The following is a 144,179-nucleotide window of genomic DNA, read 5'->3' on the forward strand; positions in this document are numbered from 1 at the left end:
ATTGCTTTACAGAAAACGAGTGCTTCCAAACTCTGATGGAAACGCATGGCCACGGTCTGCAAATGGTCAATACAGTAAAATCCGGTGAGTATAAAAATGGACCTCTAAGGATTTTACAGTCTCAACAGGATATATTATTTTAGTCTTTTTTGGGTCATGCTGAGGTCTTGCCTGAGGTCTGTCGATTTAGACACAAATTGAGCATTAGAGATGGACTTTGTCTACCGGTTTCCTGGGCTCACATGTGAAAACATGCACTCCACCTAAAACCGAGTCAAAATCTGACGCATTTACCACTTTGGTAATGCACTGATGGGACATCATGGTTATGTGCAGCCATATTGATTACATTCCCTCTTCCGCTGTGTTTGGGGTGAGAAGGACAAGCTGTGTGACACTGATGTCTGTTAATGATCGGTATGCATTGGATTGCCCGGAGTTACAAGCTCTTTGCATGTACATACTTTACCATACTTTTCCAGTCTGATTTCATCGTCATATGATGGAATCCCATGCCGGAAATAGCACATCTACAAGCACACCACGCTTGCTTGCTATGTGTTGTGAGCTTGTAGATCGGCTGTTTTTGTGTTGCGACACCATCATACAACAGGGTAAAATTAAGTATTCCATCTGTCAGCCATGGATCATAGACATTATGCAGACCAATATTAGATTTATTATCCCTCAGAAAAGTGATAGGTGAGATCAGTTCCCTTGAGAGAACTAAACATGTCCCCACATTCCTACAGTACGTTGGTGAACAAGCCAACATCTCACAAAAATCATATGCACTATGCTTATGCTTACATTAAACCACACTGCAAAGTCTTCGCTAGTGTACAAATGGACCTGATTTTGCAGTGCAAGTTAGACTTTAAAGGGAATTCACCAGAGAGACATCACATCAATCACCATTATCGATGCAGGATTTGCTGGCCTGTGCTATCAGACTCAACATGAGCTGTCAATATATTTATCATAATGAGTCCAGTGCACAGAGAATACACACCAGCTATTCAGTTAATGGACTTGGATTTTGGCAGTGACATTGCTTAATGCAAGATCTGGTTATCTGGTATTGAATGATACATAGCTTGTATAATAACATTCACTGAAGTATGTGAAATCAAAGACATTCCAAACATCAGAAAGGAATGTGAACTCATTTAATCGATACTTGTCTTGATGGCAATTAAAGGAAATGTTTATGAATAATTTAGAATGTGAAAGAGGGAAGTCATCTATTTAATTCCAGACAGAGCTTTAATTGTGGCGGTTTCATAGGCAAATGTGGAAAAAGCCCTCAGGCTGTACCCTCTCCGTATGCATACAACCAAATGGCATCGGCTCACTGCCTCCCTACTGGCTGGTCTGATCAATAGAGCACCCCAGTTCCTATCTCCCACTGGCAGATCCCAGCCAGGGATGGAAACGGTCTTCATTCACTGACAGTGTGTCATTGTGCAAAGACACTTGGTTTCTGAGTGTAGGCCTGCCTGCTGACTTTGCACTGAATCTAGTCTACCCATGCTCACATTACTGGTGGTCGATTCTTCCCTCTGTATGCTATGCATTTTTATCTCTGATGCTGCGCACATATCACTGGCTACATATGCCCATTTGGATGTATTACCTATAGTTTGTGCTTCCCTGTTGTTCAGCGGACGATCAACCATCAACCTATGTGAGGACTGACCCAAATGTAACCACCTGCTGCATGGAAAACCAAGCAATCTAGTGCTCAGCCATCAACACGGGAGATATTAGGCTTGGACTTCAGGCACAGCTTCTCTACAACAGGGGTTCTCAACGTTTTTGGCCGGGGACCCTCGGAAATGCTTTGGCAATGTCTCGGGACCCCCGCCCTGCCCCCTCCCGACCCCCAATATAAATTGACTGCTACAATAACCTTAATAATAGAGACAATACACCATAAATAAATACTTAAACCAGATATAATCATTAGGGAAGGTGTATGCATGTACTATGTGTACTATATGCAACTTCCATTTTCCAGCCATTCAGTTGCAAAAAAATGGCACACAACTAATTAAAACGCATTTACCTGGTGTAACTATACGTTGTTATACCTTTCATGCCGGGAGGTACCTCTGTGTCTCGTACACCTCTGTGTCTCATATATCAGCATCATTTTGTATCACTTTTTCTAATTTGAAGGTTTTAGAAGATGTTTTTAGACTCAACCTCAGGTCTAAATGGGTTAGAACAAAATGCTAACTATAGATTATTCTGATGTCCCAATTCTTTGGTAATGATAATGCATTATAGGCAAACATTTTCAGAAATAACGACAATAGCCCTGCTATAAAGCTCACATGTTGCATGGCGGTGTGTTATGAGCTTGTAAGTTGGCCATTTTGCCATGCGACACCGTCATATGATATAGTATAAAATATCTTCAAAATGCCGGGGTTACTGTGGTTAACGGTCACAAACAGATTTGCCCTGATTTTCCACAGTTTACTTAGGTGTTCTTTTCATTGCTCATATTGAAAATGAAGGAATTCGGGCCACAGACCCAAAAGTCCTGCACATATTATGACTGTAGCAAAAACACTAATTTGGGTATGCATCCAACGCAAATATAATTTAGGCCAAAACACAACATCCTTGTTAAAAAATAAAATCTTTGTGCACATTTTTTGGGGGGGATTTGGATGCATATAAATGTGATGTTCATAGCGACTCATTCAACTTTGTGAAGTTTCTGAGATTTTGTTTTATTGAAAAAACAACAGAAAAGGACATAAAACTGTCTTCAACAACTGCAATATCCATATAAGGTATCTGCATTATAATTTACAAAAGATTAAAAAAAATCTGTACAACCTTTTTTTTTGTGTAGGAAGGTTGGAAGACCCTGGTAGAAAAATAAAGACATATAGACCGGAGTAGCATTACTATGAGAACAAGTGAACAGATGTGACGGATTCATTTTCATCTTTATAAACCAATAAACCATCACCATAATAATCACCATATGAATCATCTGACATCACCAAGCAACATTTCCTCACCAAGAGAAGCACTATAGTGTTCTGGCTTCCACTGAAATGATCATGTAAGCAAGAATTAAGGTTAAAGGGGAAAACCACCCATTTTCAACATTTTGCTATGTTATTAATATACCTTAGAGCTGTTGTGTGGAAATAATAAAAAAGTCCCCCCATTCTGTGTTTCCTAGAACTGTAAGTATGGGGAAAAAAGTTTCAGACCTCTAGTTCTAGGAAACACAGAATGGGGGGACTTTTTATTATGTCCACACAACAGCTCTAAGGTATATTAATGACATAGTAAAATGTTGAAAATGAGTGGAATGCCCCTTTAAGGTGAAACATGGGGCAACGTAGTAATGAAATTCAGTTAAAAAAAATATCCTGTTCAGGATTTTTGCCTGGCAGTGGCACTGAACAAATATTCATTGGATCTAATTTTATTTTAATAAGACAGCCTGGGCCCATTCAGAAATGACAAACTGCCATCTTCACAAGACCTTCGTGGAGAAACAAGGTTAGTTGCCAAGCCTAAAACACTGCATAGACAGTAGGCTATTACTGTAAGTCAAATACAGAAGTTGAATGTTTCGCCTACAGTTGGACAAGGAATAGATGAGGAACTATTCTGAGTTATGGTTGTCTCATTTATATACATTTGGCTTTAACTAATAACACAGCTTCCATTTGTATGGGAGAAAAGTATTTTTTTAGGAAGAAAGTGCAGTTGTTAGTGCACCATAGCTTTGGATCACACACAAACAAATCATGCTCATCTACTGTTGGAAATAAATAATAACATAGGTTGTATGTACCATCATATTTAAACTGGATACTTTAAAAGACAAATACTAATACATTTTGGCTCCTAGATTTCATTCTAACCATACAATATGTAACTTAGCAGCACTTGTCATCCACATTCATGTCCAGATCAAGGCTTCTCTTCCTGAGACACTGACTGCTGTCACATTATGCCAGTGAACCATATTATTGCACTATAGAACCTGGACACTTGAAGTGCATTCTGTAAATCAAATCATTGCTTACCCTCTCCTCATATATTGCACTGTGTGCCGGGTCAATGCCAAACCTCAAGTTTGCCTCCATTGGGGCTGAGAATTGTGTTAAGGCTCATGTTTCAAAAGCTACACTCCAACAAGGAAAATATTGTTTAAACAGCATAGTCTTCTACAGTATATGTGCTAATAATATTTGCAACAAGACCATTGCTCACACACATATGCGCACACACATACGTAATTACAATACACCTACGCTTTGCTATAGGAGACCAGCTCATCAATATAACGTTCGTCTGCCTGCAGTTACTTTTGTTTAGTTTTACAAGCAAACTCTTGTAGGCTATGTCAAACAGAGATTACTTTTGGATGTGGAGCAGGTGTGCTTCCTCTGGCTGCCTGCAAGAAACAGCACTAAGTTGAAAAAAAACCCCACACACAAATGGTGAGAATATTGGCACTCCAAAAATGTAAATGCAAGGCTTGACTCAGGTGCACTCTCTTTTATTATGCCATATCAGGCCGATGCGCTTTGGCCGGAGCCTTCATCAGAGCATGCTCTAAACATGCTCTAATGAAGGCTCTGGCTGAGATATATGCCAGAGCTGTGTGTGTATGTGCATCTGAGTCAAGTCTTGCATTGTAATCATCAATTATTTTCTGTCTTATTTTTTACTAAAGAGATCGTTTACTCTTTGTACAGTTATGATTATAATAAAGAATAGATTCTACTTGCATTTGAAAAACAAAACTCAAAATTTGAGATATGTAACTTTTAATGCAAGTTGAATTTGGTATTCTTTCCTCTTTTAATGCTCTGCTATGACTTCTCTTTTTGACAAACCAAAGCTACTATTTCCTTTCACCAGACACAGCCATGTGGTAAATGTAACCCACAGTAGGTTAACCTAGATCAGCAACATCCAATACCTTCTATTAACACAGCGGCCTTTAATTACTCCAGGTAATCACTGAACTATTCCAAAATGATGCTGCAAACATGTTCGACGTTTAAATGTTCTAAGTCTATTTGATTTGTGCTAGTACATTCAAACTGATATCTTATCTTTCTCTTTACAGACATTAATGTATTTGAATGCATGCACTGTAGCTACTGACGGAGAACATATGCACATACTGAGTAAGAGCCATGCTACTTAATCTATCTTTTTCTCACAGCCCCATTGGACAGAGGAGATATGACCTCCCATCGGCTTATTCTTCACCACATCTTTATCACCGTAAATAATAGATCATATTGTGATTTCCGTGTAGCTTTTGTTCCTGAGCTTCTGCATAGAGAACTTCACACTCTAATCACAGTCATAGAAACTGTCATGCGGTAATAACAACAGCTATCAGGATAAACGTTCACGGTAACAGTAACATACCCTGTGGTAGTATTTAACCCCCTCAAGAGACCCCACAGTCAAATTTCTGATTCTATTCTCAAGGGCCTTGTCTCTGAGCTCACTGAGTCCGGACGGTCAGAGTCAGAGTCCAAGTCAAATGTGTTTGTGTCCTCGGGCATGGCTCTCTCAATTACGCAGTTCTCCATGTCCCGTGCCTCCTTTATTTCCTCTTCCTCAAACTCTTCGTCCAACTCCACTTTCTCCAGAGCCACCTCATTCTCATAACAGAAAGTTAGTGAGTTCCTCACACTGGAGGCGTTGGACTTTTTCTCAGCTAATTCCCTGGCACTGCAGTGGGGAGTGCTGGGCACTTCGTAGGTGTTGTCAAAGCGAGAGTAGTCCACCTTGTAGTAGTTCTTTTCCTCGAAGAGCACAGGCTCAAAGCGGTAGCCCCAAAGGATCTCACTGGCTACGTATGAACTCCGACACTGGGTGGTCATGGCCGTAGCCTCGACCATGCCCTCCAGGATCACCACAATCTCAAAATCAGAATTTTCCAGCTCCTGTTTGCTCATCTCATAAAAGGGGCTATCCTCATCAATCTCGTGGACGATAGTAATGGGGGACACCAAGAAGATTCTGTCAACGCCGTTGTCAAAACCCACATCGATGTCCGATTGATCCAGGGGGATGAATTCCCCTTCAGGCGTGGTGCGTGACTTCATCAGCTGGGCCCGGACGTGGGCCTCAACCAGGTGGCTCTTCCTCAGGTTCCCCACACGCCACATCAAACACAGCTTGCCGTCCCTCATCGCTATTGTGGCATAGTGGCTAAACACCAGGGTCTCGTTTCTCTTCTTGGGTTTGGCCATCTTGGCCATCACGGCGCCGATGATAAAGGCATCAATGATGCAGCCCACGATGCTCTGTAACACCACCATGAAGACGGCAATGGGGCAGTCCTCTGTGACATAGCGGTAACCATAACCGATGGTCGTCTGGGTCTCCACCGAGAAGAGGAAGGCGGCTGTGAAGCTGTTGACGTTGGACACGCACATCTGCGTCTCATTGCCCAAGTCCCCGTAAGAGAGCGCCACGAGCCAGAAGGCGAAACCGAAGCACAGCCAGGACATCAGGAAGGAAAGGCAGAAGACGAGCAGCATCCAGCGCCAGCGGATGTCCACGCAGGTGGTGAAGATGTCTGCCAAGTACCGCTGGCCCTTCTCGCTCATGTTGATAAAGTGCACGTTGCAGTGTCCGTCCTTCAGGACGAAGCGGTTCTGGGGCTGGTGCTGTGATGTGTGCACCTTATTGACTTTGCCATTGCCGTAGCCATTCGGGACGGCAATGGTGGCCAGTCTTATTCTATCCTCGTCTGAGGATACAATGCTGTAACGGTGGCTTCGCACGCTCCCCATTGTCTCTGCCTGGGAGGGCTGAGCCGCTTCCGCTTTGGAAAACAGTCTGAGTTTTTGGTAGAAACGTTGGAGAAACAGTTTTGAACGATAGCAGGGACCAAACTCAAGCAGAAAATGTGCAGGACAGGACGTAGTCCTTCAGGGGACGGTGGACACTTGACCTGGGCTGCTCCAGGATTTTGCACTTTAGGCGAGGGCTGATCAGTCCTCTGTCATGGGTGCTTTGGACCTCATCAGTAAAGTGGGCTGTGGAAATTACAGACAGAAAGAAAGGCTGTGTTAAACTAATTGCCAGAAACCAGAGCAAAGATCAGTGCCATGTGGGTGTGTGGTTACCTGCTGTCTAAATAATGTATTGAACACTCAAGAGATGCCTGCATAATTCTTGCGATATGCAGTTGAAAATACTGTACACAGCATATGGAGAAAATATGCAAAATCTTTTGAAGGTGCATTTGGCTTTCATTATTGGATTCAAAATATCAAACCAAGCTCCTAGTCACTGACAATGTAGGACATTCTGTTTATCCTGCTTAATGTAAGTATTAATTAAAACAGGCTGTCCATGAACTGAGTCAAATTACAGATCAAGTTCATGTTAATCCAGTCTGAGGCAGGAATAAGATATGTCTATGCAATTTCTTCTGTAGATGCAAAGAGGATTGAAATAATTACAGTTGCTCTCTATGAAATTCTGCATGTATCCATTATTAGACGTTAAGCATTATCAAGAATTATGAAAGAGAAAAAAAAAACATTATTGCACAGTATCACCTGTACACATGAAGGCCATATCTAATTAAATATATTAAACAACCTGTGCTAATTGTTATATGTGCCTTGCAGCTATTTAGAAGGGATGTTTCATTCTCTATGGAAGTAACAGTAACCTTCCATAGAGCAATTGTATGTAAGAGCACCAAGGACATCTTTAATTATTAGAAAGGCTGTTGGCTTGTGTACAGGCCATTCAAATACACCACCACAGGCTACAATGGGCTTGACATAAGGCCAGACATATTCTCCTACTGCCAAAACAACTGTCTCTATTTTGTCTCTCAACTGTCACAGAGAGAAGGTCAGGATTGGAATGGAGTTTGATATGAGCACGAGTAAATTCTGTCATCATGTTAAGTAGGACGCACTATGGAGAGGGTAGGTAGACCCTGTCTTGTTGTCTTGGTGGGATGTTTAAGGTTTGGGGGTGGCCGTAGCTTAGTAGGCAGTCTGGTAAACAGAAGGTCACCAGTTGGCCTCCCAGCCCCGCTCTATGTGTCACAGTGTCCCTGCCCTGAGCAAGACACTTAACCCCTAATTACTCCCCAATAGAGCTATCACCATAACCATCTGAGTAGCCATCAACTGGGAGTGAAGCTGAAACTGAATTTCCCCTCCGGGATTATAAAGTAACGGTATTCAAAATCCAACCCGCCACAAAATCTCAAAAAGCACATTTGTGGTGTGAATGTTGGACGTCGACCATGTTTTGTTATTTCATTAGTATCTGTTCTAAAAGAAACCAAAAGTCATTCAGTTCAAGATCTTAATCCCTCGGCATCATCTCTGTTTTTCTCAGCTAATGATGTCACAGCTGTAGGTCAACTAGGAATAGTAACTTGCTACACCACTGCTGGGACGGTGGGGCTTCATTCATGCACTTTGTTCATATGTACAGAGCCTATCTATTAATACATGTAGCCAGGCTTAACAGCTTTTATCAAGAACTACTGTACCAGGACGTAAAGATAGATCGGTCTATTTTCTAAATATGATATACGACGAAATATAAACCAGGCTTAAGTTCATATTATGTTACACACATTTTCTCAAGAGTGAAGAATACTCGTTGACATTGTTGATGTTGAATTATATCTCTCAGTGGAAATTGATCTAATTCTAAGACATACCCATGCTGTATTTTAGTTCAATGTTATTTGGCTTTATTCATGGAACTAGAATGATCAACATATGAAACATAACAGTGGCTGTACAACACTTAGGCTACTGCATCCAGTCAGACTAAACCATACAGGGTCACCACAACTGTACACAATTATTATTGTCTTGTTCCGGAGGACTTACACCTTGTGTGATAATAATATAGCTTGATAAAATTATGTTACAAAGTTTACATAGGCTGCATGAACCGTGATTGTTTGTTTTGCTTGTGTGCTCATTTACAACTAACAGCTGAGGGAGATGGAAACTGGTTACATAAAGCTGCTCCATTTTTTATTACACAGATCAATAAGCAGCCTGTCATCAACATGACCCATAATAGCATATAATCCTGAGTGCTCTATTCTCTAACTAACTGATGTAGATCACATTTTGGTACAGAACATGTTTAGGTGATATAGTTTTTATGAGACGGAATTGTTGCAAAACGTGACCATTATTTAAATTCTGCATGTAAGAGGTGCAGGACAATAGTTTCTAAACTCTATTGTAACAGGTGCGTGATACAGGTTTTCTGTTTTGCATTTGAATCAGTGAATAATAATAATAATAATTGTAATAATTGTAATAATAATAATAATATATTATATATGACAATGCTGTTGTTGTTGTTGTTATTAGTATTATAGTACTAATATGAATATTATTATTATCACCAATCATTATTATCATAATTATTACGATATTATTATTATCATCATCATCATCATCATCGTTGTTGTTGTTGTTGTTGTTGTTGTTGTTGTAAATTGAAATTGTAGCCTTTACTTCTGCAGAGACACAGCACTTATAACAGCACAAATCAAAAGATTATTATATTACAATATTTAATGATAAATAATTTCGTACACCTGTGACAGAAATAGCTAACTTTGTTTTAGAATAGATTGTATATGGCTGAACAATGATAAACCAATAAACCAATATCTAACGAACGGGACGTTTGGAAACGACCATATCATTAGCCTACACATGTGTAAATTGCATCTTACCTGTAGATCCTATAGCATTAATCTGCCGTGGCTTATTGCAATATTTCCCATACACCAGATAATATCCAAACGGAGTCCCCTTTCTCTCTCATGGTGTTTTGTTCGCACACAGATCAACATCAGACTTTACAAATTGTGCAGTAACCATGTGCAGCTACTGTGTGTGAAACAGATCTAGGGACGCACTTTAAACACACATGTTCCCACCACCGCCCCTACGCACTAACCGGCCAATTATAAGCCGCACGCACCTCTTGTTTAAAGGGTTTGAGCGGATGACGCGGAAAGCCAAGCCCCCACCACCCTGCTGCTGGAGGATGCAAAACAATAATAGCCTAATAGACAGCTCAGAGACAGCTAGTGTAATAATGATGTAACTAAAATCACTACCGCCATTAGACCAGAATTCTCGCCACAATGTTGTGGTATATGGAACAGGACCACCCATCACATTTTATTAACTATATAAGGCCATAATTATATATAATATATTCATTGTATCAATCACAGCCTGGTTAGTGTGGCATAGCTGACGAAGACCACGTATGCTGCTGTCACTGCTGTGAACGATAAGTGAACACAAGGTGGCGATCTAGAGCTAGAGCCATAAACTACAAAGTTACAATTCCAAATGTAGTACAGACAGTTAAGTGAACTGAAGTGGGGTCCTTGTGGGGCTAATTCTAGAGTCTCCAGTGCAGTGCCAAGTATAGTATATCTTAATTTCACTCTAACTGAATTAACTTATTATTATAATAAAAAAAGTCTTGCAGTATCACTATTTTCAATCGATTTCTCAAGTAGGCCATATACAATTACGTAGACATTTTTAAGTTAAACACAACTATAGGCCTATCAGGGTCCCGACTCCCAAGGACAGAATCATTTGAAATGGGGTCCTTGACCTAATGAAAGTCAGTTTGGGATGCATAATAAAATAACCTATTGAGCCGACAAGACAATTAAGGCTTTGAGGCTAACATTAAAGTAATGTTGACACTCCCGCCACCAGGAGATGTTATAGATCCCCAGCTGATGACCCTTCAGCAAAACCTATTTTTTTGTATGCAGACATGGTTTATGCTTGACTCAGTGAAGAGGACATGCACCCCTGCCATATAGTCTATACCATGGGAACCGTTGGAGGTGCGACAGTGACAGGCCAAAGGCCTGGCATGAAGACCATATTCCACTGTATGAAATACTGCACACAGTATTACCAGTAAGACGCCTGGCTGAGGGGTGAGGTCACTATTATGTTATTATGCTATTATTTCACTATAATGCACCACAAACCTGGAATAATATTCCAGGTTACATTAGGAAATCCCCAACCATATGGCTGTTTTTAAGTCCAATTTAAAAACAACATTAACATTGTCTATCCTAATGATGTCTAATAACAGCTAGGTCTTGCCTGGGCTTTAAATGAGCAGTTTTTGTTTTATTTTTTTAATCAAAGGTGGGAGTATTTGTTCTAATTTATATGCTCCTTTATCTTAGAGTATCTTACAGTATTTAATAAACTATGTGACAACCAGGTATAGTCTGGTGACCTGCACCGGAAAGACGGGTGACAGTTGGAATGTAGACGGCACCCCGGGAGCAGTAGGGTTGGCGCCCCAGCCTGCATCCTCCGTGAGGAGGAAGCCCAATAAACCTTTGGTGAGGCCTTTAGGAGGGCCATTCGAGCCGCAAGCGGAGCCTGCAGTACCATGGCCCAGGTGGAGCCTGCAGAACCATTGCGGCTCAAGAATCCACCACTCCTGAATGAAGTGTCTGGTGCTGTGAGTCTGGTGCAACGCACAGGTCCTGGCTGGCTGGCTGCACCTGGTGAGAGCAGGAGTGGACCTGGTGAGACGTAGGAGGGGCCCGGACAGGAGTCAACCCACAGAGCCAGATTTGTGCCTCCCAGTCCCGGCAGAGTACGTAGTTCCGGAGTGGTTCCAACGGATTGTGTAGCCCTGGTCTTTCCCTAGTGGGTCTGATCGAGGGTAGCTGGGGGACGTAAGTCGGGACTTGATCCCCCCGGCTGGGTCACCCGAATGAGGGGTTCAGGGTTATGATGTTCGCGAGACCCGAAACCCTGATGACCTTGGGATACATCACTGAGGATACGTCCCAGGTGCATCCATGCGATGTATTTCGTTCTTGTATCTAATCATTGATTTTTCTAAGTGCACTGTTCCACTCTGTATTTTTTTATTTATTCTGTAAAGCACTTTTTTGCCATGTGTATGAAAGGTGCTATTGCCGTATGAAATACTGCACACAGTATTACCAGTAAGACACCTGAGGGCGAGAAGCGACCAAGGTCGCGTGCACTGGCCATATATGGAGCATGTCTTGAGTGTACAGGGTTTGATGAGGTCAGATCAACATATGGAATGTGAGAACAGGTTAGCTCCATATATGGAGATCTAAGGGTGGCAGCGGCCAGCAGTGGCAGTGTCTTGAGTGTACAGGGTTTGATGAGGGCCCAGGTAGGGCCGGGACTTAATTTTCGGGCCTGTTGAGAACTTTAGTTTTCGCCGGCTGCCGGGCACGGCTGCACAAATAACTTTGGGGCAGGCCCGTCTAGAGTTCAATGGACAGGTATCAGTCGGTGGAGCCTATCAGATGGGGGAGATGGGGGAGGATCAACATTTGGAATGTCAGAACAGGATCTGACATATATACATATACTAATATTGATGACATCAGGGATCTCCATATATGGGCTTGATTGCGACAGCAGGTCGCATTTACTATGATATGATCCCTGATTTACTATCATCCCTAATGATCTATGTCATAATGATGTCACGAGACCTGGGCACAATATATGAGGGCTTTCCCCATGTATGGGGTATTGTGACGAGTGACGTGACGTGATGTGGCGTGACAAAAACACAAGGTTTCATAGTGCCACCTGGTGGCCCTCGTTGCCACCGAAGCCCATTATAATTAAAAGAAAGAAAATTAAATTCTACTGTGCATGTCATGTGCATGTCGTCACCTGCACACCGGATTAGAGCAATTTTCAAAATATGAAAGAAAAAAAAACATAAAAATTCTAAAAGCCGTCCATGGCACTATAGGACATAAGGGGGAGGCGTCATAAGGCGTCATGTGGCACTGAGTTAACTGGGACCTTCAGTCGCAAAAAAAAGTCACACCTGTGTGAACTGAGTGAGGCAAACTATACGTACTGTACTCATACTGTACAGTACTGTATGTAGTAGTACTGTACCGTACTGTACTGTACTGTGCTGTAGCACTGGTACTGTACCGTACCATACCGTACTGTACTATTCATACTGTACCATGCTGTACAGTACTGTACTATTCATACTGTACTGTACTGTACTGTACTGTACTGTACTGTACTGTACTGTACTGTACTGTAACGTACTATTACTGTACCATTCGTACTGTACCGTACTGTAGTATTCGTACTGTACTATACTACTTGTACTGTACTGTACTATTCGTACTGTACTGTACTACTTATACTGTACTGTGCCGTACTACTCGTACTGTACTGTACTATGTAGTACACTGTACAGGTACTGTACTCTGTGCTGTACTCTACTGTACTGTGCTGTACTAGCATTGCTGCTGCAGTGGTCAATGGGTGTACTGTACTAACATTGCTGCTGCAGTGGGCAGTGGGAGTGTGTGCCGCCCAACAGTGCCACCCCAGGTCACACAGCGCTACTGTAGCTGTCCGTGCTGAAACGGTCGACATACATACATGGAACGGACACACAAGATACATACATACACGGGACGAACAGACATAGCTGTGTGTTGGAGCGGTTAGGCACCGCTCAAAAAGGCAGCACAATGGATACAACTAAAAGTTATTTAGTAAAAGTTCATAAACCTTTCTACTCCTGTAAAGAAAAAATAAGCTATATAAATCATATCACAACAGTGATCAGCAAATTATGATTAGGCCTATATGCCCTACTCATAATAAAATAATAATTTACTCGTAATACAGTCTCAAAGGTGCATTGTTCTTCATCTGACATGTTTGATCTGTCATCCTGAAACATCACAAACGTGTGAAAAATACAAATACATGAGCTTGGGGGCTGTGACTTTAAAAAGTACAAAAAGCTCTAAAATATAAATAATATTTTGCTCTTGAGAATGGATGGAAACATACATCACGGCAGAGAAAAGGGACGTCAACATGAATAATGTTTTTAATTTAAGCACAGTCTCACACCTACATAAGTGACATTAATTCAAGGAATGTTATTGACTGCAATACAACATTAAAACCATAGGCAAGATGTCTATACAAAGCATTTGTTATAAAGTTATAAAAAAGCATAATATGTACAGTATTTATACAGTAGGAGTGCAATTGCACTCAGTAAAACTAAACGCAGTGGCTGGGGCGTTTCCAAGAACCCGGAAGAACGACGGAATCAGCTGAAGATCCCCTCCTCGCCAAGGGGCCAGTGAGGCTATTCAACGTTGAAGCTCTGGGCCCTAGTGGTAGGAGGAGGGACTACAGGCGGACCCGTGGATTCATGACCGGGAAACCCCGTGCAGCTGGGCTTTAACATTGAGCGCTCGGTTGCACTTCCGCATTTGACCACCAAAATTTGGTGGTCAAATGCGGAAGTAGACGTTCTGAGATGGTACTTCCGGCAGTCTTCTGGGTGCTTCAAAACGCCACTGAGCAACTTCCACTGACATGAATAGCTGGGGGGGCGGAGCTTCGCGCCAGTTCAGTCTCTATCCTTTTATATACTCTATGCTCCTCGCCCAAGGGGCCAGTGAGGCACTCCAACGTTGAAGCATTGGGCCCTAGTGGTAAGAGGAGGGACTACCGGCGGACCCGTGGATTCATGACCGGGAAACCCCGTGCAGCTGGGCTTTAACATTGAGCACTCGGTTGCACTTCCGCAAATGCGGAAGTAGACGTTCTGAGACGGTCCTTCCGGGTGCTTCAAAACGCCACTGAGCAACTTCCACTGACATGAATAGCGGAGGGGGCGGAGCTTTGCGCCAGATCAGTCTCTATCCTTTTAATACTCTATGCTCCTCGCCTTTGCCAACTAAAAACTCAGGTAAGCCTCTGATTGAATGGGCTGTGTTTGGTCCGGATAAAAATGTGTGACAAACCACAGACTCTGTCACTCCGTGGTTGGTCAATTCCTATGTTTGTCACACATTTTATCTTTTGTCTTATGGGGAGGCGTCAGATGTTAAATATCTTTACTATTAGATACGTTGGATGCTTTGAGACACGTTTGTTAGAAACGGGCTTCTTGAATAATGGCCTCAGTGATCCCGTTCATCTGTCTGCTGTCTGCCGTGGGTTTCTGGACCGGTGGGAACAAGCGCTGCTGTGATGATGAGACCGGCTGTCTCCCTCTGTCGTACTCCACTGCGCTGAGCATGGGCACTTGCACCCAAGTGGTCTGGTTGAACAAAGCGTAATCCACCTTATAGTGCCTGTTTCCCAGTTTCAGCATGTCCTCAAACCGCTGGCCCCAGAGTATGTCTGCAGGGCTGTAGGAGCAGCGAGTTTGATGCAGCGTCCCTGTAGAGTCTCCGTTGTAGGTGAACGACAGCACCAGCTCAAAGTCCTCCTCCGGGAGGTCGTCAGGGCCCACACTGTAGAAGGGGCTCCCAGGCACCAGCCTGTGGACTATGGTGGTTGGTGTTGCCAAGATGATGTCCCTGCTCCCGATGTCCAGATCCTGGTAGGACATTCGGAGGGACCCCGAGGGGTGTTTCACGTGGCGGATTAGCTGGGCCCTGGCGACGCCCTCCAGAATGTGATTGCTTCGGAAGTCCCCGAGGCGCCACGAGAGACAAAGGGTTCCGTTCCGCAAGTTGACCACGGCACACCTGCTGAAACCCACGGTCTGCGCTCTCTTCCGCGCAGACGCCATTTTAGCCACAGCAATGCCAATTATGAAGGTGTCAATAAAGACGCTCAGCACATCCTGAATGGTCACGACTATGATTGCAACCATGCAGGCTTCAGTCATGTAGCGACTGCCGTAGCCAATAGTCGCCTGGGTCTCCATTGAAAACAGGAAGGCTGCGGTGAAGCTGCGCACATTCTGCACACAAGGCAAGTTGTCCAGATCTTCTGTGTCTTTGTTCACGTAAGCAATAAGCCAGTAAAGGAGGCCAAAGAAGAGCCAGGAAAGAATGTAAGAGAGGGTGAAAATGAGCAGCATGACCCTCCAGCGGATCTCCACAAGAGTGGTGAAGATGTCCATCAGGTATGGACTCCACTCCCCTGAAGCTTTCCTGAACTTCACGGGAAACCTGCCATCCTTCTGCATGAAGCGCAGCCGAGGTCGCTTCTCAACATTATCGCTGCTGCTCAGTGTGTGGACTGTGGTTTGGAATGTATTAATGACGATCTGCTCCTCTCTGTCGGGACTCATTTTGACCAGGGCTACGATTCACCGTTCTGTAGAAAAGACAAGGTGACAGGTCTCATGAGTTTCTACGACAAAAATACAAATAGAAAATAGATGGCAACACAGTCAAATCTGGACTCTTAATTAAACTCTATGCACATTGACACAGATTTAGTGTTACTGCAAAATGTACATCAGAATGAGCTTTTCCTTCAAAGACAAATGGCCCTATCTTGGGCATGTCTTACCCTTTATCCCTAAAATTCTTTGCCATATTTTACTATCTTGAACGTTTTAAAATAGTTCAACTATCCACATCGACATGTTGTGAGCTTGTAGATCGGCTATTTGAACTATTTTAAAATGTTTTTCAAAATAGTAAAAAATGGCAAATAAGTTTAGGGGATAAGGGGTAAGGTGTGGCGCAAGATACAATGTTGAATAAACAATGTAAATAGATAATAATACATGACAAAGTCTGCAGTTGGACTGGAGGGATACTAAGGAGCTTCAATTACAAGGGAGTAGGATGTAAATGGTTCTTCTTGTGTCTGTTGAAGTGAAACCTTGATGTTTAGGTAAACAGTCATTGTGCCTGAGGCAATAACCATCAGAGGGTTGAAGCAATACCTGGTTCAGGGTGTTAAAGCGGTCCTTCACAAGCAAAGATTGGCTGATTATTTACCAAACGCTGGAAGCCGTCCTGAACAGAAACTGCATTCTTTTTTTTAATGATTTTTTTGTGGCTTTCACCTTTATTTTATATTTTTTATGGAGGGACAGACAGTAGGCTGACAGGAAACGGGGAGAGAGATGGGGGGAAGATGTGCAGCAAGGGCCGTCGGGATCGGGAGTCGAACCTGCGGCACACTGCCAGGCTGGGTTGCCAGCCAAGGTGCCTGGACCACTGAGCCATGGCCCAGGCCACAGAAGTAGCCTACAACTCTGTGTTCATTTAAATCCAGAGTGTACATAATACTCTGTAGTATTTTGGCTGTCTATTGCACAAATAAAACAATAATAGTGGAATGTTTTCCACCCCACCCAAGCTCACAAATATATTGATTCATCAATAGCTACTCTTTCATATCCATTTTCAATTGTATTGCAATTTTTTGGTGGTAACCTCCTTGTGTATATCTGATATAATCTGTTCCAAGAAAACAACTACTTCCTTGGTCTTTTTCATTACTTCACAGAGTGGATGTTTATTAAAGAGCCCTGAATCACACACCTATTGATCTTCTTTACCCATCATGCTCTTTGTTTGGACATCGTACATAATACGTTAGGACTGGGAAATCTAGTTCACCCTGAGAGACTTATTTCAATATTGATGGTTTACTGTATGTCACAGCTTCAAGTGTGGGTCAAGGCTGTACCAGATGTTGTAGAACAATGAGCAAACAAGGAAAAAGGTCAGATTTACCAGAGTAAAAGAAGACTTGTTCTATACTGTTCAAGGACATAGGACTTTAGAATCCATCATACTGTGAAATGTGACAGGGATAAACAAACATAGGTAAAATAAATAAATAACAACAACATATGGGATGTCAATGGAGGGTATTGCAACTCTAGATTCATCCCATTATAAAAAAATCTACTGTTGCAAATTGCGGCTACAGTAGCCTATATGGTTAATGCTATATGGTTAATGTGTTTGTACGATCCGTCACTCCTATTTGTGAGGGTGGCGTAGTCATTTCATAATATAGCCCTGCTACATAAAGGAAAAACATGCCTGCTTAAGTTAGTACATATCCTGGCTGGCATGGCTCTGTTCACCTCTGCCTCTGTTATTATGAATATATTTGTCGCTTAATTAAGCACAACCCTGACCTCACTGTGGTGTATTAAGCTCTTTCTCTTCATGAGAGTAAATCATTATCTTGCTACCACCTTTCTCCTTTAAATGTTACCTCTAATGTCAATCTTTGACCTTGCCATATGTTCTCTACAATAGTGAACAGTAGAGTTAAGAAAATAATAATAATCACACACACACACACACTTACTGTCACAAACAATAATCTTGAAGGTTTACTGCATTTCTCCCATGGATGTATAGACTGCTTTTGGATGCAGTTTAGTTACTTACAGATTGATGTATATATCAAAAGGAAGCCGTGCTTTTATCTTGCGTCTTTATTGCTTAATTGAGTAGCGTGAGTAACCTGAGAACACGTAGACATTGCTTATCTAATCTTAATTACGTCTGAAAATAGTTGATTTTACACCTGTGTTACAACTGTTTATCCCTGTACATTAAAGCCACTGGATATTGTTTTAGGTTGATCGCATCATGTTGCGCAATATTGCATTTAAACTGTTTCTGCCTCATATTATGCATGCCCAAAAGATTGCAACCTCTCTGCACTTTTCAGAAGTGCAGAGGACAGTGCACATCATTCTCATTTCATGGCACAGTGCACTTTGAAGTCTGATTCTTTTATTACTGAAATGATAGTTAAGTCCTTGTTAGTGTTCATTTAACTGTAGGTTTTGTACATTAACACATCCATTTTTACACTCAGACCTACTGTACATTAACTCTGAGGACTTTATTATGTAGATTTGTCAACATGTCATAATGATGATGAAGGAATGTGAGTTTGTTTTACTCATAACAATCTCAATGAATGATTATTTATTCTAGGATTTTATAAAACATTACAATATTCAACATAAAATGTCTGCCATTCTAATTACAGTGAATTATAATTATTTTATATTTTTCCCCAAAGGGTTGCTGAGAAGTATAATGCCTGTATCCTTATACCTTTAACCCCAGTTATTTCATTAAAAAACATTAACTTCTGTATATAATTATTCAACTTACTTCCAGCGGTGGTACAGATGATCTTGAAAGTTGGACACCACACACAGAGTCTGCCAAGCCTTTGCCTACGAGTCACTAACTTAAATCCTAACTCCATTCCAACGTCTGACCCTGCTGGGGGCAGGCCTGGCCTGGAAGGCAAAGTCCCATGTCATTATGATATTACTGCAATCATTCCCCTCTAAAATCCAATGCCATATCAAGAAGAATTTATGGCTTGTTTATACGTCAAAGGTTCCTTCTGCCAGACGTATACAATGTCCCCTCTTCTGTTTGTTTTGAGGATAATGAATAAAAAAAACATGTAACTTCAGTGAAAATAGGTACTTTGAGGAATGTGCAGCAAATAATGATGTCTTTAGTCGCTTATGTAGTCTTTGTGAGGCCATTTATCCCATGAGACTGAGGCAGCAAGTTAACCTTTGCTTCAAGTGAAGAGATGCCATTGACATTGGAATCTTCTTTGTCTCAAGTGTCCTCAATTTCACCTGATGCTTCATCAGATAAGAGACAGGGAAGAGACATCACAATTGACTCTTTATTGAAGTTCTAACAGCGTCCAAAAGCAAAGACAAGGAGGTTAATTACACCAAAACAACCATAATCCTGCCATCTGGAGCCCTGGTTTATGTAGTACAACCATTCCTCTACTTTTCTTTTCTCTACTTTTCTTTTTCACTATTGTATAAGTGGAGAAGGGGGACAGAGATAAGGGACATTCTTCTAACAGATAACCTAGAAGGAGTGGGTGACGTGGGTCATTCCTCTGTCATTAACAGGAAATAGCGGCTGAGTGACAAAGCAAAAACAAAGACAGTAGCTTTACTACAGTACATCCAGTGCCTGATACTCTGCACCAGGAAGCAGTGGAGAACAGAAGCAAACATATCGGCCAAGGGTTCCCAAACTTTTCCATGCTGTGACTCACCTGCGGGTGTACTTTTGGCCCAAGATAGACCCACTAAAAATGATGTGCAGTACAATAAGCTATTAATTATTATGACCATGTCAACAAAGTATATGATAATTAACATTTTTCAATGTATATTTTAATAAAAATGGCATGCCCCCTTTCAATCTTCAATTGTACTTTAAAATGTTTGTGTATTTTTGTGTAAGTGTGTTTATTATGCCCCCTTTTTGGCCTTATGGGAGGTAGGTGGATAGGAGGGTGGAGGGTAGTTATGATGGCCTTATGGGAGGTAGGTGGATAGGAGGGTGGAGGGTAGTTATGATGGCCTTATGGGAGGTAGGTGGATAGGAGGGTGGAGGGTAGTTATGATGGCCTTATGGGAAGTAGGTGGATAGGAGGGTGGAGGGTAGTTATGATGTTGGAAAATGTAAATTTGTACATTTATATTCTTTGAATACATTTTCTAAGAGAGAGACGCATGCACACACACATGCATGCATGTCAAGATCATGAATGTTGCATATACTGTAGGTAAGGTAACCCTATGTATGCCAATTATATCATATGAAATGAAGTGTTGTGAATATAAACATCCTTGATTCTTGATAACACAAGACTGTCAGTCTAGTACAGTAGAAAGATGTTCTGGTAAGCATAAGGCTTTGCGCACAGTAAAACCCTCGGGGTTAAAGAGTAAGGGACAATCTTACACTTCCAGAGATGGATTAACACTCATGTCTCCACCAGGCCGAAGGCATGGGGAGAGAGTATGTTTTGCACTCCGTCCGTGTGTGTGTCTGTCCGTCCTTCCTTCCTTTCTTCCGTCCGTCCGTTACCAGCTAATCTCCGGCACCGTTGGCCCGATCCATGCCAAACTTTGCACACACACTCCCTGGATGCCAATGACGAACCTCTGCCCCAAATATTCCTCAACGACCTGTTATAGCGCCACCATGAGGCCGATTTAGGCAAAACACATTTCTGTACATTACTCGTACACATTTTATCCATACATCACACAATTCGGTATACACTATCTCCATAGTCATGTGATCAACACGGATCTGCACCATTTCCCATCTTCCATCCTGATTGGCTAAGATTGGCTTCCAAAGCTCACATGATTGGTCCGTTTCGAACAAAATGCCACAAATCACAAACGCAGTGTGCAATTTCCGTGAAATTATGCACGCACATTTCCACTAGGCCGAGGATGACATGCCACTCATTTCTTTCCAAATCAGCCTCATGGTGGCGCTATAACAGGGCAATTCCTGTTTTTACCTATAACTGCATCGATTTGTATACAACTTATGTATGCGCACTCCCTAGAGGCCATGGAAAAACATTTTCCCTGCATCCCTCCACATCTGCCGGTTATAGCGCCACCATGAGGCTGATTTCTGGAAAACAAATTGTTTATGTTAGTCGCACAGATTTCATCCAAATCTCACGCAAATCGGTACACATGATCTCTGTAGTCATGTGATCAAGACGAGTCTGTTGGATTTCTCAGATTCTACACTGATTGGCTAAGATTGCCTTCCAAAGTTTTCAGGAGTGGCCCGTTTTGTACAAAATGCTGCACATGTCCTGCTCATCCAGAATTCTATCCTCAGAGATGCTATGAGTGATCTGGATCTGCATTTCCTCAACACAATGAACAAAAACCTCTCCTCCTGGTGGAGACCTGTGCCCGGAAGGGCACTTTTTCTAGTTTTGCTCTGTGTCCTTCAAAGGTTCCCCTTTACACATAATAGTAATGTGAAATGTCATGTGTTTCATGGTAAGGGCATGTTCCCGGTACGTTTAACCTGTTTCTCAATGGGTCAACAACAGGGGAAACTGTTCTCATTCACCAGCAATTATTGTTTTAATCTCTCACATTATCAAAGTGTATATAGAGATACCTGGAATGATTATTTTAATCTCTCATGTTATCAAAGTGTATAGAGATCTGTCAACAATTTAATTGAGCAGCATTACATAATCTGGAACTAGAACCTTTAACTTTGTGCAATGAGAAGTCAAAGGACAATAAGGCCACAACCAGCTGTCACAACAGAGGCTTTGAACAGAAGGCAGTGCCCATTCTGAGCCCAGACAGAAACCTCAGGCGTATAGGGCTTTGTCACGCAAGTGGTCTGCCTCAGTTAAATAAACTCATAGCTCTATTGTTGCTTCCAGTGTGCTCTCCTGCATGTGGTCTACTGTCCTTTTGTGACGCAGTGTAGCATACCCACCTCTAATGACAAATAAACTCATGTAAGTACATTACACATGCACTTGAAGTAATTTGGACTGTTTACACAAGCTTATGGTCGGGTACATGTTCAAAATTCATTAAAGACCTTCACTTTAGAAACCATATTACAGCCAACCCCATTGTCTTAATCCCCTATTATCCTGCAGGGCGCAACTCTTAATCCATGCATGCATGTTGTGAATGTAAACAGGTGTGCACTAGTGCCACTATGATGAGCATGTACGTCACTACGAGCCTTTTTAAGAGCAGACAAGGATGCTGTAAAGTGTAAAGCACATCAGCCACACATCTGCAGCCTTTACATGTGCAGTTGAGTCACTGGATGGATTCAGAACTTACTTTGCAACAGGAAAACTTACAAGAATGCTGAGATGTATGGTGAAAGGTGTATTCTTGCTGATTATAGCAATAGCAGGTAAGTGTAACTTGAATCTAAATGAGTGGAATCTTGTCTTGTCTATTACAATGACACAATGGCTAAACCATGCTTAAAAGCTGCTGTTGCTCAATGCAGTGAAAAATGTGGGGGAAAAAATAAGAATTACAGAACTCATGAGTCTATTGAATGCAACTTAATTTTTCCAGTCATTTCAGCATTTGGACATGCCTCTTCAAATTGCACACGCCGTTGTCTGGCTGAAAAGTTGATGGCCAAAAGCTACATGTCTCAGCCACAAGCAGACAACTGCAAGCAAATAATACGTGTGCCATGGATAAGTTACAAAACTTTATCTGTTGTAAGTATTGCTTCATACTAATGATGCATTTGTTTTACTGCTATAACCCTCGACAAATAATGTGATTTTATTTTACATGAAGATCCCACAAACTATGTACTATGTGTGTTTAGGCCTTAATTTTGCCTAATGTTTTTTTCATTATTTTATTCAACAGAATACTGTAACACGGCGCTTATATAGTCGCCTGCAAGCCACAATGGTACAGTACTGTACTTTACAATAATGCCAAAGAGAGTAAAGTAAAATGTCACAATCAGACTAATCCTGATTCTACTGTATACCACAGATATGGACCGACCCTCAACTGGGATGGGATAAAAGTGAATACCCATATGATGCTGTGGTCCTGCCAGTGAATAAAATCTGGACTCCAGAACTCCGTGTAACTAATGCGTAAGTCTTTAAAAATCTGTTTTCTTTCTACTTCGTCGTCCTCTTCTTTTTTTGTTCTTTGTTTTGATTTTAGTCCACTTTCTTGTTTAAAACAAATATATCAATCAATTCCCACTTATCATCATGTACTTTGTGAAGTGTAGCTGAAACAGCTGGGTTTATTGTCTATCTATAGAGTGAGAACGACTACGGTACATGCTTCGCGGGATCTGCTGGTATGCAGTAATGGCTCTGTGAAGCACCAGGTTATCATCAACACAGAGGTGGCATGCGATATAAACATGTTCAAGTACCCGTTTGCTTCAGATGAGTGCCCTGTTGCAATCCAAGCATGGGAGGAAAATGGTATGTTCACCTATTAACCCATTCAATTAACCCATTAAATGTTGATCTTTTTCCTACGTACTGTACCTGTCCTTGCAAGTAGGTGTGCAAAATTACTCATGCTATTAAATCTATGGTACCCCAATCGCTGTCAAAAAGGTATTGGAGGTAATTTACCCCAAAGGGTCCCCAGAGCCCAGACCCAATGTTGAGAAACGGCACATTAGATCAAACCATTTTCAGCATTATTGCGACTTCTAAACACCTGATTAAAACAAGCCTACGTTTTATTAGGTTGTGGCATGTCACTGAAGTTGGCACATGCCAGACCAACGGCTGAAGAAGATAATGGAGATTGGAGGACTACAGATACACGTCTGTTATATCAAGGCGATGAAACCGATGAGAAAAGTTATATCATGGTAAGTTGATATGACTTGTTATGTACAGTATTTTGCTGTATGGCCAAAGATCAATCATATCTTATGTGAAACCTAGGACCTGCCACAGCAATATACTTTTTATTTCTGCCTATAGCATTAAGGAAATGTTTGGTGATTTTCATTATTGAAATATGGCTTAAGCCGCAGGGGTGTCCAAAGTTTTTTCAAAGGGGGCCATATTTGAAAATGCCGACTGCTTCTCCTGTCATACTGCACCTTTTGAACCATAACAAAGTCATGTACAAATGCAATTCATCACATAACAATATCAATAGTATTTTGTTTGCAGGGTAGCCATTAGCCAAATGTATAAGCCAAATGTAACATTTGTGCTGTGAACATAATAATTATATTAGGAGGTGACAAACTGACATATAGTAAATATTAATAAAGAAATCGCTGTAAGATTTTGCAAAAAAGACTTATTTAGCCCCATGTTCGAATGCCCCCGCCCCCTGTCAAAAATAGCTAAAATTGCTAAAATTAAAGAAAGCGCAGCAAATGAAAAACATTTAATACTCATCTTTTACTTTCTCTAATAACCTAAAACATGAACCTTGGTTGAAAAAAATCTAGTTCCAAAATTGTCCTTTTAAGCGGTCATTTCAACTCAAGTCATGTACTTCCTAGAAATGTTGGAGTGTGGAGTCAAAAGTAGGCTACAATATACAGTATGACGTTGAAATGTAGTGAAATGAAAGCCATAGTAGGCTAAGTAGGATATCCAAAAATACAAACTATACTCAAATGAAGTAGGCCTACAGATACTCAAAACTAACTTTGTACGTTCTTTGTTACTGTCCCCACCTTACCTCTGTCGACCTTCTCTTCCCCAGGTGTCCTTGAGCACCAAGGCTACCAATCCCTTCATAACGCTAATCCTGCCCAGCCTTCTGATCATCCTTGCTGACATCGTGAGCTTCGCTCTGCCACTTGGAGGCGGTGAACGCAACTCCTTCAAGGTCACTCTGGTGCTCAGCTTCGTCATGTTTCTCATCATCCTCAAGGACCTGCTACCTGGAGACGGCAAATGCAGTCCCGTCATCCGTCAGTAATGACATTCCACATACCATACATGAAGTGGTGGAAGAAGTGCTTTCTTTAAGCAAAAGTATCATTGAATAGGCCTACTGCAATGTAGAAATACTAATAGTCTGGAATTCAAAATGTGCTTGGGTAAAAGTACAAAAGTATTGGTAAAAAATGTACTTCAAGTACCAGAAGTAGAAAGTACTCAGGCCTCACTCACACCTTTCGATCTAGCATACAACATTGATGCATGCTAGATGTAAGCAAGATGTAAGTGTCATGGCCGCCCCAATGCATTTCCAATGGAAGTCACATGGTTTGATACAACATTTTGGACTACAAGCTGTTGTATGGCTTTCGGCTGTGTTTCGACTGCCCCCCTCCCCCTCATACAACACAAATGTTGTGTCAAACCATGTGACTCCCATTGGAAATGCATTGCGAGCTTGCATCAGCTATACATCTCATACAACAAGCATACATCAATCTGTTGCGACCGTGTGCGTCGCCCCTTAGTGTGCACAATATCTCACTTCAGTTTTTTAATAATTCAAATACAAAGTAACTAAAGTTTTTAAATAATAATGTAGAGGAGAAAAAGCTCAATATTTGCATCTGAGATGTAGTGGAGTAAAAGTAGTGAAAATGGGAAATACTCAAGTAAAATAAATCTACCTCAGAATTGTACTACTACTCTACTTGGGTACATGTAATGACTTGAGTTACTTTCCACCAATGCATATGCCCACACAAAACCTCATGTATAAACATCTTGAACATCTAAATGATAACGTCAGTATCTCTGAAACCATTACTAACCATTTGGCCTCAATCCATAGGAGTTCACTTCTGTACTTGCCTGATCTTCTTGGTGCTGAGCATGCTGGCATCCTTGCTGCTTACACGAGTGTCCAAGGATGGCTCACTCTTTGCCCTCCCCGGGTCCAAAACATCTGTCCCAGAACACATGGATCAAAAGCAGGAGGCAGTGGATGAGGGTAAGAAAGAATTTAATTGCAAAAGTGTGGATTTAAAATATTCTTTTGTGATAAATCATTTATTGGAATTCAGCATAAAATGAATAGAGATTACATGAAAAGGTACTGTATCAAGACAAGGGAAAACACACATTCACAAATACTCAGGGACCAATCGTTTTACATTGCATTATGTCTTTCCTGACAGAAAACATATATTTTGTAAATGATTATATTCCAAATATTTGTGCCCTATTATTTCACTTCTAATAGAATCCAAACCTCAGATCATTGAAGTCACTGAATTGAACGCCCCTGGGGAGAGTGGAGTACTCGAGAAGGTGGTCATCTTCCTGGAAGCTCAGGCTACCCGAGATCGAGTGTCTGACCAACACCAGAACATTGCCAATAAGATGGACAAGATCTGTTTGTGTGTGTATTTATGTTTATTCGCAATCTACTTGAGTTGCATGCTTTATATGTTTACAGGATACAAAGAATGTCAATCTAACCATTTTGAATTTTGGGAAGATGATGATAACACAGCATCACAGATGACATCACAGACGACAAAGCCCTAAAAACAAGGCTCCAGACATCCCAAAATAAGTACTATGACCTGGCCTAACTCCCAGAACCCACCTCACCCCCACTCATTTTGATAGGTTGGAATGGCTTAGGGTTTACGACAGAGTACAGCAACTTGCAATGGGTCTGGTCTACAAGATTCGCTACAGAAGATACCCAATTACCCATGTACCTGTCAAAATACAACAAAGTCCACGATCACAACACTAGAGGGAGTTCAACCAACCACGAGCAATCCAGATTCATTTAGATCCTATGCCACTAAAATGTGGAACGCCCTACCAACAGCCATTAAGAAATGTGAATCCCTAGCCTCCTTCAAAACCACCCTCAAAGAGCACTTACGGGCGGCTGCAATTAAAAACTGGCCCCTGTAAAAAGTCCCCCCCCTCTATTTTGAGGGGCCTATATACAGGTTTAATGTTTGTTTTTAGTTCAATGTTTTAAAAACGCCATTGACAATGAAGGGAACATTTTTCATCTTGTCCCTAACACAAACATTAAATGCCATTAACAATAAAGAGAATTTTAATATTTGTGTTGGCACCGTTTGTTTTACATCACCATTACATCACCTAATCAACATGAGTTAGACTTTAATATATTAGCGCCCCTCACTTCACACGGGGGTGATTTTTCTATACTGCTCACGTATTCCCTTCTTTTCTAACTGTGTATTTGATGTTTTTTATTTCTATTTTGCATGTATATTTGTATTTCTTTAAATAAATGACAAATTGAAAATGGAGGACCCTGATGTAAACAAGTATTTGTGCTTTTTCTGGTTTTATCTGAAGCATAATGAAATGCATCAAAGAGGTAGCCTTTAATAATGATGGCTTCAGTTCACCTTGTTGTATCCGTCTGATGAGGATTATAAAAGGCCATAGCCCATAGCTTGACTCCCTTATTTATCCTCTGCAGTCCAATACATCTTCATCTTCATCATTTCTTCCACTTGCTCTGGGATGTACTGTATATTTCTTTAAATAAATAAATAAAACACACGCGTGTGAAGTGAGGGGCGCTCGATCTTATACATCGTCCTTTTATTGTCAATTTGTTAATTTAATGTTTCTGTTAGGACACAATATCCGACTTGCCCGTCTACATGACGTAAATTCTCCATTCATTGTCAATGGCATATTTAATGTTTGTGTTAGGACAACAATCTACACTATAGCTGAAGAATATAGAAAAATAAACAAAAGGTATTTACGGTAATCATTTCCCACTGAATGAGATACTTTAAGACGCCTTATCAGACGACGTCACACTGATAAGAAACAGCATGCGCGCGCATAAAGGCAGCAGAAGAACACCACCTCGAGATGCAATGGAAAAGTTCTAACTGCACTCACGTGTAAATCAAACTTTCAGATGTTGTTTTTCTCCCAGTGTGGAGGAAGAATGATTAGGATTTTTATTGTGATCTCTCGCCCTTGAAATATATAATCCTTGGTTTCTGTTGTGTTTGAACAATAATAGCAATTCAAAACAGTTGTCCTCAAAACCGGCTGCACGCGCACCTGCAGCCCATCAAGTATAATTTATGCTTCGTCCTGCGATGGTGTCGCGCACGCAGACCTCTACGCTCACAACAGTCGCATCTGCGATGCTATGTGAGCTTGTATATCAGCTGTTCTCTGTGCGCAATACTGTTGGGCTTTGAAGTATAAATGTCTCCTAGGGTGCACCTCACTAGCCAACTCACAAGAGGAGGTTGAATGGACTGAAACCAGCGCTCCCCAAAACAACAGGTTTGGAGATCTGTTGGGAATTGATTACATGAAACAGTCACCCGTGCGCCCAGTCCCAATGTAAACAAATAATTGGTCAGCCCAGGATCCACAATCAAAAAACTTGAACTCGATGTAAGCGCTGACATGACCGCCATCAAGTGGTTCAACAGTGTCATAGAAATTAGAAAATGTAACCCAGAGAGGGGCAGTAATAAGAATTATTTCTGTTTCACTATAGTCTGTGAGTTACTTGCTTTTAACTTGCTTTTATTATGACTATCGGGTCCTTGTTTGGAAAGCACTTTGGAACAACTGGTATTGTTTTTAAATGTGCTATAGCCTATAAAGAAAGATGACTTGACTTGACTTGACCAGACCTGACAACTGACCAGCCAACAAGGGAGTTGTGCAAGGAAATTAGTAATGAATTTATTTAACTTACACTTGTGTCAAACTCCTCACACAAGTAGTAGCCTAATTTATTAGCAAATACCCATACATCCTCAGAGTAAATGAGCTAATATACACCCTCAGAGTAAATTAGCTAATTCCCATACACCCCCAGAGTAAATTAACTACCCTCAGAGTAAATTAGCTAATTCCCATACATCCTCAGAGTAAATTAGCCAACACCCTCAGAACATAGAGAGGGAAGCCTTGCTATTCAGGTATAAAGTAGTTTTTTACACACAATTCACAGATACGCACACATATTGAATTACAGAGTCAACATTCTTCCTCTTGCACTCTTAGGTCTTCCTTATGGTTGTCACATGGAGAGAGTTAAAGAAAAAAAATCACACCGGTGTGAAGTGAGTGGTGCAACTCCGTGTGGGGGTCCCTGGGGGGTTCCCGGAAGTTCCAGACCCACAGGACCACCACGGCCAGGGTGCCGGCCCGGTTCCGGCAAGCCACCCCACGTCCGAAACGGTAGAGAAATGACAGTTACCATGTGGGGGTCCCTCTACTGTACCCTCTACTGTACTGTACTGTCACTGTACTGTACTGGCACACCCGAAATCATCATATATATACAGTTAATATGTGCGTGTGTGTTTGTGTGTGTGTGCGCACAGGTGGTGAAAAACAGCCATGCTGTTTTCATGCTCATACCCAGCCACCCAGCCAGCTACCCACCCAGCCACACACATAGCTCCGTAAGGGAGTGGTTGCACCACTCAAAAACAGTCTTATATTGCACTGATCAGAGCAATGGTCACATGCAGAGATCATTTGAAGTGTGAACTGGACAGGAGGGTGTGGAGGGCGAATCTGGAGTCTCGAGTTGTTGTTGGCTAGTCTACACACTTGCATCCAGCACACCATACTGTAGGTCATTTATATGTTTTGGGTGTGACTTCTAAACAGTGTTTGTGCCAAGTTTGATGCGGATTGGATCGATGGTGTGCCTGCTGTGGCCCCCAGGGGGCCTTGACGCAGCCTCCGGGGGCCACATATAGCCCTGGTGTTGCTATTATCATGGTAGACAGAATTTGCTTCTAAATAAACTGGAATGAGCACTTGAAATTGATGTAAAAACTGTTAAACTGAACCCAATAGATTTAAATCTAACCCTATTTTTTCCAATAAATTTTTGTACTGTAAATTAAATAATTTAAAGTAGCAACAGACGTCATGATTATACTGTGCTCCATGTAAAAAAATACATTGTACTTTGCTAAACTAAAATATTAGTTATATTTATATACGTGACAAAGGTAGAAAGATATAGTTTTATTTTTCCACATGATTTATAATGCATTATAATTACAATCAATTGACGAGTCACCAATAACAAAAATAAAACTTAATTGTAGTACTATAGTAAATAATATGCTACTTACAAAAAAGAAAGTGGACTGTGAAGTTACATTCTTTTATTGTTTACCTTTATTTTGAGCATATATTAAAGCGTAAACTGAGTGCAAAAAACAGGTTTATGATGCCTGGATGATACAATTTATTTTTCTTTTTTTTAATATACGATAGTTGTACTCTTCTTGCATTCAAAGAATGGTCTGCATTTCTCCAAAGTGCTTGTGTGTTACATTCTTTATGATGCCTGTTATATATATTCATATTCACCTATATATACTATATTTACACACCGATGGCAGAAGCAACCATGCAAGGCACCAATCGGGAACAGTTGTGGATTCAGTGTCTCGCTCAAGGACACTTCAAAGCCAGGAAGAACTGGGGATTGAACCGGGAGGAGCCTTCCCTGCCGGCCGCTCTCCCTCCTGAGCCAGTGAATGCCATGTGTAGCTTATACACAATGCCATAGATTCAACAATAGTAATATTTGTCAACCTGCTTATCAAGAAAAATAAAACAGATTATCTTCAAAACAAAAACTACTTTTTACAAAAAACAGCTTTGGACAATATCCAAACTGTTAAATCTATATATTGCTCAGGCAGACTTCATGAGATTACATACACCTCAAAGAGACTGGCAACTGAGTGCATACGATAGAAGATTCCAAAGGGAAGTCCAATGTTGACAACCGCTGACCATAAGGTGAAATTGTAGAAATTGGTTTCAACGTCGTGGTCAAACTGGGGTCGAGCACCAAAAGCAGGTATGATCCAGAGCTGTTGATCAAAACAAATGCATTTGCTTTATACAATATATTTGTTATGCAGTGAATCTTACGACAGTGAATTTATAGTTACAGAGGCAAGATGAGAGAGACGGTACTCACGATAATATTGGAAAGCAGCAGAAAGGCACAGACTTCCTTCAGTACTCTTCTCTTCCAGTTCAGCTTGTGTTTGTGTTCCGGGGCGTGTGCAGTATGCGAATGGCCATGCTGACTGTGAGCTGTGTGGGCGTGGCATGGCATGGTCTTGGTGTCCATGTCTGAACCTTCAATGTTGCTCAGCTCTTTGATGCCTTGCATCACATAAGGATTTGAAAATACAGTGACTGGCTGTGGCTCATGGAAGGGCTCGCGGTGAAGGCCGTGGATAAGGAAGAAGTTCTGCAGGCCGAGCTGTATCACAGTCAGTATAGCCCAGGCCAGGTTGAGGCCATTCAAATAGCCTTTGGCTCCTGTTCCCACCACAGCCACAATAGTGAAGTAACTGATAATGAACTGTCCCAGAGAGCACCCCACCAGCAGGCTCACGTCCATACTGCGTGTGGGGTTCTTCTCTGACACGTGTTCCCTATGGTCCAGCCTGTAGACAGCGCAGCCAATCACAAGCGAGACAGACATCAGAATCATTATCACTATGTTATATACAAAGTGCATTATCAGTGCATTGTCTCTCCTGTCGGCGTCGTCCTGTTCCACTTCCACCTCATACACTACAAAGGTCGCCAGACCTGCTATTAGCAGAAGAACCCCTGCAACGGGCCCAACGCATGTATCCTTCACGCGGAACTTGGCATGGTGAGGACTGTGCTCCTCTGTGAGGCGACCGACGTTCTTCCACATGACATAGGCCATGCAGGACGCAAAGAGACAGTACTCGATGTTGAAGGGGTACAGGTAGTAGTAGGCCTTCTTGAAGATCTTACATGCAGAGTAGCTGCACTTGCACTTGTCATCTCCGTAGCTCGCTGAAAAGATGCAACAGCATGAGGGACATGTCTTGTATTCGGTCACAGTTGACTATATTCAGTGGCAGTTTTGTTTGATTGATGATGTTGTTGTTTTTTTTACCTTTGTTCATGTATATGCCTCTATATGAGAGTTTAGAGGTGTTTGAATATTCTTCTTCTGGATAGTCTGTCTGGTGTACAGACTCCTCTGTGACTGCTGTCATCCACAGGACTAAATTTGTCCCCAGCATCAGCATCAGCCCACAGCTAGAAAAAGAGAGAGAGAGAAATGTACTAATGAATGAATTGATTGATGAATTAATGATAGTAACAGTAACAAATATCACACACACACACACACACACACACACACACACACACACACACACACACACACACACACACACACACACACACACAAAAGCGAATATTGGGAATTGGTCATTCATGCCAAAAAAGACACACAACCACAATTTCAAGGGTTATCAGACCATAGGCATGTTTATGAGGGTTAGTTTTACCGTGTTAAGTTCCATTGCAGCTGCACACAGTCCTTGGCATGGATCCACAGGAAATATGTCTGAAGAGTGATTTCAAAACAATATCAACTTTCAAATTGCATCAGACAAATTGATTTGTTTTCTATTCTGTCCTTATATTGTGCTGTTAACTGTCTGTGTATGACATATTTACCTGGACAACAATGAACACAACTTGCACTACAGGAAAGGCCACTTTGACTGCAGAATCACAATGGAGGTAGCCAACATAATTGGCTATCTTAAAAATATCCATTAGGAGACCAAGGACACCAAATAACACAAGTCCAGCTGGAAAGGAAAAGAGAAAGGGGGGAAGATAGACTTAGAAAATGTTGAATAAATGTGGATGGTCATGAAGCTCAGTTCAAAATAGACATCAACATATTGAGGCTTTCCTATTATTACTGTAGATTCCTTACCCCTGAGCCAGACAGGTCCAGCATGGCCATCCTTGAAAAGAATAGAATGACTTCTCCGAGATGTATAGAAGGTATAGAAAAGCATCCAGATGATGGTGAGGATCATGAGAATGATGAGGAAGACTTGCATGTCCGCAGCGCCGACGCTGACAGACTTGTAGGCGGTCCCGCTGACCAAGGCACATCCCAGGATCAGAATGTTGAGAAAAATGATCCCAGACAGTAGCCAGCCCCAGTTGCTGCCCCGCTCTCTCACGACTCCGCTGGAGGAGAGAGCGAGGTTGGGTTCACTCGAACTCTCCACTCCACCCCCTTCATTGATGTCGTTGGACTCATCCTCCTGGTCCCTGTCTTCTTTCGTCATGGTCCTGCATGGTTCACAAGGATCACCGGTGGTCAGACATTCACATTCATTCAGATATCCAGAGTTGTCGAAACCCTGGATGGTTCTGCACGGTTCACAAGGATCACCCGTGGTCAGACATTCACATTCATTCAGATATCCAGAGTTGTCGGAACCCTGGCTGGTTCTACACGGTTCACAAGGATCACCCGTGGTCAGACATTCACATTTATTCAGATATCCAGAGTTGTCGGAACCCTGGATGGTTCTACACGGTTCACAAGGATCACCCGTGGTCAGACATTCACATTCATTCAGATATCCAGAGTTGTCGGAACCCTGGATGGTTCTGCACGGTTCACAAGGATCACCCGTGGTCAGACATTCACATTCAGTCAGATATCTAGGGTTGTCCGAACCCACCCTACTACCATGGGGACACATGATGTCTCCCTCTGAGATCTTTTTTCAGAAAATGAGCTCTTTGCTGTTTCTAGCTGTATTTAAGAGATATACAGGTTAAGCAGCTACTCCCACTTTTTAGGCTCCTTCTAAATTAACATACTGCCCCGGTGAGACCTCACCATGAACCTAAAATTAGTCTTTTCATCAGTGCTTAAAACAGTGCTTGTGGGCCTAATCAGTGTGAAAAAATACAAAGTTATTCAAAGCTCTATTGTTCTTCACAATGCATCAGACTCAGAGTTATTTCACCTGGAGACGTTCAGAAGGACAAGTCCACATATCTGATGTAAAAAACAGAAGAAAAAAAAACAGGCCAGGCAAGTTGGCTGTTGATTAGCATATATCCCAATGAAAATAGGTAATGTAGGCTACCTATACCAAAGTTTAATGAGGATTTGAGAACACAATGACCGTATTCAACAATTTGTCACTACACCTAAAGAATAATGTTGAGCCTACCTGATATGGTGCAATCCTGAGAGGTGGTCTAACTGAGCCTTCGTGGCTTTTATATCCACCCACTGCCTCTGCGGTTTACATGGGAGTTTGTGTACAAAGAGCAATAAATGTCAATAAATCTGTTATGAACAATACCATATTATTACCACACACAGAGTGTTTTGCACAAAATATCCATGCAAAGTTCAAAAGACTTTTTTCCAGGGAACACCTCTCTTTATGGGACATCCAAAATACCAGAAACCGGTTATTTTTCAAAGAGACAGCAACTTTTTGATATTATACAATACATTATTAATGTCATTCTGTCAAAATAGATTTTTTTACCTGCCATGTACAAAATAATCATCATGAAAGTTTCTAACAGATTGACTGCCATGTGAGTTGTTGTAAAAATTTATTAGTTTCCATTTGTTTAAACACGTCAGAACAGAACAGAACAGAACAGAACAGAACAGAACAGAACAGAACAGAACAGAACAGAACAGAACAGAACAGAACAGAACAATTTATTGGCAACAGTTACAATCACAGTATCACCAATATTAAATGTGCCAATTTTTGATTTTGCCATTATACATTTAGTAGATTTGCTGTTTTGCTATGTGATTGCAGCAATGCATGGCTGTGGGCTGTGGCTCAAATGTGAAAGTGTTTGAAATTCTCTAAACGGGTGGAACAAATTCAACTGGCTTATCTTTTTAACATAGGGCTTGAAGGGAATACTTGAACTAATACTGCCATTAAAAATGCCTAAGGTACGGCTTATGTTTGTGTATTTATTTTCAATATAGGGAAGCATCTTTTACTACTTTGTTTGCAGACACTTTTGTTTTTGTCCCATGCAGACACATAAAAGTGTCATGGACACTTATATGGGGCACATTATTGCAAACAAAGCAAATATTGCACGAGAATAGTGCAATAATTATACTATCAGTGGTTTAAAAGTTAGAGGACTGTACCTTGTAAGATGTAATGTGCACACTAGTGGTCGCATAGACCCCCAGTTCAACCTCCTGGAACAACATAAAAATGTGTGTCTGTGTGCGTGCGTCCCTGAGAGAGATGGGGGGGCAGAGAAAGAGCAAGACTCACTCCTCCCTGCACTTGAAAACGTCGCTGAACACCCAACTACTCCACTGAAGCTGCAGTGTAGGGTTGATTGATGTTTTAGCATACAACCATATATTTGTACATAATCTGTCAAAAGGATAAAACACAAAAAAGCTTTAGAACGTATTTCCATTGTGAATCTTGATCCTCAATGGAAATGGGTGTAGATAAACTCAACCGAGTGCCCTGTGTTTGGTTGAACCTACAACTCAACTGGTTGATGGTTGAGTAACTGCTATTCAGACAGCTCTCAATGGAGGACTTGAAGTTAACAATGGAGCTTTAAGGCTTACAGGTAACCCATTACTGACATTTATGTAACTGTGTGAGTGTGAAGCTGCAGTCATTAGACAAAATTGTCCCAGGGCCCATTGAAAAAGAGTTGTGACCCTGGTTAAATAAAGGCTTAAAAAAGCACATGGCATGGTGAGATAGTTTTGAAATATTGTTTTAAAGTTACTATTCTGTTATCACGCCTCCATTATGGTTGTCAGCCACACCTCGTGACACGTCACACCACCATGTATGGTCGACGCTCCATATATGGCCGTATCCATATATGAAGATCACGACACTGACCTCATCAAACCATGGATACATGGAGAAGACTGATCATCACCTAGATCTGCATATATGGAGCCGGCCAGCAACCCTACATCTGACCTCAAACCTGTTGACCTATTCTGACATTCCATATGTTGATCCTTCCACATCCGTCCTTCCTCTTCGATGTCTCCCTTTTGACTGATACCTGTCCATTCAAACTCTAGACGGGCCCGCCCCAAAGTTATTAGTGACCCAGGCGGATGCATGCACACGACCTGAGGTCGCTTCTCGCCCTCAGGGCGTTTTACTGGTTATAATAGCCTACTATAATTCGACTATCTGAGAAAGGGTGAAATGTGTGTTTCTGAGATAGACCTATAGTGATTGCGGAATTTACAGTCAGAACATGTAGAACATAAACACTGATGATCATGATCTAGGTAGACCGCGAATAGTCTACTTTATATATAAAAAAAAAAAGATGGATTCAGACTCATGAATATTCAGTAACTTATGCCAAAATAGCATACTAATATGTCCTAAACTTTCCTGGTTCTTCTGCTAGAAGAAATCAAAGTCATTCACTAATGACTGAGTCGAAAGAAGTCAAAATCGTAGTGGTCATTGTTGCTTAGGTTTTGTATAGGCGTATTAATTATGTCTACAAGCAGTCTACTATACTATACTACAACAATGTAGGCTATAGGCAATTAGGTCCTGGCCTACGGGGTATGAGGACCCTCAGGTGTTTAAACCCATTAAGACGAAGACCTGAGGCAGATTCTACAAATGCCTGCTATTTAAAAAAGAATGTTTAAAAATAGCAGATGTACTAAATTGTAAGCTTGCAGCGCAGCACGAGGTGACGCAATGTGAGCTTGTACATCTGCTATTTTTGAATAGCCAAAGCAAAAATCTACAATGACATAGATGCTTTCCTAGTTTTAACGGGTTACCTTATTTATTTATTTATTTTTTGTTTATTTATTTATTTTCATGCCATGGACCCCTAATTGACTTAATTTCATTAGGCCATGAATGCAAGAATGGACTCCCATATCAAATCATTATGAAAAGATGTTTTGGCTTATATTAAATTAAGTCGAATTTTTGTAAAGAAAATCAGGTGCTGCAGATCCTCTCAAACGGCCATTGGGCTATCAAGAAAGGCAACATTCTGTGGGTTGTGAATCTGTCTGAGGGTGTTTTGCATTCTCTCTCTTCCTCTAAAATTGCGTTTGTATTGTTCCAAAGGCTATTTTATGAACAGTAAAGTAGGCATATTGTTTTTCGTAAAATACTAATAATACTACTACTAATAATGTTATTTTATTATTTTATGTTAACATCCTTGCTAATGTAATGTGTGTGTGTATATTTACGCTTTTTTTGTACTGTTTAATCACCAGAGAATTAACGGGTTGATTTGGCCAGGGGGAGCACCATTGTCTATCCAGTGCGCTGCGCGCATCTTCGGTGTCCCTGGATACCGACGACGCGCTCTGCAACTATCTGTTGACGCGCTTGTTGTGGTGTGGCAGTGGTGGAGTTTAGCATTTCAGACGGTCGGTGGCCGCCCGCTACATGGGCAACATGGCTAGATGAAGATGATGACCGGACGGAATGGGGTCGAACGTCCTTTAAGTCAGTACCATGAATGACAGGTACCATAAAGCGGCCCGGGATGGCTACCTGGACCTGCTCAAAGAGGCGACTCGGAGAGATCTTAATGCGCCGGACGAAGATGGAATGACACCAACGTTATGGGCTGCCTATCACGGTAACCTGGAGGCTCTGCGGCTGATCGTTGGCAGGGGGTGCGTATTAACTTGAGGTCTATCACTCACACAATACATAATCATGCAATGAATGCACGAACGGGAAGTAGCAGGCTTACGCCGCTTACGTGGGTGTGCTGCATTATTTTTAGTGCAATCAGAAACGTCGCCTGTGCTGTGCTATTTGTAACAATACACCACAGACAATGTAGGTCACCCTTTCCCAAGGTGATGAGTCCTCAGTACACCGCAGTCGGCGTCAAATGTGTAGGACTCTGACGTGACAAGAACAGACTAAGAACACAGACAGACACAACAAACAACCACTACCACAACATTACTGACATTTGTGCAGAGATCATCAGGTTCAGCTAGGGGAGTGTCTCAAAATTGTGCCTTATAGGGTATGGTGGTGGATTAGTAACCGGTTCTGCTCCTTTCTGCATAGCTCTTTTAAAAGTTACATAATGAATTCGTTTGTAATGAGTTTTACAACACTAAATTCTAGATCATTATGACCATGCTGCTTCTACCATGCATTTTTTTCTCCAAGTAAAGCATGTGCCTATATATGGACAGTTATGGGGACCACTCAAAAGCCATTTAATTTATTTTCTGGCTGACCTGGTTTGCCTGCCAGCCAGAAAAATGGACCTCATTATGAACAGGCTTAATTGACCACAGCTATTGGAGTGACTCATTATAGGCTGTTGCCCAGTGTGTGCAATACAGTAGCCTAATGGCATGGTTGCATGCACATTTGCAGTGCAATGTGCACGCAACCATGCCATTAGGCTACTGTAGGCTATGTTGTTATCTCACATAGAACATACCGGTATTCTTCCACAGTGCATGAATGCAAGTTATGCAACATATGGCCTACAGTAGCCTACAATACAGTATAGCCTACTCTGTATGGAGGAAGTAGCCTACTCACATTCCTTTTGCAAGTAAAAGGCCGGTATTCAAAATTTTACTTTAGTAAAAGTTCAAAGGTATTGGCATCAAATTTACACTTAAAGTAGGCTACTGAATAAAAGTACAAACATTTGTCAAATTTAGACAATTAACTTTCCAAAATAGCAGATGTATTGCGTCTAATGCGTCATGCAGTAGAGGTATAAGTCAAGTAGGCCTACAAAAAATGGAAATACGGAAGGTAATGTAAGGTAATGTCAAATTATCTCAAAATTGTACTTAACTACACATAAAATATATTTTGTTGCTTTCCACCACTGCCTATAAGTAGGTTGTTGCAATGTCTGTAGTCTGTAGTGCATCAGTGGCCTGTGTTTACTTTAAGACCCTCATTTCCCACGAAATAAAAGTAAATAAAGCATCAAAGACATGTACTTCCCAAGAACACTATATTCTTTTTGCGATAACGCAAATCCCTCTGCAAATAAAGCCTGACATGGCATGTATCGTAGTACTATATGTAAACATGGATATATTGTGTCATATTCTTTCAGGAGCCAACCCCAGGGAAATAATGATAAGTTTAAGGCCGAATGACAACTTTATGGATTCAACATGATGCACTTGGCAGATATATTGCATTACATATAGAACAGAAACATAAGTCTGTCAAGGGAATTTCAAATGAAACAACAGAATGATATAGGAGAGGCATGTGTGCAAGGCTCTGTACTGTTCTCAGTGACATCTTTGATAGAAAAAAAAAAAGAAGAAGAAAATTTGGATGAGTCGGAATTTACTATGCGATCAGTACTTAAAAAGAAAGAAAAAGGAAATTGAAACTAACTTTGTGCTAAGTGTGCTTCTGTTATATACATGCACGCTAGCGTGCACCCTAACATGATGCGTTGTGAGCTTCTCAAGCTGCTATTTTTGACAAAGCGATTTGGTGTAGATGGAAAAAAGAAGCGGACCAATTATAGAGCCCTAGGACCCATGTCAATTAAGTTTATAGAATTTAAGGGTGATTTTGAACTTATAACATTTTCATTTTAAGTATTTTAACCTACATGTGATTTGATTTTGGTTTATTGTCCCCTTGGGGAAATCTGTCCTAGCATTTAACCCATCCTCAGCAGCCACAGAGCAGCACTTAGGGACCAACTACAGTTGTAACATCAATGGTGCTGGCAGGAGTACACAGTATATACCTAGAATGCATACGCGTGTTTTGCTGTGGCAGAGTTCACAACACAAACACCGGGCGTGACAACATGCTCCCCCGCAATGGCACCATCGTGGCGCCACTGTGCCTTATTTATCTCATCGTTTCACAGCCATAAATGCTGATAATTGCTGATAATTGTTGTTTACAAAGTGCTCATATTTCACACATTGAATTCACAGAATATATGATACATATAATCCATCACCATAGAAAACCTTCATAATATTTATCTGGGCCACCAGGTCTTAAGCCTGGTTTATACTTTGAGCTTGTAAATTGTACAGAGCATATATTGGGTATTAGTGTTGTGGAAATTAAATATTGTCATTGGTAAGAGAATAAACCAAAGACTTACTTAACTTAATACTAAATGCTGTTTAGTATATTTATTTTATACAACTGTAGGGGGTTGCACCACGTACCTCACACTAAATTCAAACTTAGCCTAGTTATAGCTTAAATGGCTTTAATGCATAAGCCTTGACTTTAAACTTAAAGACATTTTATGTATAACTAGGCTAAGTTTGGACTTAGTGTGAGGTGGTGCAACTGGCTCCTTATGACAAGAATAAGAATATCCACCTCCCTCAAGGGGATTAGGAGACAAAGTTGTTGAAGGCAGAGTTCTGAGAGGCTACAATGGATGCAAATGTAACCAAATGTGCCCGATTCAGTGTTTTGGCTACCGGCCCAGTGCAGGCCAAAGGTCCCAACTTCCAAGGGGTGAAATCAGGGTCGGCAGGCAAGAGGGTGCTAATCGTTGCTCTGGTGGGGCTAGCATGGCACACGTTCCCTGTGAAAACCCGGCAGTGTTATCCATATCAATAATATATCACAGGCTTCTGTAATGGCTTCACCTGGAGCCCATAAAATATTGAATAGTCTCTGCACAGCTCTAATGGAGTGCTGATGCTATGTAGGTATACATGTATATAACACATTCATTTTCTGAAAGGTAAAAATGCATAGGTCTATAAACTTTGCTAACAATTGCTTTCCTAATGATAGGCTGCAATAATATTATCATATACATTGCATAATGGAAAATGGTGCATTTATATAGCGCCTTTATCCAAGGCGCTTTATATAGATTGTGCATTACATTCACCCATTCACACACACATTCATACACAGATGGCGGAGGAAACCATGCAAGGCACCAACCTGCTCATCAGGAGAAATTAAGGGTTCAGAGTCTTGGTCAAGGACACTTCGACATGAACTCAGGGGGAGCCCGGGTTCGAATTGGGAACCTTCCCGTTCCCAACCGGCAACTCTACCCCTGACCCACTGTTATATAATACTTTATAACATCTACATTTTAAACTGTTGCCTACAATTTACAGTGTCAGGAGACGCTGTAAATCAGTGGAATAGCATTGTGGAACAATGCGTGCATTAGCATTGTTCCACAATGCTATTCCACTGATTTACAGCATGGAACAGTACAACATGTGGAAGCAAGGAAACAACTGTAGGCTTGCATATAGTCTTATATTCTGTCACAGAAATGTGATCCACACACTTGACTTCCCTCCTCAATACCAGCTATGTACAGTGTGCCACGACATTGCTAGGAATTCATCATGACATCACCACTTGTGTACGGTTCGGTTGTGCTTCTGAGTCATGCCTAATTTATGCTCTGTTGTACATCAGTGTTGCGCACTGGCAATAGTTGATCTACAAGCTCACAATGCGTCATGATGCGACGTGTTGTGAGCTTGTAGATGAGCTATTCTTTTGGCACGGGACACCGTCGGACGACAAAGTGCAACCACCACTGAAAATGGATACAGCTAGTGTAGTTGTCAGAGCTGACAATCCTGTGGTCATATTTCAGGCCAGCAGCAACACAAAAAGAGGTAACCCTTAGGTCATGGGCTGTTGGCCAACAGTGGATGTGAATAAATGTATGTGGGATCCAGATAACAACAGTTAACAATAATAGTAATACCGTTTGTAAGGTCAAACGGCCCTTCTGTCTATCAGCAGTTCTGTGCCATTTAGAGTAATTTGTGCCTTCTGACTTCTGTATTTTCCTGATGCATGAAAGCAATTTAGTGATTAGTGTTACTGATTGTTTATTATTAATAAAGCTGGGGATAAAACGGGTGTTTCATCAATGGGTGATGTGTGGACTGCTATATATACTGGCTCATGTTGCACCAAGCTAACAATTAGCCTTTGGAACAGGTAGAATCTGCACCTGGCTCGCTGATAACAAACTATCTTTACTCCTGGGAAAAACTGAATCCATTCTCTTTGGATCTAATAGTAATCTCAGCAAGGCAAATGGCTTCTTGGTTAGAGTGGGTGACAATGTTATCACACGTAAAGATGAAATTACCTACCTAGGTTCCATCCTGGAGGCTAATCTTTCCGGTGATAAAATGGCCACCAACGTAATAAAAAAAGTCAACCAAAGAACAAGATTCCTTTACAGGATCTCCTCACTGGTCAACAATAACACCTTGAAGACCTTAACAGGAGCCCTCGTACAAGGTTTCTTTGACTATGCATGCACCTCCTGGTACCACAGCACCTCAAAGGCTCCAGACTTCCCAAAACAAACTGGTCAGGCTCCTACTTGGCGAACCCACCTCACCCCTGCCCACTTTGACAGGCTGGAATGGCTTAGGGTCGACGGCAGAGTACAGCATCTTGCAATGGGTCTGGTCCACAAGATTCGATACACCACCAAGATACCCATATCCACACCCACAACACCAGAGGGAGTGCAACGAACCATGTACAACCCAGATTCGGCACAAACAAGGGACTCAATTCTTTTCGCTCTTATGTCACCAAAATGTGGAACGCCCTACCAACAGTCATTGAATCATGCGAATCCCTTGACTCCTTCAAAACCGCTCTCAAAGGGCACCTACGGACGGTTGCAATTCGAAACTGGCCCCCGTAAAATCTGAATCCCCCCCCACCGCACCCCCCCCCCCCCCCCCCCCCTTTTTCCTTTTACCTCCTTTATGATGAACTCCTGTTCTGTTCTTTGACTATATAGAAGTGTCTATTTGTACGTCTCTAAATGTTTTGATGAATTGAACATGGTGGACCCTCTTGTAAACAAGTGTAATGCTTAATTGGGTCGTCCACTCACAGTTAACAGTCTTTGTATTGAGTTTGTGCTTGAAATGTACTGTAATTCTGCAAACTGTTAATAAATATTTCAATCAATCAACAGGCCTATATGGATCACTGATTTGTGATGGGTTTTGCCTTTCGCAACAAATGTTGTATATTTGTTGTATAACTTTATTAAATAAGTATGTAGACAATGTTGTTTGACCTCTGCTTCCTCATGTCACACAGAGGGAACCCTGACAAGTGTGACATATGGGGGAACACACCACTCCACCTGGCAGCTGCCAATGGACACCAGAACTGCCTGTCCTTCCTGGTGTCTTTCGGTGCCAACATATGGTGCCTGGACAACGACTACCACACGCCGTTGGACATGGCCGCCACCAAGAACCACATGGACTGCGTCCGCTACCTGGACAACATTGCGGCAAAGCAGAGCGCCCTGAACCCCAAGCTCATCAGCAAGCTGAAGGACCGGGCGTTCCGCGAAGCCGAGAGGCGAATCAAAGAGTGTGTCAAGCTGCAGAGGAAGCACCACAAGCGCATGGAGCGTGAGTACCACAAGGAGGCCTCCGTATCGGACGCCATGAGCTACTCCAGCTACACTAGCAGCTCTGTGAGCCGCAAGCTGCAGCATCTCAATGCCGCTACGATGAACGTGCCATATTCTCAGGTCAGTTTTGTTCCACCTCTCACCTCTCTTTAAATTGTAAAACATTTTTATGCCTCCGCCAGCTGACAGCCGTGTCCAGAGGCATAATGTTTTTGGGTTGTCCATATGTATGTCTGTCCATTCCAACCTTGCCAAACAATGTCTCAGGGAGGCCCTCAGGAAAAAACTGTCCACTTAGCCTTAAGGATGAACTGATTAGCAATAGGTGGTCAAAGGTAATGGACACTGTGACCTAACAAAACGCGTTTAACTGCTTTCAAAAGGGCCTATTTTGGGCATGTCGTTATATACGACAATTTTCATGACATTTAGGAGATTTGTCCTATTTTTAAAACATTTCAAATACTTTCAAACATTTAAAAAAATATCTTAAACTGCGAGCTCAAGTGTGGCATTGCGACACTTTGTGAGCTTGTAGATCGGCTATTTCCACTATTTGTCATACGACAAAGTATATAGGTTACGACTTAAGTGATTACATTACTTTGAAGTCTTCATTGTCTCCACCAGGCCGAAGGCATGGGGAGAGAGTATGTTTTGCACTCCGTCCGTCCGTCCGTGTGTCCGTGTGTCCGTCCGTCCGTGTGTCCGTCCGTCCGTCCGTCTGTGAACAGCTAATCTCCGGCATCGTTAACCCGGTCGATGCCAAATTTCGCACACACACTCCCTGGATGCCAACGATGAACCTCTGCCCCAAAATTTCCAGAACGGCCTGTTGTAGCGCCACCAGGAGGCCGCTTTGTGCAAAACAAGTTTTTGGACAGTACACCTACAGATTTTGTCCAAACATCACGCAAATTGGTACACAGTCTCTCTAGAGCCATTCAACGAAACGGGTCTTTCAGATTTCTCAGACTCCATCCTGATTGGCTAAGATTGGCTTCCAAAGTTTGCAGGAGTGCTCAGTTTCAAACAAAATGCTGCAAATCATGAACACATCGTGTGATTTCCGTGAAATTGCGCACGCACATTCCCACTAGGCCGAGGAAGAAATGCCATGTGAACATTTTCAACTCAGCCTCATGGTGGCGCTATAACTGGCCGAAAAGTGTTTTTACCTCCAACTGCACGGATTTGTGGATAACTTTGTATGCCAACTCCCTAGAGGCCAAGGAAAAACCTTTGCCTGGAATATTTCACATCTGCTCTTTATAGCGCCACCAGGAGGCCGACATATGTAAAACACATTTTCTAATATTACTCCTTCAGATGTTATCCAAATTTCACACAAATCGGTACACATGCTCTCCATAGTCATGTGATCAAGACGGGTTTGTTTGATTTCTCATAATCCACCTTCATTGCCTACGATTGGCTTCTAAACTTTTCAGGAGTAGCCCGCTTTGTACCCGTTTTGTACAAATCGCCACAACTACTCAACGCAGCGTCCGATTACGGTGAAACTGTGCATGCATATTCCCACTAGGCTGAGGAAGAAATGCCAGTTTTCAAATCAGCCTCATGGTGGTGCTACAACAGGCCAAGCCGTGTCTCACACACACACACACACACACACACTCCTGGTGGAGACCTGTGCCCAGAAGGGCACTTTTTCTAGTTACATACTATTATGAGTCTGGACAGACACGCATGTAAACGGCAACTGGATGGCAAAGGCATTCCTAAATTTAGGAATTTAGCAGATGCTCTTAAACCAGAGCGATTTACATACATACATACATACATACATAAAAAGTAGTTATCATGAATCATACATTACGTAAGCTAAGAACATAACACTGGAATATCTATATAATTAAACTATGCATGTATACTTTATAGTGTTATGTCAGCAGCATGTCAGCGGCATTGAGATGCTTTAGTTGTGACTGCTTGTGACTGATTGCTGTGTCGTTTCTCTCGTGTCAGACTCTTCACGCCACAAGCAGGGGGAAGACCAAGATACAGAAGAAGCTGGAAAAGAGGAAGCAAGGTGGCGACGGGACGTTTAAGATCTATGAAGACGGAAGGAAGAGTGTGCGCTCGCTCTCTGGCCTCCAGCTGGGCAATGACGTCATGTTCCTCAAGCAAGGCACTTATGTCAACCCGAAGGACGGCCGCGGCCGCCGCAACGTCCGCGACATGTTCTCCAGGGACAACGACGACGCCATATCCCGTGCCATGAGCGAGCCAGACCTTCACCACGCAGCCGATGTGGAATACTCTGAGATCAGCACAGACTCAGGCCATGACTCTTTGTTCAACCGGCCGGGTCTGGGCACCATGGTTTTTCGGAGGAACTACGTGAGTGGAGGGTTGTTTGGAATTGGTTCCAAGAATGGATCCAGTGTGGTGGACACGGATCAGCCCGGCGGTAACGTGCGATTGCGCAGCAGGCTACAGCACCTCGCTAGCATGGATGAAGACAGCATCGGCAGCGCACACAGCCTGCAGCAGAGGAATGTGCAGGAGTTGCCCTGGGACGACGTGGACCTGGGGCTGGATGGGGATGACGAACCCGAGACAAGCCCCTTGGAGGTCTTCCTTGCCACCCAGAGCATGACGGAGTTCCTCTCCATCTTCAGAAGGGAGAAGATAGACCTTGAGTCTTTGCTGCTGTGCTCAGATGAGGATCTCAAGAGCATCCACATCCCCCTAGGACCCAGGAAGAAGATCCTGGATGCCTGTCAAAGACGTCTGGAGACTCTTGAGGACCCAGACTGTATAGAAGATACAGAACTGTGAGTTTTGATGATTTTCAGATTCAGATACCTTTATTTGCCATTGTGTATACACACATAGGAATTTGCTTTGACATTGACATGAGTGCATTCAATTCTATTTTCACACAATACCAACAGACACAAGACAACACTTTTCATAAAGAAAAACAAATGAAGATAAATGTCTAAATAGAAATGTTTCTAAATAAAGACACAGTTGGAGCTGATCCACACTGTTCCGTAGCCTACTCTATTGCCTAATTTATGCTTGTGTCGCGTGATGAATATAGGTGATCTACGAGCCGACAGTAGAGGGTATGCGCGTGACATCATCATCATACCCGGAAATTATGCGGGAACGCTTACTGAGTGGCGAAAAAACAACTTCCTGGCCTTGACAGCCCATACATCCAAACAGAAAAGTTTTGATTGCATTAAACAACGTTATACTCACTTTGCCACTCACTTTATGCATGCACATACATGTTGTCGGCTTGTCGATTGGCTATTTTGGTATAAATCAGGCTTACCTCTGCCATAAAACAAGATTTTTTCAGGCATACGCAACATGGTACATGCACCCCTAAAACAGTGGCATGTGTTTGGTCTGATGTACTAACAGTCCGACAGGCATTAGTCCGACACCCTACTCAAAACTCAAACCCTAAACTTAACCTCACAGGAAGTCATGGGTTAGTTTTAACCTGCCATGGGTTAGTTTTAACCTGCCACGCATGTCGGGAGCCACGGGTGAGTCTTAACCGGCCACAGTTTAGTTGTAACCGCCCCCTTAACACCTTGAGCGACGGTGTTTTCGGACTGTTAGTATGTCTATATGCACCCCATGTAAAACATCATATGTACATTCATATGCTTGTATTCTCACAAACCTCTTTTACTTTTACTATACAGATGATGTTAGCTGATGGTCCTGCTGGGCGCTTATCACTGCCGTGCTGTGGAGCGAATATAATGGACACCTCCGTGACTTACTGTACCATCCCTCAGTCAGTTCCCTGGTAATGCTGTGGTAAGCCAGGGAGAAAGGCTGTTCTTAATGGAAACCAGAGGAAGCCTGAGCTAAAGTCTTCTTGTCCTCCTAGACTAGACTAGGCTAGTTAGATTCAGGGGAAGCACTGAAGAATGAAGATGTATTGTATTGTCTCAATCGTAGCATCATAGAATGTAGGGTTAGGGCTATAGGGCCTCCTGCACTACATGAATGCATGCATGCACGAATGAATGAACTGAATGCATATTGTGAGAGTTCAATGTAGTGGTGCAGGGTCTTTGTATGCCATGTGGCATAATTAACATAGATTTGGGGGTCTGTGTCCCTTTAAACATTTGCCCCTGTGGGGTACCACCCCTTTGTGCCTGTGTTCCTTGTGCCAGTGCATTTGCTTAAATTTGTTTAGTTTTTTTAAATAATTTATTGATACATTGTTTAACAATGAGCTCAACAATTGCTTCTGTCAAACATTCTAGGAAATAGCTTTGGCCTGGCATTGTACCAATATCCATTTATTTTCATTTGTCTGTACATGTTTACATACAGTAAGCCAGGTCAAAGGAAGCTTGGCTCGCTGTCAAACTTGGCCAATTTTATGTAGAGACATGTCTTGAATTCTCTTTGTGTAAATGTACAGTACTTACTATGTGAAATACATAATTTACAATACATAAAATATGGCATGTGAAGGTATTGTATTGTGCCTGTCCAGTTCATGCCCTATAGGGTTTTATATGATGATAATGTCTCAAGTTATATCAGAAAAAGTGAAAATCATATTTTCAAAGTGAACTTTTTGCTTAATACATTTTACTAATTCAAATGCTGTATTCTATTAGAATAATTAATAACCAAACCAACAACAACCAAATGTGCCTGTTTTTACTGTTTCCAGACTATTACTATTTGGATCAGTGAAAGTATTGTCTTGGTCACTACCTGTTCACATTAAGCCAGGATATCCATCTTTCTATTTACATTTCCTGCTTGTACCAAGTGAATGCTTGTTTTGGCATCCTCAACCAGCCTGTACCGGCTGCTCACGCAGATTACACAATCATTATTGATGCTCACTACGCATCGCAAGAGATGAAGTCAGGAAGCGCGACTGTCTGAAAATACCATGGCTCTGATAATTCCATCGTAGCTAAGTTATCAACAGGAAACACTGTCAGCTTCCCCCTACAAGTTGTTTGGCACTTTCTCAGGTCATGTCCCAATGTCAGCTTGGATATGTGTCAGGAACTCTACAGCATATATATGCACATTCAACACTCATTTTCAAAACAAATTCATGGCACCTTCTAAGACAAGACCTATTCCTATCATCCTTCCATAAATATAAATGTTATTATGAAATGTCAAGGTAAAGCAAATGACGAGACAGAAACATATCAGTACTTAGTTTTCATTGAAATCATAACGTGTACAAATGGACCCGTACGGGTCCATTTGGTTGCATTTGTACACTCTGAGTTAAACTAACTCTGATGATTTTACAGTGTTGCTTACAGAGCTCTCATTCATTCCTGTACCAGGCTGGGTCATGTGTTGTGCACTAGTCATTTCCTCCCCATATCTTCTGTGAACTGGGTTAACTTTTATCTTCAGCTAAATGAGGTTGGATACAGAGGGTGAGATCAGGGGGAAGCGGGGGTGGAGTGAAATAAGAGAACATTTTAGGCTGGCTGTCACGTGGCTGAGTCAAATATAGTGCTCTTAGGCGTGGTTCGTAATTCTTCCCTTGTGTGCTCACAAGAGGCCTTTCTTGTGTCTGTACAGAGACAGGAAGGAGTCCAGCAGATTATGTGTACAGTCTAGCTCTAACCCCATACTATACCACTTCATAGCTTCTGTGAGAGTCACCTCGATCTGACACGAAACTATAGCTGATCACCCTCAGACATGGAGACTCCTGGTACAGACGAAGCGAGCACGGAACAGAACACACCGCTCTCTGAAACCCAAGACAACTCCCAAGGAAATGAGGACACAGGAGATGTAAACAGCAGCACAGGCCCATCTGTGGCCTGTTCCTCGGACACGCCGAGCACAGATGTGCTGTGTGATTCCTGCATCGAGAGCCCCAGTAGAGCCCTGAAGTCCTGCCTCACCTGCCTGGTGTCGTACTGCGGAGCCCATCTCAGACCCCACCTGGAGAAAACCAAATTCCAGAATCACCGGCTGGTGGAGCCCCTTCCTGATATAGAGTGTCGTACGTGTGAAGTCCACCGGCTTCCCCTGGATCTCTTCTGTCTGCTGGACGAATGCTGCGTCTGCCAGGAGTGTGACGTCCAGGGGCACAAGGAGCACACGACTGCATCTGTAGGGGACACTCGAAGACAGTTTGAGGTTATAAACACACACACGCGCACACACACACACACACACACACCACACACACACACACACACACACACACACATTTTTTTACGTAAAGTTTGTTGTAATCAACTATGTATATGCTTTAAAGACCGAAATAAACTATTAATTCATGTGTGTCTGCACGTGTACAAATGACGTGTACAAATAACATGACCGATAGATAGCCTACATACAGTACACACATGACTGAGTATTAAATCAGTAATGATTGACTTTCAATCTATTTAAGGGCTGATGATGTCTAGCACAAAGAACACAAACGCTCCTTTAATGCGCACATTCTTGTTTGACAGCCTGATCTAATATCTCTTTCTGTTTGTGTTCAATTGTGTGTAGATGGACCTGCAGGAGAAACAAGCCGAGGTTGTCAAAACCATCTCAGCAGCTGAGAAGGCAATTTGCAAACTTCAAAGTAATAATGTAGCAATAGAGGTACAGTATCTTAAACCCTTGAACTAGAAAATCATTTTCTGAATATTTTGGAAAAATAAATGGGACAATCTGTGCCTATAATGACATGCCTAAAGAAGGGACACATCATGTTGTCACCCTCACATGCTGCTTTCATATTGTCACTTGACTTTTTCAGTGTTCAGACTTCTGTTGCAGGGATTCTCAGTGTGGTGGAGCAGCAGTTTGCCACGCTGCAGACAGCTGTGGAAGAGGCCAGGAGGGGGGTAGTGGAGGAGCTGGAGTGTGAAAGGAGACGGGCTCTCAGGCAGGCGGAGGGCATACAGGCACATCTGGAACAGAAGAGAGCCGAGTTGAAGAAAACCGTTGCACGCATGGAGAAGCTGGCGAGGAACAAGACCGACGTCGACTTCCTGGAGGTGAAAAGGGAACACGACTATATACACAGTGACAGTACTGCATGTGCTTGGAAAAGCCCAAAACACTCATGATCTGATGTGTGGGAAAGAGTACACAACATTCTCTGGGTTTATTTTGGGTTTTATCGTGTTGAATGTGTATACAGCGCGTAGGCATGTCTGTGGAAAAATCCTCCCGATCGCTTTGTGGAAAAAGTCAGTGGTGGATGACCACTGAGTGCTCAGTTTAAGCCCTGGCCTATTCTAACAGTTTCAAAATAGCAGATCTACAAGCTCACAGTGCGTCACAATGTGAGCGATGTAAGAGTCACAGTATGATCTGGCGATGCATTGCCAGCTTGTGCATCTGCTATTTTAGAGCATTTTTTGAAAATGTTTCAAAGCCTTTCTAAAATCTTGCCTTGATGACATGCCTTAATAGGGATGCCAGGGTGAAAGTGGTTAATCACAAGATGTTTTCTATCACTGAATATCGGCTATTGTCTCTGTCGGGTGGAAACCTCATATGTCCAAAACTGTTATTTTTCAGGATTCAAATAAAAAAATTACAAGTAGCAGTTCTACAAGCTTGTGGATCAGCTACTTTTGTGTGACGCTGCTGTAGTAGGATCAAGTAGGGCATTTATTTACAAAAAGTTAGAATATGCAGATAGGAGGCTTCTGCCCGATGGCAACGATATAAAGAAATCCGGATTCTTCACCAAGTTACTGTATGCATTGCATCTACTGTATGTTGTTTTCACTGTTCTTGTAGAAGTACTCGCATTGGAGAAAAGGAATGGTGGATGTGTGTCTGCCTGGTTGGTACATCAGCCTCACGGACCACCAGGCCTCCTTCTGCAGTGTGGTGGCAGACGCCACACAGGAGCTGTGTGACCACATCCGTTCCTGCTACATGGAAAAACTGAAGATCTGTAAAAATGGTGGGTTGTACACTATAGTCACAGACCCATTTTTATGAGTCATGAGTAAAAAAATCATTGTAAATGTATTGTATATTGTATCTTTTGGGTATTGCGCTGAAATGTGTGGATTCCCCTGCACCTGTGATTCCAGATGGGAAATGTTGAATTATTGTACCGGAGGCTTAAAATGATCGTATTTGAAAGAAAACACCATACACAAGACGTCTCAAGACTGCAAGAGATGAAAACGCATCACGCATGCAGAGAAGCAGGCAACTTCCTGGACCTTACACAAATAAAAGGCTGAAACTAGACTGGAAAGACGTGACAAGTGTTTTTAATGCCTCTATAGGGTTAGGGACATACTAAGCGAAGTATTCCATGAAGTACTTTGAGCAACGTGTTGGATTCATACGATTTGACGTTTATGGGTAGGCCTTACCACTATAATGCCTCTGGTTTCAGCGGAGAATAGTTTTTTAGAGCACAGACCATCTTGTAGGATCTGCTAATTATACCAGATCAGAAAACTGCAAATGAAGTTGATCCCAATCTAGGTCATTGTGGATTACGGAACCATGATATGCCTGCCATTCTGTAAATTCTCCAGCTGGTTCCTGCAATCTTATTTTTCCAATTCCAAAAGTGTTGGTTGTATATGAAGAGTAATCTGTCTTTTATGTGTACATTAGGTATTAAAACCATCATCAATGCCCCAACGACAGAATCTCAGCCTTCATCCCTGCCACACCCTGACACACGGGAGGACTTTTTGAAATGTAAGGGGCAATCAAATAATTCATCACTTTTGAATATTCTTTGCCAAATAAGTCTACTTAATACTTTCATTGGTTAAATATTTTATAAAATTTACAAACAGACTTAACCACTTACGCATTGCATGATCATCAGCTATTTTCACTGCATTTTGCAACACTGTCATATGATAGTATAAAATAGGGCATTTAAAAAATTGTATTGTGGGAACGAATCATGAAATATGGAGATACAAGGTTTCTTTGCATGACAGAAAGTTTTTCCACTGCAGATAAAAGCCGTTTGACCTTTGACCCAGACACCGCCCATCACTTCCTGCGACTGACAGAGGACAACAGAAAGGTGACAAACACGAGCCCCTGGCAGCACAGCTATCCGGACAACCCTGCTCGTTTTGAGTACTGGCGGCAGGCCATGACCTCAGAGAGCCTCTACCTGGGGAGACGCTATATAGAAGTAGAGCTGGTCGGGGAAGGGGCGCACGTGGGCGTCACCTACAAGAGCATTGACCGAAAGCTAGAGCAGAGCAGCAGCTGCATCACTGGGAATGATTTTTCCTGGTGTCTGGGGAGAAACCGGCGAGGTTTCTCCGCTTGGCATGCTGGTGTCGAGACACCGTTGGAAGTCACTGAGATCACAAGGGTCGGGTTATACATTGACTTTGAAGCAGGCTCAGTTGCCTTCTATAATGTGACTGGGACAATGACTCTGCTTCATGAATACAAGGCTCATTTCATGGAGCCCCTGTATGCCACTGTCTGGCTCTCAAAGAAGGACAACATGGTTTCTCTAATCTCTACAACAACATAGTTAATGTTAATGATCCTCTTTGTCCTTAGCTGCATGTCATACAACCATAATATGCCACCATGGAAGATTTGTAAATACACGTTTTATATCCAGTAGAAGATATTGACTCTGAGCATATGGATAGTTTTTTGTTACAACTTTTTAAGAGTTTTTTTTACAACATTAATATTTCCTTTTTTATATTGTTGATGAAGTAAAGGCAATTGCTATTTATTCTTATGTATTGGTGCCTGTGTAAATTATCCAACAATTTAAGCAGTTGTAGACTAATTGAAAAGGTTACAGTTTCACTCATCTGGTTAAAGTATAGTATCAGAAATGCAACTACTTTATTTGTCCCACAAGTACATCAAGCAATCATGTCTATAAAATAAATGATAAAGTTATGGGTCATAAAGTCATAAAGAGATCAAGAAATGATTATTTCTTCAATAAAACGTCAAGGTATTCCTGAAATCAGTGACATCTGTGCACTGCAGCAAGTGTCAGGCATTGAAATCTGTTTCATTGTCATCATAAACTGGGTTTACAAAGTGCACACCTGACTGAGTCATGGAGATTGCATGATTAGCTTCAGTTGTGTAGAGAGTGGACTCAGCAGGCATCAGCGTGGGCTTGTCAAACATTGGATTTTCAAAGCCACGGTCGAGAGGTCCGCCAAGGTCCCCAACATCACTATTATTTTGAAACCTGCTCAGCGATGGTAGTGACGGCATTGAGGGCATGACAACCTTTGGCACGTGGACAACCCCCTTCCGAACCAGAATGACCATGACGACGATGAGTGTCAATACAATTAGAACCCCAAACACAGCTCCAACCGCCACCCCAGCACTAGATCCTGGCCTATCGTCGCTGCTACTGCCAGAGGAGGCTTGGAATTCTGCCCCAGCAATGCCCAGGTGAGAGCCTTCGGAATGGACATCCTTCAGAATATCACGAGCCAGAGCTTCTGCAATCGAACCTGCCTGCTGACCGGTCTCCCCATCCAGAATCACAATCTGAATCTCAGCTGAGCTTCCGAAAGGAATGATGCCCATAAGTCGTTGTGACTTGAAGATCTTGGACATTCCCAGCTGGATAGATTTGTATGATGGTTTAACGAGAAATAGGTGCTGCAGCCGTTGTCTGTAAGCTTCCAGGTTGAATCCATCTGCATAATAGACAGTGACAATGGCACCACACACAGCATGGCAATGTCCTGCAGGCTGGAGAGGCTTCTTGCAGGTCACAGTTGGACTTGTCACACTGCTACATATCATGTCATGTTTTGCAGAATTTCCACAGTCACAGCCAGACGAATCACTGCATCCTAGATTTCCCACACTGACAACTGATGATCCCTGGAACTGCAATCGACCAGAGTTTGAACCAAGGTATCGGGAGAACTCATCGTCACTACTAAATGTTTTTCCCAGAACAGACACCGTTTGGACAGGGATGGAAGCGTAGTTGGACGTAGTATCCACTCTGAATGACGATTTAGCTTTGAACACCACATCATCATACTGGCAGGGGACTGTCTCCTCATGGACAGCGAACAGGAAACGTCTCTTCTCCAAGTCATCCAGCGATGCGGCCACCTGCCACAGAGTTGGGTTGAACCACTTAACATTTTCGGAGACGTTGAACTTGATTAAGCCAGCCGGTCCACAGCCAGGTTCCTCCTGACTGCCCCCCATGTAAAATCCAGCCTTCGAGTTCAAGATGAATTCACCATCAAGTGGCAACCTCAGCGCAAGTACAGAGTGAATAGTCTCCACATAGATAGAGACTTTTGTCTGGGCTAAGAAGTGAACTCCATTCTTGGCGCATGGAACAAACCCTGTATCCCAGTTGGCACTGTTCTCATAGTTTGTATCAGGGATCCACTGCTTGTACAAGGCATCAGTTGCCCCAAAAAGGCAGAGGAGAAGGAGCATGTCTGGCATTTTCAGCATCTTGAGTGTTTCTGGCTGACTGAAGGAAAGTTAATGTGACCTTTGTTTCCATGCTTGTGACCATCACGAGTGCACACAGGTTTCTTTAGTGTAAAGTTGATGAGGTCTGTCAAACACTCAGCTTTATTAGCCAGGTCACCGGTAAAAGATTTACCTTTTCCACAACAGTGCACAGCAAGCAAGGTTTTTTAAAGCTGCTGTTTGTAAATTTCATGTCCACCCGTGATTCAAAGTAGGTTGTGGGACCAGCTTCACTGCAGTGCTAAGAAGCTGTTCTTGCTTTTCCGTGGGAGATATTGACCACATGAGCACAGTCAAGCAGGGGCAACTCAATGAAAAGTAGAGAGAGCAGCTCCAACATGTGCTAGTTATATCGTATTAACTTTCTGTACCATAGAGATTTGTCATAACATTTGATGTATTCCTGATTGCAGCTTCAAGTGCTTATAGTTCTCCCCTAGTTATGTAAAATAATAACTACAAATTATGTCTGAGTTTATCTACATTATTGGGGGGGGGGGTTTTCAACTTAAAATGTATTCATATTTCAAGAACAACCAAAAACAAAACAAAAACACACAAAGAACTAGAAAAAGTGCCCTTCCGGGCACAGGTCTCCACCAGGAGGATAGGAGTGTGTGTGATGTTTGGCAAAATGTTTAGGAGTAATGTTTAGGAGCCTTTGATGGCAATTGGATGATTTGAGGCATTTTGTTCCAAAAATGTGTTTTGCAAAAATCAACCTGTTGGTGGCGCTATAACAGGCCAATGTGAAAAGGGTGGGATATATTCCTCAGCCTAGTAAGAAAATGTGTGAAAGATTTCACGTAAATTGTATGCTGCGTTCATGATTTGAGGCTTTTGTTCAAAACGGGGCAATCTTGCAAACTGTGAAAGCCAATTATAGCCAATTAGGATGGAATATGAAATATCGGACAGATCCGACTTGAGCACATGACCATAGAGATACTGTGTAACGATTTGTGAGATTTGTGGACAGAATCTGGAGGAGTAATATCAAAAAAGGTGTTTTACAAAAGTCAGCCTCCTGGTGGCGCTATAAAAGGCAGATGCGGAAATTGCAGGTCAAAGGTTTGTCCTTGGCCACTAGGGAGTGTGCATGCAACGTTTCACGCAGATCGGTGCAGTTTTAGGTAAAAATGTGAAAAGCTGCCTCATGGTGGCGCTATAACAGGCCGTTCTGGAAAATGCGGGGCAGAGGTTCATCGTTGCCATCCAGGGAGTGTGTGTGCAAAGTTTGGCATCGACCGGGTTAACGGTGCCGGAGATTAGCTGTACACAGACGGACGGAAGGAAGGACGGACACACACACACACACACGGACGGACGGACACACACACGGACGGAGTGCAAAACATACTCTCTCCCCATGCCTTCGGCCTGGTGGAGACAACAAACAGACAAACAAATGGACATCACAGTATATGTTGCCAAACATCACTTGCGAATCATGAAATAAAATAGAAGACAAATGCTGTTATATATTAGTAGAAGAGTACACACAGGTAGTATATTTCTGGGAAAAAAGGGAAAAAAGTATACATACATACATACATACATACATACATACATACATACATACATACATACATACATACATACATACATACATACATACATACATACATACATACATACATACATACATACATACATACATACATACATATCATCCCATCTGTCCATCCTCTCCATGTCAAAAATCTCAGAGACTACCTGAAGCCAGTCTTCTACAGATGGAGATTCTGCTTGAAGCCATTTACGAGTAATGGCTTTTTTTATCTACATTATTTTGATCAATTCTGCATATATTACAAATTATATGCTAATAGACACACACACACACACACACACACACACACACACACACACACACACACACACACACACACACACACACGACACATGACACATGACAACAAACATAATATAATATTCTGGGCCGAACAAATAATTAGAAAGAAAAAATAAAGGGCAGGGTACAACACTTTTTGTTGTTGTTTTTCTTCTTTGTAATTATTTGTTCGGGCCAAAATGTTGTGTTTGTTGTCATGATTTGTCACGATCCGAGTTGGCTTTGTCCGCGGCTTTAAAGGTCTTTAAATAAATACTTTTTGAAATGTATATGAGAAAAATTAATTCCTTGGCCAGTCGTCGTCATGAAAGGGGGTGAGACTGCGACGCTCTATGGGTAAAGGGGGTGTGCCTACAAGTCATTATTCAAGCCCCATAGGCTTTTACATACGTCTTTGCCCAGGCAGAAGTAATAGAGTTGATACAATTTGCCTTTTAAAAAGAAAATGGAATAATATTTCGTGTCAAGTAATTGCAAACCATAGGTCGCAGATTACTATGAAAGCCTGCAAAACCCGTCGCTCTGTCATTCCGTCAGTCACGCCTTCATATATGGTTGTCAGTCTATCACACCTCGTGACATCACGCCACCATATATGGCCGTCAGACACTCACGCCCATATACGTCTCCGTATATGAAGATCATGACAGTGACCTCATCAAACCCTGGATAGCCATACATGGAGAAGACTGGATCATCACCTAGATCTGAATATATGGAGTAACTCTACATCTGACCTCAAACCCTTAGATCTTGTTCTGACATTCCATATGTTGATCTGACCGCATCAAACCCTGTACACTCAAGACACGCTCCATATATGGCCAGTACAGAATTCATTCCATATGTTGATCTGCCCCCCCATGCCAAAGCGCCAGTGCTCGCCCAGCAGTCTGCCGTCACCTAGGCGGATGCGTGCTTGCTTCTCGCCCTCAGGGCGTCTTACTGGTTTAATTAGGCTATTATATATATATATAGTGAATGTAAATGCTGTACAATTCAATTAAAGAAAGAGGTCCCGCATTGTCTGGAACTTGAAAGAAATGTTGCTCTTTATTAAATCCACGTTTCGGTCGTTTGACCTTCATCAGTTCCGAAAAGTGTGCAGGACATGTTTCTTTGATTTTATTATGAAGAGATCCCCTTCTGAACATTTGCACATTTGTCCTACGCACCTACTTCTAAAGACATGCTGTCTACGGGCACGGTCACACCACACTTTTATTCCACCTATGAGGGAAGATTCAGCCTATGCATTTCAATGGGAATGGAGGGTTTTGCTGCAGATTTCTGCAGGAAAAACGCTCCATTCCCATTGAAATGCATTGGCAGAATCCATCATAGGTAGAATAAAAGTAGAATAAAAGTGCAATGTGACCGTGCCCCTTCTTGGCCAACACAGAGCAACCAGAGCAGTGTGTTACATACATCTTGCTGGTTTGTCCTACATGATACAGTACATGGGTCATTCAGTATTTGGTGACATTTGTATCCCCAGGTCATAATACAGCTTGTGTAAGAAAAAACACTAATTCCAAAAAGCGTATAGGCCTACTATTAAAGGGAAAAAAATCCACCATAGGAACAAATAGGCTATATATATATTTGTACCTCAGAGTGAAATAAATATAAAATAATCCCTTTGATTTGAGTAGAGGTATGCTAAAATGCCATGTCCCCTGCATGTTTTTTCAGCTTCAGTTACAAATATCAATGGATATTTACATGGAAAAATTGGATAATGTTGGACAAATAACATCTGAACATGTTCTTTCAGAAAAATCCTGTAAAAAACATTTTGTTTTAAAAACGTTACTAGGCTGAAATGGCACCAAATAGTAGGAATGAGTTATGAGTGACACACATACAGACTGTTGACTGAGCGCTGTTTTCCCTTTGTTTTGCAGATGGGTTCTAAAACTGATTATGTAAAAGAAATGAATCATAATATTTTTTATAAATTATGCCATAGCCACTTGCCCAAATGTGCTGACCTCATTACATTTGGGCAAGTGTCTTTGGCCTAATTTAGCCCAAGGAGTGTTTTTGCAAAATAATGCTTGGAATGGATTCAGAATCATGAAAACCCCCTAGTTTGACACATTACATTCTTAAAATTTGATTTTCTTTGCCTTTTTAATGGTAGGCCTACTCCAACTTTCAACCCCTGCATTTACCATGATCCACAATTTATACAATAGGCCTACTCTATTTTAATATGAACCCTTGAATGATTACTTTTGCCATTTATTTTGGGTCAAATAGATCGATTGACTGGCCTAAAGGGGTCCACTGAATCCCGGTTGCGAACCGCCTGTCCACTAGCCTAATTAGTTGATTGATCGCATCTGTTTTTGCTGTGGATCATAGGTTGCGTCAAGTTTACGTGTGTGGGAACCGTATTACACTCGGATGGCATTTTAACAGTTTGTAGGCTGTTGTTTTTTTTCCAACCAACTTCATCGTAAATAGGCTTACCTCAAATAAATAGGCCTACACTCGACGTCAAACCTATTTCTATCTTACATCTTGGACGTTTTGTTTATTAATCCATACAATTTTCGTCGTTTGAATCGTCGTTCGTCGTTTGAATGGATCTAAAACGTAAAGCTCGAGAGGTGCTGCAGAGCTGCACTCTACTCTTCTACAAGTAAGACGTTGCTGTATATTTTGTTTTTAATGTCAGCCTGGTCTGTTTGCTCAAGGTTTACTTTATTTTGTCTCCCGAGGGAGACATTTGTCTCTAAAGTTCAACTTCTACATACCAGTAAGTGCGCCCTCAAACATTTATTTAGCCTAAAGGCATAATTGTCTATATTTTTAAGGTTTTCATACATTTTTAAATGTAAAATCACTAGCCCTACCCAAGTACTCATTCTAGTTTTTTTTCTCATCCCCCTAGTGGCGAAAAATAAAACTTCTGGGAACTCAGATTAACTTTAGGCAAACTCACTTTGCCTAAAGTACTGTTTATCTGCCTTTATTTATTTTAAATAAATGTCAGAATGCTTGTTACATTAAAACAATTTCTGCCTAAATAAAAAAAGTTTACTTAAAATGACTTTGGCAGAAATTAACTATATGGTAAACAACTTGGATGCTGTGAACTGTGTTCATAACATTAACGGTGTTGCCATGGATACATTATATCAGCATATATCAGCTTGGCCTAATTTATTTGATGCGGCATCATTAGCTGCATCATCATACATGGCCAATTGTGATCATCTGCAGCTGACTTTAAGCTTCAAGGTTGTACTTTGTTACATCTTGTGTACCGGTACTTAAGAGTAAAACATTTTTGTTTGGCTTTAATTATTGTTTGGCTTTAATTATGTATTTTGGACACTTTTGTTCTTCAGAAAGACACCTGAGAATGACAAGGAAGTTGAAGAGGCCCACTCATCCAACACTGGAACTGCAACTCATATGGCCCACCTATCCAACACTGAAAATTCAGCCCATATGGCCCACCTATCCAACATTGAAAATGCAGCTCAACATATAGCCCACTCGTGCAACACTGGAACTGCAACGCATATGGCCCACCTATCCAACACTGAAAATTCAGCCCATATGGCCCACCTATCCAACATTGAAAATGCAGCTCATCATATAGCCCACTCGTGCAACAACAGTGAAACTGGATCTCAAGATTCTCAACATTCATCCAACATGTCTTCAGGTCATATGGTCCATTTTGCGGCCGAAATGGACAACATTCAGCACTTGGAAATACCGAAGTCAACCAGTCCGGAATGTCACATAGTGGAGAGGGCACACACCGGTGGTGGCTGGCTGCTGTCGGGCATCATCTGTGTCAACACCCTGATCCTGGGCTGCGCCCTGGTCACCGGCAGTGCTTTCAACAGCGTGGCCATCACAGCCGTCCACCGGCAGATCTTCCTCATCATTCTCCTACTGCTGACCATCCTCTGGATGCTGTTCTACATGGCCTTCACTTTCCGAAAGAACGAAGCGACACACGATGACCCCCACGCCGGACCTGTGTGGCTCAGAGGTGATGGGGTCTTTTTTATTAAAGGACCACTTCACCACTTTTCAAGTTATCTTCATATAATTGGTCCTCACTAATGTTCATGATAAAATAGCACAGTCTTTTTCTACTCGGTCTGTGTCTCATAGGAAGGCTGTGGGCAGTTTAGAAACTCGTCCACCAGTGACATCATCGATGGGGAATCTAAGCTAATAGAAACTGCAGGCTTTCTATTCCTGAAAAGTTACAATACGAAAATGGAAGCCATCGTTCTCACGATAATAAAAATCAAAATATTTTTTGAAAAAATCTTGTTTAAAAAAGTCTGCCTAACGATGTCACTGGTGGATGGGTTTCTGAACTGTCCACAGCCCTCCTATAAGACAGACTTATAGGGAAAAAACGGTGCTATTTTATCATGAACATTAGTGAGGACCAATTACCTGAAGTCAACATACGTTAAAGTGGTCCTTAAGAGTTGTTTACCGATACTGAGTGCCACTGCCAATGCTGCCTAAAATACTGGTATCTGAGTCTATGCCATTCCGATACCATGTAATTCATCACATGATGATATTTTGATTGCTTCAGTTGATGTTGCCGTTTTAGACTTACTGTACCATTTACATGATCATTTTACTAACTTGGAGCTGCACATTAAAAAGTATTAATGGTATTTTTTATTTATTCCTAGATCTAGATCAGTGGTTCTCAAACTTTTTTAATTTAAAGGACCTCATAACTCTAAAGACTGTACAAAATGGAACCAAATGGGTCGTATAGGCCGACACGCAAGTTGTGGGTATCGGAATCGGTATTGGGTAATGATATCGGTACATCTTCTTTTTGACTACTGGATTTGTTTCCAGAATGACACTGCTGGTGTCATTCTGTGAATGTGAAGGTTCTCAGAACATAATCTGGGCCCTGCTCAGGAGGTGTTACCCTGAGTTCTCATATGAATTTATTTAACTTCACATTTCGTTCTAAAATGGCAAAACGACAGATCTACAAGCTCACAACTTTGCACGTTGTGATGTGCTGAGGTTGTAGATCAGCTACAAAAAACATTCACTGGTTCTGTAAAGTTTCAGGTTATGGAATGTTCTGGGTTACCCTTTGTAGTCTGAAAAGAATCATGAGATGTAGAGTAGTACTGGTAGTTTGGCTTCAAATGAGTACTGCACTGTCCAATACAGTTTAACTCTGAGTAAAATGATCACTTGCAGTAAAGTAACCATAGAGTGAATACTTTGTTGAACAGGCTTTTTAGCCCCTCTACACCAAATCTCTTAGCCAAAAATAGCTGACCATCAAGCTTGTAGCTTTCGCAGAAGAAGAGGGATGCTATTGCTATGGACCCTTTTGTGTCCATTAAGACACACTCAGGCCTGCTGTGTATATTTATGAGAAATAATGGCTGTTTACCATTGTTTTGCAGTTGGACTCGTACTTTTTGGCCTTCTGAGTTTGATGATGGACATATTTAAGATTGCCTACTACGTGGGCTACCTCCATTGTGAATCTCCCGTGAAGGTTGCCTTCCCAGTAATACAAGTTGTGTTCTTATTTGTCCAGGTTGGTGCAGCTGATGAAATTACATTCTGTGTAACAACATTGTAAGAACATGACTGTCATTCTGACTGCAGGATGTTGGTCTCAATTGGGGAAATTAACACAAACCTTTTTGCCTTTCAGACGTACTTCCTATGGGTTCATGCAAAGGACTGTGTACAGCTGCATACAAATTTTAGTCGGTAATCATCTTTTGAAAGCATTTTTACCCCATCTTTAAGGAACCGTTTTAAACTTCATATTTCTAATATCACTAATGCTCACTATAAAACTACACTACACTGCTCACTGTATGACGTGGGCAGCAGATATCAGCTGGGGCTTTAACAACTTAAACCCTAGGGCCTAGGGGGCTGTACTTGGCAATTAATCTCTTTGACAGAAATAGCCAATCTACCACCTTACAACGTGTTGCAGCGTTATGAGCTTGCAGATTCGCTATTCTTGCTGAATGTTGGAAATCATAGTCTCGCGTAGCCAGACAACTATTCCACAATCTCCGAATGCTATATAGAGTCTGGAACTACACCTCCCAAAGTCCGAGTAAGAAAGCTGCCATTTCCGTTCACAAATATATTTTAAAATATCTTTAAATTTATTTATTTTATTTCTATTTCTGCTATGGAGCAAGTATGCTTAGATGATTTATATTAGGATAAATTTGCGCCAAGTTGGGAGGAGTTTCCATTTCCGCTTTATCGCTTACTCATGATGGAGCTTCCATTGCTCCAGACTGTATGACGGAAGCATTTGAAAATTGCGAGAGGCTTAACAGTCTGGCAACGCGAGACTATGGAAATCATGACGTGCGGCGCCCAGAATCGGACTCTAGGGTGCTTGTGGTTTAAACTATTTTTCAGACACGTTTCAGGAAGCGAGTCTGTAATTATTAGCTTGAAATCCTGAGGGATTTACACAGGATTTGATTTGTTGGAGAGTGGATCCGTGTCTCTGCTTTTGATATCCCCCTCTGGTCATTAATTTTAATGTTTTAGCCCTGCTTCTGGTCAGACTGAGTTAAATACAACCATTTCCTTTTGGGAAATGTAGACTGACATGCATTTGACAGTTTAAGAATGTAATTAAAAATGTACGTTAACCACATTAACCCTGGTGCCCCTATTTTGTGCAAATGTCCCACATTTTTAAAATGATTTTTAATTCAAAAATGGCAAATTGGCAATCTACAAGCTCAAAATGCACAGCGATGCTACACATTGTGTACTGTACTACTTTTTTACAAATCAAACCCTGGATATACAGTTGAAGTGTTCATAGCTGTGGACTCGTTCCCCCTCTTGTAAGGTGTGGTCTTACTCTGACTATCTCTACTAACTTGGTGCTGTGGATGGCTGCAGTCACTGAAGAATTGATTCATCAAACTGACATTCCTGACATAGGAAATGGCACAGGCGACTATTTAAGAGGTAGGGAAACATTATTAATTTTGTGGCATAGTTTCTTGACTGGTAGCACTGATTTAAAAAAATTACATCTAAATCTCTCCCCCTCCCCTTTTTTCAGCAAGTTATGGAGATTACAAGTGCACTTGTAGTCACTCTGCATGTAAAGTCTTCCAAGCGGCCTACTACTACCTGTACCCCTTCAACATTGAGTACAGTCTCTTTGCCTCCGCTATGGCCTATGTCATGTGGAAAAACGTTGGCCGTTATGTGGCTGACCACCACGTTGGTCACAAAGTCACGTTTCGTGTGAAGAACATCTATCTCTTTGGACCTATAACGGGGATTCTCATGGTAGTGGCAAGTCTGGCAGTCTTCATAATGTATGAGGTTTATATATTGAAAGATGACGAGGAGCAGATCAAACTTGCACTGTCGATTTACTTCATAATGAATATAGTGATAGTAAGCCTGATGTCTGTCTCGATGGTGGTTGGCTGCACCATCTACAGGATCGACCATAGGGAACACATAGCGGAGAAGAACCCCTCACGCACCCTGGATGTGGGGCTGCTGATCGGTGCGTCTCTTGGACAGTTCATTATCAGTTACTTCACTATTGTGGCTGTGGTGGCAACCGGAGCCGACGGCTACTTGAACAGCCTCAACCTGGCCTGCGCTCTGCTGACCGTGGTCGAGCTTGGACTGCAGAACTATTTCATCATAGAGGGCCTTCATCGGGAGCCCTTCCACGTGATACAGGAGGCAGCACTGCACACGAATGCTCAAGCATGCCAATTTAACGAAGAGATGAGTGTTGTTCCCCTGTACGAAGAGGGCCCGGCTGCGACTCGACAGGGGCTCAGTTGGAAGAGACGGGTACTGAAGGAAGTCTGTACCTTTTTACTGCTTGGTAACATCATTGTAAGTTCCACTGCTTGACCACTCGAACGGTTCACTTATCTGGGTTTCACTTTGTTGCAAGGTGAGTCTTCGTTGCTCTGTTAATATCTTGATCATGTCTCTTTTGTCTTTGTACTGACAGCTCTGGATCATGCCTGCATTTGGTGCGCGTCCTCAGTTTGACCACTACCTCGAGACAAAATTCTACAAGTTCACCATGTGGGCTGCTATTGTGAATATTGGCCTGCCTTTTGGTATTTTCTACCGCATGCACTCAATTTCAAGTCTCTTTGAAGTGTATATGGGTGTCTAAATCATCATTTTATAAGCCTTTATTTAAAAAAAATGTTTTAACTATTTGTCAACAATACCCATTATTTTCTTTTTAACGCTCTTTGACAACTATAGCAATTTAAGTTTACAACTTTATTTAATTTATTTATTTATTTTTAACTATGTCACCAATAGCCATTTATTTTCTTGTAACTTTAGTAATTTGTTTTGCCTTAATAGTAGTACGGGGGAAATTCACTTTAAAGCACGTCTGGTGACATTACCACACTATCCTGGCTTTTGTCTGCACCCCAGACAGTTTATAAGTTGCTTTATTCAATATGAAGAAATCTAGAGGTGTACATTAATTTGTTAAGTGCCCTGCTGATCACATTAAACCCCATTTCCCTTAAAACTCCACATTAGACTCATAAAAAAAACATCTTGATAGATATAGTCCTAATGAATGGGGAGACCTTGATATTTTTCACTGACTAAAGTCCTGTTTTGTTTTTTGTTCTTCACAAATGTTCTCTAATTCATTACAATGTTTATCTGTGTCATGTGTTTTTATGATGAATAATGTGGAGTTGGGCTTGGATGGTCAGGCACTTTTTAATTAATACATGTCTAAATAGTTAATGAATCAAACAACTTTTTTGGATGCACACAAATCAAACTGTCTAGAATCAAGCAAATGCAAAACTGGGTGTACACAAATCTAATGAATATACATGTCTAAATATCAACATTGAATTGCACAACTTAAAACTGTCTGGAGTGCACAGAGTTCATGTGAAATAAAGTTTAAATGTTGAAGTGAAATTCTCTTGTTTTGTTTGAAATGACTGTAGTAATAAAGTCTGTCATATACTGTGGTTTTTAACCAGTGGTCCAGGCACCACCAGTGGTCCTTGAGGGTGTTACAGGTGGTCCCCAGCAAAATAATGGAGATTTGTCAACCAAATTGACCCTTATTCAATCCTTAACTCTTGAGTGTAAATTCTTTATGCTCTCAAGAGTTAAAATTATTAAACATCTGCATTACTTAATTTACAAGACTACACAATTAGAGAATGTAGATAATGGTTATTTTGATCAACGCCTGTTGTCTCATATATACCATATATGGTACCACAGCATGGAATAGTGGACAAAATCTTATGTCTTGGGTCTGAAAGGTGGGTCAAGCATAGGCAAAAGTAGGGGTTATGGGGTATTATTCTCCCAGAGCTGATCTCAATCACAAATTCAATATAGGATGAATATAATTCAAGTTGAGTATTCAATTTCCCCCACCCCCCCACCCTTTTAATTAAAATACTGGGAGCATTCATTAGTAAAAATCTGTTTTGGGATATTGTGCTGACATACCAAAAGTATGTATAAAAAAATATTAGTACCAGAACTGTAGTAGCTAGGCTAAAGTTTCAATTACATTACTGTGAATCAGAAATGATGCAGTAAGAGGTGATCAAATGAGCTTTGTTAATGTGTTTCCAGTCTACTGTGTACTATGGTTGAACTATAGTGCCATCTACTGTTCTTGGAGGAAATTAAGTTTTCAAAGAATCTTGTCCTGTCTTGACTGCCGGAGTATACATTTCAAAGGGTAAGGGGAACCAAAGCCAAAAGCGACCAGAAGGAATAGGAAATGTAATACTTTAATAATGGCAATCTTACACTTTAAAGGCATAAAAATCAGGGGTACTGTGGTCAAATAAATGAATGCTTTGGAATATATTATATTTTCATGACCAGATAAATTACAACTTTCAACATCAATATTATATACAACATAGTCAGAAGTACAATTTAAGACAAAACGTAGTCAAATACTGTACATAAAAGTAAATATACTCTATAATTCTCATTTCTCAGGCCTGCAGAGTTACACAAAAAATGCAACAAAAGTTGAAGTTCACTTTAAGCATGGCAAATATGTAAGACAACACATCAAACGGCAGTCATGTGTGTCATGCTTCCATTTGAAAGCACCCAATGAGCATTTCACAGCCACTTCGACACTGGCTGGAAAATAGGCTAAACTGTTGGCAAAACAAACTCCGTGCTTTGACATTCTGTGGTCTTGAGGTCTTCACCAACACCATTGTTTGCGTTATGCGTTTATGAATATTCAAAAATTCCTCATCCAACTCCCGTCTTCTGTAGTCATGTCTCTACCCCAGCCATCCACATGACATGACACTTATCTAGATCGGCTGTGCATGGAACTAGCATTGTATGATGGTCCTAATGAGTCAAGTTGAACACAGTGGTGTTTACTGTGGAACCAGCAGATATGAATAAAAGAAAAGTTGCCAAGTGTAGTCTTCAGTCAACAAGCGTCCTCTCTCTACATCCTCTGGATCTCAAACAAGCGCACGTCGGTGTCATACCAGATGGGAGGGTCCACGTTCCTATAAAACATAGAAACAGACCTCAGGATAATCAAGAGAATCAGTAGTTATTTAATTTGTCACTCGTACAGGTACAAACTACAAACAGCATCGACTGTACAAAAAACATTACAACAAGATAATAAAAGAAGTAGTAATACTGGATGTATTGAAGTAAAAAATGGCAATAGCAATGGTATTTGGAAAACAAAATCTCCCCTCCAGGGGGTACCTGGGCCAAAAACATTTGAGAACCCCTGCAATGTATTTATAGGTGCAAATCACTCACCGCAAGTAGACGACACCCCACATGTAGGTACGGAACCACATGGCGGTGCCCGCGTTGGCCTGATACTTTCTGATGAGGATTGGATGAGGAACTGGTAGAAGACCGACAAGTGTGCCATGCTGGAGAAACTTGAGAATCTCCGACTCGTCTGTCAAACCCCTGGAAGAAATGTAACGAAATATTGGAATCACCACTGGTTCTCAAAGCGGTGTCCGGGGACCCCCAGGAATCGAATGGACCCTTACGGGTCTGTAACTCAGAATGTACAAATTTATGGAAATTTAAATTTTAAATGGCTTCTGAATTGGTACCAGATTTTGAGAGTGGAACGAACAATTGGATTCCGTGTATATCCAGAGGGGTTGGTTGGAATAGGAGCAGTAAGTAGAGCTGACAATGAGGATGAGGTGCATGATTTTGATTCAAACTTACACCAAAGCGGATTTGCTGATGCATACCAGTATGAAATCTTATGAATGTGTGCAGCCCAATAATACAGTTGGAAATTTGGCAATGACAACCCTCCATTGAATTTGCATCTTTGAAGTAAAGATTTTCGAATCCTGGGTGCTTTACCATTCCATAGGAATTTAGAGATCGAGAATGTACAAATTTATAGTTAAATTACTTAAATTAACACTTATGAGTAGATTGGGGATACAATACCAGAGATACAAATCATACCAGAGATACAAATCATATCAATTACGTGGCCTAATGCATATCAAACGGGGAGTCCTTGAAACGAAAAGAAAAACAATTTTGAGGTACTTTTACTTTACTAGAGTATATTTTCAATAATTTTACTTAGGCTGAGCTCACACCTTTAATGCAATTCTCGTGCTCGTTGGATGCTTGTTGTGTTGTGTCATGGCCGCCCAATGTATTTCCAATGGAGGTCACATGGTTTGACACAACATTGTGTTGTGTGAGGGGGAGGGGTGTTTCGACTGCGCCCCTCCCCCTCACACAACACAATGTTGTGTCAAACCATGTGACCTCCATTGGAAATACATTGGTCGGCCATGACACAACACAACATTCATCCAACGAGCACAGAGCATTGCATTAACCGTGTGAGTGCACCCTTAATCTCAAACAACCCATGTCCTTACTTGTCGATGCAGATCTTCTCCACTTGGGGCACTAGTACTTGCAGCAAGCGCATTATTGTCTGCAGGGGAAGTTTGCACTTCCAGGAGAGAACCTAGATAGCACAGAGTAGGACCATTAAGCTATCAATAAAACATGCAGCAGAATGTCTGAACTGATGGACAAAAGATCAAAGTGATACTAACCCAGTCTTGTGTGGGAGCCCAATACGATACTGAAGATGCACTTGACAAACGTCTTCTGTCCATTTCAGCCTCGGTGTAGAAAACATCCTTGAATGGAAAAGGCCATTTGCTTATAAAGGATCCATCTCTTACTCTCTTTCCCTCTCATTATCTCTCTCTCTCTCTGTCTCACACACACACACACACACACACACACACACACACACACACACACACACACACACACACACACACACACACACACACACACACACACACACACACACACACACACACACACACACACACACACACACACACACACACACACACAGTAAAGTCAATTACCTCATTCTCTCTTCCTGAATTTGATTCTGTGTCACTTGCCCCGGCATTGGCACTTTGGTCTGGGCGGGGTCTGTGCAGGGAGTTTATCTTGGGAATGGACACCATGGTCCCATCCTCCGACACCTGAGATTTCTCCGTCAGCTTATCAATGCCTGCAGGTGACCACAACAACCCACACATTCACCAGGGAAACCATGATAAAGGTCCCTTGAATGTGTTGTTCACATGCTACGTATGTGACATTCAAACAGAATATTGAATTCAGTCTCACCAAAATCAAGGATAAACATAAACCATATCTCCACCAGCTATATACTGTACAGTAAATTAATGAGCAGAATGAGCAACCCTGTGTATAGGAGTCATGTGTGTACCTGGGATAGCAACCAGACTGGTCTTCAGTGTACCAGGCTCTGCAGGCACAGCGGGGCGGGAACCCTCCATGGAGACCGTCTCCTGGGAGCTGGTGCGTGAAATGATGTCCGGTGACTTCTTCTTCCGCTGTAAGGCCTTTTGGATGGAGGCAGGGTCCGACGGCAGGTTGGCCAGCTGATGGAACACGTTGCGTTTGCGGATGATGGCATACACTAGGCTGCAGTTTCCTGGTCACATGGATGAAGAAAAAATAATCCAATGAAATGCTGGAACACATTGTGTTTACGGATGATGCATACACTAGGCTGCAGTTTCCTGGTTACATGGATGAAGTAAAAACAATCCAATGAAATGCGTGCATATGCTCTATGCAGGAGCGGTCCGTCAGGGGAAGCTGTAGCCTGGCTTGGCCAGACACATAGCGTGGATTCACTGACGCCTCTTCTCTGGTATCATAATCGGGGAGGAAGCCAGGCTAGGGGAGCTGGGGGTACGGCCGTTCCCCGGCCTCCAGGGACTCCAGGGGCATGGAGTTCCAGCTGTCACGAATCATGATCACACATTCACAGATCATATGTTTACTTGGACACACTCTGCAAGCTCTGCCGATTGGCACGAGCAGCAGGCAGCGGGCCCATTCAAAGCATTAACGCAGGGTGCTACAGTAAAAATGTCTATCTACGTCCTGTAAGGAGACTTTGAAATAAAACTAGTGTTGACTAATCATTACAAGTGGCTCTTATTTTGAAGAGGAAGAGGGAGTCAGTTTTGGTTGTAGCCAAGCTGCCATGACATCAGCAAGTGAACAAGTAGTAAACAAGAACCCACGTGGATTAAACACAAGCTTTTAGCCAATGTTCATATATTTACGATATGAAAAATATGTGACTTAAACAACAGGCTGCCCAAAAGAACATGAACAGGTAGGCTACAGTACTGTTACTGTCACTGTCTGCAAGGATATGTTATTATTAAATTGAAGTTCACTTAGCCTGCGTAATTATATCATGCCCTTTAATAGTGCTTGTACATGGAACTGTTTGGCCGCCGTGCCAATTCTTTTAGTTCATTAGTTGAAGTGGGTCCGCTGTGCACTGTGGTGCTGAATGGTTTGAATTTGTGTGAGAGAAAGCTGCAGTAGCAGTGTCTGTATCTATAAATTAATTTCACAACCTCAGGTACAGGAGTCAGCAATGAATGCTGTTTTTACACACTATTATAATGTTCTTATTTTGATCATAAGACCGACATTACTGAATATGTCAAGTTTCCAGGTTTTCTTCAGAATATGTATGACACTAATTTACTATGACAGTATGTATGGCACATTAGGAGTCCACTAGGACAGTGGTCTTATTTTCAAGGACCCACATACAGTAACTCTGAGATTGTACAAATGGAAATCAATGGACCCGCAAGTATCTAACCGTTTATACAGTGTGTATACCGATATATACAATATATTATTTGTATTTTTTTTCTTTTCTTTTTTTTTGCCTAGTACTGCATATTTGTATGTCATTAATGTTCTGATGACTTGAAAATGGAGGAACAACTCTTATTGCATGCATAACCAGGTAGGGCACGCGTGCATTCTCGACTTGCGTAGTCCCCGAGCCAGGCACCGGTCTAGTTCTATGCAATTACACAACAGTACTCTTGATTGCAAAGACACTTTGTGCCACAGCATACTATGCCAACTTCCTCTCACCATCAAACTGGTACTGAATAATGTTGTTGAAAGCCTCCAGTAGAAAAAACACCAAGTGGTGGTTCTGGGCTGCAGAGAATAGGAACCAGTTGGTAGAGAATGCCTCCAGCAGGTGGAGCAGTTTGTTAGCTGCCACCATAGATAGGCTCTTCAGATAGGGAGACACTGTGAAAGAGAGGCACAAATGTGTAAACGGAAAATCATGGTGACTCTTTATACCAAGCTGTAAAGATTTGATATTGAAAACAATATACGTGGACAAAGCCAGTGTCACTCACCGTTTACAATAATGGTGAGCAGGCAGTCAAACAGAGGCTGCAGACGTTGGTGCCCGCTGGTAATAATTTTATGGAACACCTAAGAGACAAAAATAAGCATCTAACTTAGACTAAAATGTTTCTTTAGTACTGGGTAAACACTTGGAACATTCTTTATTCAAGATGGTTCCAAAGTCCCTCTTGGGTCTTACCACTATGAGGAGGTCAGCGTGGGTCCCAGTAAACACTGGGATGTCCATAGGTACATGGATGGAATAGGGCTTGTTCAGACGCACGCCGAAGTTCCTTTCGCCGCTCAGCAACAACAAAATGAACACACCGATATGCATGAGTCCAACACGAGCTGCAGACAAGACAAATACGTGTCAGTAGTCTCGAGGAGAGGGCACGTATATTAATTTGTATAGTGTAGTCTTCTTGATAAAGAGGGCATCTGTTGATGACATTGATGACGATACTTACACTGGTCCGCCCTAGCATCATTCAGGTAGAAGAGTATAGGCACCAGGATGTCCAGTACATCACTGCTCTTCAGGACAAAGAACAGGAACTTCTGCCATGGGAGAACAGAGTATTGAATAGTAATGAATACAGTGACGGTCAATAGCTGTTTATTTTTTTATTTATTTTTTAATAATAATTATATATATCTGTAATCAAATCCCAGAAATGGAGAGTTACCCAACCTTATTGAAATCGCAGAGCTTCCAGAAAAGCACCAGTAGCTCTTGGTGAAACTGGATCTTCTTAGTTGAGTTGGGCAGGTATGTCTGAGTCAAGGGGTTTGTCAGCAGACGAGCCAGTCCCTTCAGAACAAAGTCATAGTCCTGCCAAGCACAGGCATAACAGTTACTTTGGGTAAGAGGAGTGCAAACGGAAGGTAGGTGTGTGTGTGCGTGCACGTGTGCGTGTGCGTGTGCGTGTGCGTGCGTGCGTGCGTGCGTGCGTGCGTGCGCGTAAGAAACCTTGCTTCTCCATAATCCTTTAGTTTAGTTTTTTCACAAATTGCCCGATTTTATACTGCGTTGTAGATGCCCAAAAATAGTTGGGCATCTACAAGCTCACAACGTGTCACATTGTGTTGTGGAGCTTGTAGACCTGTTATTTGTTTTTGTTTTCACCTACAGTATAATGATATAACATCTGGTTGAAAACAGTTATAGTCTCTCTGTGGGTTTTATAAAGTATTAACCACGACCTGTATCTAAATAATAAACATTGGACCCCCCCCACATTTCCTGAAAAGCAACCATTTTGGACATTTCCCCACGACTAACAGCTATACTGGGAGAGAATATGAAAAACTCACCTCCTCTCTGTGAATTCTTGATAAATAATTCACAAACAGGTTATCAGGGCCAGAAGACTGTGGAGAAATGAGATTTAAACTTTTATGAAAATAAACTGTTGTTGTTCGTCAACTGTTGATATTTTTCACTAATAGGGTACCACATCTGAATTTGTCCCTTTCTGGTGTCCCGGGTGACTTACTTCCTGTTCATCCATGCTGGAAGGGGAAGGGGGACGGTGAGCTGCCCCTCCTCCCTCATGCTCTAATGTGACAATGAGGATCTGCACAGCTTGTTCCACCAGCTGCTCCCGGTAGTCAGAGAAGAGCAGGTGGTTGTATGGTATGCCGTAGCCCACTGGGTCATAGCCACACACCACGTTGAGCAACGACGTAAACAGCGGCAGGGCGTGCCTGGAAGTCGAGACAAACAAATAAAACACCCTCACCCCCTCATTACGTCTTGTGCGCCTGTGTGTGTTTGTATGTATGCCTCTCACCTATTTTCTGTGGAGCAGAAGAAAGTAACCCAGGGGTTTAGTATGTTGTTGTCCGATGAGGGTGGCAGGTACATAGCCTCAGAGAAGCATGTCAGTAACAATCTCAGCAACTCTGTCCTGGTAACGAGAAAAGACAAAATAAAACACAATGAGATTTTGGTCTTATTTTGAAGTCAAAATAAGAGAATACTGTCCACACTGTTTGACTCACCTATTGAGGTCGTGGATGTAATTGAGCGGAGGAGACTGCGCAAAGCCCACCCCTGCCTCCCAGATGTACTCGCAGCTGTCTATAGACTGCATGTCTTCCACCGAGTCCTGCAGAGGCACCATAACATTTGGATTGTTGATTGTTAGACAGAGACTTCATTCATATTCTTCAGTTATTTCACTTTCGATAACAAACACATGTTTTCTCGTAAATGTTATATTTTTTTAGAGCAAAGAATATGATATCTCATTATAGTATGATATGAGGCAAAATGATAAATCTTTTCTGAAGAGCAAACACTGCTTCATTCTGATATAAGAGTATACAAAAGTAGTGTCTTGTCAAGTCTTGTCAAGTCCTGTCAAGTCTTTCCATTTCCATTTCTGAAAAGTGTGTGACAAAGTGTTCCTCATTGGCCTGGCATTCGCTGAGTTCACGTTCTACAATCTCTCCTCAGACAAACTTGGATGACAGGTTAGGTGGGGACCTTTTACAGCAGGAAACAGTGAACTAATTATCTCTTGTTCCCCATCAGAATAACCTTTTTGAAGTGGTACAGAGCCACAACACCATACTAAACAATATGCCAAAGAGTCAGAATGTAATGTCTTGATGACTCAGAACGTATTATTTGCAGTGGATGTAGTGATGAAACAAAACAAAACAGTAAACATCGTGGGCTGAATGAGAGGTCACCAGATGGACTCACAGGGCCTCTCTTGTGGCTGTGCACAGTGAAGTCGGGGCAGAAGAGCAGGTCAGCCACAGCCAGGAGCAGGGACTCTGCCAGCGGGCGAGCTCCATCATCATCATCCATCTCATCTGCCTGCGAGGGAGACAAAAAGGTGGCACACGATTAACATTCAAATTACCTCGTCATATCCACTAAGACATCTACAATAATACCCTTACTTTAAAATACAAAAAAATCTTTCATGTGGTTGGACGGAGGTCTTACAGTATTCAAAGTAATTCAATCTCCTCGTAGAGGTTGATATACTTCTCAGTTTAGTGTGCAGTGAAAGGGGGAAGATCCCACACTGCTGGAATGAGGAAACCAAGAACTGAAATCAGCAAAGGATCCGCATTCATTGAATGAGGAAACAGTTCATTAACTTGGTCTGACACCTGAGACTTACACTGAGAATATGAAGGGAGCAAACTGGTGGTTTGTCATGACTCGTCATTGTCGCCAATTGACTACAATTCATTGTATACTTTTTCTAAAGCAATCCGTGGTTTTGTGTTTTCCAGGAAGCTATTGGATTCTATTCATTTGACTAGTTACACAAAATGTCAAATGTCATTGCATTTTAATTCATTTGAAAAGTCTAGCCAGACAGAAATAGGCCCTTGAGAAATGAATGTTTTTGTCTCCACCAGCCGAAGGCATGGGGAGAGTACTGTATGTTTTGCACTCTGTCCGTGCAATCTGGTGTCCCTATTTTGGACATGTTTTATGGGACATTTTTACATTTTCTTACAAATATTTCAAAATATGTGGTTAACCAACACTGACACAATTATTCAGTTAACATTTTAGCGATATATGCGAAATCTAAAACTAAAGCCTAAAATGAAAGCCTACACTAAAGTGGTATACGGTATGTTCATGTATGAGAAGTTGGGAATACACAATGGCATCAGTATGGTCCTTTGATGACATGAGTGCCCATTATACAGTAGATGCTTGCAACATTGTAAATTAAAAACATTTGGAGAGGTGAACAAATCATTGTCAACATCCTGACAGCTATTTACACGTCTAGCTAATTTAACCACGTATATACAGGTTAACCAGGGTCCCCAAGACCTCTATACTTCCCACTGAGCAATTTTCGGCTTTTAGACGTCTAAATGACCGTCTAAAAACTGGGGTGAAAATAGTCTAAAAATGAAAGTTTTTTAGCAGTCTAGGCTTAGATTAGACGTTGAAACAGACGGTCTACATTTAGACCTTGATTAGCCAGGCTAATCAAGGTCTAAATGTAGACCGTCTATATATGGACGTTGAAACAAAGTTTTTTAGCCTAGACTGCTAAAAAAATTTTTTAGACTATTTTCACCCCAGTTTTTAGACCATTTTTTTTAGCCATTTAGACGTCTATTAGACTACAAAAATTCTCAGTGGGTTGGTACGCTCCTTTTTTCCTTCTACATCAAATCACTTTGCCGAAAAATCTACAACACGTGGTGAGCTTGTAGATCTGCTGTTATTATCTCCAGCTGTTCAACAATAACATCAACAATAATAACAATGGATTCTAATTTTGTAATTCCAAAATCGACTATAGGAATCTCTGAATCTAATCTCTGTTAAAGCAGCCTTTTCTTTAACATGGAGCAAACACCTTCCCAGAGGGTGCAGTTGGTTGATCTGCAGTGAAAATACGTCCCTAGCCGCCCGCCTGTGATGATAGATTACATGACTTATAACTTATAACAGCCAACCACAGTGTTGTCCTTCATACCGTAACCGTGCACACTCACCCCAGCCCTCCCTGCACCGGGCACAGTAGACCAGAAGAAACCCCTCCAGTCTTGGTCCTCAAAGATGTAGGGCAAGATGCGGGTCAGCATGCGGGTGCAATTCAGCACCACCTGCTTCTCCTTTTCTGAGGGGCATCCAGACTCTGCCCCCTGGACCAGCCTCTCCACCGCCTGCACACACACACACACACACACACACACACACACACACACACACACACACACACACACACACACACACACACACACACACACACACACACACACACACACACACACACACACACACACACACACACACACACACACACACACACACACACACACACACACACACACACACACACACACACACACACACACACACACACACACACGTTTGGGTGAGTGGTTCAAGGTTTTACTATTGAATAATTATGCTGACAAAATCCACAGCAAACTGGAGACCATGTCTGAAGGACACAAAAACTCGTGAACCAGCTTCCATCCTCCTCCATTTCTCATTAGAGAGACCCCACCCTTCCCCCCCACCTCCCTATGTGTTTTGTTTCTGATAGGAAGCAGGGCGCTGGTGAGAGGAAGGGAAGGGAAGCGTGGCTGTTCTGCCTTTTTCCTATTTGTGAGAGCGGTAGCGGTACAGTAGGTAGGCACTGGATTTCCTGACAGAAATCTCTGCCAGGCTCTAACAGGATGGGGGAGGTTTTACATAACACTTATTCTGACTGTGACTACTGTATACTGAATGCCTAGCAACAAAGCTTTTCTTTACTTTTATGACATATATCACTTGAAATCAATCATCATGTGAAATTGCTTAAATCAATACACGTCATTTGCACACACACACACACACACACACACACACACACACACACACACACACACACACACACACACACACACACACACACACACACACACACACACACACACACACACACACACACACACACACACACACACACACACACACACACACACACACACACACACACACACACACACACACACACACTTCCAAAAAGGAACCAGAAGAAACGTAAAACATACCACCCCCCCCCCCCCCCCCCCAACGGATTGTGATGTGTACCTTATAGCAGAGCGTTGCCAAGTTTGAGGGGGACTCCTCTCGGACGGCTCTTATCTCTGCCGCTGGCACCAGTGCAAAAACATCCTGCACAGTGGTGGCGGTGTCTGCCCAGAACTGGTCCCAGAAGGCATCGTCTGTGGCCTCCACTGGCTGGACGAAAACGCTTTTGCTGTTATTTACCATCATGTTACATTTCAAGTGAATGGAATTTGAGCTAAAACATCTTAACACATTTTCAAAGGGAGTAAAGGGAAGATTTTTTTAAATAAACTGTACAGATTTGGGCTGTCCTAAAATAAATGAGTCTACTAAGGCCTTGTTCAGACTGGCAGTCCAAATAAATCTGATTTCCTGCCCAGATTAGAGTGGCATTGGCTTTATGCTGTCTGAACATGAAACATTGGATTTGGGCTGCCAGCGTAAACCTAAATACGGTAGTCATAGGAATTTATCAAACTAAATTGATTTAAGCCGCACATCTGTAAAATTGTGTTTGCCAAATAAAATCATGTATTCCTAACAAAGTCTTGGTTGTCTAAGACCAAACCGACCAAATAATTGATTATTTGACAACTCTAATACATAGTCTCTCTACAGTATAGGCCTAGCTACTTGGATATCATTTTACAAGCGGAAAAGAACATCCAGGGAGTGAGACATGCACTGTAAAATACTGAGTGTTAATGTATCCACTTGTAACTCCGATTTGGTTCAAATGTGTACACTCTCAGAGTTAGATTAACACAGAGGATTTTACTGTGTGCCACTGCCTAATGACAATGCAAACACCACTGTCGCAAAATTGCTTGCTCAGGGTGGGATCTCTGTCTGTTCTTTGCTCTTGTCTACATGTCTTGAGACAACTTGTTGGGATTTGATACTTTAATAAAATTGAATTGATCATCAAGCTATAGACGACGATCAGTAGTGTAATGTAACTAAGTACATACATACTCAAGTACTGTACAATGTTGAGGTATTTATTATTATTTATTCTTTATTTATTTTACTTTTACTTCTACCTTTTTTTACTTAAACTCCAGTACTCCACTACATAATTACTCCACTACATAATTATATGAATTGGTCATTTTAGTTACTACTACTTTTTAGATTTGGATTAGGCCTATTACAAAACACACTATTGACACGCTCTGCACATTCAAGGGTGCGTTCGGAAATGCGCACCCGCCTATTAGTTTGCATTGCACAGTGCGCTCAGTGCGCTATTTCCGAATGCGCCCCAAGACTAGGTTAAAAACCTTTCTCTACGACAAAGCCTATAGCTAGACTTGTCTTTTGATTGATTGATTGAAGAATTTATTAACAGTTTGCAGAATTACAGTACATTTCAAGCACAAACTCAATACAAAGGCTGTTAACTGTGAGTGGACGACCCAATTAAGCATTACACTTGTTTCCAATAGGGTCCACCATGTTCAAATCATCAAAACATTTAGAGACGTACAAATAGACACTTCTATAGACAGAACAGGAATTCATCATAAAGGAGGTAAAAAGGGAAAAGAAACATATACAGTGAGGGGGAAAAAAAGGGGTGGGCGGTGGGGGGGATTCACGTTCAGCTCCGTTAAATTGTTTGTTTTCCTTGGAGGAGCTGCGTTGGGTCCCCAAGTCGGCTCCGTGGCCGTACCTTGAGTTGGCTGTGTGGCCGTGACCGTCTCTTGTGTTGTCCTTGCGTTGGGTCCCCAATTCGGCTCAGTGGCCATACCTTGAGTTGGCTGTGTGGCCGCGACCGTCTCTTGTGTTGTCCTTGCGTTCGTGTTTGAGGGATTCCGATTTTACAGGGGCCAGTTTCGAATTGCAGCCGTCCGTAGGTGCCCTTTGAGAGCGGTTTTGAAAGAGTCAAGGGATTCGCATGTCTTAATGACAGTTGGTAGGGCGTTCCACATTTTGGTGGCATAGGAGCGAAAAGAATTTAGTCCCTTGTTTGTGCCGAATCTGGGTTGTACATGGTTCGTTGCACTCCCTCTGGTGTTGTGGGTGTGGACTTCGTTAACATTAAGGAAGTATCTAGACAGGTACATGGGTATCTTGGTGGTGTATCGAATCTTGTGGACCAGACCCATTGCAAGATGCTGTACTCTGTCGTCGACCCTAAGCCATTCCAGCCTGTCGAAGTGGGCAGGGGTGAGGTGGGTTCGGGGGGCTAGGTCAAGTAGGAGCCTGACCAGTTTGTTTTGGGAAGTCTGGAGCCTGGTTTTAAGGGCCTTTGAGGTGCTGTGGTACCAGGAGGTGCATGCATAGTCAAAGAAACCCTGTACAAGGGCTCCTGTTAAGGTCTTCAAGGTGTTTTTGTTGACCAGTGAGGAGATCCTGTAAAGGAATCTTGTTCTATGGTTGACCTTTTTGATTACGTTGGCGGCCATTTTATCACCGGAAAGATTAGCCTCCAGGATGGAACCTAGGTAGGTAATTTCGTCTTTACGTGTGATAACATTGTCACCCACTTTAACCAAGAAGCCATTTGCCTTGCTGAGATTACTATTAGAGCCAAAGAGAATGGATTCAGTTTTTCCCAGGTGTAAAGATAGTTTGTTATCAGCGAGCCAGGTGCAGATTCTACCGAGTTCAGAGCTGAGGGCATTTTCAACCTGCAGTTTGTCCCTGTCCGAGACCAGCAGTGCTGAGTCATCTGCGAACAGGAACAAGTTGCAGTCACAAGCTGAAGTCATGTCGTTTACATATATTAGGAACAGTAGAGGCCCTAGTATGCTTCCTTGTGGAACGCCACAGCTCACTGGGAGGGGGGGGGGACAGTGTTCCGTTCACTTCCACCATCTGTTCTCTCCCCTCCAGGTAGGATTGCATCCAGCTCACTGATGTGCTATCGAAACCAATTGCTTTTAGCTTGTTAACCAGTATGGAGTGGTTCACGGTGTCAAAAGCCTTTTGGAGGTCCAGCATGACCATGCCGCAGTATTTGCCAACGTCCACCTCTTGTTTGATGTGGTCGCTCAAATAGAGAAGGCATGTGTCAGTGGAGTGGGATGTTCTGAAGCCAGATTGGAACTCGTACAATAATTTATTAGTGGCAAGATACTTTTCAACCTGTTCATAGACTATTTTTTCCATCACTTTCGAGATGGAACTAAGAATAGAAATAGGGCGGTAGTTGCCGGGGTCTAATTTACTCCCTTTCTTGTGCAAGGGGGTTACTTTGGCCAGTTTGAAATCTTGGGGGACCTGTCCCTGTTTGATGGAGAGGTTTACTATGTGGGTGATGATTGGAGCTATAGAGATGGCTGAGTCTCTGAGAAATTTGGAGGGAATGTTGTCATGGCCTGTGGCCTTGTGGGGTTGGAGGGCACTCAGTTTCTTAATTACCTCATCAGTTGTTACCATAACTAGTTTAAAATCGTCTTTACAAACACCTAGGTTTCTGTAGAAGGTTGTAATGTGCTCTACACCAAAGAGCCCAGAGTGGGAGGGCAGTTTGTTAACCAGAGTTGTTGCTATGTTTGTAAAGAAGATATTCAAGTAGTTGGCCACATCAAGGTTGTCAGTGATGAGAGTGTTGTCCGATTTGATGTTTATGTTTGAAAACCTGGTTTTTAGTTTCTGACCATAGCCTAGTTGATTGTTTAGTAGCTTCCAGAGCCCATGACGATTGTTTTTGTTTTCCTGTGCTTTATCATTGATGAAGTTACTTTTAGCTGATTTGGTCATGGCAGTTACACTGTTTCTTAGCTTGATTCGTTGGGTATTTAGGTTGTTCAAACGAGCTTGGCGAACACTGTCGAAGCGCTTGGCTAGCTTTGACTTGCATTTTAGAAATTCAGAGCATTTTTTGTCTCTGGCTTTCATTGCAGCCAGTATGTCCGAATTCATCCATGGTTCCGAGCGGGTTTTGCCCCTGGTGGTTCTCAAAGGAGCCATGTTGTTCAGTACTGATGTACTCGGTCACCCGACAAAGTAAAAAGGGTGAGAACTGAGTAAGGGGAACCTCCCACCAAACCCCGCACCTGTGTTGTGCGTCTGTTAAATGCCAAAATCGTACATTGTTTGTGTGGGTTTGTCTCCCAGCAGTGCTTGTAATAAACACTGTATAGGCTCCAGTAAGGCCTGCCACTAACTCAACATCCGGGGAGCCACTCCCCGGAGTCTCTTTTCGTCTTCCACTTCGCAGTTCCGTGGACCTCTAATATGAATCCCCAACTGACTGCCGAGTGTGACCGTGGACCAGGCCTCTTCATGGAGCCCATCAGAAGTGTGACCGTGGACCTGGCCTCCTCACAGAGCACGACCTGGACCAGACGTGGACCAGTCCCCTTCACGGAGCCCACCAAATTGTGACCGTGGACCCGGCCTCCTCACAGTACACGACCATGGACTGCTATCATATTATTACACCACTACATTATATCCTAATATTCTCATACATTATATATTATTATTATCCGACAACATTGTTATACCATATTATCTTACACTATTTCATTAATTATATTATCCTACACTATTTCATTCATTATTATTGTTATTGCTACTACTTGTATTTGCCTGTATCTCTTTCCCTGTCTATCTCTCTTCTATTCTTTCTTCCTATTCCCCCTCTACCCCCTCCGCCCACCCTAGAGTCCGGTTCTGCCTGGCGTTTCTTCCTAAAGGGGAGTTTTTCGTTAGCATTGTCGCAATATTGCTTGCTCTGGGTGGATCTTTGTTGGTTTGTAAAGTGTCTTGAGACAACTTGTGGTGATTTGACACTTTAATAAAATTTAATTTAAAATGTAACTATTAACCATTCAGCCCTGTATATATTTTGGCCATTTGAAAATTGCAGCTATTTTTGGGCTATTTTCAAAAGATTATTTTAATACATTTTGAACTTGTGAAATGGGACAGTATATCTGATAAGTAAAACATGTGAGTTTCTTCCATCACTGCTAATGACAATGCAAACACACCATCAAGCATAGACACACACACACACACACACACACACACACACACACACACACACACACACACACATACTAATCTCAGCAGAGAACACCTGTCCTGCATCACCAGGCATGCTGATCTCCTGATGTCTTCTACGTCATGTATTGAGCTACGCCATCCTCCCCCATATGTTTATTTTCCATTATGAAACCAAAGAAAGGGCCATGATGTCCCCAGAGGTTTGTGGGTCTATTAGCTCTCTCGCATCTGCATCATACTAGGCCTACTACACAATTCTTCCTTTTCCAAAATCCAACATTATCAAATGCGAAATAGATTTGGCAATGCAGTATAGGCTACGATATCAACATAAATGCGCCAACCAATGGACACGTTTTGTTCATGGATGACACTATCATTTTATAGATTTAGATTTGATATGAAAAGGCATATGTGCGGTTTTTGGTTGTTTTGTGTTTTGTTTTGTTTTTTAGATGTTGAGCGTCTCCTCCTCAGTGATGGTCCTAGTCCGCATCGCAAAACAGCCTGATGCGCTCATCGGTGCGATCTCTACCTATTTTTATTTTATTTTATTCCATAAGATCAACAAATAAGAAATAAATACCTGTGTTTTGGTTGTCAATTGTATCACCGCTTTCCTGAAGTTCAGCTTGGAGTCGGTGTTGCCCATTCTGATTCCCCTTGATTGTTTTTTATTATGATCATTCAGTGCGGGGCCGCTGCCTGCCTGCCTGCCGTCAATCCCTGGTAATCTCCCCTCCTTCCTTCTTTTGCGGAGGCGTTTCTAGCTCGCCATTGGCTGGTTGGTCGGCAGCATCAGCAGCATCACAGGCTGCAAAACTTCCGGCTTCTAAAGATGTCAATCAAGCTGCACCTGTTTTCTGGTCATGTATCCTTTAGTTAGTTACCATTTGTAACTCAAATAATAATACATCTGCAAAAAACTGTCAATCAAGCTGCACTTCACCTATTTTCTGGTCATTTAGGCTACAATTGTAACTCAAATAGGCTAAATCTGCAAAAACTATGAACTATCAATTAACTTTCTCAAATTTCTGTATAGACTATTACTAGTCTATAGCAGACAAATAGCAGCCGAGTTGTGGGCAGTAGCTCATAATATAAGCTATTTATTATTTTTGAATAGTGCATGTTTTTGCAAGCACAGAAAATAATATGAAATCGTTTTTGTTACGATGTAAGCTACAGCGACATCTTGTGGAATAACACTTAAATAACTAGCGGTAGGCTAATGCTTTGATTAGATGCTTTTGTTGCAGAATACAATTTATGGATTGATTATTATACTTTCAGCTTGCCTACCAAATACCAAGGTAACTGTTCCTGTGACACATTGGTTCAGTTCAGTGCCACTGAATCAGGATCAGTGATTTTTAATTTAAACCTATCATTTATAATCCAGGAGAAATCTACAAGATATTAAACAACGTACGTGTTGCACCGTGTCGTGTTGTTTGTACACATTATCTGTACACGTCGGTTCTTTTTTTTTTAACAAGCTATAATGAGCCAGAGCCATATTATACTCTATGGCTCTGCAATGAGCTAATTCCTAATACATAATAATATGTTCATGTACGAACATAATTCAGATGCATGCCTCTAACCCAGATAGAGTAAAACAGAGTTACGACATTGAGGGTGCAGAAAACAGTCCGGTCACGTGGTTCGCCACTGCATCCCGTAAACTTCCAGTTCAGGCAGAAGAGCCGCCATTTGACTGACCCCTTGAAGTGAACGGAGTTGTCGTAACTCTGTCTAATAGTGATGAGCGACTCGTTCACAAGACCCGATTCATTGCCGTGAGCGTGAATCGAATCGCTCACGCCTTGAAATGAATCGGTTCGTGCTTTCGTTCACCCCCCCCCCCGGCACGCACACACACACGGAACGGCGATCGTCGATCGGCTATTGAGCTCAGCTGAGTCTGACACGTTTCTTCTGAGAATTGTAATGAATAGCCTACTACTAACGACTCGAGATGCAAATATGCAGCAGACACAACACTACAACAACAGTATGAATAGGCTATGACTAACGAGATGCAAGTATGCAACATTCTTGGGTGTAGTCATCAGTCATCCAACATTTACCACACAACAGTAGCCTACTATAGTGCAAAACATAAAACCACGTATTTGTATACAAATGGAAGTGTACACTACACTACTTGCTTTTCCCTTTTTACCTCCTTTATGATGATGATTTCCTGTTATTTGGCTATATAGAAGTCTATATTTGTAATGTCTAAATGTTACGATGAATTGAACAAGGTGGACACTCTTGTAAACAAGTGTAATCCTTTATTGGTCGTCCACTCAGTTTTTTTTGTATTGAGTTGTGCTTGAAATGTAGGCTACTGTAATTCTGCAAACTGTTAATAAATACTTCAATCAAATCAATCTGCGTGACCCATATACAGTACAGTGTTTGGCAATGACTTAAGGATGTCTCAAAACAAAAATAACCTCAGTAAATACACTTGTGTTTTCTTGCAACAGTGGAACTAACACACAGTCATCCAACATTTACCACACATTACACAACCGTACTAGTCTAGTGTAAAAAATAAAACCACATATTTTTATACAAATGGAAGTGTACACTACAATACTTGCTTTTCCCTTTTTACCTCATTTGTGATGATGATTTCCTGTTTTTTTGTTGTGTTGTGTTTGCTGTTGTGTTTTGGTTTTAGTTTAACATCTGTTTTACAGTGAGCGTGCTATAATGTCCAATCTGGAATGTGTGGAGTCAAACTAGGGGTTTTTCATGATTCTGAATCCATTGCAATCATCAGTTTTGCACAAAAACAATCCAGGATCAAACTATAGGGTTTGTCATGATTCTGAATCTAAATCCAAACGTTTATTTGGCACAAAAACACAGCCTATTGAGTTGACAGACATTCCATTCCAAATGGCCCTGGCATCAGGGCCATTTGCACTATTCAGTACATGCATAATGCTAATGAATTGCCGATCGTCTGGACCCTTTACAGCAAACCCAATAAATACTGAGCCCAGTACTACATTAACCTCACTTACTCTGTGTGTTACTGACTGTGTGTTAGTTCCACTGTTGCAAGGAGGAACTTGACTTTGCAATTCCAATTTCCAACATGAGTCTATCGAACAGAAAGAGTTCTGTCTGGATTCACTTCAAGGAAGGAGCAGCAGGCTACGCAACATGCACACTATGCAAGAAGAGAATGGCTCTACAACGAACCTTTCCAGGCATCTAAAACTGGTGCATTTGTGTGTCCTTAAGCTGGCGGAAGCAAGAAAGCAAAAACACATCCAGGAAACTAAGGAAAGCTCCAGTGAGAGTGCCTCTTCGCCTCCAGCCAGCACGGAGGTTGATGATGCCAGCCTAGCCAGGCCTGCTGTTGCTACACCAACGAAAGCTTTTCAATCAACCCCGACGAAAGCCTCTCAATCAACCCTCATGAACTTTGTGGCAAGGCCTTTGGATGCAGTGGCGCAGTAAGTTACTCGATGGCTCTGCTCTAACCTCGCGTCACTTTATACTCTAAAGTCACGTCGTACGACGGAGCATATATGATCACGCGCAGTCGCAGTAGCATGTAAACACACACAGCAGCTGCGGACGGCTGAAGTCACTCCACCAGGATAAACCACTACTTCATCCCTGTCACCCACCTCTCTGTCAAACTGTGTTCTTTAGTTTTGTCGCTGAACGGGTAAAATTTGGCCAGTCGTTACTGTGCTATGTTTTGAAAAGGATTGGTGATACTCAGCCTTACCTGACATATTTCTAATGTAACTCGGGCTAGCATTTAGCTAATAATAGCAGCTAACTACTGTGTGCTGTGGGGGGCTACAACACAACGCCCAGGCAGTGTCTGTTGTGTTTCCATCGTCGACTATCCCACAGCTATAACGACGTCTAACGTCTGTTTTAGTAACTGTAGTCCGGTGACAGTATAGTCAGAACGACCAAAATGACTGTTGACTGTTCCTAATCATATTTAGCCGGCTTGCTAGCTATACATCTCCACAGTAACTGACAGAGAAGGAGCTAACGTAGAGGCCGGCGGGCCGGTACCGGGGGCTTCTAGCCGCTTAGGATCCATCATAAATAAGCCTGTTCATGTACATTGATGCCTTTCACATCATCATATGTTGACTGAAAGCAGGTGAGGTTGTCGGCGTCTTTGTAGCATCTCTGATTTTGTATGACACTTGAAATATTGAAATATGGCTGATCCTGTTAGTGTTATCGGGTTTCAGCACTATGCATTTATTACATTACATAAATAGTTGTTATGATCATGATATATAATATATTGCTAGCGTAGTTTGCTAAGATTCAAACAGTTTCAGTGTTTCTTGACATGGTTAAGTGGATGTTTCATCTCTGTCTGAATTATGTATTATTTTCCTCCATGACAGAAAACGGCAGCGTGGTGCTGATGAGGAGGATGGCCAACTGGTGCCCCAAGCTAAGCGGCCGAGCAGAGCTCATCCTCTCTGCCCTGAGCCAGGCCGCGATGCCTGGGACTCCGAGGTACAATTGACCACATGAACTCTAGCATGCCTATTCTGGCCATGTCATAATTAGAAATGTACCGAATCTACGATACCATTTTTTTCTTTCCGAATCCTGATAATGATTCCGATACCCATAACTTGCCAAGCACCGATCCGATGCTTGGTATAGATAGATTGTTTTAAATTACACATAAAAAAGAAAATCTAGAATAGTGGTTCTCAAAGTGGGGTCCAGGGACACTGAGCGTTCCACAGATCTAGGAATATATATATATATATATATATATATATATATATATATATATATATATATAATGTAAATTGTGCAGTAAGAATATAAAACGGTAGTGCAGCATCAATTCAAATTATTACTGTAAATTCAATCTCATGTGATAAAGTAATGGTATGGGAATGGCATAGATCGGCATACTCGCCGATATGATACCAGCATTTTAACAACTCTAGTCATAATAGGAAGATAAATTAATTTGACATTTTCGGCTGCTATTTTCACAATTAGCGTACAACGGTTTGGGTGCTCGAGTTGTCATTATTGTCCTTTCACTATATGCTATAGTAATACCATTGAGTTTGTAGGTGAATTAGGCGTGATTTTTCTAATTAAAAAAAAATCTATACAAAATGTGTAAAGAACTGGGTGTACTCATTAGTTTTCTTATATTCCAGTCATCTAACACTAGCGAGAGCAGTGGAATCCACAGTCCAGACGATGTGGTTGGGAGCTGCAGCAGTCAGTGTGCTGTGGACGGTGTTGGAGGCCACAGTGCTCCTGGACCCTGCAGTCCGCTAGCCCACTCTTTGGAGTCGGCTGACCCCACAGACCTGGTGTCCTACCACCAGATCAACCGCATTCTAAGGGAGGCCCACTTCCAGAGCCTGCAGAGCCGATCCCAGCTCAGGGACACATGATTGCTCCTCACCTCACGGAGTGCCCCTCTGAAGGTCACCAGAGGACTTAAGCACCCAAAGCATGCCTGGACATCCAATGGCGGAGGATGTCTCTCAGCTCTGTTCTCCTCATCTGCAGTTCTTATCTCACAGCTGTTTTCTCTGCATTTTGTGAATGGAGAGACTAGTCCCTTGTCTAGTATCTGAAGTGAGTTCTTCATGAGTACAAAATAAATCAAAGTGATAATCATATTAGCAATAATAATAATAATAATAACTGTGTGATCCGCATTTTTCTGACTTACTTGCTTTCTAACAGTCTGGTTTACATGCTGCTCATTGAGCCTCACATTATGATGAATCACATTTTCCTACAATTGGCTGTTTGAAAACAAAACAGCAAGGGTTTCAGAAATGTACCCGAACAGGCAAACACTATTCTTAGGCCAGTTTATATGACTTGTTTAGTCTCCCCATAGGGTAAAAGGTGTTCACTTATGCTGAATCTGTACTGTATACGAATTAATGTCAGTCTTGAGAAGGATTTGCACATTAGTTACTAATTCCCCAGATTTTATTGAAATGTAATCAAACCTTTTCATCTTTCAAATGAGCATGTATAAAAAATGACTTTTCCCTGACCTTTGAGCTATGACCCGCATGTAGACAGAAGAGGAGTTAAACAACCTTTTTTATGGAGAGAAAACCTTCCCATGGCTTTGTTTGCAATATGACTGGAGCCAATTAAATGCTCTCTTTGCAAGCAAGCCTTTTGATTCCTGCTGGTGCATTGCCATTTGATGGTTGCTGTATGATTGTCCCTCTGCACTGAACATCCAGGTATACAGACCAAGAGGCTGTGCAATGTGCGCATTCTGCCTCCGTTTCTTGAAGTGGGTTAGGAATGATTGCTGACTCCTTACCCCACAGACTCAGCTGTCACTCTTTTGAGGCCGTGTTTGGTGTCAGACAAAGCATATTTGAAAATGTGGTTTATTTTTATGATATATTTTTTGTATTTGGGGTTGACATTTACCTGCCATTGAAGTTTTTGATTATTTTTTGTTTCATTTTGTAAAGTCATACATTTGAAAAATAAACATTGATGTTTTCAAATTCAGTGTTTTCTGTGTGCTCTGTCACCACTTTACATACTGTTGTTCAACTGTCCTTAGCATAGATGCACCATGGTATTGTTAGGATGAATGCCAACGAAAATAAAAGCCTGGGTACAGAGGCTATGGTTAGGATTGTATGCCTATTGTGTAACTGGCCCCTGAGACCTCTGGGCACCTTTTAAATGTATTTACTTTTTAGAGTTTAGATATATTATGTGGGCCATATATGGCTCTGGTTATTATTAGTTAACGCGGGTCTTACTTTGAAGGTCTACCGGAAGTAGCATTCTTAATAAACCTGATTTGATGCTGTGGCAACTGCAGATTTCTTTAAACAAGGGAAACGGCAGTTGTGTGGAAATTGCTTTATTTAATTTCAACACATAGTTTATCTTCAAATACCACACTGTGGCATTGGTCAGGCTCATAATTATATCTATTTGGGTCAGAAGAGGTAAATGGTGTAGTGTTTTACAAAGAACTAAAAAAAGATAATAAGCAGTCTGTGCCAAAATATCTTACAGCTTATTAAAGAACACATTGACTGCCATATATTAATCAATTAATTATTTCGTCCAGGCTGAGGTCTTTCAGCGTCTATTCAAGGGGAAAAAACTACCCCTGGTTTGTGAACCGGAAGTGAAAGCTGCCTATGTTAAATCTATCACATTGCATATCTAAGTCATTGTCTACACTCTACAGTAAGTCTTGAAACACATTTTGCATGTTCAGCGACACAGCCATAATCAGTCGTAAATAAATAAAGCAAGTTTAGGAATCTGGGATTAGAATCCCAGATAACCATTTAAAAAATCAATACAAACAGCAAGTGGATGGCCCGTGGTGGCCATCTTGGATTTTCTGTTTACATCGCACTAGCATTCCTGATCTAAATGGAAATGGGACCAAACTTTATCAATATAAAACATGAATTGACGGAATATTCTGTCAATGGCAGTGAACGATTGGATTTTAATTGACAATGGCAGTGAAATAAGTCAAAGAAGACAACTATTAGCCGGGTATTTATAGCCTACTATAATTTCCTTAATTTGTTCTTTTTGCTTGTTGGAAGGGGCAGGCTCTTCCAGAGCCTGGAAGCTGCTGCCGCAAAAGAGCGTGCGCCCCTAGTGCTCTTCTTGGTTGTTCGGCCCTCTAGCAGTAGGCCTACCTGATCAGTGGATCGCAGAGCTCTAGCCGGGGTGTAGGGTTTCACAAGCTCGGAGAGATACTCAGGGGCGGGGGCCAGCCCATTTAAACATTTAAAAGTAAACAAGAGGACTTTAAAATCGATTGGAAAATGAACCGGGAGCCAGTGAAGGGAGGCCAACACAGGGGTTATGTGTTCTCTCTTTTTGGTACCAGTCAATAAGCGAGCAGCCGCGTTCTGGACCAGTTGCAGTCGTCTAATTGCAGACTGTTCGATGCCAATGTAGAGTGAATTGCAGTAGTCTATCCTGGAAGAAATAAATGCATGAATTGCGGTTTCTAATTGTTTTGGGGGGAGACGGAGTTGGAAGAAGCTGGTCTTGACAACGGAGCTGATGTGTTTGTCAAATTTAAAGGAGCTGTCCAGGATAATGGCAAGGTTTTTTGCAGATGGTTGAATGAATTGAAACCAGTGCTCCCCAAAAAAACAGGTTTGGAGATCTGTTGGGAATTGATTACATGAAACATTCACCCATATGCCACCAGTCTCAATGTTTGTAAACAAATAATTGGTCTATATGGTTACTCTCTCCTGATTGGCTGACATTTTGCCACCTAACTCCATTTAGGATGAGAACCCCTTTTGGTGTTTTACCCCTTCAGGACGGGTCGGGAACCCCTTTTGGGGTTCTTGTTGCTATGTAGCCTACGGTATATTAGCAGCATAACATTTTTAATGTTATGCTGAAAACTTCCTTTAAAACTTAGTTTAAGTTTAGAATCAGCCTCAGTCCTAAATGGGTTAAAGAGCTGGAGACACAGACTCCTGTTTCTGAACAAACACTCTATACTAGCAATGATTACTATCAAAATATAGTGATTCAACCTTTTAACAAAATACTTTGTTTAAAATTGTTTTAATCAAAAAAGATCACTTCACCTACCTTTAATATTCTAATTAAGAATATATAGGCTATCATAGGGGAGAACTGGGTTAAGATGACAAAATTAATATTTTGCATTTTCATGACATTATCTTTAGACTTTAGATTTTTACTCTACCACTTAAAAATAAAGATTATATACACTAGTACTAGTCCATACCCGTTTGGGGATATGACATACCCAATCCCGACCATGTGATGCACAATTATTCATTTGTTTTCATAAATAATTTCATATTGATTTATTACAGGCTCAACGTACCCCAAACCAGTTGTTCATCTTATCCCAAAGCCACAACCTGAACATATAAATGGTAGGCAGCACCGCAACTTCGAGTTGTACACTACCTGATGTGTGATACCACTTTACAATGATCTACTCCGGAATCTACTCTGAATCATTAGGATATAAATGAATGTATAAAATCACTTTGCATCGCAACAAACATCATTTTGACTCTAGTATGTATACTGTACACTATGATCCACAGCCACCACAATACTAGAGGAAGCAAGATCTGACTGGCCACTGGTACCACTACAAACTGCCAACAAAATGTGGAAAACAGGCTATCTGGAGACCACAGGGGGAGGTAAATGCAATCTTCCCATACAGGATATTTTAATTTTTTCCTTTGTACATAATGTTTTGTATTTGTTGATGATGTGTATTTTTGTGTTATTTATTTTAATACGATGTTGATGAATTGAACATACTGTATAGGGCCACAATGGAAACAAGTCCCCAGGACGTTTTTGTGTTATCTTTTAGCCTTATTGTCTGACTGTGCCTCATGCTGTTTAAATTTCTGACAAATGAAGTATTCAATCAATCAATCCAAACCATCACATGGAGTAATGTTAACATCAACCTATAATTGGTACTACATACTGCATTTTGTCTCTAGAATCTTTGATCATCTTACTCTGGCTCGACTGACGCTGTCTTCTCTGGCTCGACTGACGCTGTCTTCTCTGGCTCGACTGGCGCTGTCTTCTCTTCTAGAAGATATTGAGATGAATGGAACTCTACTTCCAAGAGATGGACAAGGTAAAAACAAATATATGTTAATATTATATATATTCTTCTTTCTTAAAAAGAAATGTAAAAAATATATTTGAATTTGGTTATTAGAGTAACTAACACTTAACATATATTGGACAAACATAATTTCACCTTTTGGTAAAAAACTAAAAAGATCCAGAAGATTCTCTTCTGTCTGTGGGCCTACTGCACGTGTCAACTTGATTTGTCTGCTAATATCCTACTGTCCATTGTTACATGATGATACAGGAATACTTCTGTCTCTGCACACTCTCCCCCTTTCTTTCAATTGGATGGTAATGAATGATTCCCCATGCACTGAGGCCATCATTAATGAGATATGACCTGTGTCTGAGGAAAGAGCAGTGAAAAGGTTCCTTTAATTAGCACACTACATGTCCTTGTCTTGTCACAGAGCACAGTGTAACAGATTACGTACATTAATGTGCCACACGTAACAACCACTACTTTACCTTCTACTGCGAGCCCTCATTATCAGCCTCCCTGCAATCCCCACACAAAATCTTCGAGTTCGAGATGAAGAATGGGCCAATGATAAACCATCATTAGTTATATTTTTCTTATCGTGACAGCTAATTTCTTATGTTCGGGGTGGAAACCTCATTAGCGTAGGGAATTCAGCTACCATACTTAGAAACAACATTTAGAGGGTTAATTAGCGTTTTGGAAGGTCTGCCGTTTGGTAATATAATCTCATAAAGTAGGCACTTTTTAAATAGGCCTTTGAATTTCAGAAGTAAACATTAAATTCCATTTAGTGTTAATTACTTTAGGCATGTGATAATGACTTGCATCTAGTATCGGCTTGAATAAATATTTCCAAGAAGCCACAGTAATAGAATTGCCAGCAATAGACATCAAGAGCTTTATTCAATAAAGCAGTACTGCTTATGTAGCTAATGAACGAGATAAGGATTCTTAGGAAGGATGCATTTTTTAGGCTGAAAAGGGAAAAACCAGGCCTGGAAAACAGATGTTCATAGACTCTTCCGATGGCCAGGGACTGTGGACATGGCTAAGTTCATACTGTGGAATGTCTTGTCAATGTACCACAGTCATGAGGCGTTACATACCAAACTGCTGTTGAGATCACAACGTATCTCATCGCAACTCGTTGTGTGCTTGTAGAGCTGCTATTTTCAAAGATTTTTTTTTCCTTTCAATGAAAGGAGAGATCAAGTTGTTGGAAATTAATGGATTTATTGCATAGCATTTGCATTATTGGCATTGCATAACATTTTGGCTTTTAGACTCCAATTGCATTTATTGAATAAGATTAGCTTTTAATAGGGAGAACCCCCCCATTGGAACATTGGAGTCTATAGACTGGTGGTGGCAGCGCATATGAACCTCCTTCCTTCTCAACACTAGATGACAAGGTGGAGTTGGGGATGGAGGTGGGTTGCTTGTTGCAAACTGAAAAGATAATGGCAAGTGTCAGAGGCAGAGATATTTAAAGGCGGAGTCCAATCGCCTGATTGGCTGACTGCAGATTGGCTAGATGAGCTGGCCTCTCAAGCTGTAGATGACAACAGAGATCTTCCTCATTGAACCTTTGCTAAAAGCTACATAATAAGTCTTGCATTATATATTTTCAGATAGGGGTCCATGGACAAATACACAATTAATTTGTTGATATTGTCCATCCATCCATCCAGTATAGTGTGCTGTTAGATGTTCCTTGAAAATGCAATAGATGGCAGCACACTCTGAGAGTTGGCTGTGTGCATTCCATTATCACATACTGTAGTAGATCCCTGTCTGGTCTGGAAGTATGAAATGTAAAATGTATATGGAATTATTCCATATAGGATCTGGAAGAGCAGACTGCAATGTTGATATTTATGTTTTTCTGTTCTCCATATTGTGTACATACACATGCATACACACATGTATATGCACACACACACACGCATGCACACGCACGCACGCACGCACGCACGCACGCACGCACGCACACACACACACACGTGTGCGCGCGCACACACACACACACACACACACACACACACACACACACACACACACACACACACACACACACACACACACAGCACCATGCAGCACTTAGATATGGGGGTGGGTGGTGATGAATGGCTCATATCAGTTGAGCAGAGAGGCAGGAGAGAGTTAAATGAACTGTCCTTGTTCTGGGGTCTATGTATGCGCATATATTGTTATATTTTTACCGTGGCCAGCGGAAAATCTGGGTTAGTCTATGGTTCCTTTTCTTTGTGTCCTTTCTGCTAAGATTCCCATCTCTCTGCAATAGCAAGTGCTTACTACACAGGACAAAGTTGCTATCATGTGGCAGGCAAACCATGATTTTACATTTATCAGTGTCTGTTAAGAATCTATCCCTGCAAACATTAAGGCTCCTCTGAGACAATGTTTCCCAAACAATGGGTCAGGACTCATTTTTGGGTCGCAGACCTATTTTCATGGGTCGTTGGTAAATATCAATTTGTTTTCATCATTTCCTATGAAATAATATATTGTCATTTCAAAACGACAATAAAAAAAACACTTTTTTCAAAAGAATTTCAGAAATGTTCTATAAGTCAAAACAATTCCATAAAACATAAATAATTAAATAAATTAAGAAATGGCAAAAATCGGCAGTCTACAAGTTCAGTTCACAACATATCGCATTGTGACACAATGTGAGCTAAGTAATTATAGTAATATTATTAAGTGTTTAAAAGCTCTATATTGTGATAGTTCTCATTGCTAGAGAGTGTTTGTTCAGTAACAGGAGTCTCCATGCCTCTCCAGCTTTTTATTAAACAGATTAAACAACTGAAATTGTAATTGATGACACAAAGAAATGAGCAGACAAAATTGGAACTGGAACACTATAACAATTAAGCTGAATTGGCTGAAAATGTGTCACCTACCTGAAATTGTTTTTTATCAAAACGCTGGAACAAACACTATGGCAAAGATCAGAATATAGTGAAAGTTAACCTTTTCACAAAAAACCTTTTGTTTTAAAGGGGGGTGACACGCCTCATTATGCCTCTTTACTGTAAAGTAAAAAATACATCAAAATTGTACTTAAGAACAGTACTTGAGTACATTACTTTCCACCGCTGTAAGTGTCCCCTTTCATCTTCAAAGGCAACCCGGTCGCAGATTAGATCCCGATCGACACCAGATATTTGTGTCCGATGCTGATCCTGAGTCCTAAACCTAAACCATTTCCAATGTTTTCACCGGTATTTTGTAAAAAAAAACTGCAACCTTTTCTAAAATATTTGTAAAAAGTTTATGTTTTGAGAATATTTCACTTATTAAATAAAAAATCAATAACTTTTCATGAAAAGAACATTTAACTTTGATTATAAAATGAAGGAAGCAAGTAAATATAAAATACGTGTGTGAAATGTGAACTTTACAACATTAGCCCTTCCCATCATGACGCGTTGTGAGCTTGCAGATCTGCTATCTTCTACAACAGTAGAAGTGTTAGATACCGAAAAGTCAAGTAATGGCCAATCCAGTATCTGTCTGTTGCTCTCAACAGATAACCTCACTCTTCAGGGCCATAAAGTTTGTATATTAAAATCATTTATTCAGGAATAAGAGAGTAGAACGCAATAGCGGGTTAAAGTTTATCTTTTCACCCAACCTCTCTTTGCCAGACATAGGCTGAAATGTGTTTGGGCAGCTGTTGCCTGGCATGAGATAGTGATTGGGCTGACATACACTGTACTGGTTTCCCTTGCCAGCCAACACAAACATCTGCTCTATACCCCTCCTCTTTTCACCCACTGGCTAACAACAAAGCCTGCATGCTCTTATGCCCCATGCCCAGCCCAAGAATTAATGACCCACCAACCACATTAGCCGTGCCCTAATGCCCTGGCATGGCTGGAGTGGGAAATGGGGAGCTCCATGGCAAGCAAACAAGGAGAGGGCAGGGTGAGTGAGGGTCACAGTGATAAAGAATTCCACAGGTCAAGCTTCCAGATGAAGAGATATCTCGGTAGGTGATATACTACTTTTCTGTAGTGCGAATGAAAAACTCCATCCATTCCCTCTCTCCCTATCGATGAAAATATCATACCATAATTGCACTGGGCGATATGACTTCAAATCAATATCACACTTTTGTTTTGAACTTTTGCCTCAATACCGATTAATGAACGATTATTGGTGAAAGCAATAGCAGATCTTCAAGCTCACAACACGTTGCATTATGACACGTTGATCTGCAATTTTCTTAATTATAAAAAAAATATTCGAATTGTTTTGTGTTGATTCGTTGATATATAAGAAAATACACGTGCACATACATCCAAAAATCCTGCTTCTTGATTATTAACCTGCATGAGCAAGATTAAGTGTATGCCAGTCATGTTGAGTGAATGGACAAGTACTTTTAGGAAATCCATCAGCTGGGTTTGACAGCAGTGGCGTCATTTGGGTATGGCAGCAGCCATATGTTGTATACATACATGTTGGTCGCCTAGTCAGTTGTGAGATTGTTTAATTCAAACGTTTTAAGTACAACTGTTTAGCACAAGCAAGCTGATCACACAGAAAACAGAAATGTGATGTCATCTAGATCTATTCCCTGTTCGCTCCCCTTCCAAAGGTTGAGCACACCAGGCCAGCACATTCTCTGAGTGAAGTGATACAATTATTTGTGATTGTGGCGATACTGCCAATCTTCACTGCATCCAGTGAGTGATTTTTGAAAGTTTTCAAGCTTGTCAAGGATTTACCTGAGGACCCCCCATGAGTGATGTCAGGTCTGTTGAACTTTTGAATGTGCGTTTCTTAAGTCCCTATATGTTCTTTCATTTATTATTTAATGCAAACGTCTGCAAAAATCGTAAATTCATCAGGTTATGCCATATATGCAATATGAATAGTACTGTAGCTTTTTTAAATATTATTATTGGGTATGTCTGTGCACCATTATTTTAAAGCTGGTGCTGATTGTGGTTGTGGTATTTGAGGCTTCCCTATATGTTTTACTGGAGTTGTCTGCATTTCATTTTCTCTGTATTTGCTCTCCAACTGGGCGTTTTGGCTTGGTGAGGTATTGGTTTTGAAACAGTCATATGCAGTCAGTAACGTATATAAGTATATAACGTATAATAAGAGTCAGGAATTTGTGATTTAATCAACAAATCAGTACAATTGTGATTGCTAGTTGGTAGTTGCAGAGATCAGCCTTTTCAGGTTGGTGAGGTTGAGAACTGAACATTGATTTCACAATAGCTACTGGCAATGGGGTGGCAGTGGCTCAGGAGGTAGAGCAGCCACTTAGGAACCGTAAGGTCCCCAGTTAGATCCCCGGCTCCGCCCGGGTTAGTTTTGAAGTAATCTCTCAAGACAGATTCAGAGCTCCGCAGCTGAATCTGTTAGTAGGAATGTAAAAAGAGTGAACGGGCCCACATGGGGAATTGGGCGGTGCCCCCAAGGGAAAATTCTAAGGATCCCCCCCCCCTTTTTTGCTGATGGGTTCCCAGATTGGTGTTGAAGAATCAGAATCAGTTGTATTGATTGATTGATTTAATACTTTATTTGCAAGTTAGTCTGTGTACTGTGTACAGGCGACTCAAGGTAATTGCTAGAACGGCTGTGAGAATGGCTGCTATCAATCTATACACCTACTGCTTTCACGGTGGGGCGGCGGTGGGTCAGGGGTAGAGTGGCCGGATGGTCAACCGCAAGGTTGCCAGTTCAAACCCGGGCTCCCCCAGAGTTAGTGTCGAAGTGTCCTTGAGCAAGACACTGAACCCCTAATTGCTCCTGATGTGCTGGTTGGTGCCTTGCATGGTTTCCGCTGCCATCGGTGTATGAATGTGTGCGTGAATGTGAATGGGTGATCTATGTAAAGCGCCTTGGTTAAAGGCTCTTTAAGCACCATTTACCATTTTACCATTTACGGTATTACGTTGACTGTCCCAATATGAAGGACCACCCTAAAGAATTTGGATTGGTTCTGCAATGCCATTTGTTTTCTAGTTTTAGCAACAAAGCTGGGACATTTTCCTCAGTCTCTATTTGACCGAAGTGTTTAGAGACTGACTTGTGAGTCTGTATTCTAGTGCACTGATAATTTGGGGTGACATTTGATGTCATCACCTGTTATCATCTGACCTTGCCATTCCTTGGCTTTTTGTGAAATGGCAAGCCATTGTAGTACAGTACAAATAAGTGCAACAATACTTTCACCCCTGCTGCCACAGCCAAAGTGTGGAAACAAGGACTTGGTTATATCACTTAGCGTATACGATTGTGCTTTTAAGCAGCTGAGAGACAGTCACCATTTTCCTAAGCGAAAGAAAGTAAACAGTCCAGGCACTCTCTATAGAGCTCAGTCCGTATTGTTAATGCTATGAACCGGCAAGCCAGTGTACTGAGATAACCAACAGGCTCAGGGTTCCTGGGTCACTGACTGTCTCCTGTTCCACTTCATGGCCTATTCAGTTTCACACAGTGTGCTCCAGAGACAATGTACAGTAGACTGTTTTCTCAGCACAGCAATGCCACAGTCAAGGCCCCAATCAATCATAATACAGTAAGTTTACCACAGAGGGTTAAGGAGAAAGGTTGAAATCTGCACTGTTCCTCACCGGCACCCGGAACTATCTCTTTGTACAGTAGTACCATGTGTAACATGATTAACACGAGTAACATGATTCTGCAAAAATACCGTATTTATATTAATTGGCGGTGCTTACGTTGTTAAGTTTCAACACTTTCAACTGTCAAGGCTTACAGGCTTTTCAGTGCATCGTTTAGGGAGCGAAACTGTTCTAGTTTAGAGTGAGTCGTGCTGAGTAGGCCTCTTTAAGCATGGCTGGAGAGAGCATGCACTCAGCATACCATCATATTGACCACTGTTTTCTAAATGGCCCCAATTAACTGAAGGGGAATAGAGCTGCACTTAGAACTCTGTTGTTAGCTCAATGAGAACAGGCTTACAGTACATGGCCCACACAGCCTGGTGTCGTCTCTACACGGCCGACCTGCCACACAGGCATGTTTCATCAGGAGAGTTCTCATATGGCGCCTCTCATAGCCACCGAGGTGCAATTTGTTGCATTTGGACCATAACTGTCAGGAAGAGATATACCCTCACTTAAATAGCCGCCCATAATCTGCCCCTCTCCCTGTATTATCCTAATTGAACCCATGGGCAGCCAGCACCATCAATAGCTGAGCTCATCTACGAATTAATAAAACATTGCCCCCCCCCCCCCCCTCTCTCCACCAAACACATGCCTCTGTTGGAGCTTTATGCTATCAGAGTGCTGGTGATTGTTGTTTGTGAAGAAATCTGATCATGCATCCACCGCCCCTAACGGAATGACTCCCTCTTTCGCCCTCCTGTCTGTTTTGTCTTTTTGTGGGTATAATGGAGATGGTTATCATCAAAACCATCACATTCAGCATGCATTAAACATATTCATGTTGTGTTACTGTCAGATGTATGGGAATTGTTGAGATGGAAGTCTCCGATTCAACAGGTGATGCGGGGCCATTCCCCCCCAAAAAACACGTCATATGTTCCATGGTCATGAGTAGTGAGACATGCTGGCTCCAACGATGTGCCACATCAGCAGAATAGTGTGTGTGTGTGTGTGTGTGTGTGTGTGTGTGTGTGTGTGTGTGTGTGTGTGTGTGTGTGTGTGTGTGTGTGTGTGTGTGTGTGTGTGTGTGTGTGTGTGTGTGTGTGTGTGTGTGTGTGTGTGTGTGTGTGTGTGTGTGTGTGTGTGTGTGTGTGTGTGTGTGTGTGCCTGCATGCGTGCGTGCCTGCCTGTGTGCCTGCCTGCCTGCGGGGGGGTTGACATTGTGTTTATTTTGACTGTCTGGACCGAGGCCCAGCATGCCGTGGGAGACGATGAAAGGGGTGGTCATCATAATAAGACCTGGATCTTAATAACAACAAATCCCAGAGTATGCAAACTAAGCAGGCAAGAGTTATTAAAGACATTCATCAAGTCTGTTCACAGTCACTCTGTTGATCACTCCGTCCAGTGTCAAACGCTCTCTCTCTCTTTTGCACATGCACTGTTTCCCCCCCCCCCCCCACCAAACCTCTACAAAAGTGAGGCTGGGCCCAAAGTGGCAGGGCTCCTCCAAGATCAACATAAGGTATGATGAGGTCTTGTCTTGGGTTCACTTCAAAGCTTGCAATGACGAAGAAAATACGTTCAGAGACATAAAGAGAGGAATGCCATAACCACATGAAATATACTTTGTTGAGGGGTTCCCCAGGGGTACAGTTTATATTACTTGGCCCCCTTCTCTTTTCCCTCCATGCCAAATATCTTTGCCGAAAATAGCCGATCTACAAGCTCATAGGGTGCACGACAACACGACCTGCTGTGTGCTTGTAGATCGGGAATCAGGAGTGTTTGCCTGTTTCGTCTCTGTCATGCCCAGAATAGGCATGCTAGGGTTCATGTGGTTCAAATTTAAAAGCATGCAGGACCACGACAAGGCTGACTGTTGTCACCCAGAAACTGAGAGTAGAGAACAGAGACTACAGAGCTTAGCTGGATTCAGACGCTTCGTGGTTAATCTATGAAAATAAGTTGACACTGTATAGAGAAAACAGTGAGTAATGCTTGGAGAAAGCATTGTTTGAGCATATCTATGACTATGACTACTGAAATGCCTAGACGCCCAGCTTATCATTGTACGCACTTGTCCAGCTCCAACCAGTTGGTTACTGAGTGATGTGAAAACATGACTAATCTCCAAAGCAGAGTGTGTGAATTAGTCTCCACAAACAATGTGCACAAGGGTGTGCCTTCTCATCCCAAGCCTTGATGGTCGGAATTGCACACTAAAAGAATTTAGGAATGAATGATTAAAACATCTGAAGAGAGGGACTGCCTTGTTCAACATACTGTGCATAAAACCCAGCAGCAAAACAATATTACGACAATATTATGACAGAAATGAGTGATGAGAGGCGGGGTCTGTCGGTCCTCCTCAGATCTATACATTTAACCACTGGAACCCTAGCAGCCCATGGCCGAACATTGGCTGAAAATCTACAAGCCCAGAGCTTATATATGCAACTTTCGGCAAAGAGATTTGGTGTAGAGTGGGAAAAGCCTAGTAGAGACCCCCGAGGGACTCCAGTCAACGAGGTACAGTAGACAGGGTTTAATTGGTTAAATGCTGAGATGTAATCATCTGTTTCTGCAGCTCATTTCGGTATGTTAACAAAGAGGCTCAAGTCAGAGTTAAAGATTTTAGTGTGTCACTAAAGTGGTATATTTCGATTGGGCCTTTTGAGTGAAAGGCTTTCAGCTTTCAAGAAGAAACCAAAAACACACATGGAAGACATGTTTGAATATTATAACCACACCCGGGGGTCTATTAGAGTAATGTTAACTCCACATACAAAACTATGATACATCTTTAAGACAGAAACACACTGACACTATACTGTACTTAATACAGCATGGCCTTTTGAACAATACTGTGTTATGCACTTGCCTCCTCCTTTGTGATGTCTGATTTCCCATCTCCAAATCCCAACTAACACCTTACATCTCCTTGAATGTCTCGGAATAGTGTTGCAGCGGGTAATGTCGACTTTCATTAGTGGAATGGGAGCGCGTGAGAGAGAGCGAGAGTGAAGCTTGGAGTCATTCCAGACATCCTCGCTAAAATTTTGCAGTGTTGATTAACATAGGCTTCTTTTTTTTCCAGGGGAAGTCACTCACTGTCATTGTCGCGACCCATAAAAAAAGTGGAGCCCAACGAACATTAACTGGAGAATTTACAGCCACCATATATTTGAGTGGAGGGCTGCTAAACCTTATGAAGTCTCTCTTGGCACTGGGTGGGTTTTGCTTTCTCTGTCTCGCTCAGTTGGTTTGTTCCCCTGTTGCTGCAGAGTGCCTACAATTTCCCTCTCTTTATTTTCATTGGCATTTAAAGAGCGCAGCACTCCCTTCAATGTACTCATTCAATAGCGAGCTTTTCAACACACACGCGCACACACACACACACACACACACACACACACACACACACACACACACACACACACACACACACACACACACACACACACACCGTGCATACACAAAGACAGAAGCCGTGAACATGGTGAGAGTGGACCCTGACTCCCTGGTGCTCAATGCCTCAGGAGCTCAGCATGTCTCACAGTCTCAGACTTGCACCAGGTCTGAAAACATTTTCTTCCTGTCAATGCATGTCATTGGAGGAGGTGGGGGCATTAATTGATTGGCTTGGTTTCTATTCCCTTTGTTGGGTGGCTTTAAGCCTGGGCTTTATGAAGGTTGCTGCGCAGCAAAATCCAGAGTGTTAATATACATTGAGCTCTGTGAGTGAAGAAATGGACGCTTTTGTGGGTCAGTTCGGTTTTGACACTGAACTGAACACTCAGTATCACTGTGTTGTAGGGTCTATTCCAGGGGTGGGCAACTGGCGGCCCGGGGGCCACATGCGGCCCCCACCTTCACTTAATGTGGCCCTCAGGTTAATGTCAGAATACTGATATAATATTGGTTTCAGCTGTTACTATTCCACAACATGCAAAACATGACCCGCTTTTATTACTTCAGTCTAAATTAGTAGCTCATTGCTTCAACCCAAGTATAATTAAAGCCATTTGAAATGACATAAAAATGTTAATTTTCAGGATTCTAATTCAAAAATAGCAAAAATTCAAGATTTCAATTAGAATATAGCAAAAATAGCCGATCTACAAGCTCAAAACGCGTCGCACTGCGACGCGTTTTGAGCTTGTAGATCAGCTATTTTTGCTACGACAGTAATATATGGCCCTAGGGAGTGAGTGTGGAAATATAGTGGCTCTCTCCGTCGTCAAAGTTGCCCACCCCTGGTGTATTCATAGTGTTTCTCCTTGCCCGTTGGAGCCATAGACTGGAGAACTGCACAGTGGCCATGCGGTCTCTGCCTGCACCTTTTTATTGGTCGAAACATCACCCTTCCACATTTTCATTCTGCGGCCTCCTGCGGCCTCTTTCCATGTCTCATCAGGTTTTATTTTCTGTGACCAGACAAAAGATGGACTTCTTTTTTTCTTTACTACTTTGGTTTCTTTGTTGCCTCCTGGATCAAAATGACCTTTGCGCGCTCTTTATGGCACTGCATGTCGAGCTGAATGAACGACTTTCCATGTGCCTGCTGAGCATTCTGAATCTGAATGGAAGGATAATGTATGTAGCCTTACATTAAAAATGACAAGGCATGTTGTCAGCGTTCTAAATTCACCTAATGTGGATGCTATGGTGAATAGAGCCAGTCTTCTAGAAATACTCCCACGTAATTGGCAACACATGAGATCAAAGCGTATTTGTGCAGGAGCATTTTATGATCCACATTTTATGGCAGAAATTTGGCATGAAGTTGAAATGAACGCACACCAAAGTGTGTTCCATTTGGGAGAGAAAACAGTCCTAATATAATATCATCCTTGTGTAAAAAAACCAAAACGATTAAAAATAAATGAATAACGATGCACAAAATAATTCTCACCCCTGGTTAGGAGGAAGCAGTCAATATTGTGAAAACTAACTCTACCTTCTGTGTCTAACTGTGTGTGGACTGGACGACAGCGTGTCTGCAATAAAACAGACTGCTATTGTACAAGCCTATTATCTTTTCTTTTTTAAAGTCTATCACGACACTGCTTTTGTGCACTGCCTATGATAATGGTATTAAGAATCAATGTCTGCAGAACAGGCTGCTTTCCCCTTTTTAAGGCCTTGTTAACAGCATTTGATTTATAAGCCTATTGTTATTCATTTATTACAAAACAAAAGGTTACGGACGGTGTCTGTTATGTTGATGTTGCTAATTCTGCTGCTATTCTTCATGAGACTTTTGCTTATCTTATCTTAGTTTTATAATTGTTATGTTGATGTTGCACAACGTAGTTGACCTAACACCTTTTCACTGCTCGTACCTCTATGAGTGGGAAAAATATAGCGGCTTCTTGTTTCATCTTGAGCCCTTCAATAGATTGTATTTGTAGCAACGTGTTTTGGAGGTATATACAACCTTCCTCTGGGCTTGAAATGTACTTCATTACGTTTGAAAACACACACACGCACGCACGCACGCACGCACGCGCACACGCACGCACGCACGTGCACACACACACACACACACACACACACACACACACACACATGCGCACACACACGCGCACACACACACACACACACACACACACACACACACACACACACACACACACACACACACACACACACACACACACACACACACACACACACACACACACACACACACACACACACACACACACACACACACACACACACACTCTCTCTCTCTCTCTCTCACACACACACACACACACACACACACACACACACACACACACACACAGAGAGAGAAACGGCTCCACACAGATGGTCCTTTATCCACATCTGGCACAGCTGGAATTGTGAGCACATCTGTTGTGTCCCAGGTGCAGACAGAGAGGGCTACCATTTCTTTAATATAAGCTTTTTCTTATTCATTTTCAGTGTTCTATTAAGTGTGTCCCAACAGCCATAAACCACGACAAGTCCCCCCAGTTCAGACAGAATGTGCCTATAGATGGCATGCTTGCCCGGGGCGCCGGGCGGGCATAACCCAACCCCAAAATTACATCCTTAAAACAAACCCCATGAACCCTGGCGTCCTTTTTGAGCATGTCATTATAGAAAATCAAATTAATACATAAATATATTTTTGCTATTTGTGGCGCACGCTAAGCAAGTATATAGGGCCTAAATGGTTAGCACTTCCTATGAATCACTTTCACTCACTTTGTGTCCTCATAGTAACCTGACATTATAAGGTGGCAACATTGCGGGGCAGCGGTGGCTCAGGAGGTTTGCGGGCACTGCAGCTGCCTGGGAAACGGAGGGTTCCCGGTTTGATTCCTGGCTGCCCCTGGGTTAGAGTCGACCTGTCCTTGAGCAAGACATTTTACCCTTAACTGCTTCCGCTGAGCAGGTTAGTGGTGCCTTGCATGGTTTCCATTGCTATCAGTGAGTGAAAGTCGCTGTATAAATGCACAATTTACCATTTATTCATTGGGCATTCCTCTTTTGTCTTCTCTCTCTCTCTCTCTCTCTCTCTCTCTCTCTCTTTTCATTTTCCCCTCTTCTTACATCCCCTGTGTAGCTATGTCCATGCCGAAGCCCCTATCGAATCCTTTCTTTGGACCGTAAAGACAGTGGGAGTATAGCAGCAGTAGTAGTAGCCATGTCAAACCTAGCATCTGTCTTGTACCAAACCATCATTGCCGTATGATTGCTCTTGGGGTCCATTTATATGCTCTCAGAGTTCACATTGACAGTGATTTTGCTGTGTATGTGATTGCTCCGCAGCATAGCAAAGATGTCTCAGTGGCCCTAGCAGGATGGCCTCACTTGGCTGCATGCCTACTGTACGTCCTGGTTTTTGGCTGGGTGTCCCAAGTATCTCTACATTCTAAAACACTAAAATGTCCTGGTTTTCAACATTCACCACCAAGTTGTCCTGTTTCCCACCACAATTAAAATAACACATGTTTGTTTTGACTGCTTACATAGATGTTCCCCAACTTGTTGAAAAAACACGATGTGAAAACAACAAAAAGTCAAAGATAAGGCAAAAATCACACCCGTGTGAACTGAGTGGTGCAACTACACATTTATTGTTATAGTTACTGTACATTAGAACCAGGAAAGCATCTGTTTTTTTGGTTGCTAACCATAGCAACCATGCTTGTTTTTTTGGTACGAACAAACACGGGTACACGGGTACAAAGCCAGTTGTTGGAGTGGTTTGCACCACTCAAAAATAGCAGATCTATAAGCTAATAAGTGATTTTTGAAATCAGATTTAAGTGATCAAGGGCCCCGGTTGAGGGGCGCTAGCCCCTCCTATACACAGGTTTAATGTTTGTCTTTAGTTCAATGTATGTTTTGTAAACGCCATTGACAATGAAGGAAACATTTACGTCATAATGTGCCTCATTACGTCATATTGTCTCTTTATTGTTAATGGCTTTTAATGTTTGTGTTGGCACCGTGTGTTTTACATCACCATTACATCACCTAATCAACATGAGTTAGACTTCAATATATTAGCGCCCCTCAATTCACACGGGTGTGATTTTTTTTTAAATATGGTCACCCAATGCATGTCACCACAAATACAAAGGAATTGGTGATTGACTGCATTCACGCCACGGTCATCTCCCTTCTGCATGTTCATTTAATGTCCCTGCCCTAGTCCTCTTCCTCGTGATCCATGAGGCCTATTTCCTTTCTCCTCTATCTCTTTCTACTTCTACATCTTACTCTAGTCTGTATGCCCCCCCACCCACTTTTTTGCAATCAATCTGACGTTCGTCTTATCTAATGAGCTCATTACGGTGTCATAAGCCATGGAGATTGATAATAATGGCTCAGAACGATTCACTTCTATATCAGGACTGGTGTCCACATTAAAATACACCGGGTCAACATGATCTTCTCTCCTGACTCCTGACTATCCAGCATGATGTGGCAAGTCCTTTGTTTTCAACAAAACCGTGTCCGCCCCTCCCCCCTCTTCAAAACGGCTGACACATGAGATGGGGATGGAGATTGTGGTTACCTATAGCTCAGATCTTACAGCTTCCTTGGCCATGCGTACATGCACAGTAAAATAAAAATCCTCAGTGTTCATATTGTCACATATTGATTCACATTTTTACGTAGTCAAATGAAGGCAGGTCCAAAATGACTGGTTTGTTTACCTCTGAAAGCTGACAGTGGCATACCGGTAACTGCTGTCGTATCAATGTGTGTCAGGGAAACAAGAGTGAGAATGCGAAATCTAGTCGTGTAATATTGTCTGATGCACCTTTAACTCTGTGTACTGTACCTTTAACTCTGTGTACTGTATGTCTATTGGTTACAAATGGACCTTTAACTCTGTGTACTGTATGTCTATTGGTTACAAATGGACCTTTAACTCTGTGTACTGTATGTCTATTGGTTACAAATGGACCTTTAACTCTGTGTACTGTATGTCTATTGGTTACAAATGGACCTTTAACTCTGTGTACTGTATGTCTATTGGTTACAAATGGATTCATTAACACTGGTCTAGAGAGGTCAAGACCACTCTAGACCAGTGGTCCCCAAAGATAGTTTGGTCCGGGGGGTTCCAGGGGGTCCCCAGCTACATGATAGTTTGGTCCGGGGGGTTCCAGGGGGTCCCCAGCTATATGATAGTTTGTCCGGGGGGTTCCAGGGGGTCCCCAGCTATATGATAGTTTGGTCCGGGGGGTTCCAGGGGGTCCCCAGCTATATGATAGTTTGGTCCGGGGGGTTCCAGGGGGTCCCCAGCTATATGATAGTTTGGTCCGGGGGGTTCCAGGGGGTCCCCAGCTAAATGATAGTTTGGTCCGGGGGGTTCCAGGGGGTCCCCAGCTACATGATAGTTTGGTCCGGGGGGTTCCAGGGGGTCCCCAGCTACATGATAGTTTGGTCCGGGGGGTTCCAGGGGGTCCCCAGCTATATGATAGTTTGGTCCGGGGGGTTCCAGGGGGTCCCCAGCTACATGATAGTTTGGTCCGGGGGGTTCCAGGGGGTCCCCAGCTACATGATAGTTTAGTCCGGGGGGTTCCAGGGGGTCCCCAGCTACATGATAGTTTAGTCCGGGGGGTTCCAGGGGGTCCCCAGCTAAATGATAGTTTTGTCCGGGGGGTTCCAGGGGGTCCCCAGCTAAATGATAGTTTGGTCCGGGGGGTTCCAGGGGGTCCCCAGCTAAATGATAGTTTGGTCCGGGGGGTTCCAGGGGGTCCCCAGCTACATGATAGTTTAGTCTGGGGGGTTCCAGGGGGTCCCCAGCTACATGATAGTTTAGTCCGGGGGGTTCCAGGGGGTCCCCAGCTACATGATAGTTTGGTCCGGGGGGTTCCAGGGGGTCCCCAGCTAAATGATAGTTTGGTCCAGGGGGTTCCAGGGGGTCCCCAGCTACATGATAGTTTGGTCGGGGGGGTTCCAGGGGGTCCCCAGCTACATGATAGTTTGTCCGAGGGGTTCCAGGGGGTCCCCAGCTACATGATAGTTTGGTCCGGGGGGTTCCAGGGGGTCCCCAGCTACATGATAGTTTGGTCCGGGGGGTTCCAGGGGGTCCCCAGCTAAATGATAGTTTGGTCCGGGGGGTTCCAGGGGGTCCCCAGCTATATGATAGTTTGGTCCGGGGGGTTCCAACTTCCAGGGGGTCCCCAGCTACATGATAGTTTGGTCCGGGGGGTTCCAGGGGGTCCCCAGCTACATGATAGTTTGGTCCGGGGGGTTCCAGGGGGTCCCCAGCTACATGATAGTTTGGTCCGGGGGGTTCCAGGGGGTCCCCAGCTATATGATAGTTTGGTCCGGGGGGTTCCAGGGGGTCCCCAGCTACATGATAGTTTGGTCCGGGGGGTTCCAGGGGGTCCCCAGCTATATGATAGTTTAGTCCGGGGGGTTCCAGGGGGTCCCCAGCTACATGATAGTTTGGTCCGGGGGGTTCCAGGGGGTCCCCAGCTACATGATAGTTTAGTCCGGGGGGTTCCAGGGGGTCCCCAGCTACATGATAGTTTGGTCCGGGGGGTTCCAGGGGGTCCCCAGCTATATGATAGTTTGGTCCGGGGGGTTCCAGGGGGTCCCCAGCTATATGATAGTTTGGTCCGGGGGGTTCCAGGGGGTCCCCAGCTATATGATAGTTTGTCCGGGGGGTTCCAGGGGGTCCCCAGCTATATGATAGTTTGGTCCGGGGGGTTCCAGGGGGTCCCCAGCTAAATGATAGTTTGGTCCGGGGGGTTCCAGGGGGTCCCCAGCTATATGATAGTTTGTCCGGGGGGTTCCAGGGGGTCCCCAGGCAGCTAAATGATAGTTTGTCGGGCTAATTAGTGTCAATTTGGGGGTCCTTGACATGAAAAAGTTTGGGAACCACTGCTCTAGACTTGGTAAACTGGGCCTGAGTTGACTGTACTATAGCTTGGACCGCTTCAAATCTAATTAAAAAATTCGGCCACAATCTACAAGCTGACATGGACGTGTCGCAATGCAACACGTTGTGAATGTGCACCTTGTAGATTGGCTGTTATTGGCTAACATTCATCCCAGAATATGGATGCTAGGCTACAAGTGGTTAAATTAATAGCCTTTTTTGCATGCGTTTGTGTCTGCAGAGACCACAAATTGGGGAAAAGAAGTACATTATATAAAAAACAAAACAAATCATGGATTATTTCAGCCAGTCAAAACAAAGTAGAGTTGTTACACTTGGTCAGTTTCCTGGAAGTCTTTAATTTTTACGGCTGGGCCTTTTAACAGCCATAACTGATGGAGCCGTTTGACTCGCTACAACCACAAGAGCTCCTGTTTGTAATGCAGGCAAGCTCGCTATAGACCATTGGCACTATGTCTGAGGTAATAGTACAGCTTTTATATGCAGTGTGTGTGTGTGTGTGTGTGTGTGTGTGTGTGTGTGTGTGTGTGTGTGTGTGTGTGTGTGTGTGTGTGTGTGTGTGTGTGTGTGTGTGTGTGTGTGTGTGTGTGTGTGTGTGTGTGTGTGTCTGCGTGCGTGCGTGCGTGCGTGGGTGTGTGCGTGTGTGCGTGTGTGTGTACACGCGAACGTGCATGTGTTGGTGGGACAGCGTGAAATGGAGAGATAGAAAGAGACAGAAAAATATGGTGTAATAGCCATGGTACAGCGCAGAAAACATGGGGGTGTGAGTGACATAATTTTGCACCCACATGAATAGCACACAGTCAGCAGCGTGCACGCTCAAATCACTTAAATAGTTTCACATCAGCCAATTTAATGGCACAATCTTGGCCGGTGGAGTTTTCTTCTTTTTTTTCTTTTTTACTCTTTTTTATTTTATTCCAAATCCTGTCCATAATCTAATGGCCTTTGAAAGTCTGCCACTTCCCCCAGCCTGGCTTGACAGGTTGTGCATTTGGATCTAATTGAATCCATTTACATCCTGCGTACAAATGGAAAGCATGTGGAGACCTCCCCACCTGGTTCTGATCAGCTACCGAGTTGGGAGACCAACACGCTTACAGCACACCCAGTGCCAGCAGGGTATGCACGAGAGAGAGAAGAGAGAGACATTGGGAAGGAGAGGGGGGGGGGGTATTGCTTTTGGCTTTGGTGTGTTCGATTTAAGCATAACTGCCAAAAATACACGTTCATACATTGTCGCCGTTGGGTGGAAACCTTGTATGTCCAAAAAATAACCTCTGTTAACCAATGGCTCCAATGTAGTTTTTATTTAGTCACATGCTCTTGATAATACTTTTCATCGCTTCAATATAAAACCCACTGACACTCCTAAACTCTTTCACTTTCAAAGATTTTCTGATTTACAAGCTCACAATGAAATGCGTTGTGAGCTTGTAGACCGGCTATTTTCACTACTTTTGTAGTGACTCTTGCACCGCGAATTAGGCCACTAGTTTACGGAAAAAAGCAAAAATCGAAAAAGGTCAAATTTGGAGATACAAGGTTCCTTCCCAACAGCAACGATATAAAGCCACACATATCTGTATCCAATAGCACCCTCTCAGATGTGCTCTAATGTTGTGCTGTGGTATGTATGTTACCACAAGGGGGAGCGCAGCATTGTGTAATGTGTAGCTCCTTATCTGCAGAGAGAGAGAGAGAGAGACTTGCTGACCATACAGCTGTGACTCCAAACCAGAGTTGAGCTTTATAAAGCAAAAGGGGGCTGGCACTTGTCTCCCTCACCACCTCTAAAAGCACGTCTAGCTCTTCCCTAATTCAATATTAGATGAAAGAACATCCTCGCCACCACAGCCAAACCTTGCTGGAAACTTTCAAATCACTCATTTTAACAGACGTCATTGTCAGTAGGTGGTGTGTGGAGATGAATGCCTAAATGATGCTCTGTCGTACGACGGTGTTGCTTGCTGAAAATAGCACATACAGTTGGAGGCCATTGATATTGTCCTTTTCTTTTTGCTGAGGTTTGCGTGATCTGCGCAAAAGGACAGTTAACCCATTTTGGGCGGGAACCCCTTTTGGTGTTTTAAACATTTTTATAATTTAGCTATTGAAAAATAGCAGATCTACAAGCTCATAGCGCGCCACTGAGTGGCGCGCTACGAGCTTGTAGGTCTGCTATTTTTGAAAAATCGTGAAAATATTTATTTCAGAAAACTGGAGGATTTAGAAGGATTTTTTTAAATTTTGAGGTCGGGCCTAAATGGGTCAAATGATAAGGGACAATATCGTTGGCACCCAACTGTATACAAACAAGCTCACAAGCTTGCATATCTGTTTTTTTTCCGGCATGCGACACTGCCGCCCAACGGGGTATGAACTTGGCTTATGGCTTAACCGCTGAGGCGGCGTCAGGGTCAGTGCACGTGTCGGTGGCGGCTGTCCCTGGATGACTTTCATGGATAAGGACATGTAGCCATTTTCTCAGCATCTATGTGTACAGTATCTGTGTCTGTGCATGCGCAATACTGAAAATACTGCCTGCATTATGTGTCCTACATTCGTGTGTGTGTGTGTGTGTGTGTGTGTGTGCGTGTGCGTGTGCGTGTGCGTGTGCGTGTGCGTGTGCGTGTGCGTGTGCGTGTGCGTGTGCGTGCGCGCGCGCGCGCGCGCGCACTCATGTTTGAGTGCCAGATGTGAGAAATAGACATTGTGAGGACTATTTTCCATGGTCCTCACAAGAGAAATGGTTGTTTTATGAATTTGGCGATGTCACACAACAGAGGATTTTCGGCTATTTTAGTCTATTATCAAATCGATAATGGTGTCCTATATGTTGATGTCCTCACAAATATAATGATACAAACGTGTGTGTGTGTGTGTGTGTGTGTGTGTGAAGGCGTTCATGTTAATGGGGGCAGAGGGCAGCATCATGACCTTCAGCTGGTCCCCCTACTGGACCGTCCCAGCCCCCACCTCTCCACACATCTGGTTTGACCATCTCCACCCCAAACCCCTGCTAGCCACCCCCGCCTGCACCTCATCAATCCTTAGTGTCATCGTTACCACAGCCCTGGCCACTGCCAAAGTAAGCCACGACGTGAAGACGTGAAAATGATGAATGGACTTTTCCGGACAGGAAGCGATGGTTGAAGAGACGCCCCACCCTCGCTCATCTTTCCCTTTCCCATTTTTCACTTTTCCATCTTCTGCCACCTCTCCGCCGCCGCGCCTCTCCGCTGCCTGTCCTCCTCGAATCCACCACAGCATTCTGCAAATATAGCCCTCCAAAATATGGGGTTATGTTCACTTGAAAATGGATAAATGGCACTAAAAGGTTGTTCTTTGGATCATTGTAATAGGGGAACCTCTGCTACGAAAATGGTGATACATATAAAGTAAGCTGAAGAACCAGTATTGAACTCAGTATTGAAAACAGGTTCTTCTTTGTACCATAGCGGTGCGTGCGTGCGTGCGTGCGTGCGTGCGTGCGTGCGTGCGTGCGTGCGTGCGTGCGTGCGTGCGTGAAGTGACCATACCATTCGCAGTCCCTTGAGAGTCGAGACCGGTGGTTTAGCCAAAACCCAGAAACTCCCCTACAACAACAGGAAAAAATATATTATAATTTATGTGCCCAAAATATAACGCCTGAAAGCTACAATGATGATAGGTTAACCAAGTCAACTATATGAGTTCAACAATAGCCTTTCTGTTCACTGTATGATAAAGCTGTTATCCTCCATCAATCTGCAATGCATCCCATTGTTTCAAGGTTGACACCGGTGTGGTGGCCACCAAAAATACTACACAGTGAAATCCTCAGTGTTCATTTGACTCTGGGAGTGTAGAATTGGACCCTCACCCCATTTGAAACTCTGAGAGTGCACACAATGGAACCAAATGGACCCTTATGGGTCCAACTGTTTCCATTTTGTACACTCAGAGTTAAATTGAGACTCAGGATTATATAGTGGACGGTTCCCCCTTTGTCCTGCAAATTTGACACTGGAGAGAGATGTATCTAAACGGTTTATCATGAGACATGAGCCTCGGTCTTGTGTCCCTGTCGTATCTCCAGCCACAAGAGTTGCGGGGATCCATGGGACTTTTGTATACCATCTATTGTCTCGTCTGCCTACCCATTTCATTTTCCATTCTCCGTCGGACAATACTGTCCATTAAGCGTTATAAATCGCTGTAGTTTTATTGGCCGTCGTGGTGAATAGAGGTCTCACTGTGTTCCATGGGAAGGAGAATATCAATCTCGATCGCCATTAACGATCAGCCACGACTTGCTCGGTCAGTGTGGCTACTGTACAACACTGGGCTTTGTCTCATGATGGGCCCCACGGAGGTTGTTGAAATGGTGACGACTGAGAAATGAATCTTTAACTTTGGCCAGGCGTCACCGTCTACCACTGTAGATTAAGGCAATTTCTGTGGCGTGCGTCCATATGCTTTTTAACGTTTTGGCTAATAGTTTGTGTCAGGGTGTGTCAGCTGGTGCTCCGACTGGGGCCATGTTTCTGAGTTGCGCCAGCTCTTAAAATCCCTCCATGGTCTCCACTTGCATTTCGCCCCCATGAGCTCTTGCTTCCATTATCGGACCAAAGAAATGCTCCCTTGTTTTGTATGTGGCCCCGGGGCAAAGTAGCACTGGTAGATATTTAAAAGATTTAAGCCTCCTTTGTTTGTGGCTGCAGCAGCAGCAGGGCATGGGCCTACTCCTCCTTTAGCCCAATAGCACTGTAGAGACACCAGCTCTGGGCTCAACTTGTCAATAGGATATCTTCATCATCTATAAAATGAATCTAAGGCTGTGTAATGATGGGGGAAACAGAGTTGTATCTGTCCAAGACGTGATGAATTAAACATCCGTGGACTAGTACGTTTACATGAACCATAGCATCGCTATTCTGGACATGCCATCATAATAGGTGAACATTCTACAAAAATAGCCGATCTAGAAGCTAAAACACTTTATGTAGAGAGGGACAAAAAGGAGGGTGGGCATATAGACCCCTGAGGTATCCCGGTCAGTGATATAGGGTTTAATGGTTAAGTTATTTTTACTGCACATTTTGTTTTGGCCACATTTTAAATGCATTGTTTTATCTCACTATATACAGTACAGAACAGTCACAGAATCAGAAGAAACGGTTCTAGCAGCACATAGCGTTAGTTGAAGAGTTAACATTCTGCAGTATTCCCCTTTAATTTCAGTGTCTGGAATGGAGATATGGTAACATAGTTAGCGACAGTGGGAATGTGTTGAGTGATTTCCTTTCATGTAATTTGATTAGTGGGCCAGGATTACAGCCAGTCCTCCCCCATACACTATTATTCAGGGGAAGAAAAACAATTAAGCTATACATGTTAACTATCAAGGAGGCAACGCACACGCACATGCACAAAGACAGTTACACAAAGATACACACACACACATCAGCTTGTGCGCGCCCGCACACACAAGTCACATTTAATCCTTCATGATGCGCCTGGAATTTCTAATGATTTTAATTAGGGAAGGTGCAGTAGGAGTGTACTCCGTGGCGATGCCGACACTCCAGGGTGCCGGGAGCCAATTAAAAATATGTGCTGATCAAACAGCCTGCCCCAGCCGCGCACGCCCGTCCCCAGAGCCTCCCACCACTGCACTGGGACAGCCAAGCTCAGGGCCTCCTGCTCCCACAGAACAGGCTGGAGACAAGGAGCTGTCTCACGGAGCTACACCTACCAGACACTCCACTCCCCCCAGTAAGGAGCTGCCTCACGGAGCTACACCTACCAGACACTCCACTCCCCCCAGTAAGGAGCTGCCTCACGGAGCTACACCTACCAGACACTCCACTCCCCCCAGTAAGGAGCTGCCTCACGGAGCTACACCTACCAGACACTCCACTCCCCCCAGTAAGGAGCTGCCTCACGGAGCTACACCTACCAGACACTCCACTCCCCCCAGTAAGGAGCTGTCTCACGGAGCTACACCTACCAGACACTCCACTCCCCCCAGTAAGGAGCTGCCTCACGGAGCTACACCTACCAGACACTCCACTCCCCCCAGTAAGGAGCTGCCTCACGGAGCTACACCTACCAGACACTCCACTCCCCCCAGTAAGGAGCTGCCTCACGGAGCTACACCTACCAGACACTCCACTCCCCCCAGTAAGGAGCTGTCTCACGGAGCTACACCTACCAGACACTCCACTCCCCCCAGTAAGGAGCTGCCTCACGGAGCTACACCTACCAGACACTCCACTCCCCCCAGTAAGGAGCTGCCTCACGGAGCTACACCTACCAGACACTCCACTCCCCCCAGTAAGGAGCTGCCTCACGGAGCTACACCTACCAGACACTCCACTCCCCCCAGTAAGGAGCTGTCTCACGGAGCTACACCTACCAGACACTCCACTCCCCCCAGTAAGGAGCTGCCTCACGGAGCTACACCTACCAGACACTCCACTCCCCCCAGTAAGGAGCTGCCTCACGGAGCTACACCTACCAGACACTCCACTCCCCCCAGTAAGGAGCTGCCTCACGGAGCTACACCTACCAGACACTCCACTCCCCCCAGTTAGGAGCTGCCTCACGGAGCTACACCTTCCAGACACTCCACTCCCCCCAGTTAGGAGCTGCCTCACGGAGCTACACCTACCAGACACTCCACTCCCCCCAGTAAGGAGCTGCCTCACGGAGCTACACCTACCAGACACTCCACTCCCCCCAGTTAGGAGCTGCCTCACGGAGCTACACCTACCAGACACTCCACTCCCCCCAGTAAGGAGCTGCCTCACGGAGCTACACCACCAGACACTCCACTCCCCCCAGTAAGGAGCTGTCTCACGGAGCTACACCTACCAGACACTCCACTCCCCCCAGTTAGGAGCTGCCTCAAGGAGCTACACCTACCAGACACTCCACTCCCCCCAGTAAGGAGCTGTCTCACGGAGCTACACCTACCAGACACTCCACTCCCCCCAGTAAGGAGCTGTCTCACGGAGCTACACCTACCAGACACTCCACTCCCCCCAGTAAGGAGCTGCCTCACGGAGCTACACCTACCAGACACTCCACTCCCCCCAGTAAGGAGCTGCCTCACGGAGCTACACCTACCAGACACTCCACTCCCCCCAGTTAGGAGCTGCCTCACGGAGCTACACCTACCAGACACTCCACTCCCCCCAGTAAGGAGCTGCCTCACGGAGCTACACCTAACAGACACTCCACTCAGCCCAGTAAGGAGCTGCCTCACGGAGCTACACCTACCAGACACTCCACTCCCCCCAGTAAGGAGCTGCCTCACGGAGCTACACCTAACAGACACTCCACTCCCCCCAGTAAGGAGCTGTCTCACGGAGCTACACCTACCAGACACTCCACTCCCCCCAGTAAGGAGCTGCCTCACGGAGCTACACCTACCAGACACTCCACTCCCCCCAGTTAGGAGCTGCCTCACGGAGCTACACCACCAGACACTCCACTCCCCCCAGTAAGGAGCTGCCTCACGGAGCTACACCTACCAGACACTCCACTCCCCCCAGTTAGGAGCTGCCTCACGGAGCTACACCTACCAGACAGTAGACACTCGATTCCCCCCGTGGTGAAAAAAGTACTACTAACAATATGTTGTACTTGGGTAAAAGTACAAAAGTATTGGCATCAAGATTGATCCCATATACAGTACAAGATCAGATTGTCCCATATAAAGTTTTCAAATGTATCAAAGCTCAAGCTCAAAATGCTCGTGAGCTTGTAGATCGGCTATTTTCAAATGGCCGAAATGTATATAGGGTTAAAGTGGTTAATGTATGATGTTGTAAATGTAGTGGAGTAAAAAATACAATATTTGCCCCTGAGGTGTAGTGGAGTATAGAAGTAAAAGCATTGGAAATTGGAAATACTCAAGTAAAGTACTAATACCTCAAAATGGTACTTAAGTACAGTACTTAAGTAAAAGTACTTTCCACCACTGTGCAGAAGGAGCTGCCTCATAGAACTTCACCACCAGACACTCCCCCACCCCCCCACACCTCCCCCCTTCCCGGATCCTGGTTCAAGACTCAGCTATTCCCATTAGCTGCACATCGCAGTGGTCTAGCCGGCACACTGGTGCTCAACGTCGGGTCAAAGAACCCATAAGGGTCCAAATGTTCCCTTATGGGAGTGAGTGAGTGTATGTGAGTGACACTCGGTGTCACAGTGTACATTTAGGTCCCATAAAACATAAAACATTTTATCAAACGGGAGTCCGTTGCTTAATCCATCTCAAACTGGGCGTCGTTGAGATGAAAAAGGTTGAGAATCACTGGGGATGGAGCCTAAGCAGCAAGTGAAAAAGAATCACTGAACCAAATACCAAATATCTCTCGAGAGAATTAGACATTTTCACATTTGACATCTGATCCCCTCGGAGTTCCTTCAGCCACACAGGAACCTGTTCAGTCCACTTTTCCCCCTGCAACGACCAGTTCTAGTTCTCGTAAGAATTATATGTCCCATTCAGGATAGTCTCGCGCGGCCAGAGAACAATTTCAGTCTGGAGACTCTGGAACAATGCCTTCAGAGAGCTGAGAAAGGAAGCCGTCATCTGTTCGTCAATATCAATATTTTTTTAATATATATCTTTAAAATATATTATAATTATTTTTCATGTCTGCTAAGAAGCAAGCTATTAGGACAGATTTAAAAGATGAGACGGGAGCGCGAGGAGTGGGACATCCGCTTTATACTTGAATTGATTGATTGATTGATTGATTGATTGATTGATTGAAGTATTTATTAACAGAATTACAGTAGGTTTCAAGCACAACTCAATACAAAAACTGTTAACTGTGAGTGGACGACACCACATAAAGCATTACACTTGTTTACAAGAGGGTCCACCGTTTTCAATTCATCATAACATTTAGAGACGTACAAATATACACTTCTATATAGCCAAAAACAGGAAATCATCATAAAGGAGGTAAAAAGGGGGAAAAACATATACAGTGAGGGGGAAAAGGGGTGGGTGGTTTCCAATTGCAGCCGTCCGTAGGTGCCCTGTGAGAGCGGTTTTGAAGGAGTCAAGGGATTCACATGTCTTAATGACAGTTGGTAGGGCGTTCATTAGGGCGTACATTTTTGTGGCATAGGAGGGATCGTTGTCAAAGCTTCCGTTGCACTGTACAAGAGAAGTATTTGAAAATTGTGGGTCAACAGACTATTAGACTATTTGCTTTTCTTTTCTTTTGTTTAACATACAGTAGGTCTACTACTGACGATACTGCCGGTGATGTTTTTTCATTTGTGAATAGGTTTGTCATACCCGTTCCCTCCTCCCCCTCCTATCATTAGGCTTCTCTGTCCCTGATTAATGATACTAATGAGAATGTGCAGCCATTCAGTCTACATTCTATGTTGTCCTCTGGCCTGAGCTGTGTGCACCGTCCCGTCCTCTTAAGAATGGAGGACGAGGGCCTTTGGTTATTTTCAAACAAACACACAGAAATGCAAGTCGAGTCTTAATCTCTGAGACTGTGGAAGTGGAACCAAGTGGAGCATTACTGGTCCATTTGGTTCCACTTATACACATTCAGAGTTAAATGAACACTCCATATTTCACTGTGCAATTATTTAAAATATATATTTTGGGGAAATATCTTTATAGAGAGATAACTTCCGCACACCCGGTAGGTAATTTGGAGCAGGTGCGATGATGACGAGGCATACAATGTAGGAGAAAGGAGGGACACCTGCACACCGCCACTTGCTAGGTTCAGAGCATTTATTGTAAAGAAGCAACGTTTGGGTCTTGCGACCTTCCTCAGGCTTGTTTCAGAATGGGCTGACATTGTCACTAAATACATTTGAAGAAGTCTAAACAACCAATCACAATGCATGTAATAATCTAAACAGATAACAGCTGTGAAAAACCTTGTCACGTGACTTAAAGGTACAGTGTTTCTGTGAACATTCCTCATATACCATTGAAAATAGCAGATTACAATAATACAGGGAAAAAGAGAATTATATATAAATGTCATGCCATATACTGCCATTTTTACTCTGTTAAAAAGAGTGGAAAATAGAAATAAAAAATAATAAAAACATTGCGCCTATAATCCCAGCTGGTCAAATATCGGGGAAATATCTTTGACACAGAAGCAAATGAAGCATGCTCGTGAGTGAGCAATGCATCTCATGTACAAAAACACACACAATCACAGATTGCATGCAAGTGCGTGTCCTTGCACGCACACAGCCAGGGCTGCATGTGCATTGCAGCTAAAGCCCTCTTTTTTGTGTGTGTGCCTAAAAACACATTGACTCACCAAGAACACAAAGCTGAAAGGATTGAAATGTACTCCATGAATGATGAATCATATTTCCAAACACCCCAAAAAAAAGCCATTTACATGTATTTGCATTTCAGATCAGTGACAGGATGCATGCAGGATGTAGAATGTTTACAGGAACTCTGTTCAGAATGTTACGTGACTGTCCAACGTAAAATTATAGGTCGATAAATATTTTTGCTGCATTATCTCTCTACCAGTTTTTCTTAGGTGTATATATTTCAAGCCACTGCTATCGCTGAACAGCTGCAGGTGGGGATGTTTATGGCTGCCATTCTTCAATCAGCACACACTGCACTGTGGGCCTATGCAGTGAGTTAGTGGAACGTCATGAAAGAGGAATCTCCCTCTTTCATTCTCTTTCATAGGCCTACTTCTTTTTTTCCCTCTCTCTTCTTCTTACCACTTTGCGTGTTTCGAAAACCAATCGAAGGAAAGAGAAAAAGGTTCTGAAACATCATCAATATGTAAATGGTGGCAAATGAGCTGCCTTCTTCCACCCGAGTGGTTCTCTGAGGATTTCAGAGTCGTGTGAACTACACCAGTCTCTTGATTTCTACCTGTTCACCAAGGCACCGGTGATGATCTAGCACTGTTAAAGTTTTATCTTTGACAGACATTGCTAGCTTGTCGGGGGGGGAGGGGGTCGGTACATTTGAAGATTCATAAAAGCCCCCCCACCCCCTAGTCATACCAGCCACAGACAGTGAAATACGGCTCATCACTTTTATGTCGGAAACACAATTGGCCATTGGGATGTGAAATTAATCTGACAGAGGGGCCATCTGCTATAGGGGGCACATTGGCCCCTACGAATACTGGCTCCGGCTTTGCAAAGGACATTTTTAATTGGGCACTTCATGTGAAAAGCATATACATGTCACATAAACTGATCTGTTAGTATGACAGAGGAGCTGGATTTATGATGGCTACGAATGAAGTGGTACACACAGAGAGAGAGAGAGAGAGAGAGAGAGAGAGAGAGAGAATGCTGGACAATCATCACTTGTTAAACAATTGATACATGACTGTATAGAACTGTGCAGGGAGGTTGCTAATTGATTCTCTGCCCATTTTGCCCAAGATGTCTTCAGAGTTTGCTTGAACAAAATATCGTTAACAAAAGCACATCATTGTCATCTTCGGCACTTGCTTGCGCCATTAAAATACTCAGCTGTTGGCACAGGCGTGTCTACTTACATAGCCTGAAAATGTTCATTTTGGAACACGGCCTAGCTATGCTGAGAAGAATGCCTGAATCCTGGAATTCTCACTGATTAGTCATCGCTAAACAGCCTCGCATTCGGCATCCTTTGTTTTACGCCAGTAACAGCAGTAAAGACAGGTTGCGAACTGGAGACCACAAGTTGGAACAAGGCTAGATTTGGTGTCTCAAGAGTCTTTTTTAATTGGTAATTTGGTGTACGGATGCCTCTCCTGCCGTTCACGTTCATGACTGCAAGATATACTATAAGTTGTCACATGCGAGGTGCAAAAGTTGTTTGTACAAGTTATGTCTATAGCAAGACTCTCTTAGACTCCCCCATCACTAAATCTTTTCAATATTTTATTTCTCAAATGTGGTACAGTACAGTAGAAATAGTCAGTTGGCAATTGGCATACTATTGTATGACTACTGTGACTTTTTAGTCAGTATAGGGTCAAACATGTTGACCCTATACTGTAATTGCAGGTTTTACTACGGTTCAAATCTAACCAGCGAAATGGTAGATAGATAGATAGATAGATAGATAGATAGATAGATAGATAGATAGATAGATAGATAGATAGGTTGTCATTTTGAAATGACACCAACCCATGTAATAATCTGGTCTCTCATCATTTCTGACACCATCTGCATGCCATGGATGTTTTTTAGCAGGCTGTTACCACTCAACTTGACGCAGGGCCTACCCTGCTGCATAACAAACACACTCTCTAATCCATTTCAACTGGGAACTTAGCTAAAAAAGCATAGTTTTATACTTGGGCTATTAAAAAATAGCAGATCTACAGGCTCGTAGCACTGCACAAAGTGATTTAAAAAATCATAAACATTTGTGCATCTTTTTGGGGGGCGGGGGCTGGGGATTTTCTGTCTTTATTGATAGGACACCGTGGAGAGAGAGACTGGGAATGACATGGAGCAAAGGTCAAAGACCGGTACATAATTTTGGGGGTCTGCCTTGACATGAAAACGTTTGAGAATCACTGATATATAGCAACATACGTTTTTCCGAAAACTGTTTTAGAAGACATTTGTAGGATCATCCTCTAGGTCTTAATGGGTTAACAGGTGATTTATACTTCGACGTAGGACGCTGTTGCCCCCATGGCCACTGATCTACAATCTCACAATGCCTCACATCGATTCGTGATGCGTTGTGACAATGTGGATCCAGCTATATCCCGCGACTCTGTCGTACGACGGAGTATAAAACTGGGCCTCAATGTACGTATATCATTCACAATCGAGGCAGCAGCCATATGTCCCTCTCATGTACTCTATTCCAACCACCGTCATGAAATCATGCGGTCTCGTTTCGCCATCAAACCGGACGATAGCAGTGGGCATATACTGATATGTTAGCCGCTCACAATCTAACCATTTAGGGCTCAGTGAGGAGATGTGGATAAAGGCTGGGTTGTGTGTGTGAAATGAATGACTGTGGGGGCTATGTGAAAGGAGGAAGCCGAAAGGGCTGTGCAGGCCCCGGGCCCCTGAGCCTGGGAGATACTATAGGCCTGTGTCCTCCAGGCCCCTGGTCTGATCTGCGTTATCACTGGCCAGTTGAGCCATGTGATGTTTATGCAATGCCTCTCCAACCTGCAGCTGGGGGGGGGGGCGAGTGGAATCAATCGCCTCACAAACTCCCTTTATTATCTCGAAACAAGAGCTTTTTAGTGACAACAGCCATCCTGGTCACATGACCATGGCAGCATCATGCAGTGTCCCCCAGCACCCCTCGCTGCAGATGTTGAGAGGAGAAAAAAACATGGCCGATAAGTTTAATAATGGAGGCACAATGTAGTCGCTGTGTATGTCTTAACCCATTAAGACCTGAGACCGATTCTACATATTCTACAAATCTGTACTTTCAAGCTTTTTAGAAAATGTTCAAAAATAGAATTTGTACAAGCTCGCAGCACGGCACGACGTGATGTGCTATGAGCTTGTATATCTGCTATTTTTGAACAGCCAATGGAAAAATCTAAAATGGTTTTAATGGGTTAAAGCCCTCATGTTAGACAAAATGGTAATACAGTCTTATATCAGCCAGGAAAACTCTCTCACAGTCAAACAAATGTATGGTGGATAATGATTTGCAAAATGATTTGCTTAAATCTGTTGGTCGGAATCATTTGAATTAGACCCACCATATGTATTTTTCCCCTTGAGAGGAGAGTTGACATAAAATAGGTCTAAAAGAAATAAACTGATTCTATTTGCATACTGTGCTGATATTATTGATGAGCTAAACTCTAAGCATTATTTCACACAGGCAAGCACACATTTTCTGCTCTTGAGCGTCATAAATTCTCCTCGTGCTGGATTATGTTTCTTGGTCACAAATAGCACAAAACTGCATTGGAATGGGGAGCATCTATTTATGAACATTGCTTATATAGTCGATTCCCATATGACTGCAGGGAAAGTGTAGCCAAATGTGGAGTAATCCCTGTGGAAGGTAATGAAGGGGTTAAGGATATGACGTCAGGCTCCCTGGGTCGGTGAACTTAAAGGTAAAGAGAGTCGATGTTCTGTGTGTGCGAATCCAGAGGAGAAGAAAGGGACTGCCTCAAATGAAAATATTATTCACTTATGTTGACAGATTTCAGTGTCGAAAGGCCTCGGCTGATGATAACACTGAATGAATAACACTGGAAACACTGCGTTTTATTTGTGAATTTTATGATTTGACACCTTATACATTCAAGTGATTCCCCATGTGTTCCATTTTTGGATATGGCATGACTTAACTGTCTATGCACAGCGTACTGTAGCTAATCAGCACCATTTCCACCCCACTTGTTATTATGTATGTATTAGGTGTGTTTATAGACCTAATTCTAACTAACAAAAACTACTTTAATTCCAACATCACTATTGTTAATTTGATTTGTTGATTTGTTTTTATTCACATTAAGCTATGAATATCAATATGCCAGGTTTATAATATACTCTACATAACACTAGATTGACTGCATTCACCAAATATGTTTACAATCCATAAAAAACTAAAAATCTTTAAATAATTAAAAAAGATAACCTATGGCTAGTCTACTCCCATTTCTCCTGTCTTTTGTTTGCCGGCCTAGAGAAGGAAGTATTGCAGAGTGTGACCGTCAAGTTTGCTGGCGCATAAAGGCCATAACTTTTATTAGCGATTAATGATTAGAGTTGGACGGCTATGTTTAATGCTGTATATTGTTATATAGAATATTATGAAATGTATGTAAGCTGAACATTATGTCTGATTTGTTCGAAAATAAATTCGTCCCTGAAGTGAACCTCAATCAGTCTAAAAGCAGAGCTGTTAAATAGCCTGCCAGAACGGTGAAGGCTCTGCTTCTGGTTGTGCCATATGTCACTAGAATTCACATATTTCTCATGAACCCCAACCCCCTTCTGGGCGTCCATTAGACCAATCCATCTACCATGAAATATTAGCAGTCTGTACACCTACATACTAGTATACTGTATAGTAGATTCCCAGAAATGCAGTTTCTGTGGATGTTTGTGCATTTTCAGTGGTAGCTAGCTAAACTATCAGGCTATCAGAAAATAGATCCAGAGATTTTCTGAATGTAGCACACACACACACGCACGCGCACGCATGCATGCATGCATGCACGCACGCACGCACGCACGCACGCACGCACGCACGCACACACACACACACACACACACACACACACACACTAGCCATGGCTGTTTCTCTGACCTCATTTGTCCATGTTAAACTCTTATTATTTGACTGACCGTGCATAACTACCAAATGGTTAAAAAAAAGATCGTCCTTGTCTGCATGGACCACCAAGACAAGGTCAAAAATTGCACGATAGACTGCTGGTTTGGAGCTAGTAAAGATGGGCCATGATAGCTGGTGCGTTGATGTTATTTTTTATTTTTTTGCATCTGTTTAATGCAACCCCAAAACATACCAGTCACTGAATGTTTTATGTGCGGCCATAGTTTCATAGCATTGCAATTTGACCCATTTAGTTAATTTTAGTCTAGTTGCTGCAGCCACAGTCTATAGCCTATTTCATTCTATTATCAGTTCACTTCAATAAACACCTTGCTTAAAAATGTTAAATGCATTTTTATCAATCACACATATAAGCCTAATGTGTGTAGGCCTGGATCCATGATCAGGATGACTGCCTGTGTGTGCTCGACATCTCAGTTATACATGTGAGGCTTATAGCAAACTAATGTTTTTCTAAATTCACATCCAGCAGGCTCTCAAGGCTATACCCACCCCTAGTGACCGAGGGCCTGTTCTCTGTCTGCAAATGTGGGTGGGAGACACAAAGTGTCAATCATTGACGCTTCATTGATCAAGGACAATCCTCGTTGTAAACCTGGTCTTTTTTTCCCTTTTCTTAAGAAATCAATCAATCCGTATTATCGCTCTGCCCATACCATAGCTAAGAAGGTGTTTGTGCATGTGTGTTTGTGTGTGTGCCCGTGCACACATAACACACACGCACGTGACCACCTACGGGCATGCTCTCACTTGAAAAGACCCTATTACTATGGCATATACAAATTCTAACACATTGGAATTCTATAGCAGGTCTATTCCACCTCTTTAATTTCACACAGTGACAAAAAAAGCTATGATTAAATTCAATCGTAGTGTACAAAAATGCTGTGTGTGTGTGTGTGTGTGACTGTGTGTGTGTGTGTTTCTATATGTGTATATATATATCATTTACACTGCAGGACCACAATGGAAAAAAGCCCTTAGGGCTTTTTTATATAACATTGTTTATACACCATTGTATAATCGTACCATACTATTTGCAAACTGTAAATAATGTATTCAATCAATAAAAAAAAAGGACCCAGTGCATTTTTTTTATATAGATATGGATATATGTAAATAATCAAAAGTGATTCTGTGTATACAAAGGTTTATCATTTTAAAACCAAATGATAGACGTTTATCATTGATTTTCACCAGTATGGAGTAGCACAGAATTTAAATCAAGATATTTGCACCGAAAGGGTTTCAAATCGAGGTCTTTGCCTTGTAGGTCACAGGCCACAGGGTCACAAATGATGGGTTGTTTTGTATACAATTCTACCTGATTTGCATTACTCTTCTAACAAAATAGCCGCCTGTCTACACTCATAATGTATTGAGGTTTTAAACATAAAAAAATATATACGTTTCCCAAAAGAACCAAACAATACCAAAGGCAGACAATTTACTATTTTATTATTCATACAAAATAGACATACAATAGACAAATTATTGCCTATACAGTTTAGCCTTTGGAAACGCCATGTAGCCTATACCTTTGTTCACTCATGCATAAAGTGGTCTGACATTATTACTTAACAGTAATTCACATAAAAACTTAAAACAATTAATGTATATATATAGGCTAATCTGCATCCAATGCCAACTTGCCACGGCCTAAGAACCGTTCAGAACATGTTTGCTTTTTCCCCCCCATGCAAGATAAGACTCCATTCACCCTCTCTCGTCGACACATAGTTCAGTGCAGTCAGACATTCTGGATCCATGAATTCAGCGACAAACCCAGCGAAATACAATTATATACAACATGCATGGCTGGCTATCTATCATCGATGCAGTTCACTTCACATATAGAATCTCATTTAAAAACAAATCGTAGCAGTATTCTTTTTCACTACCGTGTCTACATCGACAAACCTCATGCAGCCACACTTTAAAATGGTGAAAAAGACTCCATGCAGAGCGACTCCGGCAAGCTGATCCCCCTTTCTCTCCTTCTCAGCCTCGCGTTAGCCTAAAATACCTACTGCATTCGAGCCTCCTTTCAACTTGTTTTCGCAACTTTAAACGATTAGACATTGTTGCTCCACATTTATCCGAAAACTAACCTCGATTTTTAAATATCTCTAACGTATAATTTCCCCTCTCTGCAGCGTTGCCTTTGATTCACGCTTGACTCATATGGCTCCGGGGCCAATGGGGTCCGCCTTTGGAGAGCCTTGAAACTGTCTCTTCTTATCTCCTTTCATCATCTAACCCTGGGATGCCTTGAAACCGCAGGGCCAGTTATTGCCTTTTTTTCCCCTTTTTTTTTAGACAGCCCAATGCGGACTGGCCAACAGCCAATCAGAGTCTTGTTTACACTCTGTGAGTGACAATACTCTGGCAAAGTGCCAGCCAATCACAACCCATTCAGGGGAATACATTTATAAACATTTAGCATAATGTAATAACACAAGTCCATTGTAATAACTCGAGAAATATGAGGCTATACAACTATTGTCTTGCCTTGGAGAAAAGAACAGACAAGCAATGACAACTAGGCCTATTTACAATAAGAATAATAACAAATATAAGAATAATAATAATTATTAATTATTAATCATAATTATTGTTAATAATAATAAAAGCGTATGAAATTGGTTGGTACTCTAGGCTACATGATTTACTTTATACACCTCATATGGCACACTATTAAATTGTGTGTGTGTGTGTGTGTGTGTGTGTGTGTGTGTGTGTGTGTGTGTGTGTGTGTGTGTGTGTGTGTGTGTGTGTGTGTGTGTGTGTGTGTGTGTGTGTGTGCGCGCATGTGTGTGTAGGCTTTCGGAATTGGCTTTCGGAATGGCAGCCAAGTCTATGGACTTTTAATGCTTGTTTAGAGCACTTTTCCTGGTAGAGTTTGATTAAAGTGCTCTACACAAACATTAAAAGGAGACCCTCACTTCACACAAGTGTTAGGAGAAATTAGGTCAAATGTCCGCCAAATATAACCTAAATATTGTCCCCATACGTCTCATATTTGCCATTGACAATCAAAGGAAAAGTTAGGTCAAATGTCCGCCAAATATGACGTAAATGTAACCACAATCACATAAATTCAGCTGTCCATGATGATGTATAATGATAAGACCGCCCCTCACTTCACACAGGTGTGATTTTTTTTAAATCATTTTTAAAATCATTTTCTGTAGCCTACATTACAGAATATTATGCAGGACCACAAATGAAGCAAGCCCTTTATAGGGCTTTTTGTGTTATCCTTTTAGCATCTTTGTGTAATCGTATATGTACGACTTTGCAAACCAGTAGCCTAATAATAGCTATTTTCTAAATTCTAAAGTATTATATCAAAAAATTTAACTTGCACTATAGCAGCCAGTTAAATTGGTAAACGCATTGGCCTTTATTTACAATGGTTTACTCCACCCCACCCTAAATGTTTCTAATAAACACACATAGACAGAATGCATATAAATGAGGAGCCTACATTCATTGAGCTCATATTAAAGCCCACTCTGAGCTTTAAATCTGGCGCCGCTCACTTTGTTTAGCATCGCCAGTCACCGTGCCATTGGCCCGCGACGCCGGCCAATCGGAGCCTCCGGTGTCCCCGGGCGGGCGGCACGAGCGCATTAACATGCAGGTATCCGTCCAATGGGCGAGTGTGTTTACCCTCCCTGAGATGCGAGGCACGCAGTGCATTGGGAGAGACAGAATCGCTGTTCGGAGAGATCCGAGTTCTCGATTCACCACAGTGTTACCAAGCCCCGAATCCTACTGCTTTTTAGTAGACACAAGCTTCAAATGGAAAACTGTGGGATTTAAACTGTATTATCCACGTTTTTCTTTTTAAATGGGCGTCGCACTTGTGGTCTGCACCTTCCCTCTCCTTTTTTTGTGATTTTATAATTTATTTGTTATGCAAGGATTTAACATACCAGTAAGTAGTATTTTTTATATACTTAATTTTTTTTTTTGCTGTTGAATAAAACATCTGAAGGCCTGTCTCGTTTTTTTATGTATAATAAACAGATGCCAGCTGGCAAATTGTTAGATGTGACCTACAATAAGCATTGCATAAATGCCTAACATGCATTTGCATGTAAGTGTAGGATATATAAATGATATAATTAATTTAGCAATGAGCTGACAAAAATAGTATTAGTGTCATTATTTGTAGGCCTAAAATGACCTAATAATAAAAACATTGTTAGACTATAACAATAATATAGGCTATTAGTATTACAGATTGCAGTATTTTAACATTTCCATATACTGAAAACCTATATTTTATATTATAATTAGGTGAGCTATCTAGCCTATAGTTATTTCCAATTGTGTTGCGGTAATTATCTATTTTTTTGAAGCATTCTATAATTTGTAGTGTAGCATAGATTTACAATTTCTATCCACTTCTCATATAGCCTAGGCTAATTGGCCTTTCTCCCTATTTCATAAGGCCTTATTTGTGAAATTGATGAATTGTTGATTCATTTAAAAAATAGTTATTCTAGGCGTAATCTGTTGACCTATAGTCGTCATAAACTCATACGGATCATTTGCATAGAGGAAGGGGACGCATGTTTAGCATTATCCCATGCCGTGGTGTGCTCCGCCTGGCCAGCCTCGACGTGGAGGGGTGCCTCTCTCCGGCAGCCTGCTCCGACCTATAAAACATAATTTGATTTATTATCCGAGTTTCTGCATCTGATCGGATTCTGCATGCGAAATAGGTATAGCCTGCCCGTGTTACGCAATTGAATTAACAGGCGTCGATCATTTAAACATTTAAACAAATATATATACAGTAGTTTGCAGGGGGGGAGGAAAAAAATCGCGTTTTGACGTGAAGAGAAAGGGGCTCGCCTCGGACATGATTTGCGTCTGCTGCTAAATAAATTCGTGCGAATAGCCTATACACATTTGTAGAAGCTTTCGCACGGCAGCTTCTGAGACGGATGGGGTTTTGGGGAGGTTTTATTCTGTCGCTGTGAGAGTGGACGCACACACAGTGGGCTGGGGGGAATAAAATGCATCAGTATGGCGATGGACGGTAATGGCTGACTGCAAGCAGTCTCTATGTGGAGACAAAGGCAGTCTTCGTGACGGTCGGCCATTCACCTTGGAGTCTAGTTTGAAGCTTCAGCTCTCGACTCACATGCCGCATTAAAAAACGGCCTGAGATGAGGATGTCCATAACATGTAACTAAATCGAGGGGTTTATATCGTTTTGTATAGACTCTTAGTTTAATAATGTTTGATCAGATGGTCCTCTGATGCCCACTGCCATTATATGAACACCAAACAGGACTGTCACGTTTGTGGACTGTATAGGCTACTTCTTTTTTATTTATTTTTTTAAAGACAAAGGCAAACATCAATATTGCAATCACACAATTTATATTATGCTGCTTTAATTGTTTTCTCTGCTGAAAATGTCATTTTGTGGCATATTGCTACAAGAACAGGCTTTAGTCTCTAACACATTTTGGGATTACTCTATTTGATTACCTGACATGAAATAGGACAAGACAGATTGAAGACAGTGAGAGTGCAGTTATTCAAAACACCAGAGAAAGAGAGAGCGAGAGACAGAGAGGACAGAGGAGACCCATTTTGCTCCTGAGTCCTGAGCTATGCATCTCAGTTATGGAGAGGCATTCTAATGACATTTTGAAGATTAGGGCCTTGTGCTTGATGAGTTGATGGTGAATCGGGTGTTATGTGCTGCCAGTGGCTTGCTTGTGCCTTGGTCTTCGAATTCGTTGATGCATGTTGTTGATGCAATTTGCAAATGTCAGTTTTATAAACATTGAAGAAGAGCTAAATACAACCACGTCTAAGTTGGTATAACACACCAGTGTCCGAAACCAGATATCGCTGCGGTGCAGTCAAAAGAATAAAATGTATTGTTGTTAGACTATCGCTAAGGAACAGAACAGAGGTGATATAGGCACCTTCCATAAAACGCCTGTAACAATCCGAGACAATAGGAGAGGAGCAAGAGAAGGCAGTGTTCACCTTGAGGTGTGATAAGCTGCCACACATGTACATGTTTGAGGGAAAATAGCCCATTTATATTGTGATCAAGGACACAAGATTGTCTTTTCACTTAAAAAATAAATAAATATAAAACAACTATTGACCAAGATTCTGTAATGTGGCTCTGGCGGTAATTAATCGGGTTTTGACAAGACTGGCAAGTGAAGACATAGTACGACTATAGATTATTTTGATGAAATATAATGGCAATCCATTAAAGATACGATTCTGTGATGTGTTGCCTAAAGATCTAGGCCTACTATACGCGTCTAGCAGGCTGCTATGGAGTGCTCCTCTGTGTGAGATGCATATGTGGCCAGGCCTGTATCCTAGGCTGATCAATAGGGTTGAAATCTTGCTGGGGTTTTGAAACCCTTTACTGGCCGGGCGGTTGCTGGTGTTGTAGCTTCAGACGATCGCACGCGTTCTGCGGGTACTAAAAGTAAACCGTCCGTGGTCGTGGTGTGATTGCAGTGCAAAAACCTCGGTGCGAGAAGGATTCATATTTTTTTTATTTTTTGCCAGGCGTAATATAAGCTTTAAATGTCTGTAACATTTATGCTATATCATTCGGTATTTTTTCCCACCCTGCCCTGCCTGCCTTGCTAATGTAAATTATTTTCTTCCAAACAGAAAAGATGATTGGGGGCTACGTTTTTGGCTGGAGAAGCCTACGATCAACTAAATGCAATACATAGATCTGCAGGAAAGGATTATTATATGGGTTGCATTTGATTCTCCCGACCTGCCCTCCGGATTTCGGATTATTCAACATTCGCCAGGATGGAAGGACGGGATTTCGCTGCGCCGGCACACCTCCTCTCAGAGCGGGGCGCGCTGGTTCACCGTGCCGCCTCTCGGATCGCTCCCTCCGGCCACGGCTCTGTGCAACATGCCGGCCACTTCCCGCCAGGAAAATACTACCCCTCGCACATTCCAATGGCTCCCCACTCAGGTTAGACCACTATACGTCAATTATATGTTCTATATTGCTCGTCGAAATGCATTTTGTCCGCATACCCGCTTTATTTGTGTTTCACACGATCCCACGTATTGCTTGTCTCACAGTCAGTGCACGTATAGAATAATAGGCTGAGCCGCTGAGGCTCTCTGCAATATGTTTTGCCGTTGCTACAAAGCTGATTATTTCACAAAATCTGCAGATTAGAAGTCGTATATATATTTTAAGAAAATGGCTCCAGTGGTTGGGGCAGAGTAAATTAAACCGTCAGGTCAAACTACAAATCAGGTGGAATTGATTAGGCTTGATCAAGATTTTAACTGAACAGAATCAATATCCATAACCTTCCTCTCAAGGCTGGCAACTTAATTAAGCAAACAGCCTATTTGAATACTTGAAACTTCTAAACACCTATATATCCTTAATACAGACAGACAATATTTAATTTATTTGTTCTCCCTTTTTACATCTGGTAAGCACATGGTAAGCTCTGGTTTTGAATGTAGAGATATTTGTCTTTCCATTTCAATTTCTCATGTTAGGTGGCTGGCTATATCACCTTGTCACAAATAAAGGCCAAGCTCATGGCTTCTATACACCTGATGAAGGTGCATGGGCTGAATGAATAAGCATAGCTATAGGGTCCATATAGGGAGGAGAGGTTGCCTAATACAAGAATCCTCCTTCAATATTGGGAATTTGAGTGTCTGGGTGCGAATGGATTCACAGGACATGTGTCAGGTTTAACCATTTGAGCCATATTCAAAAACCTTTAAAAAAAGCAAAAAACACATTGTGAGCTTGTAGATTGGCTATTTTTGTTTTATTTTTGTATGTGCCCTATAATGAGATGCCCACAACCGGGACACCATGGTTGAAAGTGGTTGGCTAGTGATTTGGGTATTTTGCTATACCACATGCAAATGTTCACGTTCACAAACGTGAATGCACACATTCATCCCATGGTCACATTGGAGAGTCAAACTAGCAGCTTAAAGGATAGTACTGCTGAATGGAATAATCATTCATGGACGTGAATTGGGGAGCAGATGGGCTGAATCGAGACAGGTCACATGAAATGACATATTGGTTGTATCAAATATCTGTGCTCTGTAAATAATCTCCTCAAAATTGAGAAATGTACCCATCAGAGTCTCCTGTATTGCTTTACATGTAGACAGTGAAACCAATCATTTTAGTTGGACTGAATTTATTCGTATTTGTCTTTAATTTATTTCTAATTGCAAGGAGTCCATCCCACACACCAACAGCTGAGATGCAGGGACATTTGTCTTCAAAAGCAATTGCATACTTAGCACTTGAAAATAACATTCAACATTTTTATTTCTAGTGTTTAGTCGATAATACATTTGGAACTGGATGTTTACGTGGAAAACATTTTTCTGGCTCATTTGCTACTGGGAAGAAAATAAATACTGTAGGATATGATTTTTTGACAAATCGCCTCTTATTCTCTGAGTCCAGCCATTGATTTTGTTATTCTTGAAAAATTCAGTTGCTATTCTGCAGGTGATATGCGATGCATATCATATCATATGAGATGCATTTGAGGCATTTCTGAATTAACAGTAGAGTGATTCTGAATCCATTTTAATCTTCAAACCTGCACATATTGCAGAATTATGCCAATAATGATAATTAGTCATTCAGGTTTATTCATGAGGGCTGTTCACTATTCACATCACACCATGTTTTGGCAGCACACACCCGCATGCGTATACACACACACACACACACACACACACACACACACACACACACACACACACACACACACACACACACACACACACACAGTCGCACACACGCAGTCGCACGCACGCACGCACACACACATCCTATTTATTTTCTCAATGTAGGACTGGGCAATATATTGATATTATTTTGATATTGCAATATGAGACTAAATATCACCTCATTCGCCTGGGATTTTGGATATTTAAGTGTTCTAGTCCTAGTTTGAATCACAAAACAATTCAAAAACAGCATGAGTAGGCTATAGCATCAAAAGGGCGACCTGTAAGCTCACAACACATTGCTTCATGGTGTGTTGTTAGGTACGTAGTTTGGCTATTAGTACTTTCACTATATTTTGACATTTTTTGTAAATTATTGTATTGTATTAATACAACATTATCGCTACGACATCGATATTGAGGTATTTGGTCAAAAATCATGTGGTATTTTATTTTGTCCCTATATCGCCCAGCCCCTATTCTCATTCATTGAGAGCATTATGGCTAACGCTAGGCTACAGATGGTACAGGTGCTTTTCTAAGTGGATGTGGCATGTCTTTTGTTGCAGCATGCACACCAACAACATGCACGTCATCTACCCCCCTGAATATCATCAGTGCTCATCGAACAGCACAGGTGGTTTATTGTTCTCCCACTCTTCAGTAACACATGGGTATGACTGAGAGCAATATCGCCGCTGTATGGCGGAAACCGTGTATGTCCAAAGCCGTTCCTTTTTATTATTACAACAACCCATTAAGACCTGAGGCCCATTCTACAAATGCTTTCTAAATCAGTAGTTCTTCAAACTGAATCAACATTTGTGCATCTGGAAATGTTTTGTGCGTGGGAGCCCCAGAAAAGAGATAGGAAAAAAAATACTTTCAGGAATATTCAAAATGTTTCAAAAATTGCAGATGTACAAGTTCAAAGCGTGTGAACTTGTATATCTGTATTTTTTGAGGAGCCAACGCGGAAATCTAAAACGAGGCAGATGCTTTCCCGGTTTTAATGGGTATTTTATTTATTTATTGTGAAATAGCCGATCTACAAACAATACAATGCATCCCTCTGTGACAATAGTGAGCTTGTAGATCTGCTATTTTCACTACTTTTGTGCGACACTCTTGTATGAGGATTTAGGGCATTCATTTACGGAGAACAATAAACCAAATGAAATATGGTGATAAGAGGTTTCTGCCCGACAGCAGTGATATGAGAATGTACATTAAAATCCTCAGTGTTCATTGAACTCTGTTACAAATAGATACATTGTAATAGATTTTACTGTGTAGGCTACTCTGTAATCTTGGAAATTAAATGGAGTTAATCTTTTAGATTTCAACGACCTAACATAATTCATATTAACATTTCATTAATGGATGATTTGAAAGTTTCACATAAAAAATAATACGAAGGAAAAGGGGACATTGAAAAGGAAATCTATCAGTCTTATTTTTGACCTGTGTTATTGTATTCCTTTAATGCACGACAGATGATTCATTGCTATAACAATATTTGAAAATGTCACGTCCGCCATAATGCAAATAGACGAATGAGAATAGAAGCATAATTCACAATAACTGCAATAAATGTCATTCTACTTTTGGAGTGATGATGTATATAAACTGCAACGTAAAATGATAGAAGAATTAGTGATACAGTATATAAAGATTATATTCCTATATGTATATTTAACAAAATGTTCCCCTTCCTTTTTAAAACAAAACCCCTTTTGGGGATATCTTTTTTATTTTTTAGATCTTTTCTTTAAATAATATGTCACAAGTTAATGAATAATTACACGTTTTGTAAGTCTCCTTGCCTGCAAGCCTAAACTACATCACAGTCATAAAATACCACGCAGTTGGAATGGTCAACCGCTTCCGAGTCGTTGTGCACCCAAACTGGTTTTCCAACTGTCGTAAAGCTTCATTTATGCTTAGTTATGCACCGGTATCGCACACAGAAAACAGCCGATCTACAAGCTCAATATGCATCGCAGTGCAACACGTTGTGAGCTTATCGATCGGCTGTTTTTTGGCGCGCAACACCCGTGCGCAGCAAAGCGTAACTCAGGCTTTGTAGTATTGACAGGGCAGGTCATTAGTGTCCCTTCGAACTGTCCTGTATGCTAGCAACATTAGCACAACCGAGCATGTTGTCTGCTGAGTGTGTTGAATCCTTCAGTTTCACTGCACCTTCCCCCCAGGGACTAACTTGCACACTGGTTCACATGAATACTTTACAAAGAGCATGAATATTTCAGGGTCGATGTAAAAATGCATTCAGAAGCAGGTTTCTGATGTGGCTCCCTGAAAGGGTTCCTCAGACTTGTCAGTGTGTTTATTGTGAAGCCTCTCCCACGTTCTCCAGTGTTGAAAATAGTGACTGCTGTTGCAACATCCTCTCGGCATCAAGGCTGATCTGTTCCTTTGCCGAGTTACAGAATTTCACCACACTCGAGGAAGACATTTCCTTTCTCTCTTTTTTGCGCGGACTGGCGATTTCGCTTTCAATCCTAGGGCTCTCCAGGCAGTGGACACAGGCTCAAAGGCTACTTTCCCTCTTGCCCACTGAACCATGTTACTTAGCCCTGCCGGAGATTGTGTCCGTGTGCATTTGCCTGTGTCCATCTTCACCTAATACTAACCATTCGTCATTTGTAATGCATGTCAGATTGTCGATTTATAGTTTGCATTCACACTGTCTTCTGGAAAATGTGACGTTGGAACAAGTTCGCTCTCACGCCTATCCGATACAGTAAGACACAGCAGCAATGTAAACTCATGAAATGCAGTTTAATTCTGCCACTTGGTTTACAGGCGGCTTTAAAATAGTAATTTTATCTCCGGCTGGCTCCAGCAAATAGTTGGAGGCGGTCTTCCCATTCTGGGGTGGGTGACAGTCAGGATTCAGACGTCTGATGGCGTCAAACCAAGAGACATGGTGTCTTTGCTGTCAGCGTTTATGGCCGGGTTTGGGGGGCAAGGGGGCTCATCTTTCAGCCATATTGTTCCGATCCCTGGACCTGTGGCTGTGCTAAAACAGCAGGGAGTCTTGAGTCTGTCCATGGCTGAGATCTGCTCTAAACACCCCATGTAATCAAAGGTCATATTTGTGTCACCTTGACTTGCTCCCCACCCAGTCCCCATTTTCCTTTAACATGTCTTTTCTTTATCCCTTTCCATGTGCTGTCCTGTGCCCCCTTAGACTCCATTTCTCTCTCTCTCTCTCTCTCTCTCTCTCTCTCTCTCTCTCTCTCTCTCTCTCTCTCTCTTTGCAGCAGGAAGACCCTTGTGTCTGGGATGTGGTGGTCTTCCTGCCACTTCAATTTTTAGCCACCCTCCCCTGCCCTAGGCCATTGTTGCGGACCCCAAGCTTTGTGTGTGTTTTACGGCTGCTGTTAAAGATAAAAAACAATCCCCCTGCACCCCCTTTATTGTTTTCTGGTAGGATGTCCCTGTCATTCCCTTGGTTTTTATGTCCTAGCTGGATATCCGAGCAGCTTCCCCTTCAAAGGTTAGCAGCGCTGTCTGCCTTCTCCCCTGAGTTGTTTTTCTTTTTTTCTATTTTTTTTCCAACAGGGAATAAATAACTTTACTATGACTTTTATTGTATGGCTCATCGCTGGAATATCCCCCGGGCCCGGTGTTCTTGCGAAGAAGAATAAAAAAACAAACATAGTTTTTTAACATTATTTTTATTGGTGGAGTTAGGAACGGCTGGTTCCAAGCAGGTCTTTAAAAGAGAAAAAAAGTAAAACCTCCTCCGTAAGTGGGTGAAGGTTGTTTGTGCGATGGGAGGCCTTGTCTTGGACTTGTGGTGCTTGCGTTGTTTGAGCAATTGCTGTTTTTAACCACCGGCTGTATAAGAAAATGGACTTTGCAATTGCCACTCCATGGTGGCATTTGAAGCCCTCGGTTACACCCTCCCACCCCCATTGCCCCCGAACCCGACCTGCAAAGACCCAGACATTACTGCTGGACCTTGCTTTTATTATTTAACAGAACATAATCCCCTGCCACAGGCTTGTGATAGTGCTCTCAGCACCAGTTTCTATTCTCTTATTTTATTTTAGGTCTGACCAAGAAGAAAAATGACATCTTAAGTAACCCACGAAATATCACATTAAAAAAGCACTTGTTTCAGGGAACCAGTGTGGTGGAAGTACAGTGACAGAACGTGGGTCTCAGGCCAAGTTGCATTTGGCCAGGGCTTGGTGAGTTCCTGCCCGCGCTTTCCTCCCTTGTGCCCTCCCTGCTTCTCTCTCTCTCTCTCTCTCTCTCTCTCTCTCTCTCTCTCTGACTCTCTCTCGCTCTCTCTCTACCACTGTAAAACAGCGAGAAACCCATCGCGCTGGGCTTGTTTGTGCACCGTTGTGAGATGACACGGTTCAGACGTGATGTCACCAGAGTCTCCTTGAAACGGTGGAGCCGGTGCTGCTTGGCGTCCCCCCCCCCCACACCTGGCCGCAATGGCACCTGGGCCGGTTAGCTGCCACCATCTGTCACCTTCAGCCGACACTCCCACCGGAAAACCACAACTCGTAAAGGGCAGTGAAGTGGTCAACTGTCTTTTGGTACAAGGCAGGCCCTCCATGCATACTGCTGCACACTGCTGTTACCATGGGGAACGTTCCCCGTCCTCTTCACCGGCGTTACGGTCACAGGAAACCTGTCTCCAGTTTAAGCGCCTGTCATTCTCTGTCTGTGTCCATGTCTTGTGTGGATTCAGAGGAACAAGCGTCCCTATCATTAGGAGTCTGACAAGCCAGGCATTTTCTCTGCATATCAAGTGTCGTTATTGTGTTATTATGTCAAGGCCCTCAATAACCAGTCATCAAAAATAACTAGCAACATCTGGAATGTCTTACGCTTGGGTCATTTGAAGTGGCTCCTCCGACGTCCGAAAATAATGCGGCGCGTTCCATTGCCTTTGGTTGCGTAGAGCTCATCAGCGAGCGTGTCCCCTCCACAGACAACTGGATGGAGAGAAGGATTTGGCTTTTTAAGCGAGCGCATTTTGGTTAGCGAGTGGCCACATGGCCTCGGAGCCGGGCTCTTCAAACGGACCGCCACCCACCCTACACCGTGTGGCACGCTGCCAGAGAGCCGTCACCTCGAGCATGGGGCGGGCACACGAGACCAACACAAAGGAGACCCACGGGTGAGAGCGGCAGGCAGGGTAATACCTTCCTGTATCGGGTTTCAGAGCTTTGAATTTCAAAACCTCCTCCGTCTATTTTTACCCTCGACATGAGGAAGTGAGAGGGCTGTATTAAAAAATGGACTGTGGGATCTCTAATGTCCTCTTCCCATAATGAATGTGCAAAAACTAAACAAAAACCCTTCACAGTAATTATTATGCTGAGCGATTGAATAGACTGATAAATTTGTCCAAAGTCAACAATTGCTGTTTTGTATGTAATTTGGATCTTGCTGTGTCGCTCTGTCTCCCGCCTCCCTCCCTCACTCCCTCCACCCGCCCCCCCTCCACCCCAGTATCAGGCTGCCCCTCATCAGCCAGCCCTAGGCCCACCTCGGCGCGCATTCGTACTGCATGTGACAGCTGTTAGACATCATTAACGGCTCAAGCAGAAAATCCAGATTACTTGTTTTTTAATTTCAATTTTATTATTGTAATCGTTCAGTGAAAAGGACAATGAGGGGGCCGCTGTTGTCCCATTGTTTGCGGGGCAGATTCCCGGTCAATGGCGGTTTGTGTGCACGCGCGTTGGTTTCTGTGTGAGTGTGTACATGAGCGTACACTACTGAGGGAAATAGAGGGGGGTCTGTGTGTGTGTGTGTGTGTGAGAGAGTGTAGTGTACATGGCGTGGTTCTCCAGACACCCCCCACTAGACCAGAGGCACCCCGTGGCTGGCTGTGAGGCGTAGACAGGTGCAGCGTTAACCCTTTAACGTCCAACTCCGTCCCCGCTGGCTCTGCCTGCAGTGCTGCTGGCAGGACCCCGGCCGGGTATAGAACCCAGGCTTCCCCTTCCTTTTCTTCATCCACTAAACGTGACGGCCATAGAGCTTGTAGCAGTCCTACTGTCTTTGTGTGCACAGCCTTCAGTGTTGCTGTGCATTTGCTTTGGAGGAATTGTATGTAAAAAAAAAACATATATTTTAGGCATTGTTATGCTTTATTCAGAGAGACAGGAAAGAGAGGGGGGATGTGACATGCAACAAAGTGCCTTGGGTCAGATTCAAACAACAGGGTCAGCTCTGAGAAAGAGTATGGCCATATTTATGTGGTATATGAGAATAAAAACATCCTAATTTCTTTATATATTTTTCTTATTTAAAGGACCACTTCACCACTTTTCAACCTATCTTCATATAATAGGTCCTCACTAATAATCATGAAAAAATGGCGCAATTTTTTTCGACTCGGTCTGTGTCTCATAGGAGGGCTGTGGGCAGTTCAGAAACCGTCTTCCAGTGACATCATCGATGGGGAATACAAGCTAATAGAAACTGCAGGCTTTCTAGTCCTGAAAAGTTGCAATGCGAAAATGGAAGCCATCGTTCTCATGACAATGAAAATCTAAACATTTTTCTATCTGCCTAATGATGATGTCACTGGAAGACGGTTTCTAAACTGCCCACAGCCCTCCTATGAGACACAGACTGAGTAGAAAAAAATCGTGCCATTTTATCATAATTATTAGTGAGGACCTATTATATGAAGATAGGTTGAAAAGTGGTGAAGTCGTCCTTTAAGGAAGGGTGGTGCTGTCAGAACTGAAATATTGATCCAATGTTCTCTCAATATCTGATCGCATTCAGATCATGATCGGTCCAGACATAAGTTCTGTGTCACAATATGCTGGTTTGGTTCTGCGTAGAATTGTTTGATCAATATTGGACCGAACAAAAGCGCAAACTATAGGCCTACAGCTGTTCTGCACAGACACACATAATTGTCGGTCTTTGTTTCGTTCGTTTCGCATATCTCTCCTCCCATGTTGTCTAAGGCCTAGCTCCCTCCTTTCTCGCAGCCAGCCAGCAGACTATGATCCATAAACGTGGATGGGGTGTTTCGGTGGCTGAAAGCAGATAAACTCAAATAATGGCCCGTGATTCGGTGACTGTCAGTGGAACAGCGGGCGCTGGTGACACGTAGCACCGAACAATGAGGTGCGCCCGCTAAATATATGCAGAGTTTTGTCATTAAATATACATGCGGTATGCCTCTCAAGGATGTGTCAGCCCTTTTGTGAGAAAACAAAGATTAGCATCAGGAATTCCATTTTAATAAGTCTCCCGGGACCGTGCAACCAGCTGCCTAGTCCTCAATCCAAGCGGGACTTGTTGCTCTCTCCTGCAGCCCCCCCCCCCCCCCACCCCCACCCCCTCACTCCTGCTTTCTTTCACATAAACAGACACACACACAGACAGACACACACACACACACGTGCGCGCACACACACACACACACACACACACACACACACACACACACACACACACACACACACACACACACACACACACACACACACACACACACACACACACTCTGATTAGAACAAAACCCTGTTGTCTCCCTTCTCTTCTGCCATTTTTTTACCGTTTCGGGGGGAATGGCTTGTTTTACACCACACACTCGATCTCTGTTCTCGTGTTTTCCCGTTTGAAGACTCACCTGTCCGCCTCATCTCAGTTCACCCCCTTTTCTTTCAGTCTCATTCCGCTGTGCGTCCTCTTATGTCTCCCTGTTGCGGAGACATGCCGTTTGCCTGATTCATATACCTGCTCGCGCGTCCGTCGTCATACTGTCTTTGTGTGCGCACTGCGCAGCCTTCAGTCTATTTGCTCTGGAGGATTTATTTAATTGAATATTTTATTAAGATATATTTGGGGCAGGAAAGACGGAAGAGAGGGGGATGACATGCAGCAAAGTGCCTTGGGGTCAGATTCGAACCAAGGGGTCAGCTCTGAGAAGGAGTATGAACTCTTAGTCAGAGGAATAAAAAAATCTTAATTTCTTGCGGAGACACTCGAAAATAGCAGGTCTAGCTTGTAGATCTGCTGTTTTGCAACACCGGAGGCATCAGTCATATCCACCTCACTCTGCTGTTTGCTGTTCCCCATGTCCTCAGTGTGACCACTAGGCTACACTGCCTCCTCTCTCTCTCTCTCTCTCTCTCTCTCTCTCTCTCTCTCTCTCTCTCTCTCTCTCTCTCTCTCTCCCTGCGTCCTGTGGATCTGGGGCAAGCGAACGACTCCCGCCAGCAACAGATGTGTGTTTGTCTGCCCCTTGCAGCATGCATGCATTAGCACGCCACGCGCAAACCGCTGACCTGCACTCCCATGATGAGCACACCGGGGATCGAGTGAGTTTGTGTGTGTGTGTCCTGTGTGGGTGAGATAGATAGATATATAGAGGAGAGAGAGAGAGTGAGAGGCTAGACGTGCACTGTCACACAGACACGTGCGTGCGCGAACACATGCACAAACGAACACAGACAAGCACGTCTTGCTTCCTAGGATGCCCTGGGAGGCAGTGGGACAAACCAGACTTGAAACTCACGCGTTGTCTTGTTTACATCTCTAATTATAGCGACAGGTCTATTTCTGTAGACAGCGCTCCGGCTTTTTATATTCTTACCGAGAGAGAGAGAGAGAGAGAGAGAGAGAGAGAGAGAACTAAACAAAGCTCTGACAGCCTTTTCTCATAGTGGTGAGCAGTAATAGCTCAGCCTTCATCACTGGCTCTCAGTACAGCTCTAGCCTGGCATGACCAGACTAATATCACTGCGTAGACATTAGTCTGGAATCTCATGTGTGGAAGCTGCATTTTCCAAAAAAAATGCCTCATATTGCCCCATATTTGCATACTAGTTCCTGATTGGTCCCTCACTGCTTCGGAGGGGGTGAAATCCAATCACAACTGAGTGGTGCTAGACCAAATCTGCAGAGGGAAATTTATTTTTTGTGTGAAATGTGAATACATTTAGCAATGGCTCATTTGTCTGTTTTCCAGGCTAGTACAGCTCTACAGTAGACAGATGTGGGGGGGGGGGGGGAGGGAAGCGTGTCTTGTATTATTTTAAATTTGTATTCCTTTTTGATAGAGAGAGGGACAGGAAACTAGGAGAAAGAGAGACTAGGGGAATGACATGCAGCAAATGGTCCGCCAGGCCCAGTAGTCGAACCGGCAGGGACTCACTTGTCAGGTGCGGAACGCACCCTAACAATTTTGGGTCGCCCCTGTGTCATGTATTCTAAAGCGAGTTATACTTGGAGTGTGCGATTGTGTCGTGCAACAAATATAGCCGATGCACAAGCACATGTGTCCCACGACACGATGCAGCATAGCTTGTTACTAGATCTGCTATTTTTGGTGAGCAAGTACAAATCAGGCATATGCGCTCTCGATCCTCGTCCCAATGTCAACACCAAATGTGCAAATTTACGAGAAGTGAACAAAGGTGAAAAAGGCGATTTACACCGCCCCCCTCTTCTCTTTGCTTCCCTGATACATTCGGTTGACAATTGACCCAATAAAAGGAGAATATATTTCTCCACCCCTGGCCCTGGTCTCGCCATTTCAGCCTGGTAGAAAGTGCCGTCCATCAACACCGTCAAAACAAAGAGGGAGAAAGAGTTCATGTTCGGGATTAGCATTGTATAAAATGTATTTAGCATTAAAGCTGGTGCTGGAGCTAAGCTTGATTTATACCTGTAGTTGCGTGACACCGAAAATAGCAGATCTACAAACGAGCGGCACGTCACAAGCTCGTAGATCAGCGATTTCCGGCGCACGTCTACAGAGTATAATTCAGGCTTTAATCCTCGGGCTCGGCGGCTGATATCCAGCCTGAATTATCCAGGGGACCTGGAGGGGGGAAGCTGTCAGGGCTTAGACGCTAGGCTGTCTGCCTTACAGCCTGCCTTGCTGCCTGCATGTCTGCCTGTCGGTCTGTCTGCCGGGGGATGCCAGGTGGGGGTGGCAGGGGCTGTGTGGCTGCCTGGGCCAGACAGGTTCCAGCCTCTGGCAGGTGTTTTCATAAAAAAAGCCTGCTAGGCCAGGCACAACGCCCACTGGATGCAACCTGAGCCAGGTACACCCCCCCCTCACTAAATACACATAGGTAGGGAGTGTGTGTTTCTGCAAAAATGTGTGCATGCTCGCTCACAACACGCACGCATGCACGCACGCACACACACACGCACACACACACACACAATGCCCCCCTTTTATTCTCAGACATGGCAGGTAAATTAATTGGCCGTGAGTATGTAAGGTATATGCCTTAGATAAAGGTGCGCTGTCTGGCCGAGGCGTAGCGTAACAGCCGTAATGATGGCTCCATTGTGTTGATGTTGTGGGGGGGAGGGGCGGGTGGTAGTTAGCGGTGCAGCTAGCGGGGCTCTCGCTGGAGGCCTGGATAGCCGCTGATTAATAGCGGAGAATGCTTTGAAGTGACACCCAAGTGCACAGGCTCACAGGCTAATAGCAATACCATCAGTATGGGGGGGGCTCCTTCTACCTCAGTCTTCATTAGCTTAACGTTTCCCTGGCACTACTATCTCCGCTCGCTTGCCCTCCCCTCGCACACGCCCACCTCGTCTACCGAGAGCCTACGGGAACGGCCCGGGTTCTTTGTTTTGTGACTCCTCTGCCTTCCCCCCCCCGCCCCCCCCTGTCATGTTTTGCAAAATGAGAGTTTATTTTCTCAGGGGCTGTGCGGAGGGGGGGGGGGGGGGGGGGTCTGAGGCCCCGGAACAGGAGTGGAAGGGCGCCCCACTGTGTCTGCAGACGTTCTGTGAGGCGGCAGGTGAGCCGTAAAGCAGTGGCGTGGCTCACCTGGCTGTGTCGGAATCCTCCGCAAACACGGAGACTCTCGGGGATTGATGTGGCACAACGGGGGACGAGACCGGAGACTGTTCTGATCTGCCCTGCTGACAGATGAGCCACAGCTGTGTGCGTTTGCGTGCGAGTCAGTGTTGTACACCATGCGAGTGGATGGGTGGGTGGGGGAGGGAGCGGGGAGTGTGGGGGGGGGGGGGGGGGGGGGGGTGCGTGCGAGTCAGTGTTGTACACCATGCGAGTGGATGGGTGGGTGGGGGAGGGAGTGGGGGGGTAGGGGGGGTAGGCGGGCGGTTGTGGGTCTGTCAGCTGTTGGAGTAAAGTAAACTATTAGCGGTGGGAGACTGCAGTGTTCTTCTAATTGCTGTGAGGTTGAGCTCTGTGATTACATGCTGCCTAATGCATGACAAACCTCTTAACTTGACTGGGATCTCTTAGAATGCTGCTTAGAAATGGCTGAATGCCTTTTGGGTTGTGC

At 42.7% G+C, this 144,179-nt stretch overlaps 11 protein-coding genes across 12 annotated transcripts in view; 6 read left to right on the forward strand and 5 right to left on the reverse strand.

The window, feature by feature from the left end:
- Positions 1 to 3,354: 3,354 nt before the first annotated feature.
- LOC306937289 (inward rectifier potassium channel 2-like) lies at positions 3,355 to 9,943 on the reverse strand. The gene is made up of 2 exons (XM_079520958.1): positions 9,761 to 9,943; positions 3,355 to 7,055 (listed from the first exon to the last, which is right to left on the reverse strand). The coding sequence occupies exon 2, from the start codon at positions 6,807 to 6,809 to the stop codon at positions 5,469 to 5,471; it is 1,341 nt and encodes a 446-aa protein (XP_079377084.1). The 5' UTR covers positions 6,810 to 7,055; positions 9,761 to 9,943; the 3' UTR covers positions 3,355 to 5,468.
- Positions 9,944 to 14,525: 4,582 nt separating this feature from the next.
- LOC306937291 (inward rectifier potassium channel 16-like) lies at positions 14,526 to 25,015 on the reverse strand. The gene is made up of 2 exons (XM_079520960.1): positions 24,880 to 25,015; positions 14,526 to 16,196 (listed from the first exon to the last, which is right to left on the reverse strand). The coding sequence occupies exon 2, from the start codon at positions 16,168 to 16,170 to the stop codon at positions 15,019 to 15,021; it is 1,152 nt and encodes a 383-aa protein (XP_079377086.1). The 5' UTR covers positions 16,171 to 16,196; positions 24,880 to 25,015; the 3' UTR covers positions 14,526 to 15,018.
- On the forward strand, positions 22,473 to 26,899 carry LOC306937290 (5-hydroxytryptamine receptor 3A-like). Its single transcript, XM_079520959.1, has 9 exons — positions 22,473 to 22,582; positions 22,753 to 22,904; positions 23,062 to 23,106; positions 23,194 to 23,300; positions 23,476 to 23,645; positions 23,919 to 24,046; positions 24,904 to 25,114; positions 25,936 to 26,094; positions 26,347 to 26,899. Exons 1-9 carry the CDS (start codon positions 22,531 to 22,533, stop codon positions 26,652 to 26,654), a joined length of 1,332 nt encoding a protein of 443 aa, XP_079377085.1. The 5' UTR covers positions 22,473 to 22,530; the 3' UTR covers positions 26,655 to 26,899.
- Positions 26,900 to 30,506: 3,607 nt separating this feature from the next.
- otop2 (otopetrin 2) lies at positions 30,507 to 33,280 on the reverse strand (the record flags this gene model as incomplete). Its single annotated transcript, XM_079520801.1, has 6 exons — positions 30,507 to 31,000; positions 31,111 to 31,973; positions 32,077 to 32,222; positions 32,477 to 32,535; positions 32,649 to 32,785; positions 32,917 to 33,280. The coding sequence occupies 6 exons, from the start codon at positions 33,278 to 33,280 to the stop codon at positions 30,830 to 30,832; spliced, it is 1,740 nt and encodes a 579-aa protein (XP_079376927.1). The 3' UTR covers positions 30,507 to 30,829.
- A 4,210-nt stretch (positions 33,281 to 37,490) lies between these two features.
- Positions 37,491 to 47,912, forward strand: ush1ga (Usher syndrome 1Ga (autosomal recessive)). Its single transcript, XM_079519861.1, has 4 exons — positions 37,491 to 37,662; positions 43,100 to 43,544; positions 45,414 to 46,225; positions 47,120 to 47,912. Exons 1-4 carry the CDS (start codon positions 37,499 to 37,501, stop codon positions 47,121 to 47,123), a joined length of 1,425 nt encoding a protein of 474 aa, XP_079375987.1. The 5' UTR covers positions 37,491 to 37,498; the 3' UTR covers positions 47,124 to 47,912.
- A 1,123-nt stretch (positions 47,913 to 49,035) lies between these two features.
- Positions 49,036 to 53,408, forward strand: LOC306936710 (tripartite motif-containing protein 16-like protein). The gene is made up of 6 exons (XM_079520321.1): positions 49,036 to 49,571; positions 49,941 to 50,036; positions 50,201 to 50,434; positions 51,189 to 51,357; positions 52,032 to 52,118; positions 52,388 to 53,408. The coding sequence occupies exons 1-6, from the start codon at positions 49,125 to 49,127 to the stop codon at positions 52,924 to 52,926; spliced, it is 1,572 nt and encodes a 523-aa protein (XP_079376447.1). The 5' UTR covers positions 49,036 to 49,124; the 3' UTR covers positions 52,927 to 53,408.
- Positions 53,409 to 53,411: 3 nt separating this feature from the next.
- amn (amnion associated transmembrane protein) lies at positions 53,412 to 54,866 on the reverse strand (the record flags this gene model as incomplete). The annotated part of the gene is made up of 1 exon (XM_079520322.1): positions 53,412 to 54,866. One exon carries the CDS (start codon positions 54,864 to 54,866, stop codon positions 53,412 to 53,414), a length of 1,455 nt encoding a protein of 484 aa, XP_079376448.1.
- A 4,175-nt stretch (positions 54,867 to 59,041) lies between these two features.
- Positions 59,042 to 65,718, forward strand: LOC306936146 (proton channel OTOP2-like). The gene is made up of 7 exons (XM_079519618.1): positions 59,042 to 59,392; positions 60,105 to 60,763; positions 62,181 to 62,317; positions 62,438 to 62,496; positions 63,620 to 63,741; positions 63,839 to 64,641; positions 64,763 to 65,718. Exons 1-7 carry the CDS (start codon positions 59,334 to 59,336, stop codon positions 64,931 to 64,933), a joined length of 2,010 nt encoding a protein of 669 aa, XP_079375744.1. The 5' UTR covers positions 59,042 to 59,333; the 3' UTR covers positions 64,934 to 65,718.
- An 821-nt stretch (positions 65,719 to 66,539) lies between these two features.
- On the reverse strand, positions 66,540 to 82,859 carry hid1a (HID1 domain containing a). The gene is made up of 19 exons (XM_079520663.1): positions 82,680 to 82,859; positions 77,150 to 77,299; positions 76,060 to 76,230; positions 74,279 to 74,395; positions 73,570 to 73,676; positions 73,359 to 73,475; positions 73,062 to 73,272; positions 72,880 to 72,936; positions 72,257 to 72,397; positions 72,033 to 72,123; positions 71,762 to 71,913; positions 71,571 to 71,649; positions 71,293 to 71,457; positions 69,581 to 69,808; positions 69,207 to 69,358; positions 68,880 to 68,966; positions 68,697 to 68,788; positions 67,582 to 67,740; positions 66,540 to 67,313 (listed from the first exon to the last, which is right to left on the reverse strand). The coding sequence occupies exons 1-19, from the start codon at positions 82,743 to 82,745 to the stop codon at positions 67,250 to 67,252; spliced, it is 2,406 nt and encodes an 801-aa protein (XP_079376789.1). The 5' UTR covers positions 82,746 to 82,859; the 3' UTR covers positions 66,540 to 67,249.
- A 2,280-nt stretch (positions 82,860 to 85,139) lies between these two features.
- LOC306936993 (protein VCF1-like) lies at positions 85,140 to 88,635 on the forward strand. 2 transcript variants are annotated; one of them, XM_079520664.1, is made up of 3 exons: positions 85,140 to 85,581; positions 86,512 to 86,626; positions 87,298 to 88,635. In XM_079520664.1, the coding sequence occupies exons 1-3, from the start codon at positions 85,286 to 85,288 to the stop codon at positions 87,538 to 87,540; spliced, it is 654 nt and encodes a 217-aa protein (XP_079376790.1). In that variant the 5' UTR covers positions 85,140 to 85,285; the 3' UTR covers positions 87,541 to 88,635. The 2 variants fall into 2 exon arrangements, with proteins under 2 accessions (XP_079376790.1, XP_079376791.1); XM_079520665.1 differs by lacking the exon at positions 85,140 to 85,581 and adding an exon at positions 85,679 to 86,255.
- Positions 88,636 to 128,809: 40,174 nt separating this feature from the next.
- Positions 128,810 to 144,179, forward strand: part of bahcc1a (BAH domain and coiled-coil containing 1a) — a 106,484-nt gene continuing 91,114 nt past the window's right edge. Inside the window, 2 exon segments of the mRNA XM_079520452.1 lie at positions 128,810 to 128,849; positions 130,792 to 131,113. Of these exon segments, the coding sequence (XP_079376578.1) occupies positions 130,942 to 131,113 (172 nt within the window). The 5' untranslated portion in view covers positions 128,810 to 128,849; positions 130,792 to 130,941.

Source organism: Electrona antarctica (assembly GCF_951216825.1).
Source record: "Electrona antarctica genome assembly, chromosome: 14".
In the NCBI taxonomy this organism is placed as follows: Eukaryota; Metazoa; Chordata; class Actinopteri; order Myctophiformes; family Myctophidae; genus Electrona; species Electrona antarctica.

What these genes read in the sequence shown, in the direction of transcription:
- LOC306936993 (XM_079520664.1), top strand. Translation starts at nt 85,286, where the DNA reads ATGCACACTATGCAAGAAGAGAATGGCTCTACAACGAACCTTTCCAGG. An exon ending in CCTTTGGATGCAGTGGCGCA is followed by an intron (nt 85,582 to 86,511) that starts GTAAGTTACTCG and finishes CCTCCATGACAG; the next exon opens with AAAACGGCAGCGTGGTGCTG. An exon ending in GCGATGCCTGGGACTCCGAG is followed by an intron (nt 86,627 to 87,297) that starts GTACAATTGACC and finishes CTTATATTCCAG; the next exon opens with TCATCTAACACTAGCGAGAG.
- LOC306936710 (XM_079520321.1), top strand. Translation starts at nt 49,125, where the DNA reads ATGGAGACTCCTGGTACAGACGAAGCGAGCACGGAACAGAACACACCG. An exon ending in ACACTCGAAGACAGTTTGAG is followed by an intron (nt 49,572 to 49,940) that starts GTTATAAACACA and finishes AATTGTGTGTAG; the next exon opens with ATGGACCTGCAGGAGAAACA. An exon ending in ACTGAAGATCTGTAAAAATG is followed by an intron (nt 51,358 to 52,031) that starts GTGGGTTGTACA and finishes TGTGTACATTAG; the next exon opens with GTATTAAAACCATCATCAAT.
- LOC306937289 (XM_079520958.1), bottom strand. Translation starts at nt 6,809, where the DNA reads ATGGGGAGCGTGCGAAGCCACCGTTACAGCATTGTATCCTCAGACGAG.
- LOC306937290 (XM_079520959.1), top strand. Translation starts at nt 22,531, where the DNA reads ATGCTGAGATGTATGGTGAAAGGTGTATTCTTGCTGATTATAGCAATA. An exon ending in GTCGCCTGCAAGCCACAATG is followed by an intron (nt 23,107 to 23,193) that starts GTACAGTACTGT and finishes TGTATACCACAG; the next exon opens with ATATGGACCGACCCTCAACT. An exon ending in GAACTCCGTGTAACTAATGC is followed by an intron (nt 23,301 to 23,475) that starts GTAAGTCTTTAA and finishes GTCTATCTATAG; the next exon opens with AGTGAGAACGACTACGGTAC.
- hid1a (XM_079520663.1), bottom strand. Translation starts at nt 82,745, where the DNA reads ATGGGCAACACCGACTCCAAGCTGAACTTCAGGAAAGCGGTGATACAA. An exon ending in AATTGACAACCAAAACACAG is followed by an intron (nt 77,300 to 82,679) that starts GTATTTATTTCT and finishes GTTTTCGTCCAG; the next exon opens with CCAGTGGAGGCCACAGACGA. An exon ending in ACAGCCACAAGAGAGGCCCT is followed by an intron (nt 73,677 to 74,278) that starts GTGAGTCCATCT and finishes GTGCCTCTGCAG; the next exon opens with GACTCGGTGGAAGACATGCA.
- ush1ga (XM_079519861.1), top strand. Translation starts at nt 37,499, where the DNA reads ATGAATGACAGGTACCATAAAGCGGCCCGGGATGGCTACCTGGACCTG. An exon ending in CGGCTGATCGTTGGCAGGGG is followed by an intron (nt 37,663 to 43,099) that starts GTGCGTATTAAC and finishes CATGTCACACAG; the next exon opens with AGGGAACCCTGACAAGTGTG. An exon ending in TGAACGTGCCATATTCTCAG is followed by an intron (nt 43,545 to 45,413) that starts GTCAGTTTTGTT and finishes CTCTCGTGTCAG; the next exon opens with ACTCTTCACGCCACAAGCAG.
- LOC306937291 (XM_079520960.1), bottom strand. Translation starts at nt 16,170, where the DNA reads ATGAGTCCCGACAGAGAGGAGCAGATCGTCATTAATACATTCCAAACC.
- LOC306936146 (XM_079519618.1), top strand. Translation starts at nt 59,334, where the DNA reads ATGGATCTAAAACGTAAAGCTCGAGAGGTGCTGCAGAGCTGCACTCTA. An exon ending in CGGACCTGTGTGGCTCAGAG is followed by an intron (nt 60,764 to 62,180) that starts GTGATGGGGTCT and finishes ATTGTTTTGCAG; the next exon opens with TTGGACTCGTACTTTTTGGC. An exon ending in CTGCATACAAATTTTAGTCG is followed by an intron (nt 62,497 to 63,619) that starts GTAATCATCTTT and finishes CCCTCTTGTAAG; the next exon opens with GTGTGGTCTTACTCTGACTA.